This window comes from Lepidochelys olivacea (genome assembly GCF_965140295.1).
Source record: "Lepidochelys olivacea isolate rLepOli2 genome assembly, chromosome: 1".
NCBI lineage: Eukaryota > Metazoa > Chordata > Testudines > Cheloniidae > Lepidochelys > Lepidochelys olivacea.
The window spans coordinates 138,305,903-138,450,081 of NC_140411.1; the positions used below are offsets into that span (position 1 = coordinate 138,305,903).

General features: G+C 40.9%; 2 protein-coding genes across 5 annotated transcripts; one reads left to right on the top strand and one right to left on the bottom strand.

Moving 5' to 3' along the window:
* Positions 1-4,813: 4,813 nt before the first annotated feature.
* FANCB (FA complementation group B) lies at positions 4,814-33,052 on the bottom strand. Of its 2 annotated transcripts, none has more exons than XM_084651445.1 (9): positions 32,955-33,052; positions 24,813-25,843; positions 23,466-23,618; positions 22,830-22,922; positions 16,112-16,240; positions 15,286-15,452; positions 11,938-12,389; positions 9,242-9,479; positions 4,814-5,579 (listed from the first exon to the last, which is right to left on the bottom strand). In XM_084651445.1, exons 2-9 carry the CDS (start codon positions 25,734-25,736, stop codon positions 5,165-5,167), a joined length of 2,571 nt encoding a protein of 856 aa, XP_084507571.1. In that variant the 5' UTR covers positions 25,737-25,843; positions 32,955-33,052; the 3' UTR covers positions 4,814-5,164. The 2 variants fall into 2 exon arrangements, with proteins under 2 accessions (XP_084507571.1, XP_084507572.1); XM_084651446.1 differs by lacking the exon at positions 32,955-33,052 and adding an exon at positions 32,522-32,674.
* A 147-nt stretch (positions 33,053-33,199) lies between these two features.
* MOSPD2 (motile sperm domain containing 2) lies at positions 33,200-95,459 on the top strand. Of its 3 annotated transcripts, none has more exons than XM_084651466.1 (15): positions 33,200-33,326; positions 33,633-33,693; positions 50,261-50,416; positions 51,516-51,602; positions 53,611-53,765; positions 59,136-59,196; positions 61,704-61,742; positions 63,915-64,039; positions 67,122-67,292; positions 79,763-79,875; positions 81,391-81,487; positions 82,638-82,734; positions 89,510-89,639; positions 92,564-92,666; positions 93,269-95,459. In XM_084651466.1, exons 1-15 carry the CDS (start codon positions 33,318-33,320, stop codon positions 93,413-93,415), a joined length of 1,551 nt encoding a protein of 516 aa, XP_084507592.1. In that variant the 5' UTR covers positions 33,200-33,317; the 3' UTR covers positions 93,416-95,459. The 3 variants fall into 3 exon arrangements, with proteins under 3 accessions (XP_084507592.1, XP_084507591.1, XP_084507593.1); XM_084651465.1 differs by having other exon boundaries at positions 33,202-33,326; positions 33,630-33,693; XM_084651467.1 differs by lacking the exon at positions 93,269-95,459 and having other exon boundaries at positions 33,202-33,326; positions 33,630-33,693; positions 89,530-89,639.
* The last annotated feature ends 48,720 nt before the right edge of the window (positions 95,460-144,179 follow it).

The window sequence follows — 144,179 nt, forward strand, 5'->3', positions numbered from 1 at the left end:
CAACTAATGTCCAGTACAATCGTGGTCATTTAAGAGTCTGTGTACTTTAGGTGAAAAAAGTTAACTCTGGTGCTCTGGCCAAATTCAAAATCCAATAATTACATCAATGAAATCAAATGATCTCCTACGGTGCCGAAGTGTTGGGGTGTAAATGTCCAGCAGATTTATTTTGGCAGATATTTTTACTGAATAGGGAGTTAGCCATCCTAATGAACAGCATCAAAGAAAACTAACTTCTGCAAAACTGACTTGCGATGTCTAGACTGTTCATTTTTTTAAACACCTCATGGATATGAAGTTAGGGATGATGACAGATATTGACCAGCAGAGAGTGCGCAGAAGCCACAGGTCTGTTCAGACTGGTAAGTGATTTCTAAAGTAATCTTGATACAGCTAATTAACATAATATTTTTCTTTCCTAATCTTTAACCTTATTGTTCTTATGGATTTTTAGTGATTAGAGTCAAGGTTCTAGTATCCACATAAGCTAGAGATAAATATAAAGCAAACTCAAAACTCAAGAGATAGCTGACCCACAAAATAGCTGGAGAAAATAATGTTTTACTACAATTTGGGGGGTAAAACATCTGTTGAAAATTTCAAATAAATATTAATCACTATATCGTTACTAAAAGTGCATGAAGATTTTCTTATTTATAAAAACAAGCTATACAACATTTCAAGTCCAAAAAAAAATTATGTGAAATGGAAAACCCCCATTATTGGCATAAAACAGGATTTTTCTCTATTTAGGTATGTATTAGTACCCACATGCAATTAGTATGTAAATTATAAGCCAATTGCAAGCTGTTTTTCTTCCTTAGATGCTTTTAGGCATTTTTCTACACAGACTGTCCTCCTTTTGTGCTTGTACACACCCTCGCACAATGAAGTCTTGGTCCCCAGGCACTATCTTAATACAAATAAACTTACATTTATTTTGCTGAAACAAATGACAACATATCATCTAAGATATTGAGTTTCAGTAATAAAGGAAATTAATTTAATGGAGAAAAATTACAAGCCTGGATAAAGAATTAGGGTAGCGGTGGGTGGAAGGCACTAACATTTACCACTCAGAATGATACAGATAGCTCATTATGGGGTACAGTCTTCCACTCTTATGTTGAATAACATTTTACTCCACCGTTACCCCAGTTGCAATATTATTATTTACTCAGTAAGGATATATGCAACTGAGAGTAAGGATGGCAAAACCTGGCCCTTGGGAAATTTATTTAATCTGAACTGTTTATATAAATTTACATTATTAGACTTATCCATTCAGAAAACTGTGCTGTCTGGCTTCTGGAAAGATTCATGCATAATTTTTTTTGTACCGCTAAGAGGATTTTCTTTCTTTTTTTAAACTCAGCATAAGTAATTTCTACTGAGCACTTACAGGGCTTTGCATCTTCAAAATACTGTACAAACATTAATCCTCACATTGCTATCAAATTGATAGGTTTCATTCCCATCTTACTGATGAGGAAATAGGTTAGGTGATTTGCCCAGAATCATGCAGTAAGCCACAGGCATCGGAACTCCTGAGTTCCTGTTTCCCAGGCCTGATCTAGTGGTCAGAGCATCACGTGCCCTGATGAATAGGTCATCTTAGAATGCATTTAGAGGAGACTGTAGATTCTTCATCTGGTTATCACCACTATCAAGATCTTCACAAACACTCTGTAGTGGACAACAGATATTGTATTATAATATATACATATTATAAATGTAGAAGTACATCTCCTACCAAAGGGCAATTGTATTAATAACAACTTATTTGGAAATTGTAATCAGTGACAGGATTTGTCTGGAATATGCAGATAAGCGCCTGCCAGGTCTGCACTGTAGAGACTGTAGTGAGAGTGGAAGTTAGTTTTCATCCTGACTCATCTTCATTGACACAGTCAGCCTCCTGAAATTTAAGATGGCATGGACTCCTCCTGATCTTTTTCTTATTATAAACATGAAGTAGAAACCTTAGCACCTTTCTGGTCCAGTTACTAAATCACTCATTTTAGAAACCAGATAGTAAAGATAGCATCAACATTATCCAGAAGTTAGAGGGAACAAGATGGGGATCAACTGTCCCAGTTCTATGAACATCAGCTTTGGCCCTAGTGTACTCAGTTCAGAGCATCATACGTGAACAAAAACCTGCCATACCCAAATTGTGGATAGGCAGGCTGAATCTGAGCATGCAATTCATCGCAAGAACTTTAAAATCAATGCCTTTACCAAGGCTTTCTATATTAAATATAGATCCTCCATTTAGTTATATAGCCACAGCACGAGAACTTAAACGTGCCAAAGAATACCCAGAAGTTCCCATCAGGCAGGTTATGGACAACATACACCAACATCATCTTTTCAAAGAAATTTTACCCTGGTTTAAACTGTTAAATAATGTATTATATACTAGTAGCGGAAAACCCATGCTGTCACAGGTATGGACTGTTGGGCCATCTGTAGAGTCTCCCTCGTGCAACCAATGAAATTGTTGCACGCTAACTGTCTGAAGAGCAATGTTGGGTGATTAGAGGAGTTACCTCTGATAGCACAATAGTCTAGGTTTCTTGGCATGGCATAGATACATGCCTTCTGTCACACAAGCATAATTTGTAAAGTCAAAATGGCTGCGAACTTAAAATTCAACAGCAACAGACCACAAAACCCCGTGATGATTCAACCTGGTCATATCCTGAACAAAAAGTTCAGCTTGTAGCTGTTTCCATCACTTTGTGCTGATTCAGACATTCTAGGCTTCAGAGTGACATGCAGACAGGTGACAATCCTGGAATCTTATTTTATAGGTAAGTGTTAAATATCGGGCATACCGGTATAGTTTTGGTTATTTCTTATACCATTCACTTTAGACAGACAAGACAAGATTCCCTCCTGAAGGTGCTTACAATCTAAATACTGTGAGAGCATGCATGCTGTGTATCCATTACTGTAGTTCCACAGTCCTTCCTTATAAAGAATAAGCTTTAGCCCAGACAACTTAGATTCACTCTATAAGTAAAATCTAACAAATACTTAGTATCATAATTGCATTTTGCCTCAGTTGACAGTCTGATTTCTTGTTTCCTTTTCCCTATTAATGTAACCAAAACCCGGCAAGTTTGTTTGACACGTTCTGTAATCTGATTAGTTTTCCCATATCAGCTTTTTTATTTGATAAAAACCTAATTTTGCATTTATAGTCAGCCACTAATGTTCAAATGTGCTCTAGATTTGGTTGTGATGTTCCTTACTTTTTGCATCTCAAATATATCACCCCAGTAATATCTGGGAGCCAATATTATAAATGTAGAAGTACATCTCCTACCTTAAGGAAATGGAACAGAGCGACCTTGACTTTAGCAAAGCTTTTGACACAGTCTCCTACAGTATTCTTGCCAGCAAGTTAAAGAAGTATGGGCTAGATGAATGGACTATAAGGTGGATAGAAAGTTGGCTAGATTATCGGGCTCAATGGGTAGTGATCAATGGCTCCAACTGTCTAGTTGGCAGCCGGTATCAAGTGGAGTGCCCCAAAGGTCAGTCCTTGGGCCGGTTTTGTTCAAAATCTTCATAAATGATCTGGAGGATGGTGTGGATTGCACCCTCAGCAAGTTTGCAGATGACACTAAACTGGGAGGAGTGGTAGATACGCTGGAAGGTAGGTATAGGATATAGAGGGACCTAAACAAATTAGAGGATTGGGCCAAAAGAAAGCTGCTGAGGTTCAACAAGGACAAGTGCAGAGTCCTGCACTTAGGACGGAAGAACCCAATGCACCGCTACAGACTAGGGACCGAATGGCTAAGCAGCACTTCTGCAGAAAAGGACCTAGGGGTTACAGTGGACAAGAAGCTGGATATGAGTCAACAGTGTGCCCTTGTTGCCAAGAAGGCCAGTGGCATTTTGGGATGTATAATTAGGGGCATTACCAGCAGATCGAGGGACGTGATCATTCCCCTCTATTCGACACTGGTGAGGCCTCATCTGGAGTACTGTGTCCAGTTTTGGCCCCCACACTACAAGAAGGATGTGGAAAAATTGGAAAGAGTCCAGCGGAGGACAACAAAAATGATTAGGGGACTGGAACACATGACTTATGAGGAGAGGCTGAGGGAACTGGGATTGTTTAGTCTGCGGACGAGAAGAATGAGGGGGGATTTGATAGCTGCTTTCAACTACCTGAAAGGGGGTTCCAAAGAGGATGGATATAGACTGCTCTCAGTGGTAGCTGATGACAGAACAAGGAATAATGGTCTCAAGTTGCAGTGGGGGAGGTTTAGGTTGGATATTAGGAAAAACTTTTTCACTAGGAGGGTGGTGAAACACTGGAATGCGTTACCTAGGGAGGTGGTGGAATCTCCTTCCTTAGAAGTTTTTAAGGTCAGGCTTGACAAAGCCCTGGCTGGGATGATTTAGTTGGGGATTGGTCCTGCTTTGAGTAGGGAGTTGGACTACATGACCTCCTGAGGTCCCTTCCTGAGGTCCCATAGACTTCCTGATAGTCTATGATTCTATGATACCAATTCCTCACCAGATTGCATCCATTTAAGGAGACTCAAATTGAGATGGCTTATTTTAGTAGAGTGTGGTCACCTGAAATTACGGATACCACTTTTGATTCACTTCTCCGAAGAGGAAATGTATACAATTTATTTTACAAGTTTAAGGGAATTAGATGCCCAAGCCCTATTGAAATTCAATGGAAATTGGGTACTTAACTCCTTTAGATTCTTGTAAATGCCAACCTTAAGATTCAGTTTTAAATCAATACAAATCTAAGTATTGTCAATGTCTACAACAGGCATCTTCTTACAGGCTTTATTTAAAACTGTAAAAGTACTTGCTGTCTAGCTGTCCTAGAGGTCCATCTTTAATGTTCACTTAGTGTCAAACTGGCTATGCTTCATCAGCCAAAATACAGGTATTTATTTACAGCAATTTATGATTTACAAAGTGAAAAGTTATGTTAATTCTAAGTACTTTCAAAAAATGAAAATATATGTATCAAACAGTAGTGAGAACACTGGTAGAAAAAAGTTTTATTCTCCATCTTCTAAAAAGGAGTTACATACAGAAAGTAAAAACAAAATATAAATAATGCTTTAGAGAGTCATTTAAATAAAACTGTATTCAAAATAAATGTAGAGAGGAATCATTAGGAAACGTTCAGTCTCCACGCAATCATATCAGAACACAACTGAGCCTCAGCAATTTTCCAAGTAATTTGTCTGTAAAGGGCACCGCTTACTGTTCGGTTCATACCCAATGCACGTTGCTTCTGTTCGTTTTGAAGCTTCTCTCTGAACTGTCGCACTGCTTCCTTTTTGTCAGACAAAGACGACACTGTAACCCTGCTCATTTCCTTGCCTGCCTCACAGCTCAAGTTGTTTTCAACTTCACTTACTGCAGAGGAGAAAGAACTCCGAAGGGTGACCATTTCCTTTTCCAAAGCTCGTGCAAACTGGTCAGTAAGGATGTCCTTGCTTTCTAACCTCAGTGGTTTTACTTTGCAGGTTGGTGGGAGAACTCCAATGAGGCTATGAAGGCACTGGAACAAGACAGTTTGATTTCTGTAAAATGAAACAAAGGATACAATTCTTTCAAAATTTGTTAGTGGAACTGTACAATGAAGCTACTTTAAACTGACTGGGGAAATTACCTATACATCTTATTGTATAAATCTTTTAAGTTCTATTTCCTGCAGGTAGAATGGCAAGCAAAATCTTCTCTTTATGCCAACTACTGTATAGCCAAAGAATTAATACTAAGTAGACTTGCGCAACATCAGCGCTGAGATATATACTCACAGTTAAGAGTGCTGTGTGGCATCTGTTTCTGGGACAAGTATTGGACTGTAATTAAGGGGGTGAAGGAGATTAATGTGTTGAGTTAGTGTGTTTCCTTACATGCTGAGCCAGAAGGAAGTTACAATGTGTTGTGTGAACATTAAAGTATAGTAAAGAGTTGTCCCATAACTTGGCATTTTCTTGTTTTTAAGGGTTTACAGAGGGAATGGCTATGTTGCACTTAACCAGCCTTAATTCCTTTAGAAAAGTGTTTTTAGTTTATGATTTCATGGGGTTTTTCAATACAAGAGAAGGAGGGTATAGCAGTGGGCAGGGATGCTTTTCCCATAACTTCCATTATGGCATGCGGCTGTAGTATTATGGGCCATGGGAGACTCAGGGAAGACAGAATGGCCTGTCAAACGCTACATCTGCTGTGCTGGGCCAGCCCCAGATCCTCAGAAGAGAGGAGTCTTTGAAGCCAAAGAGCTTAACCAGAGACTTGAAAGCACTCAGTATATTGGATACTATCCCTGACTGAACTGGAGTTTACAGCCTAGGCTGTCTTCAGTTTCCTGTACATTTTTTTAAACCACAGACTATAGGGCCTGCCATTTTTCTTCAAGGCATTCTGATTTCAGTCCATTTGAAGACAAGGGAAGATGGAGAAAGCTTTATTTTCACGATAAGGCTTTAGTGAAATAGTGTCCATCTTCTCCAAAGATGGCCTGTGGCTTCAGTCTCAAATTATATGAAATGACAACTATTAGAATGAGAGTTAATTATAAGTATAAGGGCAAAACTTAGATACACTGAAGTTAATAACTTTGATTAGCGATATAACCTGAATTCCTCAAAATGTATATTTGGCACTAGTTTTCAATGAATTAATTACACGGGAAGTTTGAAAGATAACTAGCCAGTGGTTTATTAGCAAAAGGGATGAAAACAATGGTAAGACACACAGTTTCTTAAAAAGACTGATATTGAATCAGTTTTCATTAGCAGATTTATTCAGAGTTCCTCAGATGATTCAATCTTTACTCAAATAATGTCCTTTAAATTTGGTGATGATACACTGTATTCTTCATATGAAACAATGAGGCTAATCCCTACTTTGAGTAAAAACTGAGCCTACTATAAAGGCACACCAGTAATACCTTCTCTTTACTCTGTCTTTTAGACTGAATTGTTCAGGGTAGGGAATGTACCATATTTCATGTTTGAGAAGTATTTAGCATACTGCGTAGGCTACCAAGCCAAATAATATTGCTATTATTAACATAGTACTTGGCCTGATGGAAGAAGTTCTGTGGCCTACCCATTTCTGAAACAGGTAAGATCTAAACGTGGATACATGCTAGTTCAGCTGATCCACACTGAAAAAAATAATGAAGGTGCAATCGTGACTATTCAGACAAAGATTTATACTATCATTTATTAGATTTTGAGGACAGGAATTAATCAGCACTGCATACAGAATATTGAATTAAAATTCACTATGAGATGTTAAGTGAAAAAATGGTTAATGATCAGATCACCATTTGTAGATTTCTTATTTTTAATCACAGTGTTAAAGGGCAAATTTAGTTTTATTTAAATAAAAGTTATATTACCTTTTAGAGAAATTCAGGATTTTCCTAAATTGACATAATCTTGCAATTCAAACGGAATGGCCATAAACTGAAAAAAGTAGGGAACTCACGAGAGTTGCAGATATTTGCACTCTCCAAACTGCCTCATGAAGTTTGCATATAAGAAGCTTCACAGGAAAGCTTGCAAACTGCTAAGCTTCATTCATTTACTGAAGATCTGTGGTTAGTAGTGAGATTCCAATTCTTAGTGCCAAGGGAATATAGCCAGAAATCTGACTCAGAGACAAGCATTATTTTCCAAGGGTAGTAAGCAAAGACAACCCTTAAAGTTGCTGAACATACATTATTGCAAATTCATGGAACTGTGTATTTTGACATATTAAATAGCATTAGTCCTGTATATACTTTGATTTTATGCCCAAGTGTCTGTGCAGAGCACAAATGATTGCAAAAGGCAATTCAATCAGATCTACTAATAGGCATAGGATGGTAATTTAAAAACAGTCCTAAATGGCTGTCACTGCTATACTTATTACACTATGGCAAAATAATTATAATGAAAAAATAATATGCTGCCTCAAACTCAAGTTATGGAGGATGTGACACTGCACCCCATATTCTTCATAGTAATATTATCTGATCATAGCATAATTCTGATGTATTTTATGCAAAATAAGCCATGTGAGGTGACATTGGAAAAGTTATGATTTGCTGAATATGATTTCTTAAAATCATATGTATCACTGTCTGTATTCATGTATCACTTTTGTATCTGAAGTTATAAATACTAGGTATCTGTATTTCAAACGTAACTACACCAGGGTAACGCCCATTAGACAAGATGCTTTCAGTCTAGATAGCTGGTTGGGAAGGGTGTATTCAGAGCAATGAGCCATTAGGGAAAACAAAAGGCCTTAGGAGAAGCTTATCTCCCACCTGGTGAGCCGTCTTGAGAACATTACTCAGCCTATGAGTGATGCCTGCTATGACACTACAAGGACATGTGACCAGTCTTGGGATGTCAGTATCTTTCCACAGACTGGGTTGGGAACCAAACTTTGGAACAAAGGGTTCCCACCATATGCAAAAGCTATATAAGGCAGGGAGTGAAATCATCTGGTTTTCTTCACTCCCCACAAAAGACTACTCCTGGAAACATCCGAGGATCAAAGACTGAACTGGGGGAAGTGCTGGACCCAGGCTAAAGCAATTTCTAGCCTGTGAATGAAATACCAGGAGATTCCAAGCTGTGAAGCAAGTGCAGTTACCCCTTAAGAATCTGCAGCCTGCTTGTATCATTCTTTTAGGGTGAGAATCTGCTAATTCATAGCCTATCTAGTATATTAAGCTTAGTTTGCATTTTTTGTTTCTTTGCTAGGTAATCTGCTTTGATCTGTTTCCTATCCCTTATAAATCACTTAAAATCTATTTTTTGTAATTTAGTAACTTGTTTTGTTTTCATCTAAAATCAGTGAGCTCCGACTGGAGCACTTGGGGAAAAAAATCTCTCGCTTGGCTACCACAAGTGTGCATTGTTCTCGTCACACTGAGGGAGAGGTGGACCGGGTATTAAACCCATATACTGGCCAGATTTGACCAGGGCAGCACAGTACTACTTTGGAGTCCCAGGCTGGGAATCTGGTGGTTAGAGAGCCCGCATATAACTGCAGCTACCTGTATGAATGCTGGTGAAAGTGCAGGCTGGAGGGCTTTGAAGTTTGTCACAGCAGTACAGTGTGAGAGGGAGCCCTGGCTGGTGGATCAGGGGGCTCAGTGGGGCTCCAGGTGGCACTTCAGGGGGAACCCATCACATAGAACTTGGTATTCCCTAAGCTTTCTAATTACCATTACCTGCAAAACAATGTTAAAGTTCCTTCAAATGGAGTTTTTAGATTCCAGTTAAAGACAGTGCCATGCAGACTTCTCAATTTATGACAAAACATATTTTCAGGGCATTCTTTGATTGGCATACACTCCATTTGTGATAGTAGCCACATGTTCACCGGAGTCAGTGTGCAGTCAGATGAGACTATCTGAAAGGAGAATTTGAGAGAGACTGCAAGAATAGCAAATATATCTTCCATGGTGCCTGTAAGAGAAAAAAAATATGAAAGGGTATTAAATCTAAGTATTTAAATATTTTACTAGTTAACAAATACTGATCAAAATGTGTTTTTCTTTCAGATTTCATCCTTAATTTCAGTACCTCCTTTTTACTGCTATTTCAAGGAAGCTGGAACTGGGAAGTTTCAATGTTTCCATAGTCACAGATGATATCTACCTTGCTTACCTAGCATTGGTATGTCCCTCTTGCTTGATCTTACATCACAACTGTCACCCTTGGATTCTGTTTCACCTCACAAGTCTACCAAAGCATCCAGCCCTTCCCAGGGAATTCCCTTCCCACCACCTTCTTACTGGGTTCTTAGCAAGCATCTAGGTCAGCTGACAAAGGGCCTCCTGGATATTAGAGAGTTGTAGGGAAAAACATTGGTTTGCCAAGAGAATTATCAATAGCCTACTGTGATATTAGTATGATTGGTGGACCTTGGCCATTGATACAGTATCTCCAAAATAGTCTCCTCTTCCCTGGCTTTGCCCACAGAGATGACAGAGCATTTCAGATTCCCTGCAGCTGATTGAGAGAGGGAGGTCTCATTCTAAAATCAGACCAAATGAGAATTTTTTTTTTAAATGAAAAGGGTTTATGTATGGCTGCATTTTGTCATCGGTATGAGGTAATCTCAAAATGTTTAGCTAGTTATCCCAGGAAAATTATTATTATATAATTGTTTATATGAAAATTTAATATGTCATACTTAGAGGAGATAAACAGTAGAGACTGTATCTTTAAAGACATTTTTCTCCCCCTTTCCTCCTCAGATCAAGCTCTAAGATTTGCCAAATAAGCTTGCTTGTCAGTTTCTCTTGAAGAATGAGTTTTAAATTTGGTGTCCCTTGTTTCTCTATTAAACAAGAATAAACTGGAACTCCCAATTTACCTTCTCTATATCATTCTCTCTTTGTATACCTCTATCCTATCCCTTCCCCTTATTTAATTTCTCTAAATGAAAAAAATCTCTGCCTTTTCAATTTCTACACATGTAGAAGTTTTTCCATGCCTCTAGAGATGTTACTTGTCTGTGGGCATCTTCTATTTCTGCTACATCTTTTTTTGCAAGAAGATGACCAGAACTGAATTCAGTATTCAGGGAGAAGGCCATTGATTTATAATGGGATAACACCATTATATATAAAATGGATATCCTACACATTGTTTGCTTTTTGATCACCAATGTGCATTAAACAGAAAAGAGGATTATAGTTATTTTGATCCCAGCAAAGTTTATGCAGAGCTGGTAAGAAAATTGCAGACAAAACTGTATACACTGGTTTGCCAAACCTGAAGTTTCTTGTGAAAGTGAGTCAGGTTCAACAAACTTTTGATGAGCATTTGGCCAAATCACAGACAGTTGCCTGGTTCCCTGTCTGCTCACCTGGTCAGCTGCTGGGGAGCTGTGCCATACAGGTCATGAATCCCAGGATTCCAGGGTCCGTGGCTCCAGAGCAGCCCCACTGTCAGGGTTCCCAGGATTCCTGCTGGTACCCGGAAAGCCCTGGGGACTCTCAGGGTATCCAGGCTCCCTGCTGTGGAGGGATTAATTGAGGCTTTGCTCCTGGCACCATGGAAGGGAAGCTGGCAGACTGGAGAATCTTGGCTGAAGCCAGGGCTCTCAGGACTTCCAACATTCTCCGCCATGGAGCTGAGAGCCTGGAATGAGCTCCCAGGGTTTGCAGCTTTGGGGCACTTTCCATGGCAGGGCTGCCCCAGCACTGTACACCATGAGCAGGTCTGGGAGCCCAGGCAGCTGCTGAGTGAAAATGACAACAATCTCCATTTCACAGGTCAGCAGTTGGACAGGAGAGCATATTTTATTTTGGAAATACCATGTGTCAGCATTTCTGAAATGACATTTTTTCAGAATTTTCAGGACACAAGAAGTTTTGAAAAAATTGGTTGTGTTCCAATATGGAACGCAACCAAATTTCAAAGTGTCAAAATTTCTCAAATCAGAAATCCCTCAACCAGCTCTAGTTATATGAAGTTCAAATTATTCTTTCCAGGATGCATTACCTTCCATTCATCATGCGCCATCACAATGCCAATTGACTTAAGTTTTATTAGGTCCTTCTGAAGTTCGTCTTTTTTAAATAAAGAATCTACATTTTATGTTACCTCCAAATTGTGCACTGCTCTCCCCCTTTTTAAGATCAATGAATATATTTAAGCACTAAACCTAAGTACAGAACCTGGGAGCAACTTACTTAAAATTTTTCCACATTGAGAACACATTTTTCCTAATGTTTTCTGTCTCAGTCAGTTTCTAATTCATGACAGACCATTACTTTGTAATGAAATTATACATATTTTGGTAAAAATAATTACAATATGAAAAAATGAGATTATGGCTTAAAACAAAGATGAGGAAATTAAATTAACCAGCTCTTCTGACTAATGTGAACAAATCAATGCATAACATATTTACCTGTATGATTATTATTTCTTAGCAAGTTTACTGAATATTTTCCACTTGAAATATCTTCCAAACATAATGAAATTTTCCCACATAGTAAAGTCAGCTTTTTGCTTTCTGGCAGGTTGCCATTTTGATATTTTCTCGTCTTAGCATGCAGCAGTATCATACAACATATATCACGGAATGCCAGCAGTGGTGAAAGGCGGGTAACAGCAACAAATGTCTTTGCCCCATCTGACGGAATTTTAGAAGGTCTTCCAAGGTACTCTTTTTTCAGATCATTCTTGCTATGGAAGTCTAATTTTATCCTTTTTGGCTGTGGTTCCATTTGGCATGAGGAGATAGACATTGCTGAGAAAGTCTTATTCAGTTTAACTATTTTACTCTGACACTCAATAACTGGAGAAACTGAAGTGAAGTCATGATCCATTACCAGGGATAAGCTGACATCATGCAGTGACCTGTAAAACCCATAAAGATTACTGTACTTCAAGTTCACATTTTACAGTCAGACAAATATAATCAAAGATTTGCAAAGAGGTGTACTGACATTTAGTGCTTTAACGTCTTGGAGATTCAAGATTTTATGCTGTCAGCCGCATTACCAAAGAACAGATGAATTGATCAAAAAATCTTTAACATATTTTCAGACTAATTCATATGATAGTGCAAAGGTGTCAGGTAAGCACTTTGAAAGTATATTTTAATATATACTTTACCCTAGTCAGTATGCATGGTGTGAGGTTTCGAAAACACAGGCTGGGATTTTCAGAGAAGCCTACCTGCTAGGTGTCCAATTCCCATTGGAAGTTAATAGGATCTATGTGCTTAATTCCCTTAGATGTCACTGAAAATCCCAGTCACAAGTTTGTGTAGATAAACGATTAAAGTTTATTTTTAAATTTTGTTTTAAAAAGGTATATTTACTTATAATGCAGTACAAGGATACCTAAAATACAGAACAGCAACATTCCTGCCATCTTTAAAAATCTGTTTGAAATGTGATGTTAATTCTTCAAGTGAAGGATAGGGCCCTTCTGCTACTTCAGACTTAATTTTAGAAACCTCTATGGAGTTTTGTTCAAATAGCATTTGAATTTCAAAGTAAGATTCTAAATTATTACACTATTTAACTTAACAGATACAATACAGTGCTGTGTGAAATTTGTGAAATGCTCTATTCACTTTAATATTACTATGTACTGTTCTCTCACAAGTGCCCTAAAAGGACTTGAAACAATGTTTTTGTTAATTTCATTTTGTCAGTCAACTAAGCTTCAAGTTATGAGTCAGGTTTAAAAGACTCATGTTTCACAGTTTTCTTTGTAGTGAAGTAACATCTTATGCTACAATACAACATTGCAATTTCGCTCAAAAGGAAGGGGAAACGTTTTTAGGCACAGGCATTGCTAGTTAAATATTCCATGGTCCCATTAAAAACAATTACTATGTTAAATACAAAATTACTACCTTCAGAGCTAAAAATTAAAACTTAAAAGCGAAGACAACCTTTTCCCCCAGTGGCTCTTAGAAATGAAGATGAAGTCAAGTTTTTTTTTATAAAACTATAGCAATCTGGCAGTTGAGAGAGACCACATGTATAGCTCAGGCACAGTGTCTAAAAGGCTTAGCAGGTCAGTTCACTCACAGTCATTGGACAGATTTTCAGTGGCACCCTCCAAAAGACTAACTTTTCCAACATCTACTACTTTGCTTATAGGAATATACATAGGTCAAAAGGTGAGAGCTCTGCCTCTAACAAGCAATATGTTCCTGTGTCAAGTTTAAACGCACTTTTCAAATTAAATACTTGCTAATTATATTTTTCTAGGACATAAGTGAATTAGTGAACACTCTCTAGGGATGGAAAATGTTCAACTAACTATGAAAATCAAGATATATAACAGAACAAACAAGTCATTTTAAAGAAAGTTAGTTTTATTTAATTTTTTATACATACAGGAAATGCTACAAATTTATTTACACTTGATTTAAATCATGTGGGATTGCCAAATTTTTATTTGGCTTCACATCGAACACCAAACTGTAACAAAATTCAATTCAGAAGACTAACACTAGAGTAGCTGGATGCACATCATGTGGCCAGATGTTACAAATGTTATGATCAACAGAAAGTCTGCGATGTTTTCTATGGTACTTTTCTCTTAAAATGACATGGACTCTTGCCAAGAATGGAAACAGAAACAAACATTTTTAGATTTATTGAAGGAATTATGCTAAGGCAGCAGAAAGGATACAGTGAAAAATAAACCCAGAAATGCAAAAGTTAAGGAACTTTTAGCACTGATGTAGCCACATTGCACATAGGTAGTGTATTACGTTCAGTTTTCTTGCTTCCTATGTAGTTTAAAATTTCTTTAAGTTTATAACAGGGGTTGCTAAACCATGGCTCTTTTACAGTTAAAGTGTGTCTTGTGGAGCCCCCCACGTCCCCTCCCCCGCTCCCATTCTCCATCTACCAGACTGCGGGGAACTCAGGGCTTCTGCCTTGCAGCAGGGTGGTGGGACTAGAGGTTCTGCCAGAGACAACTGGTGCCCGCTGGGGGCAGGGGGGCACAATTTAAAGGTTCGTCCCGTGCTCCTCCCAACAGCTTGAGTCACACCTCCCAGACACGTCTCCCCGCTTACCCTCAGTGGCCCCTCCCTGCAGCTTCAAGATGTTAGCTCTGCAGGGAGAGGCAGCAGCAAAAGCAGTGGCTCTCCCTGCAGCTCCCAGCTATTTGCCACTGCCTCTCCTTATGTCTATAGTTCCCAGCTTGACAGCTCCAGCAACTGCAGTGCACGGAGTGGGTCTGGTGGCACCATGTGACTGAGCGGGGCCAGCAAACTCAAGCAAAAATCAGGGGACAGGTACATGTCCCCCCCCCAATGTATCACCTTTGGCTTCTGCCCAATGGGGAGGGGGTCTCAAGGCTTCAGCCCCACGGGGCATGCTTGCCAGGGCTCGGAGCTTCAGCAGGATTGGGGCTGAATTCCTGAGCCTGGGCAAATGTCTCCTGCACAGCTGAACCCCTGAGATCACCCTCCCCGCAGGGCTGAACCCTGAGCCCCGGCAGGCACCTCCTGTATGGCTGAAGTTCTGAGCCCCTCCCACGCCACCGGGCTGAAGCCCTGAGCCCCAGCAGGCGTGACCTGGATCTTGATTTTCTGAAATTTTGTCATATGCGGCCCGGAGGGTAAGTAAGTTTGGCCACCCCTGGTTTATAACATAAAATATAGATTTCTAAAGCACAGAGCCAAAAGTTACAAGTCAAATTTTTAACTTTGTAGTCACCTTCAACTTTGTAACTGCAGGATCCAACTTATAGACTAAGTTATTAGAATGTATTTACTTACAAGTTAGGTGATTCTGTTATTTTTACTCCAATTACCAAACTGTCATCCACCACACGTTGCCATAATTTCTCTATGAGGTGTTCTGGGACCTCAGATGTCAATGTCATCTTTTTATCAAGAGGATACAGAAAATCTTCTTCATCATCCCAGAGTGAAACAAGACCTTCCTTACAGAAAAATATATCTGTTTAAATAACTGAAGTGCATATAGTATAATTCTTTTACTGAAGTACTTAAGTGTTTTTACTTTACTGATTACCAAAAAGTATTCAGCTGATCATGAGGACAAAACAGAAATTTACCTGGAATGTGTTACACTTGAAGTATGAATGGAAATCTATAGAAACTAATTCTATCCTCTACAATAAATGTAAGATGTGTTTATCTAACTGTGCTTTGCAATGAACTCCTCATATGCATTAAGAAACTCAAAATTCATCCTTCCATTGTGAAACTGATTATATATTACAACAACGCTGTACTGCCACATAACCCTGTTCAAGCCAGTTGGGTATGTGATCCAAAGTTGTCTTGCATGATTGCATCTTAGTATCTTTATAGCTTTTGGTTCCTAAAACTATTAATTAGCTAGACATTGACAAAGGTGAGTCTTGAGATGCCCTAAAATACAGATGCTCCAATGTAGGTTAATTGAATATGCCACACATCTAGGGAAATATACTAAGAGTCAGTTTCCTTAAGTGTGTCGCCTTTTCAACCCACAACTGAAAAGTCAGTTTCCTACTATATATCCATCTCCAGTTAAAATAGATCATATTTCATTTTGACAAAAAATATAGAAACCATGACCTCACAATCATTTTACCTCTTCTGCAGTTGGTAGGATATGCTCTCGCTCTTGGACAAGATCTATTAATGCGCAGCAAGATTCAAAAAGAACCTTCTCCTTGAGCCGTAAATGTTGTTGAAGTTCCCGAACAGAACTGCAACCAGCCTGTGGGGTATAAAAAGGATGGTGATTAGACTTAAGTCACCAAAGTATGAATGGAAGTGCCTTAGGGCCTTTCAGCTTTATACTCCACTCTAGACATTTAAGTCAAAATTTTAACTTCAGGGTGCCTGAAGTTAGGCACTGAAATTCATATTTTGAAAATCAGGCCACTTGCTGACAAAACAAACTTGGGTGCTTAACTTTAGACACTTAAAAAAAAAAATCTTGGCTTTAAGATAGTCTTCTGGATCCTCAAAGAAATCATAGATCCACACAAATATTTAGTCATCTCTTCCTGCTTTACTTTTCCTATCTAAATAGAAAGTTCTTTTTGCCTACGTTGGTTGGGATTATTGGCCAAACAAAGACCTTACACTTAACTTCTGAATGCCCCATCTGATCAATCTCAAAATTGCCTGGAATGTTCTAGGCAGAAATTGGCATACATCTATTATTTTGATGAAAACCAGAAGGGGGGGTGGGAGGGGAAGCAAAGGACCCATCAAGCCCTTTGCATCTAGTTAGTAGACTTAGCTACTTCAATCACCTCTTTAATTGTCTATAGGCCCAAAAAAACCAAAACCAAACAAACAAAAACCATTTGATGGCAGCCATTCAGCCTACTGGCATAATCTCAGCTCTGCCCATCGTCCCATTAGAGTTTGATGACACCCTGAATGCACTTATCTCCCGGCCAGGAATAAAATGAATAAGAATGGTATGGAGGATGAATGAAGGGTCATGGAGCACACAGAGGTTGGAGAGTCAATGGAGGAATGCATGGTGTGTGCAATGAGCTCACCTTGAAGAAGCAATAAAGTGAGTAACCCTCTGGTAATCTAATTTAAACTGTAAGCATGATAAATTATTGAACCCTAATTTGCATCTTCTATGCTTTTTCTCCAGAAATCTTGGTGCAGAAGTCTGGAATGTGTTCTGCTTCATGACAAAGCAGCAGTATTCAAGTATTTGTTTAGTAAACTCTTTGCTGTGTCTCCACCTCTGTCCTACTTTCTAGAAGAGCATCAAGAGAATTTTAGAAAAGATTCAGGACACAAAGCTATCTTTTCAAAAGGGAAAGGTTGAAAGATATAAAAGTTGGGATTCATTCCTTTAGTTGTTTCTGCAGCATGAACTTCATGCACACTGCCCCGCTCTTGCTCCTAAGCTCCCCATTTAGAACCCTCACATTTGTTTCTATTTCAGGAACTCACTGCAAACCCTTCACCATCCTCATGCCCAGGGCTCCAGGTGTCCATTTCTCATTCCCCCAAAGACTCTCTCTGACTCCCCCATTCTACGTGCTGTGTTCATCTGCATTCCCCAGTCTCCCTCCATTTTCCCCTTCCACTCCATACCAGAGTCCACCCCGCATTTTTCCCTCTTGCCAAAGTCTCTGTTAGCACCTCTTTTCACCCACCATTATTTCTCTTCTTTCTATCTGGGAGATATGTCATTTAGGATATCAACATGTTAAACTGTTTTGGGACAATGGGAAGAGGTGAGATAGGGATATGCTTGATGGAAAGTTACTAATTGGTGCTATCAACCAACTACAGTAAAAGCTGTGTTATCTGGCACTTTATCAACCAGAAAGCTCTATTAACTGGCATTTCCGATATCTCCCAATAAACAAATCTTCAGTCTAGTAACTGGGACGAGTATACTGCCCAGGAGGTTATGCAATTGCACATTCTGCACTCTAATTTTATGCAAAAGAGGCAGAAGACAAGTAAGCAAGCTGATATCAGGGATTTATTCAAAAAAGCAGCTTCCAGGATGTGTCATAGGGTCATTACAAATTCAGCCCAATCTCCTACAATGATAATTGATGTTGATAATGATGACCCTGACACACTGCAAGATCCTGAAGAGCCTTCTGAATCATCAAAGAAAGATTAAATTATGTTCAGTATAGTTTTAGAGCTTGGCTACACTTGCAGATGTAGAGCGCTGGGAGTTAAACCAGCCTTCAGATACCGCAGCAGGGAAAACACTGCTGTGTGTTTACACTGTCAGCTGCAAGTGCACTGGCCTGGGCACATAAGCAGCTCCTGCAATGCCACAAAGAGCAGTGCATTGCGGTAGCTATCCCAGTGTGCAAGTGGCTGCAGCGTGCTTTTCAAATGGGGGCGGGGGTGGAGTGTGACAGGGAGTGTGTTGCGCGTATGTGGGGGGAGAGAGTGTGTGTTTTGGGGGGCAGAGTGTGTCAGCATGCTGTCTTGTAAGTTCAGACAGCAGCAGACTCCCCTCTCCCCCACCTCTCTCTCTCAGACACACTCACAGCAGCAGCATTCCACAGTAATGGTTTGCTTTGTCCCAGAGCAGATAAGCACGCTGGCTGTCAGAAGCGGAGCTTTGAAAGGGGATATCCGCATGCCCGCAGCCGAGTTCAAAACAATGACAAAAGTGGCCACTTGACTTCAGGGGATTATGGGACGTTTCCGGCGGTCAATCACAGTGCAATAATGCAACATGTCGTCCACACTGACATCCTGGCATTTGAGCCAGGGCGCAGCAAGCTCTATGCTTCTCGTGGAGGTGGATTACCAGGAGCGTTCCAGCTGCAGAGTCCAGGTGCTCTACGTGTCTTGCCAGTGTGGACATCTCAGGAGTCGGGGCATCCAGGGCTGATTTAGTGCGCTAACTTGCAAGTGTAGCCAAGCCCATAGTGTTCAGTGTAATTTTAGTGATTCAGATGTACGCCATGCACTGTCCATAGTGATATGTAGTGTCATAAGATAACCTACTGTATAGAAAACTACCTGTATTCACCCAAGTGCTTCAAGAAACCAACTACTTTGCAGTGCAGTAATACCACTGGATTGGTAAGTACCTGTATACTATTTTATACTTTATTCATTTTATTGTATTCTAATCATTTGAAAATTGGTATTCTATTGGTAAGTATAACTAACTGGAATTTTTACTAACCGGCATGCTCCCCACCCCCATATCCCTAACATGCCAGATAAAGCTTTTAATGTAATTTGATCTATAGACAATTGCAGAGGTGCTTGATGCTATGGCTCTGCTAAACATATTCCAAGGGCTCCAGGTGTCCTCCATTTCCCCCCTTAGAGTTTTCTGATTTCCGCCCCCCCCCAAAAGTAATAGGGTTCTGACCCTTGAGGCCTAAAAATTCCCTGAAATTTTGGTATTAATCAATGTGGCATTCAAAAGTTACCACGTTACAGCCAAACAGTGAAATGCCATTAAGTTGAGAATAGGATTTCTAAAGCTGGCCAATAATACTAATCTAAGAAATTAAGATGCACAGAATTTGAAAGTAGAGAGCAATTATTTGAATAGGAATTAGTCTTGCGCGTTTCACATAGGTCATTTCCCTCTAGCATAAATGAAGCCCTGGGACTTTTCTGGCAAAAATGATGCATTTCATGATTGTCAATGAAATCTACACTTGAGTAAGAGATAAAGTTGCCAATTAAGTTACATGAAATAATAATCAGCAGGAGGATGGAAATTTTACAATCCCAGGGTTCTCTATCTAGATTGCAGGTCTATGAAGATCAAAAAGCACTCAAAAGAAAGTTTTCAGTATATAGAATCTTACATGGGAGACAGTCAACGGGTCCGTAAGGCCCAAAGCAAAGAAAATTATTGCCTTCGAGAAAGTGGGAGAGACAGGAAGGAGGCACCTATAAAACTTCAGTGGCCAGACAGGAAGGTACTGAGCTATAAAGCTTCAAATGTCCAGGCTACTTTCGAGGCTAATGCAAAGATTACCCCCCATGCTTGCTTTATTTTTCTTAGTCAATTCTGTTTAGGCATTTTACTTTTGCTTAATTGTTTTGCAAGCCTACCCCCACAAATCAGCTACTGACATGTGAAAATATACCACCAAGAGGTTAAGTGTCTCATCCACAGTCACAGACCAAGTCAGAATGAAAAACAGAATGAGGACCCAAATCACTTGACTGCTAGGCATGTGCAAAACCCAAGAGACTATTGTTACTTCCTTTCTCTCAAGGCAAACCATCACTGTTTAGAGAGTCTACGACTGTCCTGCCAGAAGAGAATCTCAAGCAATAAGAGTAACCATTCAAATATTAAGTTGGTATTTAAACACAGTGTGTATATAATGGCCATTGTGATAGTCTCAGGTATTTTGATAGAATAGTTTCAACATTACCCCCAAATCCCTTTATTTTCTGGATTTAAGTTGGAAACAAGTTAATTCTCGAAAATATTTGATTTTTTTCCCCCAGTGCATAGAAATTTTATATATTTCCACACTACTGGTTTTGTTTCTGATGCAAGAACATTTGCAATTTGGTAGGTTCAAATTCTGCTCTCAGGTGCACACATCCAAACTGTAGTAAGGTATGTGAGGAAAGACTATGAAGATTACTTGGCTAACAGAGTAATGAAATATGGACCACCACTGATGCAAAAAACAGAATACTTAATATTTATTTCTCCCTGAGCCATACTATATGATACAATTAACAGCAGAAATTATTTTCTGCTTTTTTGGCATAAATTTATCTTATGTTCTACATCAGATATATAACATAAGAATGGTCATACCGGGGGTCAGACCAACAGTCCATCTACCCCAGTATCTTGTCTTCTGACAGTGGCTAATGCCAAATGCTTCAGAGGGAATCAACAAAACAGGGCAACTATTGAGCGATTCATCCCCGGTCATCTAATCCCAACTTCTTGCAGTCAGAGACTTTGGCATACCCAGAGCTTGGGGTTGCATCCTTGACCAGCTTGGCTAATAGCCATTGATGAACCTACTCTACATGAACTTATCTCATTCTTTTTTGAGCCCAGTTATACTTTTGGCCTTTACAACATCCCTTGGCAATGGGTATGTTGACTGGGTGTTGTGTGAGGAAGTACTTCCCTTTGTTTGTTTTAAATCTGCTGTCTATTAATTCCATTGGGTGACCCCTAGTTCTTGTGTTATGAGAAGGGGTAAATAACACTTCCTTATTCACTTTCTCCACAGCATTCATGATTTTATAGACCTATATCATATCCCCCCTTAGTCATCTCTTTTCTAAACTGAATGGTCCTAATCTTTTTAATCTCTCCTCATACAGAAACTGTGCCATACCCCTAATCATTTTTGTTGCCCTTCTCTGTACTTTTTCCAATTCTAAAACATCTTTTTTGAGATGGGATGAGCAGAACTGCATGCAGCATACAAGATGTGGGCACACCCTGGATCTATAAAGTGGCGTTATGATATCTACTCCTTTCCTAGTGGTTCCTAAAACTGTTAGATTTTTTGATTGCTGCTGCACATTGAGCAGATGATTTCAGAGACCTATCCACGATGACTCCAAGATCTCTTCTGTGAGTGGTAAAGACTAATTTAGATCTTATCAATCTGTATGGTTTTCAACTATCAACACTGAATTTCATTGGCAATTTTGTCACCCAGTCTTGTGCGATCCCTTTGTAACTCTTCACAGTCAGCTTTGGACTTAACTATCTCGAGTAATTTTGTATCTTCTGCAAAATTTTGCCACCTCACTGTCCACCCTTTTTTCCAGCTCATTTAGAATATGTTAAATAGCACAGTCCACATACAGATTCTTGGGGGACTTCACTATTTATCTCTCTCCATTGTGAGCACTGACCATTTATCCCTACCCTTTGCTTCCTATCTTTTAACCAGTTACTGATCCATAAGAGCACCTTCCCTCTTATCCCATGACTGCCTATTTTGCTTACGAGCTTTTGGTGAGGGACCTTGTGAAAGGCTTTCTGAAAGACTAAGTACACTATATCAACCAGATCATTCTTGTCCACAGGCTTGACGACACCCTCAAAGAATTCTAATAGATTGATAAGGCATGATTTCTGTTTACAAAAGACATGTTGACTCTTCCCCAACATATTGCGTTCATCTATGTGTCTGATCATTCTATTCTTTACTATAATTTCAACTAATTTACTTGGCACTGAAGTTAGGCTTGCCAGTGTGTAATTGCCAGGATCGGCTCTGGAACCCTTTTTTAAAAAAATGGTATTACTTTAGTTATCCTCCAGTCATCTGAGACAGAGGCTGAGTTAAGCAATTGATTACATACCACAGTTTAGTAGTTTTGCAATTTCATAGTTGAGTTCCTTTGGAATTTTTGGGTGAATACTATCTAATACTGGTGACTTATTACCATTTATCAGTTTGTTCCAAAACCACCTCTATTGACTGCCTCTAGTCTGGGATGGTTCCTTAGGTTTGTCACATAAAAAGAATGGCTCGAGTATGGGAATCTCCTTCACATCCTCTGCAGTGAATATGGATGTAAAAAATTCATTTAGCTTCTCCACAATGGTCTTGTCTTCCTTGAGTACTCAATTAATACCTTGATTGTCTAGTGACCCAATTGATTGTTTGGCAGGTTGCTGCTTCTGATGCACTTACATTTGTTGTTGGTGTGTGTGTGTTTTGCTATTTACTCTCCAAATTCTTTTTTGGCCTGCCTAATTACACTTTTACCCTTGACATGCCAGAGTTTATGCTCCTTTCTTTCTAATTTAAAAAAAAAAAAAAAAAAAAACTCAGCAATTTACGTATTAGGAAATACAGAGAGCACTACAGAATGCAAACCTGTAACCTTGCTTCGAGAGCTTGGATGGTAAGAAAACCATTCTCTTGTAGTTCTTCCGTAGGAGGAAAATCCTCTGTACAATTGATGTTGCTCTAAAGAAAAGAAAACATTAGTCTATCAGCTGAAAGCAAGATGCAGCTTACTGACATACAATTATAGAAGAACCTATTATGAGAAATTATAAAGCCACAAGGATCATAATGTGCAATCAAAAAAGTTTTTTTATCTACCAAATAAAAGTAGAGGTTAATGGTAAATATTGCAAACACCAATTTATGAGAAGTTAATTAACAAGTGCTAGGCTCTTAAGTGTCTTTGGTTAATCAGAAAATAAACAATGTAGCAAGTGTTGCTATAAGTATCAACATGAAACCTCTTCACCAGCATTATTTTAATTTCCCCAAAGATCTTCTGTTATTGACTGTCACGTCAAGTCAGACAGTTATTTCAATTGATTCTTGTTTGTTATAACCTCACTATTAAAATCATAAGGCATTGTATTCAAATTTAAGGGGATTTGATAGCATATGTACAGCTTTACTTTGCACAAATATTTCTATTCATATCTTGAGCTTCTGTTAATGAAATTTCATTAGCATGTATTGAATGGGTAAGAAAAGGTAAACTGAACTTACTGCATAGCTGACCTCTCCAAAATCTGTTATAATGAATGTACTTAAACTATCTGTATTAGATTCGTCCTTAAAAAGTAATAAAATTTGTTCAGTCCCAGTGCCAATAAAGTCATCTACCAGAACAGACTTCACTTCTTGCCATCTGGAAGCAACCTGCAGTAAAATGCAATATTAAAAATGTATACACCTTTTTCAAAGACATCTGTATTTGAGATTCAATTTTGTTGCAGTTTGCCTACAATTATCCACTTTTTAAAAAAGCACATAAGTGAGCAATTACTATATTTGCACAAGCAGGTACTTTAGTCAAGGGGTTGGACCACGGTACTGTGAGCTAAAGTCTCAAATTCTGTTTCTAGCTCTATCACCCTGGAAAAATTAGTTATCTTCGGTGTCTCAATTTTCCCCATCTGTAAAGTGCATATAACTTCCTTCAAAGAAAAGTCCACTTTTCCAAATAACGTCTTTCAAATACTGCAGCTTTTGAGTGTTCATTCTTAAATACAATTTACAATAAGGATTTTCAGAATTTATTGAGACCCGTGATTTAGTCATGTGATTCCCACCAATATTAAGATAGTTGTAGAGCTAAATTCTGCACCATGTATGGAAAGCTAGCTTATTCACAGAGCAGTTAAGGAGATGGTAACTTCAGGCATTTAGAGCCTGCCATATTCCCTCTCAAAGCTCAAATTACAAACAAAAATATCAAATTAAATGTTTATGTCAATTAGGTTCATTAAATGTGAAGAACTGAACAAAAAGCGTATTTTGTGCTTTGAAGGCAAACTACGAATTTCCAAATAAAGCAAAATTAAACACAGCTTCGTCAGAATATCAAAACACTAATCATTCACACTGCCTCATGAATGTAGCAAAACTAAAGCCAAAAAATGTCCATGGGCTTCACTTGCTGCATTTCTTTGTTGCTAAAATGTTAGGGAAAGTTAGTAAAATCCAAGCAGCAAATTTAAATTTGGAGTCAATATCTATTCAGTTCAGTTCTCTAAAATGGATTATGTAAAAACATTCATAACACAGACTTATTATAAGGGCAATTTTTATTCTAAACAACTTTTGAAATAGGAAGAGAGACACTGGCCAAGTCTCATTTTTTTTAATTAAGCAACTGAATCATTTACTGGTTTTTTTAGAAAAATCACAGAGCAATACTAGGAAAGATGTACCCTACTGTACGTAGGTCATTTTAATGGAAGCAACATAAGGAGGAGCAGAGGTTTACACTAAGCTCTCTCTTGTGGGAACCTGACTTACAAATGTGGATGGGGAGAGGAAATAAAACCCTTAAAAACTTCCATTGTTTCTAGCTATATAAGACCATAATACCTGAAAGCTATCTTTCTGCACAGCACAGACATTTCCGGAAGCAAATGACACAACATACAGCATGCCATTTCTGCTTGTTGTCGCTACTTGTATTGAACAGGGCTCCTCATATGGAAGCTGGCAGATATCTTTAGGAAGACCATCTTGGAACCAAATCAACTGTTTTTTGTGGGTGATGGCAGCAGCTGATGTTCTGAATTGGCTTCTTGATATTGCAGTCCTGTGGACATGCACACAAGATATCACGCTGCTATAGGCATGAGGCAGAAAACAGGTGCCAGTTAATATTTTGTGATTTTCAATTGCATATACAACAAACTCACTGCCCCAGATGGCTCCATCTGATTTCGAAAGTGTTTGCCCATCTTTTTCTTGTGGCAAACAAGCAGTTCTTGTCCCTAATACTACAATGCCTTCATTCTCAATCTCATCCGCCCATTCAATGGAAGAAAATGGAACAGAAGCACTTAGCACTGTGTAGGTTTTGGTAGAGATATAAACTAGTTTTTTAGCATGTCTCCATAATACTGTTGGACCATTAAGCAACCTTATATCATCTTTCAATTCATAGTCCAATTTAAAATTTAAGCACTGTTCAAATTTGTTGGAGCTGTGAAGCAACAATAAAAAGTATTTGAAAACACTATTATTTTTTTTCTCTCTCATCAAAATACAGGGGAGATTAATTCCTGTTCTGAAGTCTGCTGTACAGCTGCAACAAACAATTTCAATATTCAAGCTCCCACCATGCATGCTAAACAGTCCTGAGGATTTTTGAACAAACAGCTTAGTGCCACTGTCGTATGCCATTCTGTTGACATGTAATCCTCTTGTTTTTTCAGCCGCACATTTTGCTTTTGACAGCTGAAAAATGAGGACTTCTCCATTGTAAGGTAAGATTTTTTCTTGTTCATCTGATAGCATTTCCCTTTATGGTTATTCCACTACATGAATTCTGGATGTCTCTTCATTTTTCATTAGGACAATTTTTCTGTTGAACGAAATTTGTAATCCAACTGATCTTTTTCAATCTACAAAAGTAAAAAGAAATAAAAGCTTTTCAGATTAATTGAATATAATTCATGAGGATTGCAGTTACAAGCCAATCATATGGTCCCTACTATAAAGTTCTGAAGTTAGTGTGATGTTTGCCACAGTTAGCAATGCAGGACTGGAATCAAACTTAAAAACTTTTAAATCAAATATAGACAATCAGTAACAATTTGTGGTAGAGATCTAATATTTTTACTCTTAATATGACAAAATATCTTTTAGTTAGTTTTTGACATTGTTGTTTACCAAAAGTATTAATATACTGGTTTCCAACAATTCTACAACATAAAATAATTTATTTCATTTAAGCTATTTGATAACAAAATTATATTAAGTTATTTCACACATATGGAATCATGAAAATTCAAGAAGGTTGCTCTTAGGCAGGGGTGGGCAAACATTTTGCCCCGAGGGCCACATCGGGATTGCAAAAATGTATGGAGGGCTGGGCAGGGAAAGCTGTGCCTCCCCGAATAGCCTGGCCCCCGCCCTCTACCTGCACCCTCACACTTCCTGCCCCCTGACCGCCCCCCCCGGGACCCCAGCCCCATCCAACCCCCCCTGCTCCCTGTCCTGACTGCCCAACCCCCTATTCACACCCCCCACCCCCGAGACTCCCACGATTATCCAACCACCCCTGTTCCCTGTCCCCAGAACCTCTGCCCCATCCAACCACCCCCTGACTGCATCCCCGGGATCCCTTGCCCCTTATCCAACCCTTCCCCTCCTCCCCTCCCCCCCAGCTCCCTTACCATGCTGGAGCCAGCCATGCCACTGCGCTGCCCGGCAGGAGCTTGCCGCCTGGTGGAATCAGCCACGCTGCTGCACTGCCTGGCAGGAACGGCAAGCCAGAGCGCTGGCAGCGTGGCGGCAGGAGAGGAGGGACAGCAGGGGAGGGGCCAAGGACTAGTGTCCCCAGCCGAGAGCTCAGGGGCCGGGCAGGACAGTCCTGCGGGCTGGATGTGGCCCGCGGGTCATAGTATGCCCACCTCTGCTCTAACAGGAAATTGCAACTCCAAGAACTCCCAAACTATTTACTCAGGCATAATTCTATTTACATTTAAAGAATTTATTCTTGAGCACAGTTACACAAAAAGGTCTTTTTACAAGACTTTATAAGAATACAACTATCATGGTTGCCTGGAAAACCTTTTATAGACAAAATGTAAAGAATGGAGGCAACCTAAGCCAAGTGACAGGTCACAATTTATATCCCAACTACATATTCTCAGCAAGCTCCTGAGAAGAACAAAGGTTAATTTCCATTAGCTGGTCCCATAAATCAACAGCAACTGAAAACAGCTTGATTTATATCTAGTTTATTTTTAGCAAGGAAACAAGCAGATGTTGGGAAAGTAAATTTAATTCTTAGCTACATTTAAAAAAATCAATACTACACATTGTGTGAAATATATATTTTCAAATATGTAGCAACAATTTAAATAATACTGAATTACTTTCACATTAAGCCTTATTGTTGAACAAAATTGCTTTTCATGTAATATTTCTCATTTCAACTGATGCGGTTTGAAAGTTATTTTTTTCATCCCAATCTGGTCCAAGTTAGTTAAGCCTTTCTGAGAAAAAAAACAATACATTTTCCCCATAAGTTCCATTTAGAAGTTTTGTTCTTGGATAACAAACACACCCAAACCAAGACACTTCATACTTGGCATATTAGTTTTATTGAAGCTTAAAAAGCAAACCAGGTTTAAGGAAAACTGATCAACAGTTTGAGACAGTTAGGAGCTTTTAAGTAGACAGTTGCATATATGTGCAAACTTTCTCCAGGTGTACACCGAAAGAAGGGAGAACGATTCCACTCCTGTCCTCACTTCTCCACCTATTTCTTTTTTCTAGATGAGATTAGAAATACACAGAGTGGATAAAAAAAATCAATGATTTAAAAAATTTTAAAAAATTAATTGATTTTTTGATAAAATGCTTTTTGAGGAAAAAACCTATCTAAAGATAGTTTTAATTAAGATATCTTTGAGCTATAATGTATCTCATCATGGGATAGGGATTATAAATTCTAATTCTATAGTATGAGACAATATATTCATGTAATGTTTAAGAAAAGTTTTGTAAATGAGTTCCAATAGTTCATGGATTAGGGACCCAATTTTATGGGGTCCAGGGGCTTCTGGATAGATTTAGATTAATCTTTACATCTACCCAATGGGACTCTGTGCTCAGTCTATAAGATAACATCAGAGATGCTTAGTTTTGCAGTTCTCAAACTGTGGATTTGTGTCTCCAGAGATAACATGCTTGTTAACAACAAAAATATTTTAAAACAAAATAAAAATAAATAAATAAATAAAATAGAGGTGAGAAATAGACCTCAACCCCACTGTCCCTCTACAAATTTGTGTACACAGAGTCAATCCCTTACCTCTCTCTAAAAGTGCAAAGTTTCAAAAAGTTCAATGAACAGAAGATTGTTGGGGGTGGAACAGATCTGGACAAGGAGAAGTCTGGAGATAAATGTGAGAAGGGAGGGATAGGCAGTAGAAACAAAAGTGAAACTGTTTGAGCAGCATATTCCAGAAGTCTTGAGGTCTTTCCGAGTGCAGCCTTCATTGATTTGAGATCTACCATACCATTCTCTCACTAGAAGAGAAAACCTATAACGGTAGCAGGCCGTAAAAGAGACCCAGTTTGTGAATCATAGAATTGAATCATAGAATATCAGGGTTGGAAGGGACCTCAGGAGGTTATCTAGTCCACCCCCTGCTCAAAGCAGGATCAATCCCCAATTTTTGTCCCAGATCCCTAAATGGCCCCCTCAAGGGTAGAATTCACAACCCTGGGTTTAGCAGGCCAATGCTCAAACCACTGAGCTATGTCCGCAATGATCCTGTTGTATGTGCTTGTGTGACAACAGAAGAAGGGAATGTCTTCCTTACAGAAACAATTGATACATCAAGAAATGCACACAGCAGAATATTTACAAGTAGTAGTAGTAAAAGCTATAACAAACTGTGAAAAAAAATTCAAAAGTCTAGTACGCAACTTGGTCACAGACAATGCTGCAAACGTATCCAAGATGAGAAGAAATTTAGAGGAGAGTCCCAAGGTAATAACATACAGCTGCAGTGCTCATTTGATGCAGCTCCTAGCCAAAGACTTCAGTGTTCCAGAAATAAAGGCTAACGTTGTTGATATTGCAAAATACTTCCATAACAGCCACTTTGCAGCAGCTGCTCCGAAAAAAGTGGGAGGAAGCAAGCTAACTCTCCCACAAGACATGCGATGGAACTCAGTAGTGGACGGTTTTGAGCACTATATCAAGAACTGACCTAATCTGATGACAGTTTATGAAAAAAATCGTGAAAAAATAGATATCACTGTCACAGCCAAAGTTCTCAACATTGGGTTTAAGAAAAATGTGAACACATGCTAAGTACCCTGAAGTCTATTTCTGTAGCCTAGAATAAAATGCAGGGAAATAGCTGTTTTATGGCGGACACTGTTGAAATTTGGAAAGAACTAAGTGAGATCTTAAAGAGAAATATGCAATGAGAGAGTTAAATTACAAGCATTAAAAAAAAAATGAATGATACAAGCACTATCTCCAGCTTATTTTCTTGCAAATATTCTCAGTACTCAGTACCAGGGTCAAACCTTCACAGCTGAAGAAGGGGAGTTGGCTATGATGTGGACATCCAGCAATCATCCCTCCATAATGCCAACTATAACAAACTTCAGAGCTAAGGGTGAACCATTCAAGAAACATATGCTTGCTGATGGTATTTTAAAGAAAGTCACACCAGTGAACTGGTGGAAGTCATTTAAGCACTTGGATTCAGAGACTGTTGAAGTGATAATCTCACTTTTAACAGCAGTAGCTTCTTCTGCCGGTGTAGAAAGAGTATTTTCTTCCTTTGGACTAATTCATTCCAAATTGAGAAATTGTTTGGGACCTGAAAAAGCAGGAAAGCTTGTTTTTCTCTTCCAGATTATGAACAAACAGGAAAATGAAGGTGAAGACGACTGAGTTAACTGAAGAAGCCAATACAGGTATTTTAAATTTTTCATGTTGACCTGGCAGACATAAATATTAAAAAAAAAAAAAAAATCAACTAACTATTTTAGTAAAAACAATTTTAACAAAAACAAACCTGATTTTAAAAAACTTGAACGTTTAACTCAACTCAAAAATTCATATGCTTGTTTTGTTAAAATATTATATATGTTTGCTGATGAAGGAAAAAAAACAGAATACATAACGCTGTTGTTTTAGTTAAATAAAACAATTTAAAATGTCTGTCTGGTGATTTTCTCCTCCTAATACAGCATGACAAGAAAAGCCTCCAAATATTAATGATTAACCTGTTTAATTGGAGATATTTATGAAGTCACTGGGAGGTGAACTATCTGCTTCAATTACCTTTGGTAAATGAAATAACCAATAATTCATTTTCTGATATAGCTGTTTTCAAAAGAAATCACTTTAAAAATGTATAGTGGTTACCTTCTAAAAATGAAACCTACATCTATCTCTCAGTTGTGAAGATTACGTATTAAGGTTATAACAACCAACAAGAATGCACTTTTATGTAGAAATCCATGATTAAATAGAGGCTTCCTGACTAGTGATTTAAATCATTATTTAAATCAATTTGGTTTAAATTAAATCCACCCTGGAAATACAACATGGCTACAAGTTACCTTTCACAAACTGCACAATAAAATAAATAGTAATAATAATAATAAAAAGAAAGTTAATAGATAAAGAAATGGATTGAAATTTGTTGTAAAACATTTATAGTAAAAATGTAGTTTGAAGTTTTCCCGGATATATTTTTTTTCATTAACAGTCCCACAAAAACAAAAGTGACCACATTCAATTTATAAAAGACCACGTTACAAGTAATTTGCTACTCTGCATTAGTACACGTACTAGTAACTTGTTATACCCATCCAATGAACACAAGTTAACGTTACCACAGGAACGAGCAAGTCATTTAACCACTCAGTAAACCAGTTCCCCATCTGGAATAGTAAAACAGGAACAGTAGTAATTCCCTACTTCACATCAGTGTTGTGAAGATAAATACATTAATGATTGTGACAGTCAAATATAATAGTAATGGAAACTATTTAAATACCCAAGATTTATAAATAGTCTGCAAAAGTGAGGTTCCTAATTTATATAGATTCTTATAACATCCTCATCACTGTATTATGTGTGTGCCATTTCCTATTTTTCAAATTCAGTGCATCTAAAGACCCAGAACTTGGAACTAATTCACATGGGGGGACCCATGTGTTGAAATGGTACCTTTCTGTGCAGAGCAAGGTGCAAGATAAGCCTTAAGGTTGTGTCAAAATAGGTTTTTCCAAGTAACACACTTTGCAGAAATAGTATTTTCATTTAAAAAGCAAGTTCACACCTCTGATAAAATTCCTATCTAGGAATGATCCAAAAGGAAAAGAACTATTGTTCTAGCCATCCAGTGAGGAATCCCCCCATTACCCTACTTACAAAAAATGAGTGTTCTAAACTACATGCAAAATTCGCTGCCGCATATTACAGCATATTTGCATTAAAGCTACAATACTAGTTACATTCTTCTGCTCTGTTTAGTAAAGTGCTTTTTACAGTAGCAGAGATTCATTGAGCAGATAGGAATTGTTCTAGCACCAAAATCTGGAGATAGTCCAAGGTTTTCCATTTATGGCATTGTTTTGTCATGAATTCCAACAGCTCTCCTATTCACTCATACTTTTTGATCAAGATGTAAGATATCAATAAGCTACTTATAACTACATGTATTAACAAAAAGAAAAGGAGTACTTGTGGCACCTTAGAGACTAATCCATTTATTTGAGCATAAGCTTTTGTGAGCTACAGCTCACTTCATCGCTCACGAAAGCTTATGCTCAAATAAATGGGTTAGTCTCTAAGGTGCCACAAGTACTCCTTTTCTTTTTGCAAATACAGACTAACACGGCTGTTACTCTGAAACACGTATTAAGGATGTCTAATTCACAAAAGAGAAAAACTTTACTAACTTGTACACTTTATATTGAAAAGTAGCTCTCTGCATACCAAGCCAGTCTTCAATTCACCAAGCTGAACCTAATGAAATATCGCTGCAGCCTGCATACAGGAATTACCAATTGAGTGGTTGCCACTGGCACCATCAATGTGGAGAGAAATGCAAGTGACTTACCAGGTGATGTGTATAGTTTACAACTCTGAATGTGGGCGGAATACCTAGAGTCTCTATTCAGTCTGATAGTTCAGCTATCAACTAGATCAGTGGTTCTCAAACTTTTTTACTGGTGGCCCCTTTCACATAGTAAGCCTCTGAGTGCGAGGCCCCTTATAAATTAAAAACACTCTTTTACATATTTAACACCATTATAAATGCTGGAGCCAGAGCCGGGTTGGGGTGGAGGCTGACAGCTCGTGACCCACCCCCCGCCCCATGTAATAACCCGGCGACCCCTTGAGGGGTCCCGACCCCCAGTCTGAGAACCCCTGAACTAGGTAAACGCTTATAAGCCAGGAGAGCCCGACTCCCGAGCTAGAGAAGCGTGGGCAGCCACCTTCCCCAATCTGCCCCCTCCCGAAGCACTTTCGTGAAGTCGTTCCCTGAGATCCGTATTAATTAAACGCTAAAAGTAAAACTCAGCCCAACCCTCAGCCTCAGGGGTCGCTGTCCACTTCGGGGGTCCCCCTCAAGGCGGCGCAGCCCACACCTGAAGTCAGCGCTCTTGACATCGCCAATCCCGCACGCCCAGGTCGGGGCACCAGCCATCTGCCCCAGGGGGGCGGCCCAGTGCGTGCCCCCGGGGCGGGGGCCGTTACGGGCAAGCCCCGCCGGGCGGCGCGCGGATGGTGCTGCAGGGGCGGGGGCGGCCGCGGCGCGCGCGCGCGGTGCCCGTTCCCAGGCAGCGGCGCCGGGGCCCGTTACACAGGCACGAACCTCCCGTCCCCGCAGCTTCGCTAACCGCCCCCCGGCCCCGGCCCCGCCGCGCTGGCGCTCAAGGGCAAAGGGCCGCAGACCGCGCGCCAGGCCGGGGAAGGGGTGGGGGGCAGCGCTCGGGGCCCCCAGCCCCACGCGACCTTACCTGTCCCGCGCGCGGACACCGCCCCGCCCAGCGGCTCCCGGCCGGCCCGCCACGCAAAGCATTGTGGGAGAGGAAACTCTCCCGGCAAGGCTGGAGCCGGAGAGAGGCAAGACATGAGGGGCGGGCGCGGGGCGGGGCTTTGGGAGGCGCGGGGCGGGGCTCGCTCCCGGGCGGGCGTCATTGGGGCGGACGGCGGCGGGCTGATTGACTTGTTAGGGGCAGTTCCGGGAAGCGCGCGGCGTCAGTTGGCGCTCCCTGGCCCCCCCTCCCGTCACGCGCTTCTCCTCCGCCCCCGCCCCGCCCCGCCCTGCCCTGCTGCCTTGTCACCTGCTGGTGCAGGGTCCGCAGAGCCTCAGCGGGACCATGGCCGGCGTGAGTAGTTGCGCGAGAGCGAGGCGGTCGGTGATTTCTCCCACGCACCCCCCCGAGAGCCGCGTCTCTGCCCCTCCCCCCTGCTGCGGAGCCCGGGGAGGGGGGAACGAGGGGGTCCAAACTTGCGGGGGACGACGACTGGGGGGGTCGGGGACAGTGGCGGGGGAGGGGGACCATTGGAGGGCATGTGGGTTGGAGGACACAAAGGAGTGGGGCGGGGGGCACTGGCGGAGAGGGGGATACCTGGGAAAGGGGTGCGGGGGAGGGGGTGTCTCATACAGGGTTTATCCTCTTGTGTCTCAGCAGCAGGACAAGGCTGCCTTAATTAGCGAAACCAGACGGCGCTTTGAGACTGAATATCTGCAAGGTTGGTACCACGGTGGTGGGGATGTCCATCCGTTTTAGGGTTTCCTGTGCTGTCCATCCCCAGCTGCAATGCTGGGGGAATGTTAGGACAAGTGTTTCTTCGCACAGATTGCACATCACACGGTTTGCTCAACCCTTAGTTATTTTGTAATTCTTGTGTCATTTTGCCATTCTCTTTTCCCCATGCACCCAAGTGAATTGATGTCTTGCCCTTTTTCAGGTGAGTTGACATGCAGAGCCCTTCATTTCTAGATCATGGGGTCTAACACGTATCCATGCTGTACACACTTGGTAGTTTCTGTGAAATGAGTTGCTCCTGTTTGTTCCATTTTCTACTACTCAGGTGACTGCATCATAAATCATCACTGTAATTAGTTCGCTTCTAGTTGGCAGTGTTAGAGAGGAGGCCAAGGATAAAATGGACATAGTGCTGATTCACTTTGATTCCTATTATTATTATTATTATTATTTATATTACACTAGGACCTAAAAGCCCTAGTCATGAACCAAGACCCCATTGTCCTATGCACTGTATAAAAAGACAGTCCCTGCCCCAAAGAGCTTGCACTGTTAGTATAAGACCAGAGACAATAGATGACCTAAAAGAGGTCTCTTTGTCTGTGTTGATTTCCCCATGTCTACGCTGGGAAAATACATAGGGTGACAGCACCTTAATTAACACAACGTCAAACAACTTCATTTAGTATTTAGCATTGTGGTATTAGAAAACTTTTTAGTTGTTTTCTAACACAGCCAGTGTAAACGTACTCTAACACAGTGCTTCTCAACCGATTTACCATTGTGGGCTTCGTATGCAGCTCTCTATGTGTTACGTGGGCCGGCACATTCACACCATATATATGCTACCTGTATGTCCCTGAGGATGCCACATGGATCTCAGCTGTGTGCTGATTGGGCCACAAGCAGCCTGTGGGTTGAGAACCACTGCTTTAACATGATCTCAAACGTGATTTGGGGCATTCAGTGTAGATAATATCTCTCCCCTTTCTTCTTAGGAATTGTAATGTAAATCATGAATATAAGAACCCAGCAGCATAAGAACTATGATACTGTGTCAGACCAGTGGTCTGTTTAGTCCAGTATCCTGTCTCCAACAATGGCTAGAACCAGAGCTACAGGGGGTGTGTACAGAATAGGGCAGTTGAAATGATCCACCTGTTTTCCCCTTCCCACTCCCCCCTGGCTTCTGGTAGAGGTTTAGGTTGTCCCGAGCTTGGGGTTGCATTCCCAGCCATCATAGCTAGTAGCCACTGGTGAATCTATCCTCCATGAACTTATTTAGTTTTTTTTTTTTTTTAACCTAGTTATACTTTTGACCATCACAACATTCCATAGCACTGAGTTCTAGAAGTTAATTTTGCAAAAAAGTACTTCCTCTTGTTTGTATTAAACCTGATGCCTGTTAACAAAAACCAGCTGCCACCCAGTGAAATTTTGTGGGAAAGAGTAAATAATATTTCTCTGTTCACTTTTTCTACACCATTCCTGATTTTGTAGACATTTTATCATATCCTTTTTAGTTGTGTTTTCTCTAAGGTGAACAGTGCTAATCTTTTTAGTCTTGCCTTTTATGGAATCTGTTCCATACCCTTCATCTTTGTTGCCCTTCTTGGAACCTGTTCCGGTTACGTTCTATACTTCCTGAGATAGGGCAGCCAGAAGTATTCAAGGTGTCGGTACACCATGGATTTATATAGGGGCATTATGCTATTTTCAGTGTTCTTTACTATCCCTTCACTAATAGTTTCTAACATTCTGTTGGCCTTTTTGACTGCTGTTGCACATTGAGCTGAAGTTTTCAGAGAACTACCTACAAGTGATTCCAGTATCTCTTCCGTGTATATGTGGAATTAATTGTGTTAGTTGTACACCCTGGACTCTTAATATAGGCCTCAAACCTGCAAATGCACACGTGCTTTAACTTTACACCCATGAGTAGTCCTATTGAAGTTAAATGTGAATAAGTGTTTGTGGGGTTTGGGCTATAATAAGAATTCTTGTGACTTGATAGTGAGCGCTTATTGTGATTTCTGTGCTGTTCTGTTTTAAAAAAACAAAACAAAAACCTTGAATGCTGCATAATTGGACTCAAATTTAAATTTGGGGCACATTAATCTTGATTTTTTTTTTTTGTTACAGTAGAACAGACAGGGACAGCTATGGTTAAGTTTGTATAATGGCCAGCATTCAAACTCCCTATTTTCAGTAATTATGAAAGATTGTAACTTTCATCTTTTGGGGCTGCAATATTTTAGGCTTTGCCTGAAGGTGAATTTTTCTTTACTAGTTTGGGAAGGTGGGAGAGAGGGTGCTGTCACTGAGCTCAGTGAGTTTTGAGTTCAGGGGGACTGGAGGGTGGATATACTTTTCCCACTATAAAAAGGAAATAAATTGCCACTTTTTTAACAGCCCAAGCAGCTACAGTTCTTGTAATGAAAAATTGAACTTTGTCATGAAAATATTCCTGATTAAAGAGCAGAACTTCTGAATTTCTAATGTTATCTTTTCAGCCAACAGCTCTCATTAATAGATTATATTTTATTTGGTAAAACCTCTGTATATGTACCTTCAGTATATTTTTCTCCGCACAACTGTTTTAACTAGGCACCTGTGCATAGTCAACCTTCCTTAGCTACAAGTTTTGTGAATTTGTTTAAAAAACAAAACCAAACACAAAGTTTTTGTCCCACTCATCTCGTATTCAGAAATGTCTTTGCCTTTCTCTGGTCAAAGAGAAATTATATTACTGCTTGAGTGCTGATAGAATTATTAAAATATATACCGTGGAGCAGAGAACTTACTGTACCATATGAAATCTCTACATAAGTAAAGATGACCTTGACAATTCCATAACAGAACTGTGAGACATTGGGGTTCATTTTTGGATTATAAAGCCTCTTGAATATGGTCCTTTTCAGACCGGAAACAATTCCTTCCCCCATATTAGTATCAGGGAAGGAGGATTACTCTTTATCAGTGTGATTTTTATCATGAGACCATAGCCATGTAATGATGGTCTTGGGTGGTTATCTAATGCTGCTTGGTTCTTATACAATCTCTGTTGAGAAGTAGTATCTTCTTGGAATAGTGAGCAGCCTCCCTGATCATAGCTAGATAAGTCTGTGGAATTTCCATTGGCTATTAGCCACAAAAGCTGTGTTGGGCTGACTAAAACCCTTAAAGAAGAAGCTTATACCATTGCTACTGGAATACAAACAGTTGTTAAAACTTCTTGGAATTGCTATAGAAATATCTTTTCCATAAATGCTTTTTCTGATCATGTTCCAGAGATTTTTTTTCTTTAGTTCTATTTTTTTCATGAAAGTAGGATTATGATTTCTTCAGTTAACTTGCCTTGAGGTTGTAGTTCTTTGTTTGTGGCATCATGATCCTTCATACAGTAATCAATTGCAATGCGAAAAAATGAGAATTTTGGCTTCAGTGGGGAACAATCAGCAGAACCAGACAAGCTGTTAAGAACATAGTACATGTTATACTTAATTTTCCTCTTCTCCTTATCTGAGAAAATGTGAGGAACTCTGAGTCAGATACACCTTTGAACACCTGAAACAAAAATGGACTGCTCTGTTGTAAAGGAAGAAAACACTGCTTGATATCCAGTTCTGTTAACCTGTCTTAAATTTGGGCCCCAGCACTGAAGGAGATAGCTTGAGAGATGTGGGCTGCTGCTGTGTTCAGAGAGTCCACTAAACTTGCTTGTAGTATTATATTTGAGTATGAGAGAACTGCCGCTTCCACTGTTTTGCCTCTTTATTTAATTACGCAAGGAAGTCAGTGTCTGTGATTATACTGGGGGGAGTTTTTTGCCCCATAACAGAAAGGTACCATACCATAATGCAGAATTCATGATCTCTGGGTTGCCTCAGCAGAGAAAGCATACTAAAACTGAGGTGTCAGTGTCACGATCACGTTTACTAATGTTGTAATGTGATGTTATATTGTTGTAGTGTTGTTTTTTTGTTGATATGAAAAGTTGGAGAGCCTTTGAAATATTCGTTTAGTGAAAACTCTTAAGCCTATTGGCTGCCATTCAAGCTTTTTTCACATTCCATAAAAAAAAGAGTAAATTAAAAATATATATTCCTTGTCTGCTTACCTTTAAAGAAATTTGAATATGAAATGTAACCTGTTTTAACTGGTACATCTAACTACAAAGACTAAGGCCAGGTCTATACTACCACTTACTTTGGTATAACTTACATGGCTCTCGGGTGTGAAAAAGGCCACCCCCCTGAGTGACACAAGTGACATCGACCTAAATGCCGATGTGGGCAGTGCTATGTTGGTGGTATAGTTCCCACCGACACAGCTACTGCTTCTTGTGGAGGTGGATTCATTATGCTGATGGGAGAGCGCTCGCCCATTGGCATAGAGTGTTGTCACCAGACGTGCTACCATGCACAGCTGCATCGGTGAAGCCACGCCCATGTAATACTTCTAGTGTAGACTAGCCCTTCATTGCATAGTTTTTGAACCATCTTAAATCTAAAGAATAATCAGAGAGAGTATACTGCTGTGTTGATAATTTGCAGTGTAGGACTTAGGAATCAAATTCACCATTTGAGAAGTTTTTATAAGGCTGGTTCATCTATGTGGTTAAAGTAACCAGCTGTTTAATAACCAGCTATAGTTTGAGAAACAATACAAAACTTAAGGCATCATATAAATATAGGATAATTTCACAGTCTAATTTCCCAAAAACTTACATGAGGGTACTTGCATGAGAGTGCCTCTTTGTCCATGTCCCTTGAAGCAATTTGGAAGGAAGATTAGGCAAACCTGAGGTATCTGATCTGGAAAACATATGTTTTCATGTTCACTATGATCTGAGTTTTTCTTAGTTTCTGAGTTTCTGAGTTTTTCATTGATATATTTTTAAAAATGTATTTTCTGTCTTCATTGTTTGAGTTAAAGGAAACAGCCTGTGCCTATGAACAAAAATCATATTTTCTAGTATCAAAATGCTCTGTATCTGAATATTGGAAATATGCTTTTAAAAGTTCATTTTGCTCAGCTTGAAGGATTAGTGGCTGCTAGCTGAGCAGTACTGATATGCAAGATTTTGGCAGTGCAGGCTGGTCCATGCGGGGGGGGGGGGGGGATCTTTTTTGGAAAGAGCCGTTAACATAAGTGGTTGGGGTGGTGAGACAGAAACAATGAAAACAAGATTATTTGCCGGTAGTGACTGGTAATAGCAGCATCTGTCAATCAGTCTTACTTTTTCCTTCTTTTTCTTTGCTAATACTTTTCACTGCTTAGGAAATTTCCACAACTGGGCTTATGGCCTTGTGTTGCTACTGTTGCAGTGTTCCTTTCCTCAATGTAAGTAGTGTGATCCTGAAAGAATACTACTAATTGTTTTAATAGTAGCTTAATCATTCCCCATGCAAAGTCTCTAGTAATAAATAAGGGAAGGGAATTGAAGAAAACATATTAAATATATGTAATAATATTTGAATTATCAATTCATGTTTTTCCTTAGGCATCAGTGCATTTTCAAATACAATTTTGTAAACAGTTTCTTAGATTTTTCCCGTATGTAGTTCTCTTGGTACACAGAACTCATTTCAAATGTAAGTTTTGTTCCTGTCCTCATTTAAGGCAAGGACAAATCTGTAGTTGTCTTTAATATGAGTAGGATCAGACCCTCCATGTTTTGAATTCTGTGTGCTGAGAGAACCATGATTTACATATATGGGAAGGGCTCACAGAGGCTTGTGCTGTGACTAGTTTTTTAAAAAAACAGCACAACACTTCTTAAAGGCAAATGTGTTGCTTGCCTGTTCATGTCTGTTTAGGTTCTGAAAAACATGTTTTTCCAGGCTCTGGCTCTGACTCCAGACTCTGACAGCTGAGAAATGATATATTTACATTTGTATCAGTGCAGATAATGAAAGAATAAGACCTTGTCTACACTGCGAAGTTTTGTCATCAAAAGCTGCATTTTGCTGACAAAATAGGGGAGGTGTATACGCTACAAAGCTGGTTTTGGTGGCAAAACTGCTGTTTTGCTGACAAAACAAAACAGTCTCAATGAGCGGCATAGCTGCTGTTCATTTTTTTCGACATAACTGGCTTCCACCAGTATCCCACAATGCCTGCCTGACCACTCTGCTCACTGTTTTGATCTCTGCTGCCCTACAGGCATCTGCTCCTCCCCTTTCAAAGCTACAGGAAGTATCCAATAGCTGAGTGTGCTGCTCCATTTGGGAACAAAGAGCAAATCATTAAACAGAAATGCTCCTGTTCTGCCCTGCACTAGGAACACTGACTGGGAGTGGGGGGATGGGGAGGGACTGCTGTGCTGCTTTGATGTTCCTCAACAGGGAGAGCTCACAGAGCTGCTCAGGATGCTACTCCCTGCAGCTGAGGAGGCTGTGGGAGAACTCTGGGGGTTTCACAGAACCACAGCCAGGCAGGCACCCAAAGCACCCTGCAGCCAGTTGCACAGTGGCATAGCTACTGCCATGCACTGCTCTGTGTCAATGCAAGAACTGTTAGTGTGGATGCACTCTGCCGACACAAGGAGCTAGTGTGGCTATGCAACAGTGGTTTTGATTAAAGCGGCATAACTTTTGCCAGCAAAACTTTGTAGTGTAGACAAGGCCTAAGAAAGATATACTATTCTAGTCAGTTCTATGACTTTATCTGCTAGATTAAAAAAACCTTCTATCTTCTGTTGTCTTCTCCCATTGCAGATACTTACAGCCTGTGATCAAATCACCACTTAACCTTTCCTCTGATAACCTAAATAGATTGAGCTTCTCAAGTCTCTCACTGTATGGTCTGTTTTCCAGGCCTTAAACCATTTTTGTGCTGCTTCTTCTCTAAACTCTCTACAATTTTTCAACATCCTTCTTAAAGTATGGACACTGGAACTAGACACAATATTCCAGTAGCAGATTCATTGGTACTGTAGTTAAAGGTAATACAGCCTCCTTTTCTTACTCAATATTTACTTGTTTATACATCTAAGGGTTGCATTAGCTCTTTTTGCTACAGCTTCCTACTGGCAGCTCACGTTCATCTGGTTGTCAACCATGATTTCTAAGTTCTCTTTAGAGTCCCCTATCTCATAAGTACGGTTTATATTCTTTATTACAAGTTGTATGACCTTGGCTCACCTGTTAGACCTAAAGGAAGAAAAAACCATCGTACAGAGGCACAGAATATGGCCAAACGTTGCTTCTGGTGCTTTGGGTAAAATAGCACATTTTGTAGCAAATGCAGTTAGAAAAGATATGCTCTAATTCCCCCAAAGTGTGTGAACAAAAGTAGATCTATTCCCATACAAGGCAGAACTTAAAGCAAGAAAGCCAGTGAAACCTAGAAGAAACCCTGGAGGATTCAAAATCCATTCTTCATTCATTGGATCTGTATCCGTTATTTAACAAAAAACAGAAACCCTCATTGTATCAAAGTCAAGGTCAATCTTTTCAACCTGCAGACGACTACAGAAAGGGCTCTTGGAAATTATTCAACGACTATTCTTTCAGGAACAGGAAATCAGGTTTCAGAAATAAAAACCTGCAACTGTAATATCGTGTCCTGAGTCTTCAGCAAAGCCACACTTGTCAGGCTAGGTTTCAAAATCTCAGCTCAAACCTTTTGGACTTAATCCCTTTTGGGAACTGTTTGTCTCTCCCAATGGCGTGGACTATAATTATTTTGAAAAAGTGGATTTGGAGGTTACAGAAAGCAGTAATTCCATCTAGATCCATTCCATGTAGCTGCTGTGCCTCTTAGGATTTATCGGGGGAAACGGTATTTTACTCTTCTTGTCAAATCTCCAAAAGAATGAAGGGGATAGTGAGAACTTTGGCCCACTCTAGGTCTGTGAAGATTGAACAAAGTCATTTGAAAGTTGGAGTTAAGAATTGTAACATCAGATCTCATTTCTTAAGTCCTCGGAATTGGTTCTGGCTCTGTACCTCAAGGATGTATAAGTTCTGTTGTCTTGTCAATGACCTTGTTTCAAAGATGGCATGTACGGATCTTGTATGCCTACCTTTTGATATAATTGCTTTCAAGGTTTATCCGGAAAACCAGAAAGACGGAAGCAAAGGTGCAGCTGTTAGCCCCAGTTTGGGGCTGTCAGTATTTATAAACATCCTCAGTCTAACGCTGGAGCTTTCAGTGCCTCTTCCATACAAAAGGGAAGTATTTTACACCTATGCAAAAAGTCCCCACAGTTAGCTTTCTGAATTTCATAACCTTAACAGAGAAAGAGAGAAGTTTTAATGTTTCTTAGAAGTAGTTACTGGTAATTGTACTCCATCTGCTAGGCCGGCAAAATCTGGAGATTTTCTCTGGGCAGACCGCAAGCTGATTGACCTAGCATCTGCTACCTTTCCCAATGTATTAGACTGTCTCCTAACTCCCAAAAAGAGTTTTCATGATGCTGAGAACTAGCATCTCCCACTAAAAGTCAATCAGAGTTCCTGGATGAAATATGTGTCTAAGAGCTAAACGTCAGGCACCCATAATTTGAAACTTTACCAGAGTTTTTAACTAATGTAGTGTCTTAACTTCAATCTAAATCAGACTCAGTTTGCCACTTTCTTCCCTAATGTGTTGGGAGTCTCTAAAGTGCATAATTAAAAGCTAAGTGCTCTCTGCATATTTAATCTGAAAAAACAGTAGTCCTCTAGACTGCAACTTCTGGGGAAGACCAAAGCTTGGATTCTTATCTGCTTGGACTGTCTTGGTAAATTAATATTTTACATGAAAACACATTTTGCTTTGGAGATCATCATAGTTCCTGAGCACCTTAGGGTGCATTCGTATAGAGCCAGAACAATCTTCACAACTTGCCTCAGAAATGTCCCTGTAGTGGATATTTTCAGGGCTGATATTTGGAATACTATCCATGCATTAATATGGTATATAATAGATTTAGACTTTTGTTTGGTGGAGTGGTGTTTAGTCTTCATTTAATCTGATCTTCTTCAGACCCATCATCTTTGTAAAGGTCACTGCAGCAAAAATCTGTGAACTGCAGTTACGGGTAAGTAACCGGTCTCCCTTTTCACTTTTTCGAAGTCATCATCTCTGATAGTAATGACTAATTAATTAAGTGAACATTTAATTTATTGATTAAGGTTTTATAGGCTGTTGCTGGCACTGGGAATATGAAGAGTTTAGAGGTTCTGCTGGAGAAAGACTTTCTCCTGCAGAATCTCCTGGCAAACTGGATGAAACTATAATAAAGAATATTGTCAGACATATAGATGTTGAGGAAGCGTCAACATGGTTTTAGTAAAGGGAAATCATGCCTCACCAATCTACCAGAATTCTTTGAGGGAGTCAACAAGCATGTGGACTAAGGGGATCCAATGGGTATAGCGTATTTAGATTTTCAGAAAACCTTTGACAAGGTCCCTCACCAAAGGCTCTTACACAAAGTAAGCTGCCATGGGATAAGAGGGAAGGTGCTGTCATGGATTGGCAACTGGTTAACAGATAGGAAACAACAGGTAGGTATAAATGGTCAGTTTTCAGAATGGAGAGAGGTAAATAGTGGTGTGTCGTTCCCCCCCCCTTCTTCCTCCCTCCCCCCCCCCCCCCCCGGGTCTGTTCTAGGACCAGTCCTATTCAACATATTCATAAATGATCTGGAAAAAGGGGTAAACAGTGAGGTGACAAAACTTGCAAATGATACAAAATTACTAAAGATAGTTAAGACCCTGGCAGACTGTGAAGAGCTACAAAAAGATCTCTCAGAACTGGGTGACTGGGCAACAAAATGGCAGGTGAAATTTAATGTTGATAAATGCAAAGTAATGCACATTGGAAAGCATAATCCCAACTATACATATAAAATGATGTGGTCTAAATTTGCTGTTACCACTCAAGATCGAGATCTTGGAGTCATTGTGGATAGTTCTCTGAAAACATCCACTCAGCGTGCAGTGGCAGTCAAAAAAGCGAACAGAATGCTGGGAATAATTAAGAAAGGGATATATAATAGGACAGAAAATATATGTTGCCTCTATATAAATCCATGGTACGCCCACATCTTGATTACTGTGTGCCGATATGGTCACCCCATCTCAAAAAATATATATATTGGAAAAGGTTCATAAAAGGGTAACAAAAATAAGGGGTATGGAATGGCTTCCATATGAGGAGATATTAATAAGACTGGGAGTTTTCAGCTTGGAAAAGAGATGGCTAAGGGGAGATATGATTGAGGTCTATAAAATAATGACTGTTGTAGAGAAAGTAGATAAGGAACTGTTGCTTACTTCTTCTCATAACACAAGAACTAGGGGGTCACCAAATAAAATGAATGGGCAGCAGGTTTAAAACAAATAAAAGGAAGTATTTCTTCACACAACACACAGTTTAACCTGTGGAACTCCTTGCCAGAGGATGTTGTGAAGGCCAAGACCATAACAGGGTTCAAAAAAGAACTAGATAAATTCATGGAGGATAGGTCCATCAATGGTTATTAGCCAGGATGGGGAGAAATAGCGTCCCTAACCTCTGTATGCCATCACTTGATGACTACCTCTTCAGTTCAGTCCTTCTGGGCCACATGCAGTGGCCACTGTCGGAAGACAGGATACTGGGCTAGTTGGACCTTGTCAGGATTCAATTTAAATTGTTGGTCAGTAAATCTTGTTTTCATCTGACACAGATACCCATCGTTAGCTGTTGGCCAGCACAGCCTCCGATGCACCTAGCGCCTTCAGGGATCCCAATCTCTGCAGGCCCAAGATGTGGGGAAAGTCCTGGTCCTGGTGAGGCAGAGCAGAGACCTGGGCTAGGACTGTGAGGAGAAGGAAGAAGAGGAGCCCATGGCCAGGATCTTGAGGAGGAAGATGGGCCCCTGGCTGTGGGGGAGGTGATCCTGTTGCTAAATGGCTCCTGCTTGGGGATGTCCCCCATCTCTGGCTGGTGAGTGAGTGAGTAGGTATTGATAGTGGGGCTGCAGGGGGCTCCCTGCACAGCCCCAGGGCCAAAGACAGCAGTGTGGTCTTCCCCCAGCCAGGGGCTGGTGATCCTGGCGTTGTCCCACCAGGATCGCAGTCTTCTCCCATCTTACTTTGTGCCTGCAGGAATACTGTGGGGAACCCCCGTAGTACCCAGTGTCCCAGTCCTGCTCGCTCACTCACTCATGGTTGGGAATGTGGGAGTCATTTTGCAACAGGGTGGCCTCCTCTGCAGCTGTGGTTTGCCCTCCTTTTAGTCCTGGGGTGGTGGGGGTGAGGTGTCTCTGCTCTGCTCTGCCAAGATCTCCGCTTTCTGTGCATCTTGCACCTGCAGGGACTGGATGTCATTAAAGAATTATTTTCTGACCCCTCCCCCGCCTTGATTTCCTGCAACTCTGAAAATTCAAGTAGATAAAAATAAAGTAAACAAAGCCGCATATTTTCAAAACTATTTGAAAATTAAAATAAATAAAAAGTTTATATGATCCATCAAAATACCAAAAACAAATACTGAATTCTTCCAAGCCGTAATATAACTAGGGTACATAGCTTGTCTAGCAAGAATATTTTACAAGTGTGTAATTTATGGTAATTCTCGATGGTTAAACTGTAGAAAATTTTAGTTAAAAGGAGTACCTTCACATTAACAGTAGTGTACTTGATCTTAAATAAAAAGTAAATGTCACAAGACTGAGAATCTCTCCTTATCACTTCAGCAAAAATTTAGAGGAACTTAGTGCATGTGTGAGTTGTACAAATAACCATGCTAAAAAACCATGTTAACCCTTCTCTTTTTTTCTATTTTTTGTCCATTCCACAACATTAGTTATGCATTAGCAGAGTGGACATAGATTAATGGCTACTTGAGACATTCAGCAAATATTAATCAATTTATTTGTTTCATAATTTTGCAGATAACTTCAGGGTTCAACAAATCATCTTTTGTTGTGTACTTGTTACCTCCATTTCACCCCTCACTCTAGTATTCCTAATTTTTATTGATTAGATACCTTTCTAATAGGCTTAGGGCCAAATTCTATTTTAGGGTATGTACACAAAGTAATCACTGAGTTAAATGGAAATATGTGCAAATAGAACCTTTATGCCACACTACATCATTACTGGTGGAACTGCCTACTGTTAAGGTTGCACAGCACTTCCTATTATAAAAATAATATATGATTGTATAATTAAAGGCTCTATCATAATGGATACAGACAATGGAGCCAAATTAAGGTTGCACAGGCAGCCTTAATTCTGGCATTTCCTAACTTTTGAGTGCTTGATTTTGCAATTTTAATAAAGTTCTTTTGACGTAGTGTTTCTGATTTTTGTGTGTGTGTAATAGATATATTTTATATGCATTTATATATACTCATCAATATCTACTTATAAAGATATCAGCCAGCACAATGGTAAAATATCATAATTTTGAACTCTCAATTTAGCAAAAATTAAACATGGTGTGTTCGGTCTTCAAATCCATATGTGGAGTCTATGTAGTAACAGAAACCATCCTGGATCATCTAATAAGTTCTACTATTTTCCAATATATGTTTTCTCTTTTTTTTACCTTCAGTGATCTCAATGGTAGGCTGTTTCAGTTGCTTGCTGCGGAAATAGCGAGCAGTTTTTCCCTCTTCCAATAATTGAGGTTTAACAAAAGTATTTGAGAAAGGAAAAACTTGTTTTTAGGTATAATCATATATAGCAGTAGTTTCAGAGAGCAAAACCACATAAGAAATCAATATAAAATCTATAAGCAGCAAAGAGAAATTAAAAAGTTTTTCAGTACACAGTAAAGAGGGATGCTCAGAAATCTTTCAAAACCTGCAGAAATATATTTTCTCTATTTTTGTCACATGCCCTTATTCTAAGCACTGTATCACTGTGCGCTTGCATGTGTGTATATATATGTATTATTATGGGGTGTGTGTATGTATATGTATATATATATATATATATATATATATATATAATATATATGTACGTGGGTGGTATATATATGTATTATTATGGAGAGTCTGAGACTAACCAGGGTGCGTGCATGCTCATATATATAATAAAAATAATTAGACACAGTCACTACATCCAAACAACTAGCAATCTATAAAGACAAAAAAATTTGAAGGGTATGGGAAAGTATCCAGATAATGTGCTTTAACCTTATTGTCAGCCACTGTTGTAATTTTTTTAACTTTTTGTTGTGAGGTGCAATTCAATGTTACAAAGTACATTTTCTTTACTACTTTCATTTTATACCATTTTTATGGAAGTCAGCATTGATCTAAAAACTGAACCTTCTCATCCGAAGAAGTCAATAACAATACCCCCATGTCATTTTCAAAGGTAGTTATCTAAAGTTAAGCAACAAAACCCATAATTAGGCACCTAAATCAATAACCTGATTTTCATAGGTATGGAACCCTCCAGTTCCCATTTGACCTTAAAATAATTCCAATAAAATGTCTACCAGTTTGTGGTTTCTCGTGTAGGAAGGCTTGTGCTGTTTTTTGTAATCTAAACCAAAAATTAGATATAATGGGAAAATAATATCAATGTATAACCAATAGGCACTGTGAAATGTGTTTTGAGATGTAACACTTAATTTTGTTTAATATGATGGCATAGAGCACAGCTGGGAATGGTAGCCCAGGCCAATGGGGGCTGTGGCAAACGGCGGCCAGCACATCCCTCAGCCCACGCCGCTTCCCGCAGCCCCCATTGGTATGGAACTGTGAACTGTGGCCAGTGGGAGCTGCAAACACCTGAACCTGTGGACGCTGCAGGTAAACAAACTCCTGGCCTGCCAGCGAATTTCCCTGGTGGGCTGCGTGCCAAAGGTTGCCGATTCCTGTTCTAGATTAAGGGTGCGGAGGCAGTGCATGGTAGTGTGGCTTGACCTGGCTAATGCCTTTGGGTCCATACCCCACCACCACATCTTTGCCATGCTCCAGGAGTTTGGGATGCCAGAGAACTTTGTGTGATCCGAGAGGTGTACGAGGGATGCAGCACCACCATTTGCTCGGTCGAAGGGGAGACCGCTGAGATCCGGAGCAGAGTTAAGCAGGGCTGTCCCCTCAGCCCCATCATCTTTAACCTCACCATGGAGCCGTTGCCACGAGGGATCTCCAATGGCACAGATGGCTTCAACCTCCACAGTGAGAGGGTGAGCGTCCTGGCTTACGCGGATGACCTGGTTCTGACCGCGGATGACCCAGAGAACCTCCAACGTATGCTAGATGTCGCCAGTCGAGCTGCCGATAGGATGGGGCTCTGCTTCAATGCAAAGAAGTGCGCAATTCTCCACAATGACGGCAGCAAAAGGGGCTCGGTGCAGATGACAGGGTTCCAGATCCAGGGTGAGCCTGTCATCCCCCTGGCAGAAGGGCAGGCGTACCAGCACGCTGGTGGATTTCCGTGTCCGGCAGACACCCGAGGACATCATCCAGGAGATCTTGCAGGATGCCGCCAAGATCGACGCCTCCCTGCTAGCACCGTGGCAGAAGATAAACGCCCTGAACACCTTCCTGATCCCCTGCATCTCATTCGTCCTAAGGGGATCCGCCATGGTGAAGGTACCCCTCAATAAGGCAGACAAGATCGTCTGGCAGCTGGTGAAGAACTGGCTGTTCCTTCCCCAGAGAGCCAGCAATGAGCTGGTCTACATCGCCCACAGGCATGGCGGTGCCAATGTCCCCAGCATGGGTGACCTGTGTGACCTCGTGGTGATCACCCACGCCTTATGCCTGCTGACATGTCCCAATACCATGGTAAGGAACATCGCAGCAAACGCCCTTCATGACACAACAAAGAAGCGGATTGGCAGAGCTCCCTCCAACCAAGACACCGCCACCTTCCTGAGCAGTTCCCTGGATGGCGAATTTGGACGGGACGGGCTCAACATCGCTTCACTGTGGTCCCGCACTCGCAATGCCATGTGTTGCCTGGAAAAGTGCATCGGCTGCTGCTGGGAGTGGTGCGAGGAGCGCTAGGAGCTGGGAGTCCTGGTGCCGCAGATCAGGTCCGACGACAACACCATTATCACCCCGAGCACCAGGGGTATGCTGGAGGGGACCCTGAAGGCAGCCATCCACTCACTGTACATGGAAACCCTGAAGCATAAACCGGACCAGGGTAAAGCCTTCGAATTGACCAGCAAGTGGGACGCCAGCAACCACTTCCTCGCCGGGGGCGGCTTCACCCGTTTCACCAACTGGCGGTTCGTCCACCGTGCCCGGCTCAACTGCGTCCCACTTGACGGAGCCATCCGCCACGGGAACCGAGACAAGCGTTGCAGGAAGTGTGGCTACTCCAATGAGACCCTGCTCCACGTCCTGTGCAGCTGCAAGCCCCACTCCAGAGCCTGGCAGCTGCACCACAACAACGCCATCCAGAACCGCCTGGTGAAAGCCATCGCACCGCACCTGGGGGAGGTCGCCGCGAACTGCGCCATCCCCGGTACTGACAGCCAGTTGCGACCTGACGTGGTAGTCACCAATGAGGCCCAGAAAAAGATCATTTTCGTCGACGTCATGGTCTCCTTTGAGAACAGGACCCTGGCCTTCTGCAAAGCCTGAGCTCGTAAGCTGGAAAAATACGTTCCCCTGGCTGACACCCTGAGAGTGAAGGGCTACGAGGTGCAGATGGATGCCCTGATCGTCGGAGCCTTGGGCGCTTAGGACCCCTGCAACGTGCGTGTGCTGCAGACCTGTGGGATCGGTCGACGCTACGCATGGCTCATGCGGTGACTCATGCTCTCGGACACCATCCAATGCTCCAGGGACATCTACATCAAACACATCATCAGCCACCGACAGTACCAGGAGGTGTGAGCTGGTACGACATCGTGCATCAACTATGGGAAAGGGACTGAGAGACATTTTCCATTGGACCATATGAACTGGAACCATAAACTCACTGAACATTAAATCCCACCAAATGAGGGTAAATCCATCCTCATCGTCGTATCCACTCATTATACTCCACACCTGAACATAGCCATTATATGAACAACATACCCCCATATCTCAGTGTCTGGAGGTAAAAGTTTAATGGGTCAAAGTACAATCGGGGAGATTGCAGATTATATATTCCTTACGCCACCCGTTCCTAAACCGAATTTTGTACCCCTTAATAATCTGTACCTTATTCCCTGATAACCAGAAATTTCTATGCTTAAACTCTGTACTGTTTTTTTACTTCAACAACATCTTAATAAAATTATTAATTCTGTTAGAAACCAGTCTGTCTTTCTGTGTATTTGAGGAAAAAGATAGGAAGAAAATTGTTTGTCATGCAGATACTAAAATTGACAAAAATTATTGTATTTTTCTTTAAATAAAAATCATACATAATGCATATCTTTCCAACCCCAAGAAATATTGTCAGTTTCTTAATAAATTCCACTTTTTAATGTAATTGATAAACATTTTCAATAGCTTATATTATTCCATGCTTGCTTAAATGTGTTGAAATCTTTGAGATCTTTTCTATTCCCAAAGAACTGCTACCCTGAAACTTGCCTAGTTTCAATTTTGTAATATTTCTTACATTTACAACAGTAAAAATTTCCATTTTTTAAATTAGATAAATCAGATAAATATGATTCCAGAGATGTGGAAAGATTGCGGCAAGATGATAATTGGGTTGAAAATTATTTAATTTGGCGTCATGATGTTGTGGATGATACATTGAAGATGATTGATGAAAGCTTTCAGTGGAGGAAAGAATACATCGTCAATGGTAAGATGTCATTTACTACTAATTAATACGTTGGTGATGTATATCAGTTTCTTACTGAACTATTCCTAAGGCCCTATATACAGTTTCATTAAGTACCAATGCAAATGGCTATATAAATTCTTCTTTGTCAAGTTGCCATATCAATCACTGGTTGTGTTTTATAATTTGGTATGGCTCTGGCTGGGTTGTGAGCAGTGGAGCTATTCAGTAGCCTAGTGGGCCAAAGATCATTTGGAATTTGAAGGGGTTGGGGAGTTTGCTGGACTTCAGTTCTTTATGCATTCCTCTGGTGCAAACCTCTATGGGAATAAAAGTTCCCCTCCTCCGGTCTGAAAATTATTCAGGAGGAGGTGGTCCATACCTGGGAAAACACCTATCCTGCAGGGGTCATAAGCTAACAATTCATTATCTCCTCTACTACTGAGAGGAAAGCAGAATCTTTCCAGATTAATAAAACTAATTAAACCTGTGAAATGTGATCATTGCAGTTATTACTGTAGTGTCCAGAGGCTCCGATCAAAACAGGGTCCCATTTAGGGTGATCATATGTCCCAATTTTATAGGGACAGTCCCGATTTTTGGGGCTCTTTCTTATATAGGCACCTATTACCCCCCACCCCTTGTCCTGATTTTTCACACTTGCTGTCTTGTCTCCCTAGTCCCATTGTGTTTCATGCTGCATAAACACACACACAGACAGCGCCTGCCCCAAATAGCATACAGTCTAAATTAAGAAAAGTTGCAACAAGTGGGTGTAACAGAGCGGGAATGGAGGAGGGAGGCCAATGCTAACAAAATATTTGTAGGTCTTTTTTCCTCTAGCCATCTAAATCTACTTTGTTTTCCCCTCTCTTCCCACATAGATGCTAACCTTTTTCTATCTTAGTTTAAAACAAAAAAGGAAAAAAATATTAGTTTACAAATAGGTTTATCCCTCTATTTTACAATTCATTTATCTCACACATAAACATATTCAAAATCATCAAGTTTCTTACTCTGTTTTAAGATTAAATGGTATTTTGTAGTGACTTTTTTAAACATCAAAAATAAGGATGCCTGATATCAGTTTGCTAAAATAATCCTTCTGTTTGCTTTACAGATTTGTCTGAATCTGCCCTTCCAAAATGGTTGTTTGAAAATGGTGCTCTTTACCTGCATGGATATGATAAAGAGGGCTACAAGTTATGTAAGTTACATGCACTCTTATATTTTCAGTTATCTATTAGTCTTTTAAAATATATATATATATATAATTATACATGTTCATATTGGAGACTGCTAAAATGCTGGAAGCAATTACTTATCAGGAATTACCTTTGTGGAAATACATGAGGAGATCAAGTGAATTTTCAATGAATATCTGATAAATAGATCATGGGCTAATGGTTACATTGCATTTTTCATCATGTATTATTAAGACCTTTAGCCATACTCGCAAGTCTTTTACTAGAGAGGAAAAATTTTTAGTATTCATATTTTGTAGCTTGAAATTCAGCTTTCTCACTGTAGCGTTCATGATCCCATTGTTAAGGTTACGTTCAGTTTTCCTTCATAAACTGGGACAGGAGGTAAAGTTTTGTAATGCAGTTTTAAAATGTTCCATTAAAATGCAATGGTTTTATCTCTTTTGCTGCGAATATATAGCCATCATGAGTCTACAGGACAGTGTATTGTCATTGCAATCATTTGGTACAGCTGTAACACACCATGCTTACACATATTTGAACTGGTCACAAGTTTTCACATCACTGTTCGAATTGAACTTGTTCTGAGAAAAGCCTTGTTCCTCCATTGCTGTGTACTGCCCCTATGCAGTAACAGTATAGGCAACAAGCACTGGCATTGCAGATGCAATGGTGTAATTAGTTTTCCCTGTTAATCCTCCAGTTCTCCTGACCATCTTTCCAGGTTACCTTTGACAGACAGTTCTCTAGGCTCTGTCATATGCAGATCCTTTGGTTACCAGCTGCATGCAGGCCCAAGAATGCTCAAAATAGTGTAGTATCCACTCAGGGCTCAGATTTGCCCACCTCCTCTTGCCTCCCCCTCACCAATCTCATTGAAGGTAGCAGCACTTGAAGAGGTATGAAACGCACCTCCTCAACTTGTTTTAAAATAATAAAATAGGGAGTGAGGCGGGCGGGGATGGGAAAATAATTGTTCATGCTTAATAATATTAGCACTTCAATGATCCCAGTTCACCTTTGTAATCTGACTTTTTTCAATGGGTATGTATGAGGTCCCTTTTTTTGCTCCTATTATTGTATGTTTGGGAACAGTTTTCTGTTTATTTAGGTTAGGAGGATGCCTGCATCTTTGCAGTGGAAAAAGACAGACTTCATTTAAATGAAAATAGAATTTTCAAAATGTAGAATATAGCAGAAAAATGCAGTGAGACCTGATTGAAAATAGCAGATGAGCCTCTGTTGTCTCCTCTCTCCCATGTGTGTTGGGAACCTTTTGTAGTGTCAGTTTATTTCAGAAGCGTGTGTATCTTTGTAAATGTAATTCTAAAAATCTACTTCATCTTTCTGTTCCTGCCAGAGTTATCTAATGACAACAGACAGTGAGAGAGTTCAATATTGTCATATGGAAGTGGGCTTTTTATTACTCTTTGCCTCCCACAGCACTCCCCATTCCCTCCCCCAAAAAAAGATGTCCAATGAGCACACTCAGAAAGTGTTTTGTAATTACTTAAGCTTTATTTTTCCCCAAATCAAATATAGACACTAGTTCTTAGTAAGTGGTCTGAGGTGGATTGATTTAAATCAAGGGAGTTTAAATCAGCAACTTAAATCGCCAAGTGGAAAGCCTCAATTTAAATCCTCCATTTTAATCAACTTTTCCATTTGTACTTCAGTTCTTTTCTAAAGAAAGATGCTTCTTATTGGTTTATTATAACATATTGATTCACAACTAAATAAAGCCATTACACTGGATTTGGTGCACCTTTTTGCTACCTAGAGGGTACCCTATAACTATGTACATATATAGCAATAAATACAAGCACTAAATAGCAATTAATATTAGCGATGTATAGTTTAATTTTTCAGATTCTTATTGTATATTATTTCCATATGTTAGAGGAGTTGGTGGATTTTGTAAGAGGTCACTTAACACTTACCACTAATATGGTTCTGGTATTCTGATAACTTGTTGAAATTTTTTTATATACATATATGTTTTCTTTGTAGTCTGGTTCAGGGTGAAGTTTCATACGAAAGAGCCTAAACTGCAGTTTGAAAAAAAGAAGTTTGTAGCCTTTTGGTTAGAGCATTATGCCAGAAGAGAGCATGGAAAGCCTTTAACAGTGGTGTTTGATATGGCTGAAACTGGAGTCAGTCACATAGTAAGCATTTTAATTATGGTTTCTGTTTAGACTGTGTATAGCTTAATCAAGGCACTCAGTTCCTGTGCAGCACATTATACCCAAATTATACAGCAAAGGTCCTAGAATCTTGATCTCATAACTGCCCCCTTCTCCCAAACAGTCATGGCAGGTGGCTTTTACGCAGCCAGGCTTTTTGTTCTGTATTTTCTCTTCCCCTTTTGAACTGAGGCAAAGGTTACTTCATTTAATGGGAGGAGAGAGGGTTACCACAGTCACATTTAACAGCAACTGTCTACCCTACTATATCCTGACCCAATATCTGCCACTGCATCCAAAAATGCCAAATTAGTATGTTAGGTTGTTAGTATTTTTGTTTCCTGCAATGGAATGGCACCCACTTACAGCAGTTGTGAATTTGACCCATACAGCCTGCCTCTAGTTCAGGGATTGGCAACCTTTGCATGTGGCCCATCAGAGAAATCTGCTGGTGGGACAGGATGGTTTGTTTACCTGCAGTATCCGCAGGTTCAGCCAATCCCAGCTCCCACTGGCGGCGGTTTGCCGTTCCAGGCCAATGGGGGCTGCGGGAAGTAGCAGCCAGCACATCCCTCAGCCCGCGCCTTGGCCCACTTAATGTTGAGCCTCTATTTGTAATGTAGGAATACAAATGTGACAAAGTGTAGATGCTGGGTGTTTTGTAATTTGTTTATGGCCATGATCTAAAGCTTTAAGTCAAAATGTCTTTTGTATTATACTTAAATAACTCTCTCTTTCAAGATGAAAATCGTGAATTTCATTACAAGTTTTTTTCATTTTAAAAGGTTGTTCTCCGATAATGCATATTTCCAACTTCTTCAGGATTTCAGTTTGCAAAGCTACAATGACTAGTTATAAATGATATTTCTTTCTGAGTGTCCTCTGCATATTCCCACACATGGGGTGTGACAGCCGGGACAGCCTAGATGTTGGAACCTTCTCGTAGCAGTACGCATGAGAGGGTTCAAGTGTTCCTCCTGCCCTTCCCCTGAGCATTCCTGAACGTTTCGAGGGGGCGTGTCTCTCCTTGCTACCTCAGTTTCTTCAAACCACAGCAGCAGACAGTTGTGAACTGGTACAGTTCCCTTCCACTAAAAAAGATTTAGTGCCTTTAGGGATAGTTTTACTATTAGGTATGGTTAGGATCAATTATAAGATAGGTTTAGATTGTTAGTCTAGGATAAATTTTGTTTTATACTTAGATCTTCTATTCCAACTACTGGTTGCATGCAGATCCAAATCTGAAAAGATCACATTTTAAAATATGCACATCATTTCCAGTGGTATTTGTGGCATCAGATGCTTGCACTCAATGCCTAGCATGCCTGGGTGAGCTTCTCTCTTTTTAAGATGTGTGAACTGCAGCACTTTTACCCTATGAGCAAGAAAGAAATGTCAGAATAGGCTACAAGTCTTCTTATTACAAGCAGCTCTGGATGCAAATCCTGTCTGTTCTGACTCTTCTGAAGGGCCTGAGACTAAGAACAGGAGGCCACTGTCAACTCTAGATACTTCCAGATCTAAGCAGAAAACAGTTCAGCATAAGACGCCAAGCTCCCGATCCAAAGCGATCATGTTGTTGATACCAAAATCAGCAGATCCAACATCTAGATACTTACTACCTCCACTGGTGGTGGCCTTGTTCATAAGAGCCAAACCATGTGACCGCATCAGCTCTGAATACCCCGGCTCCATTGCGTGTGACAAAGCTGGAGATTCTTCATCTCTTGGAGCAGGATCAAATCTAATGTATCCATATGTAACGAGTAAAAGCACTCAGGAGAATTTTTGCCCATTCCTTGCTTCAGAGGGTTCCATCAGATCTGTTGAAGCTTTTGGAATCATTGTTGTCAGTTTGTGTGGGTCTTTTGTCACGCTTGTGATGCAAGTGCACATGGAGAAGGGAATCATAGAATGTCCGGGTTGGAAGGGACCTCAGGAAATCATCTAGTCCAACCCCCTGCTCAAAGCAGGACCAATCCCCAATTTTTGCCCCAGATTCCTAAATGGCTCCCTCAAGGATTGAACTCGCAACCCTGGGTTTAGCAGGCCAATGCTCAAACCACTATTCCCCCCCCGCCCCCATAGGAAGGCTCCTATGAGTCACCCTCTTCCTTCAGTCTATACAGAAGACTCTCCTGCTATAGGGCTGGATTTTTATCTGAAGAGGAAGCTGCCTGTGGTACAAATGGAATATCAGCAGCTAGACCCAGAATTTGATTAATTCTTCTTTTGATGAGAATGTTGGTAGATCTTGCAGCTTTTCCTAAATAGAATGGTGCCTATGTTAAAACTCTTGTCACTATCTTAGAGGAGACTTCTTACCGAGTCTTTGATATTCTCAGCTCTAACTTTGAGTAAAGTCTCTGTGCTGATTTTAGATGGTCTCTGGCAACCAGAAGAATCTATCTGGTCTAATCATGCCTTTTGTCAACTGCTCTCAAAAATGCTGATAAGCTATATCAAATTCCATACGAAAGATTATCGTGCTTGCATACTCTTCCTCCTCATAATTCATTGGTAGCAGTTGCAGTGACCAACAAGTCAAGAGGTGGACATTTGCATTCTACAGCCTCTGACAAGGAAGGCAGGAATTTGAACTCAGTGGGGAGGAAAATGATTTGTCCTTTCTTCATCCTTTGTTTGAGAGTAGCTACCAGGCAGCGACGCACTTATGGGACAAAATGTTGATGTTTGTAAAGACACTTTCTGAAGACCAGAAAAATATAGTAATTGCATTAATACAGATGGATGGACGGTAGTATAACGCACTGTATCCTTTGATGTTTTTGACTTTGGTTGTAAGATCGATTGCGATAGCAGTCACATGGTTATGATCTTCCACTCTCTCGCCAGAGACAATCTAAAATAGTGCATCTGTTTTGAAGGAGATGGACTGTTTAATAATAGGAAAGATTAAAAATTACAGCCAAGATCAATGTGTCTTTTTCAGTTTTGGAGGAAGAATTCTATGGCCTGTGTTCAGGTACAATAGAAAGCTTTATTCACCATCCTCCCCTTGTCCTCTTAAGCCCAGAGAGATCACTCATGCGATCACAAAGCTTCCTTCGCCTACGTCTGTTGAATGTCAAGCCTGAAGTTTGATAGGAGGATCAAAAGCTGCAAACCGATTGATAATATACTCACCTCCCTATCCTTTGGAAAACTGGCTTTCTTAATTCCTTGATTCATACCGTTTCATCAGTTTGGACAAATATATTTTGAGGGTAATAAAAAAGTGTTCTGCCCAAGTTTGAAACCTATTCTGCTTACAAGATCTCCTCCTTTCTTCTCCCCTGCCCCTTTTTCAATATTCAGGGGTTTCTCCCTCAACAGTGTGCTAAGATCAAAAATCCGGTCTCTGATTCAAGCAGGAGTAATAGAGGAGGTTCCAAGGGAGTTCAGAAATCAGGGATTTTACTCAAGGTTTTTCACTAATACCAAAGAAGGATGGATGTTCATCTGATATTACATGTGAGGAAGCTCAGCACTTACATCAGGAAGTTCTGGTTCTGTATGTTGACTGTAGCCTCATGTTATCCTTTCCTTTCAGCCCTAGATTGGTTTGTAGCTCTCAATTTAAAGGATACATATTTCTAGAAGGCCAAATCACTGCAAATATCTCTGCTTTACTGTTGATCGTGACTATTTTCAGTACAAGGTCTTAACTTGTGGCCTTTCTACCACTCAGAGGGATTTTACAAAGTTCCTCTTTGTAGTAGGAGCTCGTCTTGAGACAATAGAGTATTTTTGTCTCCCCATGGTTTGACAATTGGTTTCTTAAAGCCTCATCAAAGGAGAGCCTTATAAGGGATATACTCCTTAATTGAAAATCACTTTGGAAGCTTCAAAGACTGATGAGGGGGCGCAACTTGACTATCTCGTTGTTTGGGACCATTGGCGTTACCAAGAAAAGATATTACATATGAGGGTACAGTAATTGCAAACTATCTGTTTAGCTTTCAAATCATTACTACCTCACATCCAGAACAAAGCAATACAAGTCATCATGGGCAACAAGAGAGCAATATATTAACTGAAGAAGCAGGGAGGAACGCACTTGTTTCAACTAGCCAAGGAGATGATCAAGTTATGGGACTGGTGTATCCACTTCAACATCTACCCAATTGCCTTGCTCTTAGCTGGCAAGGAAATGACAAAGCTGGCCAACTCAGCAGAGATCTGATGCAGGTGCATTAATGGTCTCTAAAGGACTCAGTAATTTAGGATGTATTCAGTCTTTCTGAGGTTTCTGGATATAGATCTTTGCCACCAGGCAGAACACGAAGTGCCCCCTTTTCCACTTGAAAGAGGGGAGAAACAATCTCCCAGTGTCGGATGTGTTCCTTCTGAATTGGTGAGTGGGCCTGTTATGTGTTTTCTCCTCTTTTACACTTTTATAAAGAGGGTTTTACAAAAATAAGATGTGACTGGGCCTCAATTGCTCCTTCATGTGTGACACAACAATAATATATACAGACCTTCATCAACTCTCCAAGGTGATCTACGTATTTATGCCAGTGATGCCAGGCATACTTCTGCAACAGGACAGGAGGATTTATCACCCGAACCCTCTTTCGCTACATCTAGCTGCATTGGGTCTAACAGATGTTGAAATACCCTGTACTTTAGATGTGCAGCAAATGTTATGAACATAAGTGATGTAGATTTGTGAAGTGGGTAGCTGAAAAACATATAAATCCTGTACAGGCACTATGATTGTTCATAGAATTTTAAATGTTAATTTTTGTCTCAAAATATTAGTGAACTATGATTTCATTAGAAATCAAGACAAACAGAACTAAAAATCCCTGATAAAAGGCAAAATATTCTTATCCCTAGAGGTTTTACCTCCAACGTACAGAACTTATGTAACTTGCCTGTCTGTCTTCAGTGCAAGTCTGTGCTTGTACTATGTAAGAAAGGCCTAATGCTGCCATTTAGAGACAGAGGTTTGTTTCTTCTGTTAGGCTGTAGCTCTTAGGAAAATCTCCTGACCCTTTCCTGAGACCCCAGTTCTTCAAAGACTTAATACAGTACATGTGCTTAACTTTATGCACTGTGAGTAGTCTTAGTGAAGTCACTAGAACAGCTTTCAGTTTACAGAGTTAAACATGTGTATAAATCTTTGCAGAATCATCTCCTGAATGAGTAGCATTGCATTGGAAGTTGGGGCAGTATTTGAAAAGTAATATCCTATATATAGCCTGTGCATTTTATTATGTTTTACTTTAACTGTGAACTTATCTCGTAAAATCTTTATTACAAAATTCATAGTTTTTATCTAATTAGGTTTTTGAATTATAATTTGTACTACATTTATTATTATTATTAATTTTGCCTTTATTTTAGGACTTGGACTTCATTCGGTTCATCATCAACTGTTTTAAAGTTTATTATCCGAATTACCTCTGTAAGTCATGTATATTATCCTTTCTAAGGGGGATACAATTTTATAGACTTTGTGTTATACAATGTTATTTTTATTATGTAAATATTCATAACTATGAGGAGAGAGGTTCTTTTTTTAAGAGATGTGTAAATATTACTTTTTGCATGTGTGAACTGCAAAGGTAAAACCAAAATAAAGTCCAGAAATGTGTTTGACGTGCCCCAGAAACAAGGTGCCATGAGGGCTGGGTAGTTCAGCATATAAATAAGTTCAGTAGTAATGTCTTTTAGAAAAGTGAATTTATGTGCAGCATTCCCCTATCACACCCTCAGACTGGTTAGCAGAGCTACAACACACATTTATTAACTTAATTTTGCTTTGAAATTCATATGTAACGTATGGATTTGTATTAAAAGTAAAGAGTCTAAAACAAGTATTTTTGGAGGTACATATTCACCCAGTTGTTCCAGTTTTAGAATTTTTATAAGCATTGAGTTAATATTCATAGATTCCAAGGCCAGAAGGGACTATTGTGATCATATAGTTTTACCTTCTGTATATCACACATGATACAATGTCTCCCAAATAATTCCTAGAGCATATGTCTTGGAAGAACATCCAATCTTGGTTTAAAAATTATCAGTGATGGGCAGTGTTCCCTCTAACTTTTCCCACATGTGCGGAATTCATATTATGTGCACCAATATGGAGGTGATGTGTGATGCATCACCTTCATATTGGTGCACATAACAAAATTCATGCGGTGGGGTGGGGCCAAGGAGTTCGGGGTGTGGGAGGGGGCTCAGAGCTGGGGCAGAGGGTTGGAGTGCAGGGGTGTGAGGGCTCCGACTGGGGGTGCAGTCTCTGGGGAGAGGTCGGGGATGAGGGGTTTGGGGTGCAGGCTGTCCTGGGGCTACTACGAGGAGAAAGTATTCCCCCTAAGTCTCTCCCCCACAGCAGCACCTGGGCTATGGGGAGAGAGGCTCCTCTCCCTGCTGTGGCAGTTCCAGGGCTTGGGCTGTGGGATAGGTGCCCCCCATGGCTGGGTTGGGGCTGGGGCTGTGGTGCCCCTCCCCAGGCCATGGCAGGTCCTGGCTGGGCAGATTCCCTGTGCGACGCTTAACAGGCTGCTGCGTGGCCACACAGCTTACAGGGAATTTAGGTGATGGGAGAATCCACCACAATCATTAGTAAATTGTTCCAATGGTTAATTACCCTCACTTTTAAAAATTTACACCTTATTTCCAGTCTGAACTTGGCTAGCTTCAACTTCCAGCCATTGTATCTCATTATATCTTTCTCTGCTAGACTGAAGTGTGCATTATTAAATATTTGTTTCCCCATGTAGGAATTTACAGAATGTGATTCAGTCACCTCATAACCTTTTCTTTGTTAAACAGGTAAATAGATTTAGCTCCCTGAGTCTATCATAAGGCAGGTTTTCTAATCCTTTAATCTTTCTGGACCCTCTCAATTTTTTAACATCCTTCTTGAACTGCGGACCCCAGAACTGAGCACCGTGTTCCAGCAGTGGTCGCACCTGTGCCAAATTCAGCGGTAAAATAGCCTCTCTGCTCCAACTTGATATTCTTGTTTATGCGTCCAAGGATCCCATTAGCCCCCTCGGCGACAGCGTTGCACTGGGAGCTCATGTTTAGCTGATTATCCACCATGACTCCCAATTCTTTTTCAGAGTCAATATTATAGTTGTGTTGTTTTTCTGTCTTGTTTCCCGTTCTTTCTTTGTCCATCTCTGTCCCTTTCCTCTTCAGTTTCAGTTTCAAAAGTTGGAAGATACTGCTATACCAGTTGGCACTCTGTAGCAGCCAAGAGGCTAAAGATTGAGTGGAAATGGACTCTTTCCTATTGTCTCAGAGATGATCCCTCCATGACAGAGTTGAGGCATATTGGTGGGGCTGTATGGGGAAAAACTTGCACATTGTCCATTTTAACCTTCATTATTAATAGATACAAAGCTTCAGTCAGTATTGCCATTTTTCTCTTCCATGACTTCTGAATTCATTTAATTTTTTTTCAAGTGAAAATGTAGCTGTAAACATTTTAAAGTTTAGTTGAGTGCCATTTTGCTTCTTAAAATAGAAGGTATAATTCTGTTATAGTTGCTAATTGTTAGTATTTCACACAATGAAATTATTCATTAGAATAAAGATGCATATTATTTGCATCTTTCATCTGGCATTTAATACAGTAATTTAAATGAATTCCCTGAATTCAGGATGTGGGTAACCATTCTGACTCCTGGTATACAAAAAAGGCAAAATTATCCCATAAAACAATACATGCTATGCTTTCCAGTGGGCTTCCTAATACTTCTGTTCATCTTACCATAGGGATAGTTTTGTATACAGATGGAGGAAAGCTAATTTTTTCCTAAAGAAAGTAACCATGGAAACGGAGTGTTCTGCTTTTAATAATCCTCTAATAGTAACACTTTCTCCCCTTTTTGTTATTAATATAGAAATAATATCTTTCTTTTCAATTATCTCTTCTTCCTATTGTCTTTGCAGCAAAGATAGTGATCTTTGAAATGCCATGGATAATGAATGGTAAGTTAAAGTAAACTAAACTAAAAATACTTGTAATTTTCTGTAATAAGTTTAAAAAATCCTGTTCTGATATGATATTAATTCAAACATAAACTCATTTTCTTAGGCTTTATAAAATGTTATTGTGTGTATACATAGAAATATATAACTAATGCATAGGCCAAATTTTTCTTTTAGTTAAGCACACGGTACTTTACATTTGTCAATTATTAGGTCATTGAATGCTCTAATGTGCAGCTTCCTGGCACAGTGTACTGTGACTCAAAAATTAAAGTCTTCAAAGTGCCGATCAAGACCTGCATCCCCCTCGTCACTTGCATATCTTGGAAGCCCTCGATATGTAGATTATTTCTTGAAGCCTCCATTTTTCTGGTTCCCTGAAACCTAATCCTCTCCAGGTCCAGACTTGCTAGGCTTCGTAAATATTTTTCTCCTGTGGCCAAATCCAAACAGTACATTATGCAGGCTAGGGCCTATGCATGACGTTTATAATTGCCATATATATCTATGCTGATACGTGTACTCCAGTAATCAACCTAGTCAAAACACTTGTTAGACAAGTTTTATTCCTCTATATTGCATGTGCGTGCATAGCTATAAAATTTTTTGCTGTATGTGCATCTCTATTAAGACTACTTTAGTTTTACATTAAGCAGGTTCAAACCGCTACCATTTAAAAGAACAAACCTACCAGAGAAATGCTTCATTCTCCTAACTTTTCTCCCACCCAAAATTTCTCCTTACCCACTTCACCCTCCACCTTCCCTTTCCTCTCCAAAATAAATTACTGGTCTGCGATTCAAGAGGGCTAAATATTTTGTCTTTGACTTGTCACTGCTTCAGTTCATAGTCTGAGGAGGTCTTGGGAAGGATGTAAGTAATCACGTTAATGTCTGGGTCATGGAATTTGAGCCAGCTTGCTTTAGGTTCATAGAGGACATTTCCAGCAATCCTCGCGAGCAAGTTACCATCAGAGACCCAAAGTCTTGCAGAAATTCTCGAGAAGCCTCGTTTCTTCCCCTACTTCAGCCACCTTTGCAAAAACGGGTTTTTGTCCGTTTCTTGCCCCCAAACCCTGTGTGTAGCATATGTCCCGGACAACTTTTAATTGTGCTGCTTTTTCCAGTAGGAAACCATGCCAAGTCCCATTCCTCCTTTCCTTTTCAGAGATCCCTTTCACAAGCAGAGGTCCTGGCCCTTATCTAGGGTAGAGCTGCTGAATGAAGTTCAATACACCCCTTCACAAGTCACTATGCCCCTGACAAGATTAGATGCTTATTTTGGGTGGGCAGTACTTCAGTTACTATCCAAGGAGCTAGTCTCCTGTAGTGGGGCACTTGGAAAAGAATATCGCAAGCGGACTATGTACCAACAATAACTTTTGTTGCCCAAATACATTGCCTTCACTGAGCCACCTCTTCAGTTTTGGAGCACACATCCAAATGAGGTTTCTGGGTGTAGAGGGGTACTGCTTTGGGAAGTGGGGTTGGGGGGCAGGCACACAGGATATTAATATTCTTGTTCTATGGATTGTTGTCAAGGGCACTACCTAACAGTCAACAACTACTCAAAAACATTCCATGACCAAGTGACCGAGTGCAGAACTCTTGCTGTGTGGCTTTGTAGAGAAAATACATTCAGAAGACGAGCTACCACTTGTAAATAATCCCTCTCTGCAAAAGCAAGAGGCACCTGATATTTATTTACTTACTTACTTTTCTTCCCCTGAAGCTTGTGTAATTGGTCTCAAGTACTAATGCAGAGGGAGGCAAATTGTACCAATGAAGAAAACTTAACACAAATCAAACCTACAGAAAATGTGTCTTGTACATAATATATGATACATTATAAAGATTTTATCGGCACACATTTATGATGACCTGTATTACTTGGTTATGATTTTGCCATTCACAGGTAGTACACCAAAGCACTCTTTGTAAATTCATGCCAATAGTTTTTTTTTATACCACAAAATCCTGGTATGTGCATGTGCTCTTTGCCTAGTGGGACATTTTATAGCGGGTAAAGAAACCCTAGATGGACATCTAGCTATTTCACTGAATTCAGTGCTTAGCCTAACATTTTATGAGCATTTATTTACATGCTATCAATGGCAGATAAAACTGCAGTATTTGTTTCAGGCAGCTTATGTATTATTATTTTTTTGTCTAGCTGCTTTTAAAATTGTGAAGGGTTGGCTTGGTCCAGATGCGATAAGTATGTTGAAGTTTACAAACAAGAATGAAGTGCAGGAATACATCAGTGTAGAGTATCTGCCTGCCTACATGGGTGGAATTGTAAGTATATTGAAATTTTAAAATACCTTGTAATTATTAATATCTTCATGCAGTTTTTGTGTGGATATAAATTGCATGATCACTCACTGTAGTAGAGCCAGCTAGCATTTTTCAGATAAGTGTCTGACAGTGTCCACTTGATATTAATAAACTTACAAATTAACTGTTAATGATTTAAGTTCTTTTAAAAATCTCAGCTGATGATTTTCAAAGTTTTGGTATGTTAGTTTTAAAAAAGCGTTTTCATAGCTCTTTTTGTAAGGTAGGAAGTAATTCTGCAACCCTAATTTGGTGACTTCATTTTGGGAATTTTAATAGTGTGAATAGGAAAAAGAGGGTTTTGAGTGTACACAACTGCTGTTTCTCACCTCCCTCCAAAGCCATGATTGAACGAAGACCCTCCAATCCTTTCTCTGGGTTTCCACCCTCTCTAGCTCCTTCTGTTGCCCATCATCTCAAGTGTCCTAAAACCCTGGCGTACTTGGCAACTTCTTTAAAAGGAAAGTAAAGCCCAACTGGTTATGCTGCACTCCAGTACTGCGTTATTGTCAGCCTTATTCATACACAATATAGTGCATTCTAAATGCTGATGCAGGATAACCAACTTGTGTAAGGGGCATAAATTTGTCACCAAGCTAATAAAAGCAAGTAATTCTGTGATTTCCTATCCTTTTTCCTCAAACTTTGTAACTTTCCTTTAATAATAATTTTTTTTTTTAAAACCCAAGCAGGGTAAAAGTAATACCACTGCCATAGGGGGAGATGGCATCACCTCTTCTCTCTGCAGAAGAGATGGAGATAGGCAATGACAATCTGCTTTCCCCGCTGCAGTGCATATTGAATATTAATACACCATCATTAAAGAAAAACATAGCAGAATGCTATCTGAGGGACCCTCTTGAGACAAGATAGGGGTTCTGTTCCTTGGACTCAGGGATATGGAGGCATGAGGGACCCACTTTCCTAAACTCCTGTTTGGGCAGGATGTCTCTCTGGATCCTCTTCTCAGTACCTGCAAGAAACATCTGAAGGCATCATTTCCCAAGGAGCGAGAAGCAGTAGCAACCCAGGGATTGAAGAGGGGTGGTTGAGTGTTTTCTGTATGCTGAGGGAGATGCGGAAACTGACAGTATCTAGAGAGTGATGATTCTGCTGTCATCTGCTTCCCATATCTCTTTCCCCTGGCATATGTGGGTAAAAAGGCGTGCTGCTACATAGGAATTCTAGTGGTCAGCATCAACAGGGGTGGGGAAATCATAATGATGAGCCATAGCATTTTATTTACATTTTGAAGTCTTCATTATTAAAAAGCTTGGGACCTTATTTAATTGAAATCTTGATTGCAGTGTCTTTTAAAAAATATTGTTAAATCATAAACAAAATACGTGTCAGTCACAAAACAAAACAGTGGTAAGCAGTTAGTGAGGAAATCCTATAACTTTATATCATTTTTGTTCAGAACCACCCTACGTACTAGTTCTCTGTAAAGATCAAGGCATAACAAAATTTGAACATTTAAAATCAAGTAATTAATTAGTCCTCGTGTCCCAAAAACTTTCTCTTTCATTGGTATTGGCTACTGTGACCTGTTTGGAAGCTATTTGTTTCCATCTTTTCCAAGTCTTTGAAGCAGAGCAAGAGGAACCTCTGAAACTTTTTTGAGCAGCTTGTCTTTAAGTACCTTCTGGTGGCTCTTGAACCTGTGGTTCACAGGAATCTATGCACTGAGGAAATTGACCCAAAAAATCAGTTCAACCAGTGGTAAAATTGGTTGGCAGTGCAATGCAGGCAAAGTCCCATGACTGACCCTGGTTTTACCACAATTTGAACCAGTATGAACTTCTTAATACATTTCCTCAATATAGACATGGCCTAGGTGTTTTGAACATGGTGTTTAGATTAGTACACTTTCCCTTTTTTCCTTTTTAAAAATAATCCACCATAATTAAGGCTACGTTTATGTCACGGAGGTCATGGAAGTCACAGAATCTGTGACTTCCAGAGACATCGGTGACATTCTCTGCTTCAGCCCCATGGGCTGCAGTACTCTGGAGCTGGCAGCCAGTGGGGCCCTGGCAGGGTTCCAGTGACAGGCCACAGCAGCGATGGGGGGGAGGGGAGGGCCCTGCAAGGTTCCAGCGACAGGTGACAGACTCCTGAGGGGGCCCTCCTCAAAGTTCCAGCAATGGGCAACAGCATTGCGTGGGGAGAGGGTGACGCCTAGGGCGAGCGCTGGGGGTGCCCTGTTTTTTCTTCGGGAAATATGGTCACCCTGCAGCTCCCAGCCACTGAGGGTGGGGTGGGGGCGGGCTGCAGCTTCCAGCTGCTGCAGGCAGAGTGGGAACCCCACAGCTCTCAGCCACCACAGTGGCAGGGGAAACCATGGAGCTGCTGCAGCAGAAGACACAGACAGGTCATGACTTCCATGAATTTTTGTTTGTTGCCCGTGACCTGTCCCGTCCCTGACTTTTACTAAAAATAACCATGACAAAATCTTAGCCTTAACTATAGTTGATGTATCATGTGTGTGATATGAACTAATGTATAATGCTAGTTCTTTAAACATTAATAAATAGGCTGTCTGTTTTAGTTTTTAGAGATCCAAATCATGGACTAACTGTCTGCATGATTTTCTTTAAAACCAAACCTGTTATAAAGTTACAGAAGTACAAAAAAATCTGAAGATCCACTTTTTTTTCTTATTTTGTTTTAAGTTTGCCTTTTTGTAATGTAAAAACAAAATTTGGTTTAATTCTGCCCCACAACCCTCCTAAGATTTTTCAGTACCAAATTTCAACTCTGAACAAATTCTGCAGTCTCTTTGGGAATATGTAAACATTGCCACTAACTATAAATTAGTGGCTGTGTTAGAGGATTATCATATTTTTATTATTATAGAGGACAAAACCCAACATCAACTTTTTGCCCATGGGTCAAATGGAACTTAAAATGTATAAATGAAATATGTACGAGGTGTAAAAGGACTAAAAAACCCTGATAAGATCTGTATTTTAATTATGCTAGTGAAATCACTTTTCCTTCCTTTTGATACACACATGAATTAAATACTCTTGTATTTTAGGATACTTTCAAGTACAGTTACCCTCCCTTGGTTGATGATGATTTTCAAACTCCATTATGTGAAAATGGACCTGTTACTACTGAAGATGAAACTGAAAGTAAAGAGGAGATGGAAGCAGACAGCAAGGAGGCTGGAGAATCCATTGAAGAGCAAATTCTCAATGTGAAAAAGGTATCCATTAACTCTATAGGCTAAGAAGGAATGAAAATATGAAAAGATGGACATGGTTTATTTTTTATGGCAGATTTTTACAGTCTGTTGTAGTTGGATGTCTTTGCCACTTACAGTGAAAAACTAGTAAAACCCTAAAGACTAGCTTCACTGTCATGGATGGATTACAGTACACACACAAATCTAGTATGTGTGTTATTCTGGTATTGCTCAGTTAAATGTACAATATGAAAATTTAAAAAAAAATTTAACTTCTCCCTAAAAAGTTAGGTTTCTCTAGAGTTATAGTCCATTTTTATACTTCCCTCAGGGCAACCATTGGATTGATTTTTAATACCATATATCTAGTTTTCTCAATAGATGTTTTAATCAGCTCCTGAGGAGAGGGAATACTAAATATACAACTGAAAACATGCTATGGAGAGCTAGTGTCTAGCGCAGTATTAAGTTTTTATTTATCTTATTAGTTACACAATTCCAGTTAATCTTTATATGGTCACAAAACAAAGTAAAGCCCTGAATTCTGCAATCTGATCTACGTGCCTGTAACCTTACACATGTGCCGAATTCATTCCAGTATCGGGAGCCAAGGAATACATAGTGGTAGCCTCTGGGAAATGTAAACTTTGTCCATTGGTATTGTTCTTGAAAAATAGCTAATGTAGTCCAGAATCTCTAATTCACTGTTATTGCCATAACTTCTGAATCAGAATATGAATTTAATAATTTCTTGTATCATGCATATTTAATATTAATTTTATAGTACACAAATTTTCAGTTTGAATTAGTATTTTAATATTTTGTCATGTTTTGAACTGTATGGAGCAATTTCTATTTTAATTAAGGTATTTTTAAAACTTGGCCAGCCAAATAAATAAAGTAGATTCATAGAATTTAAGGCCTGAAGGAACCATTAGATCATCTACTCTGGCGTCCTCTCTATCACAGGCCCTTAAATTTAGTCCAGTTATCCCTGTGTTGAGCCCAGTAACTTGTGTTTGGCTTAAAACATATCTTCCAGAAAGGCTTCCAGTCTTGATTTGAAGATGGCGAGAGGTGAAGAATCCACTGCTTTCCCTGGTAGATTGTGTTCCAGTGGTCAATTACCCTCATGTTAAAAAATATGTGCATAATTTCTAATTTGAATTTGTCTGGCGTCAGCTTTCAGCCATTGATTCTTGTTATGCCTTTCTCTACTAGATTACATAGTCCTTTAATACCTGAAATTTTGTCCCCATTGTAAGCAAGTCATCTCTGTCTTCTTGATAAGTTAGGCTGCACTCTTTAAGCCTCTTACTTTGTCATTTTCTCCAGCCTTCCAATCATTTTTGTGGCTCTTTTCTGCCCACTCTCTAATTTTTCAACATCCTCTTTAAAACATGGACACGAACTATATGCAGTATTCAAGTATCGGTCTCAGAAATGCAGTATGCAGAGGTAAAACTACTTCCCTACTCCTGCTCACTGTTCCATTGTTTATGTATCCAAGGATCACATTAGCCCATTTCGCCAACGCACTGGGAGCTCACGTTTAGTTGCTTGTCCACTGTGACCCATAAACCGTTTTTTGCAGAGTCACTGCTTTCCAGGACACAGTCCCCCATTCTGTAGGTATGTCCTGTATTCTTTATTCCTAGATGTGTTAAAATGCATTTTGTTCGAATGGGTCGAGTCTACCAGTTGAGACAGGTTGGTTGATTGTCTGACTACCTTCTCCTTATTATTTACCACTCCACCAATCTTTGTCATCTGCATATTTTATCAGCAGTGACTTTCTGTTTACTTCCATACCATTAGTGAAAATATTGATTAGCATCAGACCTAGCACTAGTCTTTGTAGAACCCTACTAGAAACACACCACTACTTCCACAGCCAGATTTTAATCATTTAATATGTACTCTACTGATCTTTTATAATGCTCATATTTTAGTTAGAATGTTGTATGGTACTAAATCAAATGTCTTGCAAAAGTCTATGTATATTACATCTATGCACTTACCTTTACCAACCAGGCTTGTAATCTCAAAGAATGGAATCTGATTTGTTTGCCAGGACCTGTTTTCCATAAAATCCTGTTGACTGGCATTAATCCTATTCATATCCTTTATCAATTCAATATTGTATCAGCTTTTCTATTATTTTACTAAGGATTTGTCAATCTAACCAGCTGATAGTTACCTGGGTCATTCTGCTGACCTTGTTTGAATATTGGCACCAGATTCACCACTCTTCCAGAATATCCACAGTATTCCAAAATTTAATAGAAAATGGATATCAACAGGCCAGAGATAGTCTCAGCCAACTCTTTTAGAACTCTTCAGAGCAAGTTATTTAGGCCTGCTGATTTTAAGATGTTTATCCTTGGTAGATTGTCAACATCCTCTTTAGTTACTAATGCACTGGAAATTACTTAATCATCCTTATATGATGGGAGTACATCATCCTGTTTCTTTCCAAATAAACAGACATTTATTTTGAACACGTCTGTCTTCTGTGCATCATTAACAGTTTTGCTATCTCTGTCTAGTAAGGGACCTATACCAAAAGAGTCAGTTTGACCCCAGAATATGCAATTTTGATATTCTTTAACTTAGAAGTTATAACATAATGGTATAAGGGAATAGCTAACTTTTGAATCTTGCATTGAACCAAACCAGAGGCCTGTCCTGAGTTTCAGGCCACAGTTACCTGCAAATGAATCGTGGATGTTAGACTTGGTATATTATCTTCTTCCTTTGTCATGTAACTGAGTCTTTTTTCAGTTCCTTACAACCATATGTTTGTTTTTGAAGGTAAGGACAACAGGTGGTCCTCATTTAACACCCTCAGCATTCCATTGTCTAAAGAAAAGTTAATTCACTCCTCCTTACTCCCTTCCCCTTTTTTTTTCTTAAATTTTTACTGACCCTTTGGATAATCTATGATGATGAACTAATATGTTAACCAAATTGGAAAGTAAGATGTAGGGTCAACAGACATTTAGGTTTAATCCTAAAATAAATAAATTAATCCATCTCCTACAAAGTTGCATACAAGTTCTCAAAAAGGCTGTAATTTAAGCTCCATACTGAGGTAAATACTGCTCCTATTAGCTATGAAGAAGCAATAACATGATGCTACCAAGGAAGGATAAGACTATAAACTGTAGGATATCTGAAGGTAAACAAACCTTCCAAATTTATTTTTGGAAAAATTCCTTATGTGTGAACCAACCAGACATCCTGGGGGCCATCTTTGTAAATTAAATACTTTCTTCTTTACTTCCTTACATGTTTTTAATATCAACGTTTTCCACCAAAGAGTCTCAGATTTTGAGATTAGAATCCTACCCAAATGTGTTAGCTATCCTGAGAACAAGGAACTACTGAAACCAAATAATCTATTCCCTTTATGTTAAGTTTTAAGGTGATAAACTTGAATTCCTTTCTTGTAATAAAACCAACTTGTATAGAATTAAGTTTGTTATAAGCATTATATTTGTAAGTAAATATTCTTATCCCTTTTGGATTATACTCAAGTTATTAGCATAAGTGATTGTAAGTGTGTGAATAAACATTTCAGCACTTGGAATATTGTGCGAAGTTTGAGAATAGAAGTTGGGAATTTAATATTAGACAATATTATTAGTTTTAGAAATAGATTTCTTGTTTATTTTACTAATGTTATCAAGGACAGTGCCTAGAATAGCTAGAATATTTTAATAGTTTGAAATTAGGTTATTTTATAATGAACTTGGAAGTTGTTTAAAATTAGAATCAAATTGAGAATTCTTTCCTACACTTGAAAGATGGGATAAACTCTTCCCAAATTACAGCTAAGTGAAAGAAGAAAGAATAATCTTTAAAACTTGAAAGTGAAGGAAAACTTCAAGAATATAGTCACCAAGTTACAACAAAATATAGGAAAATTTTATCTGATTAAATGTTTCAAGAAGAGTTAGCAACAGAGAATAAAGCTAAAAGGCTTCTCAAGCAATTCTGTTAGTATTATATTTTTAATTAATAATTCCAAATAAGAAATTAAACTCCAGGAAAAGAACTATAGTACAACCTCAGAGTTATCAACACCTTGGGAATGGAGGTTGTTCATAACTCTGAACAAAATGTTATGGTGGTTCTTTCAGAAGTTTACAACTGAACATTGACTTAGTACAGCTTTTAAACTTTACTACACATAAGAAAAATGCTGCTTTTAACTATCTTAATTTAAATGAAATAAGCACAAAAGTTTCCTTAGCGTGTCAAATCTTTTTTTAGACTTCCCCCCCCCCCCCCTTATTTTTTTAGTAGTTTACATTTAACACAGTTCTGTACTGTATTTGTGCTTTGGGGGGCGGAGGGGATGGGAGGGGTCCGCTGCTGTCTGATTGTATACTTCCGGTTCGAAATGAGGTGTGTGCTTGACTGATCAGTTTGTAACTCTGGTGTTTGTAACTCTGAGGTTCTACTGTGTAGCACTTGGAAAGATTAACTTTTCTAAAGCTTGGATGCCACCTACTGGATGGGTAGGAAACGTGCAATGATGCTTTGATATGTCTAATTGATACATTTATCATCTGCAACCCGAGATGGGTATATCCCCAAATTTTGCGATGTGATGGAAGGTGGTAGTGTCAATAAACTAATTCCTTTTAGAGCTGGGCTAGCCCACCATTACAGCTGAATGGAATTAATGTATGAAAAGAGATGCTAAATACAGTTGAGGAGTTTTGTCTTTTATCTAAGCAATCCCGAGGGTGAGTCTTCATCCAAAGGTCCAAAAGTCCCAAACACACTCACTTGAGTCCTGCTTCCCGTGAGAAATGCTCAATGTTTGATTCCACTCTCCCAAGAGAGAGAGTGATTTTCTTTAACCAGAATCCTTTATGAACAAGAACTTGGGTCTTGGACCTTAACGTCCAAGGTCATAACAATAAGCAGTTTTGGGAAAGAGAGCTTTCCTAAAGAGCAAATATGCCAAGAAAAGATCATCACCACACCAGAATACTCCTCTGATAACAGATGGCAGAGTATGATTTGAAAATTAATATTTATCTCTGAGATGCCATAGGAAGATACTTCGAAGGAAGTCAGAATTTGGCCTTGGAGAACAAAGGTATTGCCTTTCTAGAATACTGAACTCTTCTGAAGTTCAGACCTTTGTTTCTTTAAATCCAGACCTCTGTGCTGATGGGATTTATATATTGAAATATACCAAATTAATAAACTTAACTTCCATGGATACTACTGAAATACCGGATTCCAAATAGATATCAAGCAAGATTACACTCGGAACAGGAAAGAAAAGAGAGCACTGAAGTAGCCTTAACATTTGAAATCCTCGAAGAGCCATAACTGGACTGTTACAGGAATTAAACCTAACACCTTGTAATTAAATTGCTATAGTGTTTGATTCAGTTGTCTGTTTTTCATCTAGTTTGCAATATAATATCCTCCTACAATTATAGTGCTTTTTTATATGTTCAGGCTGATCTAATAGTCACCGAGCTTACTAAAGTTATTTTGTTGCTTAAAGAATTAATCTTGAACTCAGAATTGTCTTGCTGCATGCTGCCTAAAATCTGAAACTATACGGTGTCATATCTTTGTGAGCGTGTTTGGTTAACTTTTTTCCAGTTAAAATTTTAATCCCTAAATTTAAGCACCACTAAAAGCTAATTAATATACTCAAATCACTGTTTGTTTGTTTCTCTACTGTATCTGTCACTCACTCCTGGCAGCTTGATGCATCTGCAAATGTGTATGATTACTTGCTCGTTGAAGAAATCCTCCGATCTCTCCCTTCTGTGACCATTAAAGTGTGTGTGTGTGTGTGTTCACAAGAGCGCTCTTCTAACCTCACTTCAAACGTAATTTGTGTGTTTATAAAATCTAGAATACTTTTGTATACTGATCTTGATTATGTTGTGTATTTCTCACTAAAGAGTTAATAGCATGTGTGAATACTTCATGCTCCATACTCACCTCATTTCCATTTTTGTGTGGTAACTTTATTACTGGTTTGCCTTCGTTTATGTCAAATACAAAGAGCATTGTGGTGTTATTACTTTACTTTTCTGCATATCAACTTTGAGTCACAAATCTCATCAAGTGCCCCCTTGCTGGCTGCCCACTGGACTGCTGTCAAGGGAATCCAAACCTCTGTGTCCTGGATCTCTGGGTGTTTATATTCCCTTCTGGAGGCTTAAGCCAGTCTCAGAGTCTGTAGGCACACTGAGGCACAGACCTTCTATCTGGCATCTTCTGAATGCTGACACCCACTGTTAAGGTGCCTAGCCTCTTTGAGCACATTGCTGAACCATCAGACAGTCCCATTCATAAACACACCTTCTCCAAGAACTCCACCCTAGAGGTCTGAAGCTTCTGACTTACAGTTTCTCTCTGGAAGCAACATGGTAGTTGTAAAGCATTCAACACACACTGACACTTTGCCCAGAGTCTAACACAACTGCTCTTTTGCTTAATTATATAAAGCACACGAGAGTACAGATCCGCAAAACAATAGACTGTACACACTTTTCCCTGCTCAGTTTCCTCACCACTCCAGAGCCTTCTTTGGATGGGGTCAGAGTACCTGTGACGTCCTTGGGGCCAACTCTTTCCAGGAAAGAGAGAGGCTTTCCCTGCCTCATGCAGGCTCGTAGGTGTTGTGGGGGCTTCTCCCTAATGGAGTCTCCTTCTTCATCATCTGTAACTTTTTCTCCCATCCAGTGCTTCCTCTTCCTATCTGGCTTCCTTGGTTGTGTGTTTCCTTATTTAAACCCTTCTTGGTCACCTGGCTGCTTTCTTTTTGGAATGTCATTACTCTTTTTCGCATAATCTTTTGCACCTGAAGTGCTTTCCTTTTGTCCTCAGGCTGCAGTGTTACTGGTTTCAGAGTAGCAGCCGTGTTAGTCTGTATTCGCAAAAAGAAAAGGAGGACTTGTGGCACCTTAGAGACTAACCAATTTATTTGAGCATAAGCTTTTGTGAGCTACAGCCCACTTCATTGGATGCATGTCCTGCCAGCAATGGTGGAGCCACATACAGAGAGGCATTTGTAGTAGAGCAGTTTTAAAGAGGAACATTTTATAATAACTCCTGGTTGACATGATGATAGGTTCTACAGACAAATTGTCATATTTCTCCCTTGTTTTAATAAATAAATAAATAAAACAGAGTAGGGATACTCAAGTATTCTAGGTATGTTCTAAGGCCCCATTTTTAGACAGTGTCTACTGTTACTATTAATTCAAACTTCATACATTTATTAAACAATTCCACTGATCACACCATTTACATGAGAACTTTATAGGTCAGTTCCTATCTACATCGTATAAATCTTCTCCCTCATTATGCCAGGAAAGGGATCAACAGGGGTTCGCCATACCCACATATATTTGCCTGCTAACACCTGTTTAGGTATGCCCTCATGTTCCTCCTCCTAGGTCCCATGAATGTGACTTGACTATCTTCTCCTATTTTGAACTGGTGGCATTTATCCTGGTCAACAAGCTTCTGTCCCTCTTGCTCTGTCTGCTCGCTCTGATGCCAGGCCTACAGCACCATCTCTCTCTCCTTCACAAGCAGCCTTTTCCACTCCAGCCTCCATAGCTCTGGACCTATCCCCCTTGCCACTATGTCTGCTGGAGCATCTGTGGCACCATATGCTTGGTCACCTGCATGCCCTGTAGGAGAAGGGACCCTGGTTTGGAGTGAGTGTCCCATCCTGCCTCCAGGCACAGGAGTGAAGCAGTGCCATCAACGCCATCTGTCTCTCCTTCACAAGCGGTCTTCACTCCAGCCTCTACAGCTCTGGGCTTCTCGTCATCACCATTATGTCTTATCGACCATCTTGGGAACTGTCCATGGCACAATCTCTTTGATCACCCGCCTGCCCTGTAGGGGGGAAAAAATGGATCTAGTCTTGCCCCTGGTTTGGAGCAGGTGCCCCATCCATCCCATAATATATTGTGCAATGCGGCCACCAACTCCCAATTTTTCTGATCAGCAGAAGCCAGACTTCACTGTGCACACAGGCTCAGAATCTGCTCTTTCCTGAGCTGTTCCTAATTCATATTTGGCAGCTATTTTTACCCAAGGCAATTGAAAGATCTGCTCCTGGCTTTCAGGCTAACAGCAGAAGTGAAGTCCCTTGCAAAAGTGTTTGTTTTTAAAAACTTCTTGTACTACTACACTAATCCCAAGCACTGCCACCATTCTACCATAGATCCGGTCAGGCCCCCCCCCCCGCCCCCTTGCTGGCCACCCACCAGACTACTGTGAAGGGAGTTTAAGCGTCTCTGTCCCTGGATTCCCTGGTGTTTAATCTTCTAGAGCCTGAGTGGAGTCCAGCCACTGCCCCAATCTTGGGGTCCCTAGGCACGCTCTCAGACCACGGACCTTCCGTCTGGAACCCACTGCCCAGCTGCCTACATCCCCTGGGTAAGTCACTGACCCTTCAGACTCCCCCATATTTAAGTACACCCTCTCCCAAAACTCCACCCCAAAGGTGTGAAGCTTCCGGTTTAGTTTAACTCTTTTAAGAGGCAACACAGTAGTTGTAAAGCATTCAGCACACACTGGCACTTTGCCTAGTACCTAAGGCTACATTTACACTACAAGCTAAGCCTGTGGTTCTCAGCTTGTGCATGCATACTCACACTAGTGCTCATGAGCTAGCATGAGTATAGATAGTAGCATAGCCGCGGTAGCATGGGCAGTGGAGGTACAGCTTAGCTGGGCTGAGTGAAAACCCACTTGAAGCCAGCGGGTACATACTTGGCATGGCTAAGCTGTTTTGCTGCTGTCACTGTCCATGCTATTGTGGCTACACTACTATTTGTACTTGCACTAGCTTAATGAGATCTAGCATAAGTCTGTGGACGTGCACTGTGAGTCACACCCCAGCTTGTAGTCACACCCATCGCCTAACGCAACTGCTCTTAATCATATAAAGGGCAAGAGTACAGGTCTACAAAAAGAAACACTGTACATGTCTTTCCCTTCCTCAATTTCCTCACCATTCCAGAGCATTCTTTGGGCTTGTGTCAGAGTTCCTTGGGGCTGTCTCTGTCCAGTAAAGCAGGCAGTTTCACCGCTTCATGCAGGCGGTCATATGTTGGGTGGCTTCTCCCTCAGAGAGTCCTTCCCCGTTTTCTGTGACTTTGCTGTCTCCTCCTACCCAGTGCTTCCTCTTGCAATCTGACTTCTGTTCTTTTGTGTTTTCTTATTTAAACCCCTCCTACTCAGCTGCTTTCTTTGTTCTGTCTCCTGGTAGTTTCCCACTGTTTAAAAAAACACCACCACCGCCACAACCCTCCCCTAAAATGGAGGAGGAAGTAGCTTTTCCCTGGAGATGCAGTTTCTCTTATGCATAACCTTTGCCCCATCATTAGCCTCAAATACCTTCCTTTTGTCCTCGGTAGTGCACCTGGTGCATGTTCTGTAAGTAATGGTGGATCCTCATAAAGTGAAGCATTCATGATGTAGCAATTTTTAATAACATTTCATAATCCATAATATCAAACAGAAGCCAAACATTGGGGTGATTCCCAAATTATCATATTTTGTCCATGCTTACACTTTTTGTGTGTGTTTTGTCTGTGACCAAACATACCTTCATATAGAGAATCCCTCATGCAAATAAACTGAATGACAAAAGCACCTCATTGCACCTAACTCAAGCTTACCAAATTTTGGTTTGCTAATTTCAGCTTTCACCTTACACTCTTCCTAAATGAACTGTTTTAGCCGCGTCACCAAATTAAACATTTGCCTATTAATGTCACAACCCAGAACTAAAAGTATCGACTTCGTGCTGTTGAAACAATTGTATTATATGTATGAAGTTATTGGAACCTCAGCTTCTTTCATATTGTTGTAATCTTCAGCTAGGCATATGTATATAAACAATATGTAATTGTAATTGTCACATGACCTTGTATTTAACTTGTTAAATTCTGTGATTAGTCCTAGAATTGTGGTTTCTTAAAACACAATTAAGAATCACTAGTTGTTTAACTAGCCTTGTTTAAGTTGGGAGTACTTTCAAGTGTATTATCCCATTTTATCATTTTTTATTTAGTTTGAGACTCTTGATATTAAGTTGAATCATAGGTTTGTAACCTAGTTTACTTTAATTAAATTTACATTTGGTTTTCAGGTACTGTGTTCTTAAGTATGTTTATTGAATTGTTGCTGTTTCTTAACCGTTAGTCTCTCTCAATGGGAAACACACCCATTTGATATGTTTAGTGTTCTAAGAAGTAATCAATTTGAATAGTGTTGATTCTCATGGGTGTTTGAATCTTATACTCGCTTCTGTGATACTAGTCCTTTCACATAGTTAATTGAATTTTATTTTGATTTTCTTTCATTTTAGAATGTCAGACTGAAAGTTGCTTTTCAAGCATGAATACCTTGTATCACTCATTTATTTACTTTTCTTTTCATAGAATCATAGAATATCAGGGTTGGAAGGGACCTCAGGAGGTCATCTAGTCCAACCCCCTGCTCAAAGCAGGACCAATCTCCAATTAAATCATCCCAGCCAGGGCTTTGTCAAGCCTGACCTTAAAAACTTCTAAGGAAGGAGATTCCAGCACCTCCCTAGGTAACGCATTCCAGTGTTTCACCACCCTCCTAGTGAAAAAGTTTTTCCTAATATCCAACCTAAACCTCCCCCCCTGCAACTTGAGACCATTACTCCTTGTCCTGTCCTCTTCCACCACTGAGAATAGCCTAGAACCATCCTCTCTGGAACCACCTCTCAGGTAGTTGAAAGCAGCTATCGAATCCCCCCTCATTCTTCTCTTCTGCAGACTAAACAATCCCAGTTCCCTCAGCCTCTCCTCATAAGTCATGCGTTCCAGACCCCTAATCATTTTTGTTGCCCTTCCCTGGACTCTCTCCAATTTATCCACATCCTTCTTGTAGTGTGGGGCCCAAAACTGGACACAGTACTCCAGATGAGGCCTCACCAATGTCGAATAGAGGGGAACGATCACGTCCCTCGATCTGCTCGCTGTGCCCCTACTTATACATCCCAAAATGCCATTAGCCTTCTTGGCAACAAGGGCACACTGCTGACTCATATCCAGCTTCTCGTCCACTGTCACCCCTAGGTCCTTTTCCGCAGAACTGCTGCCTAGCCATTCGGTCCCTAGTCTGTAGCTGTGCATTGGGTTCTTCCGTCCTAAGTGCAGGACCCTGCACTTATCCTTATTGAACCTCATCAGATTTCTTTTGGCCCAATCCTCCAATTTGTCTAGGTCCCTCTGTATGTGTTTTTATGTGTTGTAACTTATTTGCATATTCATTCTTGATTGATTTTTTTTTTTGTTTTCTTTTTGTCATCGTAATTCTTAAACATTTTTCTTTATTTCAAAATCAAGTTTAGTTATTGATTTCCATGGCATTCCCTAGTGCTTGAAAGAGAAGTCTTGGTGGTAAATAGTGGGACTACCCTCTGAGTTTAGTATAATGAAATGATTAATAATTGCTGTTAATCTTTTGAATTTTTTTTTCTGAACAAATTGCATGAGAAACACTTAGGTAGTAATTCCATCTATTTAATTCTTGTTTGTCCCAGGTCTCAATTTTGATAATTTGGTTTGTGTTTCTTTTAGTAATTTTAAGATCAAATTACTTGGTGCTTACACCCTTTCAGCCCCATAGTCGCTAGCATTTCTTTCACTTTTAATATACTTTAAAAACATCTTGTTTTATATAAAGAGTTTGTCGTCTTCTGACTTTTCTTTTCATCCAGATCAGTTTGGCTCATAATTTCCCTCAGCTTTGGTAAATTACCCCTTTTGAAGCATCATGTATATTACTTGTAGGGCAGTGCCTACAGTGTTCCACATCATCAGCATTAGGCTTCCATCAGTTTTATTAATCAAATCACATTTTTTTTAAATTCCCATGATTGCTTTATATCTTGAACACTAAGGCACAAAGATGAGTTTAGCAAAGTCCATGAAATGTAATTAAATACAATATCATAGTTTATTTTATCTATCCTACATCATATTTAATCATGGTTATATTGGGATATTTGTTTGAATGTTTTGCTCTGCATTGGAGGGATGAGGCCAGTGGTTTGTAAATTAGAACAACTTACGGTAGCTCTATGTCCAGAGTTTTAAAGAAATCTCCAAGCTATGAGGCATCAAGCTTTTAACTTGTCTGTGTGTGTGTGCGCACGTACGTACGTACGTACATACATACATATGTATAATGTGTGTGTGTGTATATCTAAAAATAATTTGTTAGAAGCCTGATTGTGTGCGTGTATTTCAAAGCCATCATACATTGTTCATTCATTCATTGAAATTACAAGGAACTCAAAGATTAACAGGGTCTATAACGTGTAAATTTGGTGGAATGAGCATCTTGCCATTACATGTGCTGCAGAAATATCTACATGATTGTAATATGTATGACTCATATTTTTTATTCCTTTATCATTCTGATTTATTTTTACTCAGGTGTGTTCTGTAGAACAAATTTCCAAACCAGAAGAGAATGACAAAACAGATTCCAAAACAAAAAATGCAAAGAAAGCATTAACTGTTTTTAAAGGACCATTATTACATATAAGGTAATAGTGTGCAATAATAATTTTGTTTGCTTTGTTGCATTGTGTATTGTTCACTTAAAATTAATTTGATCAGTTTAAAGCCACAAGAAGTATGGGGCTGGACGAATGGACTCTAAGGTGGATAGAAAGCTGGCTAGATCGTCAGGCTCAACAGGTAATGATCAATGACTCCATGTCTAGTGGCAGCCAGTATCAAGCAGAGTGCCCCAAGGGTCAATCCTGGGGCTGGTTTTGTTCAATATCTTCATTAATGATATGGAGGATGGCGTGGATTGCACCCTCAGCAAGTTTGTAGATGACACTAAACTAGGAGGAGTGATAGATACGCTGGAGGGTAGGGATAGGATACAGAGGGACCTAGACAAATTAGGGGATTGGGCCAAAAAAAATCTGATGAGGTTCACCAAGGACAAGTGCAGACTCCTGCACTTGGGAAGGAAGAATCCCATGCACTGCTACAGACTAGGGACCGAGTGGCTAGGCAGCAGTTCTGCAGAAAAGGACCTAGGAGTTACAGTGGACGAGAAGCTGGATATGAGTCAACAGTGTGCCCTTGTTGCCAAGAAGGCTAATGGCATTTTGGGCTGTATAAGTAGAAGGATTGCCAGTAGATCGAGGGATGTGATCGTTCTCCTCTGTTCAGCACTGGTGAGGCCTCATCTGGAGTACTGTGTCCAGTTTTGGGCCCCACACCACAAGAAGGATGTGGAAAAATTGGAAATTGTCCAGCGGAGGGCAACAAAAATGATTAGGGCGCTGGAGCACATGACTTATGAGGAGAGGTTTAGGGAACTGGAATTATTTAGTCTGCAGAGAAGAAGAATGAGGGGGGATTTGATAGCTGCTTTCAACTACCTGAAAGGGGGTTCCAAAGAGGATAGATCTAGACTGTTCTCAGTGGTAGCAGATGACAGAACAAGGAGTAATGGTCGCAAGTTGCAGTGGGGGAGGTTTAGGTTGGATATTAGGAAAAACTTTTTCACTAGGAGGGTGGCGAAGCACTGGATTGTGTTACCTAGGGAGGTGGTGGAATCTCCTTCCTTTGGGGTTTTTAAGGTCAGGCTTGACAAAGCCCTGGCTGGGATGATTTAGTTAGGGATTGCACCCGCTTTGAGCAGGGGGTTGGACTAGATGACCTCCTGAGGTCCCTTCCAACCCTGATATTCTATGAAAACTAAAATCAAGAGTTAAGTGACTAATCTTAGGGGAGGGGGAGAGACAAACCTTTAGTTCCTAGTGCGCGCGCACACAGAAAGCACGTACGCTTTTTACTGTTACCAGCTTTGGATTCTAGCTAATCTAAATATGCTGCAGAATATTGTGGCAGCTTGCCTGTGGAGAACTTAATTTACAGTGACTGTAACTGGTGGATAGAAAGCACTTTGTTTTTCTGTTGCTATAAACTCAGATTTTTGTTACGGTAAATGATTGAGAGATATTATTTGTGTTTAAAAATAGTGGATTTTGCTCAATGAAAATTTGTATAAACATTATTCTTATTTTATTGTCAATTAGTCCGGCAGAAGAACTATTTTTTGGATCCAAAGAAATTGGAGAAAAAAAATGCTTGATTGTTCTGACAAATGTGACTAAAAATGTAGTGGCCTTTAAGGTAAATATTATTTGTGTCCAGATGTTGTTTTGTTTTACTGTCCACATGCTTTTCATTTGTTTAGAAATATAAATTTGTTGTGGCAGATTTTGTGTAAAGTCCCAAATTTTTCATGGAATAAAGGTCAAATGAGATAATTAACAGTAAAAAATAATGAAAGGGTGGTATACTTACACATATTGGGGTGTCCAGCCATTGCTAGATCTTCTTTCCCTCCTCTCCCCCCCCATGGTCTCTTTCTTTTCCATTTTAGTATTCAGAGGAAAAAATGGACTATTTTATTGAAGGTTTTGTCGGTCATGTAATATTTTATGTTTCATCCAGTGTTATGTCTGGGAGCAGATTATAGAAATTAAAACAAACCTTTGCCTGCATTTGTCACATATGAAACCAACACCAAACACGATGGTCAACAGCATAAATCCATAAAAGAACCCCATATGAAAGAGGATTTAGGAATGATTAAATATTTTACCTCCTGATTTTCTGGATCCTCCCTAAAAAGAACGAAGGGGGAACCACTATGTACATGATCGCTTTTTATTGTTTGTTCCATGAACAAGTCATCAGCACTTTGTGATCAACTGTGTCGAAGCTGCTGAAAAATCCATTCCTCAGTAGATCACCTTCAGAGGAATAAGTGCAGTCTCTGTTTCATGTTCAACTCAGTAGCCATATTTTTAGGAATGCAGGAAATTAAATGAATTTAAGTATGCATAGACTTGGTTTACCACCACTTCGTATATGTTGTCTGCATATATACATGATTCAGGATTCAAAGTTGTCAAACTAGCAACTTTCACAAGTATTACGTTCAGTATTTTTGTTGTTTTAGTTTTATTTATGAAAAACAAGAGAGAGAAGAAATCAGTCTTTACCAAATAGGGAAGGACAAAACTGATAGAGGAAGAAATAGTAGACTTAGAAGCTAATGTTTCCACCCAAACAGGAAAAGGGTGTTGGGTGTGTTTTTGTTTTTTAAGTCTATTGTCTTCGTTACTCCATCTTTTGGCAAGAATAGAGGGCTGTTAACATTTCAGGAACACCAAACTCTGTCTCGTCGCTTCTTTTTTGTAAATTTAGCAGTAACAGAGCTGGTAGGCAGAATGTGTTTAAACTCTGACATATACTTGCTTGTTTTTATTTTTAGGTGAGAACAACTGCTCCTGACAAGTATAGAGTTAAACCAAGTAATAGTAGCTGTGAACCTGGTACATCAGTAGACATAGTAGTATCCCTCCATGGTGGTAAGTAAAAACTCATAGAACACAATTTTCAAACAAGTCTACAGGCGGTACATGCATAATTAACAGCTCTTCTTTGAGTTGGCCTCTATCTATACTTCGTTGTGGGCCACACCTCCTGGCACCGTGAGCTTTGGGAGCTGCTAGAAGAGCAGTGGACTAGCTATGGAGATTTACTTAACATAACAAGACACCCAAACTGCATTTCTTTCCCCTTGGTATTGCTGTAGTATCACAGTTGACACTGCTTCATTATGCAAGCTTTTTGCTGCTAAAATTGGGTGGGCCCAAGTCAGGTTATCTGCAAGAATGGCTGAAGGCTGTTTCAATCTGTTGCAGTAGTCCCTCGTGAAGGATTTAAAATAAGCATCATATTTAGAGATGTATATTGAGGAGATTTGGTTTGAATTATTTTCTTCATCCAGTAGAGAAGTGTTCTGTTGATCACTAATGCGATTAACAGTAGTTCTGTCTTTTTACCAAAGTGCCAGGTTTTTGAGTGTGAAACAATGAAAATGAGGTTGGCTTCTGGAGAAGTTGAACAAACACACACAATTTATTTCATTCAGTACAGATAACAATGTTAATATTTCATCCATGTGATTTGTAATTATACTGAAATTGTACTGCCAACTGATATTTGATGGAAAAGAAAAAATTCAAATTTTGTGTTATGGAAGTAAACTGTAAGTAGCTTTGGGTATACATTTCTACAAAGAGCAGTTGCATCTTTCTGCTTTGTTAGCTCTTTTATAATTAAATAATATGGAATCTTTTAACAAATTTTAGAGAGGAATGTTTAGCATGAGTGAATACTAAATTCATTCTTTATATTTCCATAAGACATTGCCAGATATGTCTCCAAATGAGTTCTCATTTAAAACATTCCTAATTAAAAATGCATCATTATGTTTAATTTTCTTTTTAATCTCAAAGGGTCCACATGGTGAAATAATTTTGCTAAGGGTAATTATGTCAAATTGTACCATAAATCCACTAAAAGTGTTGTTAGTTTGTTGTCTTATGCTTCTATTGATATCCAGCCGCTTTTTTACAAACCTTACCAAATTCAGCAAGTCCATTTTGTGAAACAACAGCAACAAATATGTTTTGAATTGTTCATTAGCATAGGTTTTCATGTTGCAGTTTAGCTAAATAGTCTCCATTTGGAAAATTTTAATTCCTACGGTTTAATATGTTTTCTCCTTTATTCCTGTGTGACTTCACAAGTTTTTGATACCTATTGTAGTTGCAGTATACCTATCTTCTTCACGTGATAGTCCCTGTGTATATTCCACATGTGGGTGCACATTCATGCCATGCTCCTGAGTCTGGAAGTGTTTCTTAGCAGTGTCCGTTGACCTACAAGTGCATAGTGAATCTCCTCATGGCTCCCAGGTGAGGGTATAAGAGGTAGTGTGGGTCGATACCACTCCAGTTCCCTCTTACCACTGCATGGCCTCAGTCGGAAGCCCTGTTCCTTCATGCTGCTAAGAGAGTGATTTTACTTTGTATATAGTATGTAAATTAATTTTGTTAGTATAAGTAGATAAGTTAACTTATAGTACTAGGCAAGGCTGACAGCTTCTTAATGAGGCTTTGATCCCCAAGCCCTTTACCACCCATCAACCCTTAACCCTAGGTAGGACTACTCAGGAGACATCCCTTAGGGGAGGATCTATTAATGGAGATTCTCTACCTCCTAGTAAGGAGGAGAGAATTGAAGATGATAAAATATGGGTAGGATCTGATGAGAAACAGTCATATGAAAAAGAGTCCCATTCAATTACATCATGTAATGTCAGACAGCTAAAAAGTGACAAGTTTTTAAAGTGCTTTTATACAAATGCTAGAAGTCTAAATAATAAGATGGATGACCTAGAATGCCTTATATTAAATGAGGATACTGATATAATAGGCATCACAGTAACTTGGTGGAATGAGGATAATTAATGGGACACAGTAATACTAGGGTACAAAATATATCAGAAGGACAGAACAGGTCAGGCTGGTAGGGGAGTGGTACTATATGTGAAAGAACCAAATGAAGTAAAAATCTTAAATGAATCAAACTGTACCATAGAATCGCTATGGATAGCAATTCCATGCTCTAATAATAAGAATATAGCAGTAGGGGCCTATTACTGACCACCTGACCAGGATGGTAATAGTGACTGTGAAATGCTCAGGGAGATTAGAAAGGCTATAAAAATTAAAAAAAACCAAACTCAATAATAATGGGGAATTTCAACTATCCCCATATTGTCTGGGTACATGTCACCTCAAGATGGGATGCAAAAATAAAATTTTCTTCACACCTTAAATAACTGCTTCTTGGAGCAGCTAGTCCTGGAACCCACAAGAGGCAAGGCAGTTCTTGATGTAGTCCTAAGTGGCGCACAGGATCTGGTCCAAGAGCTGGACCGTTTGGTAATAGTGCCCGTAATATAATTAAATTTAACATCCCTGTGGCGGGGAAAATACCACAGCAGCCCAACACTGTAGCATTTAATCTTAGAAAGGGGGACTACACAAAAATGAGCAAGTTAGTAAAACAGAAATTAAAAGGTACGGTGCCAAAAGTGAAATCCCTGCAAGCTACATGGAAACTTTTTAAAGACATCATAATAGAGGCTCAACTTAAATGTGTACCCCCAAATTAAAAAACATAGAGAACCAAAAAAGTGCCACCATGGCTAAACAACAAAGTAAAAGAAGCAGTCAGAGGCAAAAAGGCAGCCTTTAAAAAGTAGAAGTTAAATCTTAGTGCGGAAAATAGAAAGGAGCATAAACTCTAGCAAATGAAGTGTAAAAATATAATTAGGAAGGCCAAAAAAGAATTTGAAGAACAGCTACCTAAAGACTCAAAAAGTGATAGCAAAAAATTTTTTTTAAGTACATCAGAAGCAGAAAGCCTGCTAAACAATTAGTGGGGCCACTGAACGATCAAGATATTAAAGGAGCACTCAAGGACGATAAGGCCATCGCTGAGAAACTAAATAAATTCTTTGCATTGGTCTTCACGGCTGAGGATGTGAGGTAGATTCCCAAACCTGAGATACTCTTTTTAGGTGGAAAAATTTGAGGAACTGTCTCAGATTGAGGTGTCATTAGAGGAGGTTTTGGAACAAATTGGTAAACTAAACAGTAAGTCACCAGGACCAGATGGTATTCACCCAAGACTTCTGAAGAAACTCAAATATGAAATTGCAGAACTACTAAGTGTAGTTTGTAACCTATCGTGTAAATCAGCTTCTGTACCAAATGACTGGAGGTTAGCTACTGTGACGCCAATTTTTAAAAAGGGTTCCAGAGGTGATCCCAGCAATTACAAGCTGATAATCCTGACTTCAGTACCGGGCAAACTGGTTGACACTATAGTAAAGAAAAAAACTGTCAGACATCTAGATGAACATAATTTGTTGGGGAAGAGTCAACATGGTTTTTGTAAAGGGAAATCATCCTGCAACAATCTACTAGAATTCTTTAAGGGGTTCAACAAGCATGTGGATAAGGGGGATCCAGTGTATATAGTGTACTTAGATTTTCAGAAAGCCTTGGACAAGGTCCCTCACCAAAGGCTCTTAAGCAAAATAAGCTGTCATGGGATAAGAGGGAAGGTCCTCTCATGGATTGGTAACTGGTTAAAAGATAGGAAAAAAGGGTAGGAATAAATGGTCAGTTTTCAGAATGGAGAAAGGTAAACAGTGGTGTCCCCGTAGGGGTCTGTACTGTTCAACATATTCATAAATGATCTGGAAAAAGGGGTAAACAATGAGGTGGCAAAATTTGCAGATGATGCAAAACTATTCAAGATAGTTAAGTCCCAAGGAGACTGCGAAGAGCTACTAAAAGGTCTCTCAAACCTGGGTGACTGGGCAACAAAATGGCAGATGAAATTCAGTGTTGATAAATGCAAAGTAAAGCACATTGGAAAGCATAATCCCAAGTATACATATAAAATGATGGGGTCTAAATTAGCTGTTACCACTCAAGAAAGAGATCTTGGAGACATTGTGGATAGTTCTCTGAAAACATCCACTCAGTGTGCAGTCACAGTCAAAAAAGCGAACAGAATGTTGGGAATCATTAAGAAAGGGATAGATAATAGGACAGAAAATATCATATTGCCTCTATAAATCCATGGTACGCCCACATCTTGAATACTGTGTGCAGATGTGGTCGCCCCATCTCAAAAAAGAGATATTGGAATTAGAAAAGGTTCAGAAAAGGGCAAAAAAAATTATTAGGGATGTGGAATGATTTCTATATGAGGAGACATTAATAAGACTGGGAATTTTCAGCTTTGAAAAGAGATGACAAAGGAGGGATATGATAGAAGTCTGTAAAATCATGACTGGTGTGGAGAAAGTAAATAAGAAGTGTTATTTACTCCCGCTCATAACACAAGAACTAGGGGTCACCAAATGAAATTCATAGGCAGCAGATTTAAAACAAACAAAAGGAAGTATTTTTTCACACAACTTACAGTCAGCCCATGGAACTCTTTGCCAGAGGATGTTGTGAAAGCCAAGACTATAACAGGGTTAAAAAAAAAAAAAAACCTAGATAAATTCATGGAGGATAGGTCCATCAATGGCTATCGGCAGGGATGGTGTCCCTAGCCGCTGTTTGCCAGAAGCTGGGAATGGGCGACAGGGGTTGGATCACTTGATGATTACCTGATCTGTTGATTCCCTCTGGGGCACCTGGCATTGGCCACTGTCAGAAGACAGGGTACTGGGCTAGATGTACCTTTGATCTGACCCAGTATGGCCAGTCTTATGTAGTGTAGTTAATATAGTAGTTCTCTTCCCTGTTCGGGAACCGCATCCCCCTCCACCCCACCTCAGGGACTATGCCCAGGATCTTCAAAAACTGTGTCTTCTACCCACGCTTTATCTATGTGAGTGTCAAGCAAAGCCATGCCTCTACTGCCTGGATGAGGCACACACTGTGGCACGCTGAACCAGCTGTAAGTCCTTCCCTCCCAGGACCAGGGAAGCCCATGAACTCCGCCTCCGCAAATATCTTATGGGGGAGGCCATGCGTCCCCAGGCTCACTCGGATCCTGGCCCAGGAGACCCCCCCAACCCCCGTATAGCGGCCACCACCAGAAGTGAGTGCCCCCTCCAAGCACAGTGCTTGCCTCAGAGCTGGCGGTACCATAGGCTAGGGACAAGTCCTGATACGAGAGCAAAAAACTCTCACAGGCACAAAAGCCAGGTCTCTGCAAAGAATTGCTCTCAAGCTCAGCGTTTCCTCCTCGACCCGAGTCGGGAGAGATGTCACATGTAGATCTAGCTGGACCAGTACCCAAGATACTGCAGAGGCAGAGTAAGGCCAGGCACCAACGGGACCCAATGGTATGGATGGTCACCTGGGCACCCAAACATCTCGAACACTCACCAGTATGTGCAACACCACCCATTCCTCTGGGTTTATGCACCGTATCACTGTCCACTTTATGAAAGGATTATTTAGCACCTTTCCACTAGTGCTGAAGCTCACACCATCATGGGACCTAAATCTTGTTCTCTTCGCCCTCACGAGACCACCCTTTGAACCAATGGCCACATACTCTTTCTCCCACTTCTCAATGAAAGTGGCATTGTTGGTAGCCATAACCCTGACCAGACAAGTCAGTGAGCTTGCAGCCATGATAGCAGACCCCCCCGCAATATTCCACAAGGACAGGATGTTCTTACAGCTCCACCCCAAATTCCTTCCAAAAGTGGTATCTGAGTTCCACCTCCATCAGTCCATCCACTTCCCAGTATTCTGCCCGAAGCCACACGCCTCCCCGCTGACAGGGCCCTGCACTCCCTCGATGTCTGATGCACACTAGTGTCCTTCCTCCACAGGACTGGACCATTTCAAAAATCACTTAAACTACTGGTGGCCATTGCCAAAAGATCAAAGGGACAAGCCCTCTCATCCCAGCCCATCTCCAAATGGGTCTTGGAGCGCATCCTCAAATGCTACAAACGCTCCAGCTAACACCGCCAGGCAGAGTCATGGTTCTTTCTACACGGGCACAGGTCGCCTCCTCAGCCTCACTGGCGGATCTGTTCTGGCAAGACATCTGTCGAGCTGCAGCGTGGTGTCCACACTTTCACGGCACACTACGCCATAATACAAGTGGCCGCAACAGACACAGCCATGAGCAATGCCATACTACAGACCGCAGTGCCATTAGTATCCTCACACCCACCTTTGTGCTAATCATTGCTCACAAGATGCCCACATGTGGAATACACATAAGGACCATCACTCAACGAAGAAAAGGTTACTTTTCTGTAACTGGAGGTTCTTCGAGATGTTTGGTCCTCTCTGTAGTCCACTACCCACCCTCCATCCCCTCTGCTTCGAACTGGATTTTGTAATGATAAGAGGGGAAACTGGAATGGCGTCGACCTGCACTACATCTTATACCCTCCTTGTGGGAGCCATGAGGAGACTACCTGTGCACGTGCAGGTCAATGGACACTGCTAAGAAACACTTCTGGACTGAGGTGCATGGCGCGCGTGAACGCTCACGTGTGGCATACACACAGGCACCACACATCTCAAAGAACTTCCAGTTACAGGTAAGTAACCTCCTCTTTCTAGTATTTGTGCTGTTCTGTTAAATTTACTTGAACTGCACAGTTCACATTTTCCTTAGTAACTAAAATTACTTTTTAATTTCCTTCCTAGAGAGGTAAAAGTGATGTTTAGTGTGTATATATACAACCTCTGCTAAATTTATTGTTTTGGATTTTTTGGTTGAGGGTAGGTTTTGCCGCTTCCCTGCAGGACCGTTTCCTGATAATGGCAGCAGAAATGGACCAGTTTTCTGGAGCAGGTGTGCCAGAATTAGCTCAGTTTTGGAAAGAAGTCCCTAGAAACAAAGTGATGGAACATAGGTAAGCATATAGTTGGCTTAAAGGCTTTCTTATGTGGGTTTTGTATTTATTTGTGCATCATCATCAGTATTAAAGATTCTATAAGCTGAATTATGCTCTTGGTGACCCCTGTTCATCCCCATTGCGTGCAGTGGGTTCTACAGGTAAAACTGATTGGGACTTTGTTATTGATGCATAAGCTGTAATAGAACTGAACTCTCACACTGTTAAGTGTTAACATGAGTAAGCAGCAATAGGAAAAAATACTTTTGTAACAGTTAACAGATGTTACTACATAGAGTAGATATGCTGAGTAAGAAAGTGCTATTTTTATATAATCACTTTTTACATTAGAACTTCAGTTCAACATTCTCTTGATAGTGGGTTTTTTTAAGCGCGGGGAGGAGGTTGTACAATTTCTTAGGTGTTTTCTAAACAGCAAATAGTTAGAAAGAAGAATTAGGTAATATAGAAATATTTTTTAGTCAATGTTAGAATGCTCTTTTCCCCCATCAGACATGCACTAGTAGAAATGTCTCCTGCAGAGCCTCCAGACCTGCTTTACTAGTGTATAGTGTACTAGTGTATTAGTGTATACATTAATCCATGATGCAAAGCTTCTCCAGAACTCCACTTTATTTCATGCACACCTTAATTACCCTTACTAACAACTGCTCTTCTACACATACTTGGAAAAGTATGTTCTGCATAATGTAACATACATTTTCACTTAGAACTTTCAGAATGTAGCTAAATCCAAATCCGTTTTCACCAGTACACTAAAAAGAATATCTCAAAACATTCATTCTCTAGTAGAAAACGGGGCTGGAAAATTTCATCCTACAGTATGAATGTTGGAAAAAGTTAACAGCAATTAAAGTAAAGTCTGGAGGACGGAAGCACTTGGCTTTAATAAAACTGGCAAGTTTGTTAGGGCATTACAACCTAATAACTCTCCATTATGTGTTCCCGCCTCTTTATTGAAGTTCATGTTTTACTAAATTGCTTTTTTGTTTAATTAAATCTGTTTTTCCAGCTCGTATATGTTTGAGATGTAAATGTTGAACCTAACTATGTAATTCAAAATGATACATAGATGCTCATAAGAGACTATCTTATAATAATTAGGCAGTTCATAAATGCAACCATTAGGTACATTTACTATTGCTCTGTCATTTAGTAAACTCATTCTTTCTGGAAAGTATAAAAGCATTGTCACTTTTCAAGGAATTGTGTGATTATTTCTCACATTTTAGCTTCTTTTTTTCAAAATACAAATCTTGTAAGGGTAGATTCTTCCAAAATCCCCAAAGAAAATAATAAAGTTCTGTATAGGAAAACATGACACAATTTTTAGATCATTTTTGTTTACACATACTGAAAGGTAAACTGTGTGCATTTGCACACTGAGTTTGTAAAATGTAAGTAAGTGCTTTCTTGCTTAAACACTGGTATTTTGTTAGGGTAGGCCATTGAGCAATAGTGAGAAATTGCTTGACTATATTAAAGCTGCCACAACAGCCTTCAAGGGATACTTGACTAATAAACCAATACAAATGAAGGCACCAGGAAGCAAGATGTTCTGAAATGTGCTTGATCCAGTAATGTGGAATGTGGCATGTAGATTTATATGGTGCTGACCTTTTCGTTTTCAAGGAAACCTATTTCAAGTGGAGTAGAGCATGTCATTATTGCCCACCTAAAGTCATGCATTGTTGTTTGAATATTTATAGCCGCAGATTAATAGCTCCATCTTGTTAAGTCCTCTCCCAGAGGAAGCCAGTTAGCATTTTGTTTTTTCAAAATCAAGTTATTCCAAAGCATTCTGTCCTTTTTATTCTGCTTTATTCTTCTCTCAAAAGTTTTAGTATTTCCATTCTTCTCACATAAGAAGACTGAAAGAAAGTCTCTTGATAAGTTTCAGAATAGCAGCTGTGTTAGTCTGTATTTTCAAAAAGAAAAGGAGTACTTCTGGCACCTTAGAGACTAACAAATTTATTTGAGCATAAGCTTTCGTGAGCTACTGAATGCATCTGATGAAGTGAGCTTATGCTCAAATAAATTTGTTAGTCTCTAAGGTGCCACAAGTACTCCTTTTCTTCTCTTGATAAGCTTGATTCTCCCCCCCCCCCTCTCCCCAGGCAAATAAATGCATCCATCTCCTCTCTAAATGGTCTTAAGTGTTTCCAAAATGGTTCTTGCGTGTTTTATAAAATGCTTTAATTTTCAGTATCATGTGTGACATCAAATGCATGCAATGGTTATTTCTTAAGTAACTTTTCTAATCTTCTTGTTATTGTAAACCATGTCTTGAAGCTGATAACTATGTATATTTAGGCATGCTTTGAAATTCTGTTTCTGCTTTCTCTAAATATTTTATACTTAACATAAATGAAACATTTCTTTAGTACTGAATCTTGGATTATAAACATCTATATAGTATATGTAACAGAATGGTTAAAAGCATAAAGGTAAGTGATATATTCTGAGGCAGTGGTTCTCAACCTGCAGCCTGTGGGCCACTTGCAGCCCAATGAGCATACAGTTGCAGTCTATGTGACATCCTCAGGGCCATTCCTGTAACATATATTGTGTGGATGCGGCCAGATAACGCATAAAGAGCTGCAAATGTGGCCAACAATGGTAAATAGGTTGAGAATTGCTGTTGTAAGGGATTATTCTGTTCCTGTTCTGCCTTCATGCTTCAAAAGCTGTCACAATGTAACCATGGTATTTTGGGCATGATCCATCTCCTGTCTACTTCATTGGGGGTCAGAATCATATCTTTGATAACAATGTTGTATTGAACTATTCAATGGTAAAATAATTGAACTGTAATATGTTTATGAAAAGTGTGTTTTAGGATTTTTGTCCTTTAAATGTTTTTGTTTTAGTTAAAACAAACTTCATAATATTATTGATAAACTGCATTTAAATTTTCACAGGTTAAGATGTCATGTTGTAGAAAGTAGCAAGCCTTCTACTCTGACATTAAAAGAGAATTCATTTAATATCCCTACAAAAACGAATGAAGATTTACATTTACAGGTAAGAGTGTTATTTCATAGAAATGGTCATTTAACAGAATTATAGATTAATAGCTTACCACTATAAATGGCAGTAGAAGATTTATTGAAACAGTACAAAACAAGTTCAAAACTGAAAATATTTTCAATGGAGGAATTGAATGCTACAAAGTAACTGTAAACCAAATACAGTGACGTAATTATTTTAATGATTCTTGAGATAATGAACTCTACTACATTTTCCACTTCCATCACACTACTCTCATTCCTTTTAGTAATTCTACTACTTGAGGTATGTAACACATATAAGTGTTCCTATCTATCGATTAGTAGAAAATGGTCATTTTTTATATATGTACATACATTGTCTATCTACAGATAGATCAAAATAGAATTGTTTATATCTCTGAAGTAATATATTATACAGATGTGATCCAAATTATGGGAGCACACTGTGATAGAGGAATTCTTGAAGATTTTTTGTGTGTATCTTATAAAATATACTATTGGATAATTCAGTATTGTAACTGCGTCTCAGAGTTACCTACAGCTAAAATCACTAGAGATAGGAGACTTCATTCAGTAAAAAGCTATTTAATATCATATAACCTATTTTTTTTCCAGCTAACTCAATTATTACAGGTTAATAAGAGACTTCAAGAGCAGATTGATCGCTGTGTCTGGTTCCAGCAGCTAATAGTTGTATTAGCATTGTTCTTAGTTGCTATTGCTGCCTTTTGCTTCTACCTGTTGTACACTCCGAGATGCTAAACAACAATGCTTTGTACTACATGTGCTGCCTGTGTTAATCGGGTTGAAAAGAGAGAGAATCCAATGCTGCTCCATTAAACCCTGAAACTACCAAAAACGAGAGAGGTCTGTGCTCTCTTGAGACTAAAGTACAACATTGAGTAATACTATTTGCTGTTAAAAGAAGAAACAAAAGACCAACAAGAGCGCAGAAATTTACTGAAACTGTCTTGACACTTACAGTACAGAAAGAAGAGGATATTCGAAGAGCTAGGAGCTATGTTCACTGGACATGTTATTGAATATTACCGAACAGAAAAGATGACTAAATGTAACATAACTTAAAACTGCATAGAATATATTATTTTTCTCATTTTGGTTGAAGTACTTTTAAATGTCACCTTTTTAGTTTTGTTTCATTCTCATGCATACAGGATGTACTGAAAGGTGCAGGCAGGCTGCTTAAATGTATTTAAAAAAACCTCTTTATTTTTTTACAGAATTAAAATAGTTACATAGTACAGGTTAGATTTTTCTTACATGATATGTGTGAATGTACATAGTGTATATGAAAATAGGGACATATGAACCTATAGTACACAGTAATTAGATGGTCATGCTTTTTGAAATTCAAGAACAGCATCCTTATCATGGTTAATTCTTTGTTTTTTTTTTCTGAATGTAAAATTATTGTATCAATATTTCATGCCAGACAGTATACATCGTGCATCAGTTTTTAGCCATATTCCCCAGAAAAAAATGCCTGCCATAATTCCAAAGACATTTGATAAAACTACTTTTGTTGAGACACTGTCCTAATTAATTATAGATATTTTGTTCTGTTAAATTTCCCTACTTTAATGTTTATTAATTTCATGTTGTTGTAGAAGGAACTCTTTATTCAAACTCCCAAGCAACATGCTGTTAAGTAGGTCAGCAATAGTCAACTGCATGATTCAAATAAAAGCTAAAAAAAGAAAAAAAATCAATGTAGGAAACATTTCTGAGAGATGTGCAATATACTTCAATCATGCATGAATATTTGGAAGAAACAAGCCAGGTCAGGAAAAGACTGGATATATTAGACTATGAAAAATACAGTATCTGTTTCTTTGAAAGCATTTTAGGAATGATCTATAAAATGAGTGAGAATTTATTCTAGCAAAGATTCTTTGTACTCATTTCTGTAAATATTTATATTGAAATTATCTAAAAATTAAAAGCCTAAAAGGAGACATGGTATCTTTCATAAATTTTTAAATCCTTTTTTTTTTTTTTAAACTAAGCCTTTATAATAAATGCTTGAAACTTAAAACTGAAATCTGGTTCTTGTTTTCTCCACATATTGCCTTGTCCGGATAAGTCTCTTGATTAGTGCTGGGCTGATGGCTTTGATTTTTTTAAATCTATTAGAAAAGATAATTGCAGAGTTCATGGTATATTTTAAGGTACTGTTCCCCCAAAAAACATATTTAAGGGGAAAAAACAGGACAAACTTTGGGTGTCTGTCTCTCTCATGTCAGTGTCTCTTTAATGATTATAGGTGTGGCATCATTGACAAAGTAAAAGAAAAACTGATCAGTATTTTATTCTACAAAATTGTAGGTAGTGAACTAATAGACTAATTCTGATGAAGCAGAATATCAATCCAATAAGGTTACTGAAAATGTACTATATAAATGGAAAGTTTCTTTAGAAATATCTTCGTACTTGGTGAGCTATCCTGTATGAACTCATACTTCATGTTTTATCACAATGTTCTCTTCATTTTTCATTATTCTGGGTGTCTTCATCTTGCTTTCTGCTGTTCTTTTATTTTCTACAATATTGAATACATTCAAACATAGGTTACCATTAGCCATATTGTTTACATTATTTTCCTATACTTCATATTCCAAACATTTCACCATCAACAAAGCATTTAATGGAACATCCTCTGGAAAAATAATCTAGAGTTCTGGTAACATACAGTAATTTTGTAAATTAGAAACAAGATTTACTAACTCTGTTTATAAAATGCTTATCACTAATTTTGACTGGATATAGTAGCACTTTATTGTAAAATTGCAAGGAATATATTCTTAGAATCTTTGCCAATATAAATATTCTAATGTTCTGGTGCTTTCATATATTTTCAGTATTTTTAATACTATCTTAGTATTTACTTTGTATAATTGATCAGATGAACATGTTTTCTATTTTAATATGTTTTAGAGGAATAAATGCACTTGTGAAATATAAGGAAAAATGTAGCATTTACTGTTCAGTCTTAAAACATTTATTGTAAGAGTTAAAAATCTGTGGGTTTTGCGGTAGGGGTTTGTCCTTTTAGGGTACAGTTCCTAGCACAATGGGACACCAACCTAGTATTGGCCTCAAGGTACTTGGTTTACCAAGATAGTGTGTGTGTGTTTGCAGTGTCCATACACACGTGCGCACATACACAATCTTGTTAAACCTAACTAGAATTTCAGTACCATACAGCATATGAAGATATAAATGTAATCCAAAGAGCATAATGAACCACAGAATAACTTCACTTTTGGGGCTAGGTTTATTTGGTACTTCCTCAGTACAAGGACTTGATGACCTCTGAAGGTCCCTTAGTGTCCTGCATTTCGATGATTACACAACATACAATTCTTCTTTGAGTAGTGTCCCTATGGGTGATCCACTTTAGGCACACATGCGCCTCTTGAGCTTTGATTGGAAACTTTCAGCTAGACGTGTCTGTTTGGCCCATGCATGTGCCCTGTGTATCCTAGTGCCAGATTCCGAGGCTATACAGGGGTGCGCAGGTGATCTGCCTTCAGTTCCATCGCAACGGCCTTAACCTAAGATGGAGACTTGGCGTGTCTGCCTTGAGCATGCCTCAGCCTTTCTAATTTTTCCCTAGTGTTAAGATACATACTTAGTCTAGTAGTTGTTGGTAGTTTGTGTAGTTATAGTTAATTAGTTTTATACGTGTTGAGGGATTGGTTTGTTTGTTCTCCTTTCCCTTTTCCCTCTGGGAGACTCTCTATTTCCTGGCAGAGCATACCTGGCTTCAAATGCTGCCTCTCCTGCCAAGAGGCTATTCCTGTAAGCAACAGCCACTCTAAGCATGTCCATTGCTTGGAGGAGTCCCACATCTCCCAGAAGTGCAACTTCTGCTTGGCCCTCAATTCTAGGGGAACGAAGAACAGGGAGATCAATTAAAGACTGTTTGCGATGAAACACTCCCTGTGACCAGAACCAGGTCAGGAGACCCTCTTCCCCTCCCCCACACACCGTACATCTGGCCCCAGACAGATCCCTTCCACCTCTACTTGCTGTAAATTGACAGCAATGTACCAAACCGCTGGTAGTGTCTTATAGGGAGACCAGGGTTATGCAACCTTCACCTTGCCAACCAGCCTTCTCACAGGAGACAGTTGAGGAGCAGGAGACTCAGCAGATGAGGAAACCACCCTCAAAACTCCAAGTCGTCTTTGTTGGCGGATGAGGTGGTTATGCGTCCATCATCTTCCATTGCTGACAACTTCAGACAATTTCAAGATCTCATTAGGAGGATAGCTGCCACTCTTCAGATCCCTTCAAAAAGGTCAAGGTTCCACAATACAAAGTGCTGGATATCTTGCAGTCAGCAATACTCTCCAAAGCGGTGCTACCCATCAATGAGGCTAAAATGGTGTGGCAAACACCTGCCACTGTTCCGCGCCCTGCCCCCCCTTGTAAAAGGGGAAATAAAAAGTACAATGTTCCCCCTAAAGATTGACTTTTTGTTTTCCTATTTCCTACCTAACTCATTGGTAGTACATGCAGTAAGTGAATGGGATAGACAGAATTCTTCTAGGTTTACCCCTTACAATAAGGACTAGAAAAGGCTGGATCTCCTGTGGGCAAAAGTCCTATTCATCAGCAACCCCGCAATTTTTGATTGCTAATTAGCAGGCAATCATGGCTAAATACAACTTCACCAATTTAAAAGGTCCGTGACGTTTATTGAACAATTGCCACAAGAACACAGGGAGCAGTTCCCCGTCTGTGGTCTCTGAGGGCCAATTAATAGCCAGAACTGCTCTTCAAGCATCCTTAGATGCTGCAGACACTGGTGCCAGATCCATCTCCACAACGATAGTTAGGCTTGGGGCATCATCACGCCAGTTCTCAGGGTTTCCAGAAGAGGCACAGAACACTGAGGGGGGACCTCCCTTTGGCAGTCAAACTCTTCTTGGAAACCATGAATGTGTCCCTGCACATACTGAAGGACTCGAGAGCTACCTTACAATTCCTGGGCATATATACACCTACAAATAAGAAAAGTTTTAATACGTGTCAGACTGCCCAGAGGTCACGTTCTGCTCAGTTTTCTGGATTCCATAGATCCTCTGAACCCCCCCAGAAAGAGACAGATTCCAGAGAAAAAGAGCTGCTCAGCCACCCAGGCATCATCCAAACAGTTTTGTTGGGTTGGTCAAGAGTTTGAATCCTCCCATACCTCTGGAGTTATAGTTGCACCCATTGACCCAGCTCCCTCTTTGGGGACCACCCTTTCTGTTTCCAGCAATCTTGGAAACAGATCACTACCAACAAGTGGGTCATGGAGGTCATAATGTCAGACTATACATTTTACACTGCTCCCTCCTGTCCACCTCCATTCCCTGTCCCCCTTCAGGGACCCTTTTCACAGGCTTATATTAAGACAACAGGTGGACTCTCCTCCAGCTAGGAGCAATAGAAGCAGTCCCTTCCCCTCACATGGGTGCAAGAGGTTTTACTCAAACTGTTTCCTAGTGTCAAAGGAGGACAGAGGATGGAAGACATCTTAGATCTAAGATTCTTAAACAAGGACATGAAGCCTCAAAAGTCTAGGATGATGACTCTGGCAACAATACGTCCCTTACTGGAGGAAGGAGATTAGTTTTCGGACCTTTACCTACAAGATGCCTATTTTCATATATTGATACACACATCACACAGGAAATACCTACGCTTCACATTAGGCCAGGATCATTTCCAATACCGGGTGCTTCCCTTTGGCCTGTCGTCATCCCCAAGGGTGTTCTCAAAGGTCTTGGCAGTAATGGCAGCTTACCTTCAGCAGGAAGTGATCCTCATCTTTCTGTACCTCAACAACTGGCTCCTCAAGGGTCTCTCCTACAAAAGTAGTGTTATCATCCCACATGGCCCTGGCTCTGGTCCAGGAGCTGAATGTAAAAAAATCCACATTGACACCTGTACAAAGGATGCAGTTTATACGGGCATATTTGGACTCATTGACAGCCAGACGCTGCCTTTGTTTGGGCTTTTTAGGACACATGGCACCTTGCACCGTTGTGATGGATCACACAAGGCTGCATTTTTGATGCTTCCAGTGTTGGCTCTGATCAACCTGCTCCCCAGTCAGGAATACCCTGGACAGGCTGTGATGGTTCCCCTGCAAGTTTTAAAAAAAAAACTCCCTAAGCTGGGGCAAATCAGTGTTTGTGTGGGCATCCCTTTCTGGTGCCTGACCCATCAGAGACTTTAACAACCGATGCATCCCTGTTAGGCTGGGGAGCCCATCTCAATGCCATCGCAACTCAGAGCAGGTGGACAACCCAGGAAACCAGTCTACATATCAATCTATTTCAGGCCTGTCCAAAATGCATGTCTAAAATAGACAGGCCTGTCCAAAATGTCTACCTCACAGGCATTTGGAACGCCACAGCCAATGCCCTCAGCAGACACTTCGCACAGTACTACGAATAGGAGTTGGGAACTCAGATTCTCCACAGCATATTCCAAAGATAGGAACTGCCACAGGTTGACCTTTTTTGCTTCCTCAGAAAACAAGAACTGCCCTCTTTTCTCCTCACCACTTCTTGAGTCACCTTCCTTCTGTGTTGGAAGGAAGGGTTTGTTTTATTTTTCCCCCCTACACCCCTAATTCTGTGGGTCATAAACAAAATCAGACATGAGAGCCAGAGTCACCCTTATAGTGCCTACCTCTCCAAGACAGGTGTGGTACTCGCTTCACCTCTCTAACTGCCATTTTAAGCTTCCAGCCATTCCTCATCACCTATCTCAGAATGTGGGTTGTGTTCTTTATCCCAGCTGAGTAGTTCTGCATCTCAGAGCATGGTTCCTCAACGGTTCTGGGGTTAGAGGCTTCCTGCTCTGTGGAAGTACAAGAAGTGCTACTAAACAGCACACAGACATCAACCTGTACTATTTACCTTCAAAAATGAAAAATACTCTTCTTGTTGTGGTCGTTGCTCCTATTGGCCTATTCAGTTCCATTCCCACTTAGCCTGGATTACCTGTTGGATCTGAAGAAATTGGGATTATCCATCAGCTCGACCTACGTACATTTGGCTGCTAGATCAGCCTTTCATCCCACAGTGGAGGGATATTCCATATTTTGCTCACCCAGCATTTCTAGATTCATTAAAGGTTGGGCTATCTGTACCCCCCACATTATATAGCCAACCCCAACCTGGGACCTCAACCAGGTTCTCAATCATCTTATGAGACCTCCATTCGAACCAATGGCAAATTGCTCCCTGCTCCATTTATCTATGAAGATTGCCTTCTTAGTTGCCATCATGTTGGTCCGTAGGGTTGGGAAAATCAGGTCCTTACTGGTGGATCCCCCCGCTTTTACAGTGTTCTTCAAAGATAAGTTTTTACACCCACAGCCTAAATTCCTACAAAATGTTCCACTGGATTGCCACTTTAATCAGTCCATCCACCTACTAGTGCTTTTTCCAAAACGTCATAGTTGTCAGAGGGAATCCTATTTCCATATCTTGGATGTTAGAAGAGCTTTGGCCTTCTATTTTGGCTAAGCAATTTTGAAGGTCACCTAGGCTTTTCATCTTCTTTATGGATAGATCCAGGGGATTCTCTCTCTCTCTCTATTCAGAGACTATCCAAATGAATAGCTGTTTGTATTTTCTGTTTGTTACGAGTCTGCAGGTACTAACCCCCACTTAATGTGATAGCACATTCAACCAGATCTCAGGCAACATCTATGCCATTACTGAAGAATGTACTAATTTTTGAGATACTGAGATGGGCTTCAGTACATGCATTTATGAAAGATTATGCCCTTATACCTATGACATCAGATCTGATGCAGCACTTGGTTCTGCAGTATTATCTTCAGTTCTGGACTCCATTCCAAATCTCCCCCCTCCTAGGGATACTGCTTGGAAGTCACCTGAAATGGAGCACCGATAGGGACACTACTTGAAGAAGAAGAAGTTACTCCCCTTGTGCAATAACTGTGGTTCTTCAAGGTGTGTGTCTGTATGGGCGCTCCATTCCACCCCCCTTCTCCTCTGCTTTGGACTGTTCCTTAGGAGATGTTTGGGTAGAGAAGAAACCGAGAGTAGTTCACCCGCACAGCCCTATAAAGCCTTGGCGTCTGGCACAAAGACGCATAGGTCATATGCATGTGCCGAATGGGCTCGGCTAGATGAAAATCTCTGATCAAGGGTCCTAGAAGCACATGTGCACTTGAAGTGGAGCACCCAACAGGGGACACATCTCGAACAACCTCAGTTATTCAGTGCAAGGTGAGTAACCTCTTCAAGCATGTTTAATCCTAAAACAGCATGTTAAACTAACTTTATATGTGTTTCAGCTAAAGACTATGTACAAATTAGTATTATCAATAGTTTTAGGCTCTTGTGATTGATTTACCCAGGAAAGCACAGTTTATTTTTAACTGTTCATTTTGAAGAAGGTCCTACTTCTGAAGCTGAGTAGAGTCCTATAGCACACAATGATCAGGCTAGGTGATTTGAAATGAGTGGCTTAATTTAAAGTAGCACATGGTGGAAGGATCATTTTCAGCATTTCCTTCTGAGGCCATACGCATATCTAAAGTTCTGAGCCAAAAAACATTTTAGGGGACATAAATCCATGAATTGGTATTAATAGCAATATGTAGAAAAGTGGGTCTGTGTTTTTCCTTATGTTTTCCTCATCACAACCAATGCAATCGATTCATGTGTTGCAAAATGCAGCCGTTACTAGATGAATCATATCTGTTGACACTTGGGGAGCTAGGATTAGAACCCCACTTCCTGAGCTGTAAACACTCACACTTGAACTAAAGGAGAGCTCCCTTATTTTTACAAAAGTAACAAGCCCCTCATACTCTATGGGCCAGCTAGTTGAGGGCAGAATTGTACATGTGCACACAAACCAGTACATTATGTAGTAACAACTGTATCATCTGTGTGACAGCTAAAATTCCCTGGGCTACTTCCCCATGGCCTCCCCCCAGCACCTTCTTTATCCTCACCACAGGATCTTCCTCCTAAAGCCTGATCACGCTTGTACTCCTCAGTCCTCCAGCCGCACGCCTTCTCACTCCTTCATGCCCTCCACTAACTGATGGGAGGTCCGTTTTAAACCAGGTGTTCTGATTAGCCTGCCTGCCATAATTGATTCTGGTAAGTTCTTAATTGGCTCCAGGTGTCTTAATTAGCTTGCCTGTCTTAATTGGTTCTAGCAGGTTCCTGATTGCTCTAGCACAGCCCCTGCTCTGGTCACTCAGGGAACAGAAAACTATTCATCCAGTGGCCAGTATATTTGCCTTCTACCAGACTCCTGTACCCCACTGGTCTGGGTCTGTCACACAACCTAATGATGTATTGGAGCACAGACCTCTTCAGTGGTAATTGTGCAGGAATTCAAGATATAAACTAAGAGTTCTTCCATTCTCTTTTTACTAGCTGAAGGACCGTGATTTCACGTGATTTCATTGCACAGACCGGTTGATGCCTTCTGATCAAGAGACCTGTTTTAGTCATGAATGATAGGTAGAATTGTTCTGGCTGAATAAATGAAGTGTGAGACAAGTTGCATTTGTGCTGAAGAATGTGTTAAAAGGGGCAAAAATTGAGACTCCTACCATGAAGACGTCTTTTCTTGCAGTGGAAGAGAGCAGCAGAATAGGATGTCCCTCCTGTCCCCATTGAGCTATAATCTTCCATAACCAGGCTTTCTTGAAAGGTACTGTCAGAGGAAGATTAGGGGTTTGTGGGACCTGGGCCCAGAGAAAGTGGCGGCCCCTCACCATGCCTTCCACCTGCAGTCTCCCCCGCCCCTCCGCAGTGTTCCTGCTGGAGAGCAGGGCGCAGGGGCTTGCCCCATTCCGCCTGCCTGCCCAGTGCTCCTGCCAAAGAGTGGGGTTGGGGCACGAGGGTGCCCCAATTGGCTGAGGCCCCCTGGGCTGGGACCCATTGGCACAGTGGCTAATTCACCACTGGGTACTGTTTGTAACGTCCCCCACCCCATGGGTTCTGCCCTCGTGTCTGGAACTGGAGATGATTAACAAGTCTGCCGTAGTCAAGGCTCATCCTAACCCATGCCCTCCCCTCCCTCTTTCCTCTTACTCTGTTCTCTGATTACATCAACCCACTCCACTCTGCCAATGATTCCTGCTCTCTCCTGCCAATCTCTCCTCAAAGCCCAATTCTACTGTGACACAAGAACCTACCCAACTTGTATGACCAGGTTGAGCAGCAGTTGGAGCCCGCTGATTATACTTTGATAAAAGCTTTCAAATGGTTTGTCATGACCAAGTCATACCTATTGTTAGCCTGTCTGACTGCTGCTGTTGGTGGCTGGTTGGATGTGCCATATGAGTTGTCATGATGTCCATGTGCCACCAGGGGGATTCCCCTAAATTGGGTGAATTCTAAAATGGAAGCATTAAGGTAGTTTTAGAGTAGCTTTTTGCTATCAGAGTTGTGCAAGGCAGGATCCGGCTCTGGAGTGTTATCAATTCTTGTAAGGTTTGAATTTTCTCAATAATTAGAGATACCTCAGATCAGTCAGCTTGGTTGAGTTTATTAGACAATTAGCGCATAACAGATAAATTACCACAGTCTGTGAGACTGCAGCTAGTGCTCATTAGTTTGCACTATTGTCTAGTTCAGCAATTGGCTTACAAGTTGGCATTCTTACCAACCTGTTTACAGTTTCATTATTTCCTCTTTTTCACAGACCATCTTATTTTTAGTATATTATATTCCAATAAATTTCCAACTGCATAATCAAATATCTGTTGTTTACTTGTGTTTTATGGCAGATTTACCTCTCTGACAATGGAGGGAAGTAAACAGCAAGGTCCCCAAGGATCTGTACTAGGACTTGTTCTGTTCAACAGATTCTTTAATGATCTGGAAAAGGGAGTGAACAATGATGTGGCAAAGTTTGTAGATGATACAAAATTATTTAAGATAATGAAGTCCAAAGCTGGCAGCAAAAAATTAAAGGGTGGAATCTCACAAAACTGGGTGACTGGGCAACAAAATAGCAGCTGCAATTCAACAATAAATGCAAAGTAAAGCATATTGGAAAAAATAATCCCAATTATACATATATAATGAGAGGTTCTAAATCAGCTGTCACCACTCAAGAAAGAGATTTTGGAGTCACCATGGATAATTCTCTGAAAACTTCATCTCAGTGCCCAGCAGCAGTCAAAAAGGCTAACAGAATGTTAGGAACTATTAAGAAAGGGATAGATAATAAAACTGAAATATCACAATGTCACCTTATAAATCTGTGGTGCACCCACACCTTAAATACTGTGTCCAGTTCTGGTTGCCTCATCTCAGAAAGGACATAGTGGAAGTGGAAAAGGTTCTGAGAAGGGCAACAGATGATCAAGGGTATGGAACGGCTTCCATAAGAGGTGAGACTAAAAAGATTAGTGCTGTTCAGTTTAGAAAAGACATGACTAAAAGGGGAATGTGATAGAGTTCTATATAATCAGGAATGGTGTGGAGAAAGTGAAGAGAGAAGTGTTGTTTACCCTTTCCTGCAATACAAAAAACTCGGGTCATCCAATGAAGTTAATAGGCAGCAGGTTTAAGAAAAAAATAAAGAGGAAGTACTTTTTCATACCATACACAATTACCCAGTGGAACTCATTGCCATGGGATGTTGTGATTGCCAAAAGTATAACTGATTTCAAAAAAGTAGATAAGTTCATGGAGGGTAGGTCCATCAATGGCTATTAGCTAAGATGGTCAGGATGCAACAGCTTGTTTGGGGTGACACTAAATCTCTGACTGCAAGTAGCAGGGAGGGAAAAACAAGGGTGGTTCACTCCCACTGCTCTGTTCTGAACACTCCCCGAGAAGCTCTGATGTAGGCCAGTGTTGGAGACGGGATACTGAGCTAGATGGACCCATTTGTCTGACCCAAGGTGGCAGTTCTTATGTTCTTTTTGATCAGGATATTTTTGTGTTTTGCAAACTCAAGCATCTTGTCAGTGCTCGCTCTCTCTCTGCCTTGGAGTCACTCCCCGCTCTGCATATGCACTCAGAATGCTCCCCCTGAGCTCTCACTTCCACGGGGGTAGCAGGATGTGGAGTGAGATCTGGGCAGCAGCAGCGCAGAGGAAGGCTCAGAAGCCAATGAGTGGACAGTCAGCAGCCTGGTAGCAATCACAGCCCAGTCATGGAGAGGGGCCAGCTGGGGATGCAGGAGGGGGCAGAGTTGGAAGGAGTGAAGCAGAGGGGTGGTGGAAGCAGGTGAGGCTAGGAAGGGAGGAGAAAGGGGCTGGAGTTAATACAAAACTAATATTGTTGCACAGTTACAGGATTTTAAAAAGTCGTTATATACCATACAAACACAGAGTGTGTGATATATAGTGGTGGGACCCCGAAGAAGACAACTTACAGTTGGTAGGGTGCATTAGTAAAATATTTGGTAACCACTGTCTTAAACCTGTACTCAGATATTTGCATTGGCTGGCAAGTTTCCAAGTGGAATTCAAAGTGCTGGTTATAAACTAGAAAGCCCTAAATGATTTGGAGCCTATTTATTTGGGAGATCACCTTTGTGTTCTGTGTTAGGCAAAAAGTGTTTTGTTTTGTTTTTTTAAGAATTAGGCAAGCACAGACACTGAAGGGGTTTCCTTATGGTATTGGGAAGACCGATAAGCAGCTTTGAAAATATGGTGCCATAGTGGCCAGTTATATACATGTTCATCAATTCATTTGCATTTATTTAATACATATAGAGACAGACATTGTTACAAATCAAGAAAGAACTCAAAACAAAGATTAAAAATAAAAACAGTACATATGTATAGCAATTATTTTATTGCATTAAGTATTTATGGCTACTTTGTTGGGGAAAGAGGCGGGGTGGGGGGTAGGGATGACTGCTTATAGATATTTGGTGGGCTGTGAAGGGAGGGTTAGCATTGTTCTAAGAGCTGAGTTACTGGGCGAGCATTGACCATATAAGCTGAGCTAAGTTATTAGGTATTGACAGAAACTATGTCCTTGCTTTTTAGCAGTTTGTCTTTTTTTGATGGCTGAATTTTAACTCCCTCCTGACAGTACCATTCAACTACTGTTGAGTTCAGTGGAGGTGCTTGAGCAGGAGCCCTCTAGTTGAATAAACAAGAGGAAACTGCTGGTGAGACATTGTCCATGAGGTTCCTTCATTTTTTATTTCACCAACCCTCTGCCCTGAAACAGACTGAATGTTATAACCTCCTTGGAATGCTGGAACGCCCTTCTATTTCCTCCAAGCGTCTGGGGAGGGGAGCGGGGGTTGAAGCTGCCTGGTTATTACTGTATGCTGCTAGTGGGTATTTTACTACGGTTTGTAATGTGGGTTTCTTTAGTGGAGTGGGATGAGCAATCCATTTTGGTATTGTGAAAGTTTACTAAGGTTGCCCAAACTTTTACTCAGGAGAGAGAGCACTATCAAATCCCCATCACCATAATATCTGGTGCTCTAGAAGGTTACAAAATACAGCAGCAGCTGCCTGAGGTGCAGTCTGTTCTGTTTTCTCTACCACTCAGCGTCTCTTGATTTGTTTATGATGATTGTTCTACGTCCAGTCACTTCAGCTGTGCAACCTTAACATTGTGTTGGGACTTGTCACGTTTATACAAAATGGAATGCCTCTGCAAATACTTGGATATTGCTTCTGCCCGTATCGTGTTCTTTAGTCAGCAATAAAACTTTTATTCCTAATTTTACAGTCAACCCCTGCTTTGTTTTTGTTTTACTAACAGAGTATTACACAGAGGTTCTGCCTCCAGTCAAAAATGTATATTGTCTGTCATGCTCTCTGGAGTGGCTCACAAGTGAGAGTACCAACTTCAGGGCAGACTGTTAAGAAGCAGGGTACAAACCCCAAACTGTGTGTGGGTTCTGTACCTACTTTTCACCAATCCAGTAACAAGTGTAAACTCCTCAGGCACTACAGCTTTAACATGGAGTCACAGACAGTCCCCTTGGACACTCCAGTCTATCTTGCCCCCCAGACACGCTGGACTCTGCAATAGATGGACACTACACAGCAAAATATTCAAGGAGTACTTGTGGCACCTTAGAGACTAACCAATTTATTTGAGCATAAGCTTTCGTGAGCTACAGCTCACTTCATCGGATGCTTACCGTGGAAGTCTGCTGCAGTTTCCACGGTATGCATCTGATGAAGTGAGCTGTAGCTCACGAAAGCTTATGCTCAAATAAATTGGTTAGTCTCTAAGGTGCCACAAGTCCTCCTTTTCTTTTTGCGAATACAGACTAACACGGCTGTTACTCTGAAACAAAATATTCAGATTACTCCCAGTCCCAAAGGACCAATCGCTTACCCCAGGTCAACTTGCACCTCAGATCTCACACCAACAACAATGCTTGTAGCCAATCCTATAGTAAACTAACAAGTATTTAGAAACTAGGAAAAATAAATGAGGTTCTTTACAAGGTTAAAGTAGGTAACATATACACACACAAATGAGTTAGCTGTGAATTCCAAATGGTAATAGAAACATCTATAATAAGAAAACTTTCTGTCTTTTAAGGCTAACCCAAGCTAACCGGTTGGGGAGTCCTTGCTTATGCTTAGAAATCCTCTCCCCTCAGAGCCCAAGAAGCATACAAATAATCAGTTCTCTTTTAACAGGCATTTTCATTCCCTTCCCCCCAGCCTTCAAGCTGAGGTGGGACGAGGGCCTTAGCACATACCCTCTTCAGGGCTGTGGGGGAAGCAATCAACAAAGACTTTGGATGGCCCATTTGGATCCAATAGTTCTTCCCGATCGGCAGGAGGTAACACCTCTTCTGATGAAGTGGTATTTCGCATATGGTAATGCTCCCCTGACTTTGGGGTTGTGGGGGGCTTTACAGTCTTAGCAAACATGTTTGTATTTACAGAGCAAACATTTAAACATTAAACTTGTAATATGGGATACAGATATTATAGGTAGGATTAATACATGCCTCCTCCTACAAGCATTCCATAAAGTCTAAACACATTCTTATAACTCTAATATTGATTTTAACTATAATAACCCATAAGTGAGCCAGACTCGTTTCCAGCTATGCATTTGTCAGTGTTCAGTGAGGCCTAGGGGCCTTGACATGAGCTGGCACCTGGTCTGCCAGAATCACATTGTCAAAAAAAAATTATGTATTTCATTCTTCTTTCTTTGGCCCCTGGGGTATCACTGAGCCTTGGCATGATACAATTGTCATGGATCCACAGGATCTGTGCTATGCCCCAGTTTTTAAACAGGCCCTTGGAAGAACTCCTTCAGTGTGGCAGACCTCCAAAGGGTCCCACTCTTCCTTTAAGGTAGGCCATGTGGCCTCAATACCTCAGGCTGGGCGCCAGCACACCTACTTCACCCTGTGAACTCTGCCCGGCGAGTTCTGTTGAAATAGACTCTGCTCAGAGGCTTGTACACTGTCTGCACCTCAGCAAGTCTTTGCAGTGACAACCAAGCAGCCTTTTCAAAACAGAGTAGGGTTTATTAGCCAACTGGAACACAGCATCAGGAAGTCCATAGGTTAGCATAGGGAAATAAAGGTTAATACAGAGTCCATACTGGCCAAGCCTGTGCCATCAGGCAGCCAAGCTGCCATGGACTCTATTTCAGGCTCTGACTCTCTATCCCTTTTTCAGGCCTGATCTACACTAGAGTTAGGTCAATGTAAACTGCCTTTCATCAACCTAGCTGTGGAAGTGTCTTCACCTAAATTTGGCTCCTGCCAATGGAAGTGCCTCTCTACGTCAATGTAGTAACACCACCTTCCCAAGCGGCATACAGTCCCAGTTCATGGAATGAGGTTGACACAGGGTTGGTGTAGACACTGCATTGCTGACGTCAACCATTAATGGTGTCATAAATCTAAAGGGAAGGGTAAACACCTTTAAATCCCTCCTGGCCAGAGGAAAAACCGTTTCACCTGTAAAGGGTTAAGAAGCTAGGATAACCTCGCTGGCACCTGACCAAAATGACCAATGAGGAGACAAGATACTTTCAAAGCTGGAGGAGGGGGGAGAAACAAAGGCTCTCTCTGTCTGTGTGATGCTTCTGCTGGGACTAGAGCAGGAATGCAGGTCAGAACTCCTGTAAAAAGTCAGTAAGCAATCTAGTTAGATATGCGTTAGATTCTGTTTTGTTTAAATGGCTGATAAAATAAGCTGTGCAGAATGGAATGTATATTCCTGTTTTTGTGTCCTTTTGTAACTTAAGGTTTTGCCTAGAGGGATTCTCTATGTTTTGAATCTAATTACCCTGTAAGGTATTTACCATCCTGATTTTACAGAGGTGATTCTTTTACTTGTTCTTCAATTAAAATTCTTCTTTTAAGAACTTGATTGATTTTTCATTGTTCTTAAGATCCAAGGGTTTGGGTCTGTGTTCACCTATGCAAATTGATGAGGATTTTTATCAAGCCTTCCCCAGGAAAGGGGGTGTAGGGTTTGGGAGGAAAGATGTTTCCAAGCGGGCTCTTTCCCAGTTATATATTTGTTAGACGCTTGGTGGTGGCAGCAATAAAGTCCAGGGGCAAAAGGTAAAATATTTTGTACCTTGGGGAAGTTTTAACCTAAGCTGGTTAAAATAAGCTTAGGGGGGTTTTCATGCAGGTCCCCACAGCTGTACCCTAGAGTTCAGAGTGGGGAAGGAACCTTGACAAATGGCTTTCAGGAGCAGTCCCACAGTGCCCCCCACTGACAATACAATTGATACAAGCACTCCTCATGAGGACGCACACTGCCGACACAAAGAGCCAAGTGTGCACGCACACAAGCAATTTTATAACTGCGGTGGCTGTATGCCGATGTATGTTAGGTTGACATAATTCTGTCATGTAGACGTCGCCTGAGTCTCAGGTGAGAAATATCCAGCCTCTTCCCAAAAGCCCAGTCTTATCCCCTTGCTGTCACCTCTTAGTCCTTTGTTTTCAAGCTGAGCCATGCTGAGTTCACACACCCTGCCTGCTGGAGCTTCCCACCGTTAAGTATTGATTGTTCGATCACTGAGGTTTCCGTTGCTCCGTTCTCTCTGGACCCTCTGATTTGGATCCATTTGAACCAGTTCTCTAGCAGCCCAGTCATTCCACCTAGACAGCGAGGTGACACACACACACCATGTCTCCTGCAGTGCCCAAAGAGCAGACTTCACCTTTCCCCCCCCCCTCACTGGATAGCAATGCAAAATACAGAGGGACCCTGAGGCACGCATAGGCTTCATAAAAATATTAAAGAAAATTCCCACTTTGTGACAGCACTCGATAAGGAACAATGATATTCCTGAGCTGTCTTTCAAAAACGTTATGATTCAGAATGCCTCTTTTCTCTGAGCTCTAACTGAGTCTTGCTCAGAAGAATCTGTGCTGACCATACAAGTGGGTCTGCGTGTGTATATGTAAACACTCACTATTTATATAGTTTGGTATATAGGTATTGTTTTCTCCTTGCTGGAATCCTGGAGATTGTGTCTAAGTCTTGCTAGAAAGGGTAGGTAGTTCAGTAGGTTAGTGTACTTACCTTTGGAATTCTCCATTTAAATCCTCGGTTACATTTAGTTGACTCTCCCTAGTCCTTTTGTGTACCACAAGGTAGCCATGTGATTCAGCAGCTTCTGCATGAGAAGCCAAGGACTAAGGTTCCGGCCATTTCCTTATCTTGGGTGGGCACTGAGCGAGTTTCCTTGTGCGGGAGCATGGAGAGCTCATCCTGCACAGCATCATTCTCCCCACTGTCAGGGATGACAGCAGTTTCTCCTCTAGCTCTGCAGGGATAGAGCTCCATAGGGCCTGGGGCCAGGGGACGGCGTGGTTGCAGGACAGACAATGGCATTTTGGGGGCTTTGGTTCAGGCCCCAAGGGACTTCCAGTGTCACACCGGAAGTCTAGCAGAGCCAGGAACAGAGTCCCGATCCCATCTGTCTCAGTCCAGTCCCACAACAACCAGATCCTCCATCCTTTCATGAAGAAAGCTGAATTAAGAGTTTATAGTTAAATGATGAGGCATGCTAACAAATCGTGTGTGGTGTTCCTTTTTTTAAATAACCTCCATGAGTTTCCTCAGCCCCCAGCTCCACTACAATCACTTCCAAGCAGTTTCATTTCTGACAGCTTGGAGCCAGCTCTGAACACTTGTTCCCCAAGCCTCAGGGAAAACGTCAGAAATGGGGAACGTGATTTAAATAAATACAGACGACAGAAGTAGTGTGAAAAAGAAACACAATCAGAATTTAAGTTTTTCTTTCATTTTCTAGCATGGCACAATTGGTAAATTGCTAAAAGGAAAAGCAAATCTGTAGAAACACCACAGATGTCTCATTAATCTAGTACAACTAGCACATACAGATTGATGCTTAACCCTCTGGCATCTGTGCATATCTGTAATTCCCATGCCATAATGTTTCTTTGTGCACATTCATATACACAAAAACCATTGACCATATAAATTCTTATTCTCACAAATCTGCTTTGAACTTATGTACATCTGTTATTTTTCTGATAGCATGCCAGTGGTGCTCAGTAATGTTCACAGCATGGAAAAAGGTGTGGTACCTGCCTTGAAGACTTTACAGATCTAAGGACCTGATTCTGCAATGGGGATCTGTAAATATGGATCTTCATTCCTGAGATGCTGTGCAGGTATAAAGGTCCGTGCTTGTATGTCCACAGTATAGATGGCAAAGCTGCGCTAGATCTACTATGGGCTAGATTGTGATTTTAGGCACAGCCCTGGGCTAGGGGTGGTGGTGTTTAAATTGGATCATCCCAGGAGTAGCCCCCGCAAGCAGAGATACCCTCCTTGCTTTCTCCTTGTGCCAGATGTTTATTGGATTTGGGAGATGAATGCGCAATCTGTATTTTATTATAAACCCTTCCACCAACACCAGTACAATGTAACATCACAGTTTTAAATGCATATATCTTCCAGCCCTCTTTACTAAGGCCCAAGAGGAAATGAGATCTCTCTCTCTCTGGAGCTCTTTCCATCTCAGCTTCCTTTCCCTTCCCCTCCCCTCCATAACACTTCCTTCCTGGCTTTTATCAGGTTAGCCAACTGAGGGTTAATTAGTTCCTTACATCCCCCAACCTCTCCTTTTGATTAGCTAATTGTGCCATCAGCCACCACTGGGGGAACTAATTGAGGTTACAGTGATCAGAGTGCTGACCCACTTCGAGTACTTCTAGCCTATACCAGCAGCAAATTACAACGCTCCCATGGCAGTTCAGCTAGTGTATTGGGTGGATGAAACCAAGACACCAGGTATTCCTACCCACCTGCTCCAGGAGAAAAAAGACACATAACGCCCATTTACTCCTGCATGCTTAGACACAAGGTTGGGGTAGATTGCACAGGCATGCAAGGGTGTAGTGTCTTATTCCCTCTTACTTCCTTGTGAATGTGTGTAGTCCATGGGTAACGTTTTCAAAAGCACCCAAATGACTTAGGTTCAGGTGGATGGGGAATGACTGATGTCTTGCCCCCCCCCCCATTCAAAGTCCCATTTTCAAAAATGACTTAGACACTTAGAAGCCTAAGTCCCATTGGCTTTCAGTGAAACTTAGGCTTCTAAGTGTCTAAGTCATTTTTGAAAAAGGGATTTAAGTCACTTGGGTGGCTTCTGAAAATTTTACCCCAAGCCCAAACAATGTAAAGGATGTAACACAGTTTCAGATCCTCAGAAGTAAAAGTCTTCATGCAAAATGGAGATACGTTAGAAAATGGCCTTTTTTATTCCCCCACCACCACCCCCCAACACACCCAAGTGACTGGTTAAATTGTTCATTTTGAATAATTTATCTGATGATTTGGGGCATTTCTTTGTCAAATATTCACACACACATTTTCATTTTTCAGCCAGCCCTCAGGTGGTCAAAAATGTCTCTGCACTGATTGAGAGTCTGTTCTAAGGGTACAGTGCTGAATGGAACAAGAAGGCTGGAAGGAGGGAATGAGAAAAGGATGGACTGCAGGGTGTGAGACAGCATATTGTGACGTGTAAGGGGACTTCCACATTTTTTTTTGCAGTTATGTGAAATCATCCTGTTTTCTCTCTTTCTCACAGGATTCATTGTTCAATATTTGATTTTCCAGGCATCTGTACTCAATAGCATTAGCTCCTGTTTGTGATTTAGTCATGAAACACAACTGGCTTTTATCATTTGGGTTGAAATCCTTGTTTTCTGAACTCTATACACCCATAAAGCCTTTCCAAATGCAATTCATAGGTTCTGAACATAGAAGTTTTTCCTGAAGTTTACTAAAGAGGAGAGAGATTGTGATACCTTAGTGTACACATGAAAGGGGGTCAAAGAGTATCATACTTTCTTAACTGAATTAAACTCAGTAGCATGCTCTACTTGGGACTAACCTTCAGTAGCTCTTGGGAAACTTAAAGTGCAGACTGCAGATGCTCATTCTCTGAGTAGAACTGCTCAGGGAAAGCATATTGCTCTCATGTGCTACATTCTGCTTAGGGCTGTCAGTTCAAGATGTTGGTTACTATCTATGAAGGCGAAGGCCTGAAGGGTGTAAGTCCTGGTTATCTAAAAACAGCCTCTCCTCCATACCCTGCTACTTTGTGTTGGCCAGGAACACATTAGCTGTCTGCCTGAAGGTGTGAGGCTCACAGGAACTGGGAGAAGAATGGCCTCAATGTCAGGTCCTTCATCTTTGGTATTTGTTCCTACTCAGCATAAAGCTGGGGCTAAGCCTGGATACCTTTAGAGCAAGCTATAAATTGCACCTCTGTGTTGTGGATTTCCATTAAATACAAATCTAGAGTCCTCTGGTATCCAGCCTGAGAGTTGGATGTTTCCTTTTCTGGTCTTCCGAGGATGTTAACTCAGTTCTGTAGGGGGCACAGTGTACATTTTGCTAGAGCCAGACTGAGTAAATTGGGATGGGCGACACACTATTCTGAGCACCACTCTCCACTATCCATAGTGATGTATAGAGCTATCATTTCCAAGATTTTCAGGCCTTAGAAGCCAGCCTAGAAACATGTGGTGTGGCCAGGACAGAGAGAAAACTAAAAATTCCAGTGGAGAGAAAAGGAGGTCAAAGGCCTAAAGAGAGTGACTTTTAGCTTGAGAAATGCTGAGACTGCAGGAATCGAGGTCCAAGAACCAGTGGAGTTGGACAAGGCAACTAATAATGTGTTAAATAAGAGCGATTTGAATGCAAATTGGTATGGAGGCTTACACACATTGTGCAAGGGGTAGAAGACACAAAGCACTCTATAAAGAGAGGCCGTGTGTGTATATTATTACCTTGCAATCAAAGGTTTCAGAGTAACAGCCGTGTTAGTCTGTATTCGCAAAAAGAAAAGGAGTACTTGTGGCACCTTAGAGACTAACCAATTTATTTGAGCATAAGCTTTCGTGAGCTACAGCTCACTTCATCGGATGCATACCGTGGAAACTGCAGCAGACTTTATATATACATAGAGAATATGAAACAATACCTCCTCCCACCCCACTGTCCTGCTGGTAATAGCTTATCTAAAGTGATCATCAGGTGGGCCATTTCCAGCACAAATCCAGGTTTTCTCACCCTCCACCCCCCACACAAATTCACTCTCCTGCTGGTGATAGCCCATCCAAAGTGACAACTCTTTACACAATGTGCATGACAATCAAGTTGGGCTATTTCCTGCACAAATCCAGGTTTTCTCACATCCCCCCCACCCCCATACACACACAAATTTACTCTCCTGCTGGTAATAGCTCATCCAAACTGACCACTCTCCAAGTTTAAATCCAAGTTAAACCAGAACATCTGGCGGGGGGTAGGAAAAAACAAGAGGACACAGGCTACCTTGCATAATGACTTAGCCACTCCCAGTCTCTATTTAAGCCTAAATTAATAGTATCCAATTTGCAAATGAATTCCAATTCAGCAGTTTCTCGCTGGAGTCTGGATTTGAAGTTTTTTTGTTTTAAGATAGCGACCTTCATGTCTGTGATTGCGTGACCAGAGAGATTGAAGTGTTCTCCGACTGGTTTATGAATGTTATAATTCTTGACATCTGATTTGTGTCCATTTATTCTTTTACGTAGAGACTGTCCAGTTTGACCAATGTACATGGCAGAGGGGCATTGCTGGCACATGATGGCATATATCGCATTGGTGGATGTGCAGGTGAACGAGCCTCTGATAGTGTGGCTGATGTTATTAGGCCCTGTGATGGTGTCCCCTGAATAGATATGTGGGCACAGTTGGCAACGGGCTTTGTTGCAAGGATAAGTTCCTGGGTTAGTGGTTCTGTTGTGTGGTATGTGGTTGTTGGTGAGTATTTGCTTCAGGTTGCGGGGCTGTCTGTAGGCAAGGACTGGCCTGTCTCCCAAGATTTGTGAGAGTGCTGGGTCATCCTTTAGGATAGGTTGTAGATCCTTAATAATGCGTTGGAGAGGTTTTAGTTGGGGGCTGAAGGTGACGGCTAGTGGCGTTCTGTTATTTTCTTTGTTAGGCCTGTCCTGTAGTAGGTAACTTCTGGGAACTCTTCTGGCTCTATCAATCTGTTTCTTTGCTTCTGCAGGTGGGTATTGTAGTTGTAAGAAAGCTTGACAGAGATCTTGTAGGTGTTTGTCTCTGTCTGAGGGTTTGGAGCAAATGTGGTTGTATCGCAGAGCTTGGCTGTAGACGATGGATCGTGTGGTGTGGTCAGGGTGAAAGCTGGAGGCATGCAGGTAGGAATAGCGGTCAGTAGGTTTCCGGTATAGGGTGGTATTTATGTGACCATTGTTTATTAGCACTGTAGTGTCCAGGAAGTGGATCTCTTGTGTGGACTGGACCAGGCTGAGGTTGGTGGTGGGATGGAAATTGTTGAAATCATGGTGGAATTCCTCAACGGCTTCTTTTCCATGGGTCCAGATGATGAAGATGTCATCAATTTAGCGCAAGTAGAGTAGGGGCTTTAGGGGACGAGAGCTGAGGAAGCGTTGTTCTAAATCAGCCATAAAAATGTTGGCATACTGTGGGGCCATGCGGGTACCCATAGCAGTGCCACTGATCTGAAGGTATACATTGTCCCCAAATGTGAAATAGTTATGGGTAAGGACAAAGTCACAAAGTTCAGCCACCAGGTTAGCCGTGACATTATCGGGGATAGTGTTCTTGACGGCTTGTAGTCCATCTTTGTGTGGAATGTTGGTGTAGAGGGCTTCTACATCCATAGTGGCCAGGATGGTGTTATCAGGAAGATCACCAATGGATTGAAGTTTCCTCAGGAAGTCAGTGGTGTCTCGAAGGTAGCTGGGAGTGCTGGTAGCGTAGGGCCTGAGGAGGGAGTCTACATAGCCAGACAATCCTGCTGTCAGGGTGCCAATGCCTGAGATGATGGGGCGCCCAGGATTTCCAGGTTTATGGATCTTGGGTAGTAGATAGAATATCCCAGGTCGGGGTTCCAGGGGTGTGTCTGTGCACATTGATTGTCATGCACATTGTGTAAAGAGTTGTCACTTTGGATGGGCTATCACCAGCAGGAGAGTGAATTTGTGTGGGGGGGTGGAGGGTGAGAGAACCTGGATTTGTGCTGGAAATGGCCCACCTGATGATCACTTTAGATAAGCTATTACCAGCAGGACAGTGGGGTGGGAGGAGGTATTGTTTCATATTCTCTATGCATATATAAAGTCTGCTGCAGTTTCCACGGTATGCATCCGATGAAGTGAGCTGTAGCTCACGAAAGCTTATGCTCAAATAAATTGGTTAGTCTCTAAGGTGCCACAAGTACTCCTTTTCTTCTTGTAATCAAAAAGGCACATGAATTATTTGCTGAGAGGCTTACTGAGAGGAGACTTTGGAAGGAAAAGAAAAAGAGACTGGAGGCTGAATAAGTTGCTTCAAGGGAAATCAAGGACATGTGTACTTACGGCAGACTGCAACTTTTCAATCTAAAACCAAGACAACACAAAGTAACACTTAAGAAACTAGCTTATTCCCCAGGTGATTGCTCCAGAATGGGAGGTCATGACCATTCAAAGGTAGAACTGGGTGTGGATTCATGGTCTGAGTGACTCTTATCTGGCTGTGTCTCCCCCTGCTCCTCTTACCTTATGTTCCTTACATGACTTACTTCCGCCTGCCACAGGTTCCTGACATCTCCAGATAGGAACCAGTAATGGGGAGGTGGTGCACAGCCACAGCTATTAACTTGAAAGAACCAGCACAGAGCAGAAAGTGGGTCTGCATATTGGAAGCAGTGCTGGTGGTCCTGTGAGGTGAGTTCAGAACATGAAACTCCATTTTGGAGGGGTGCATCTGCCATTCTCTGAAGGGATTTGGGGAAGGAATAGAAAGGCTTGTGAATGGGGGCACATCTCATTTTGTTCACGAAGGGAGGACTTCTGGTGGAAGAGAAGCCGAGGGACTGAAAATTAGTGAATAAACTCAGTTTCATTTTGAAGAGTCAATGTGAGGATGCAAGAGATATATAGATGTTATGGGACTTGTTCATGTTTGTGCAGTCTCTTCTGAATGTGAAGCACTAAATCAAATCTAAATAATGCACTTGCATCAGCTTTATTTTAACAAGGAGCCAGTATACAAGTGTCTTTAAGAATTATCTTTACTGTACATGAAAATGACAGTACTAGCCAGAGCCAATGTGGGACTGGCAGACATTCATGCAGGTTTCCAATCTAAGGTTGTCTCCTGTCCAGGTTTTCCCAGGATTCTCCCTTTTTTGAGGTAGCTGTCCTGGGAAATCTATAAGGGTGTTCAGTACACACTGACAGCCAGCCAATTTTATGGGCTCAGGATCACCTCAGATGTCCCAGTTGTTTAGTCTGGGGTGGCAGCCAGAATCCCCACACAGCTCTATCTAAACTCCTCTCTCTATCTGTGGTACTTATATGGTCGCTATCACCACAGAATCTGAGTGCCTCACAATCTTTTGATCTATTAACCATCACAACACTCAGTGAGGTAGGGAAGTATGAGGGGGAGCTGAGGTACAGATCCTCAAAGGTATTTAGGTCCTAACTTTCGTTGAAATCAATCAGTGGAAGTTAGGAGCCTGCATATTTTGGAGGGTCTGTGCCAGAGAGACAGAGGGCTGTCTAAACGGCATGGCAAGACGCACTATGGGTGTGTGATTTCTATGGTGCACCAATATTTTGCGGACTAAGTGGCCCGTGTAGACCCTGCTAGCGCACACTAGCAGTTTCCTAGGGCACATTAATGTAGTACTGCAAACTGTCCTATATTAAAGCACTCCAGGGAACGTTTAGGGTGTGACAGCTGGGTCTACACGGGCCAGTTAGTGGGCAAGACACTGGTGTGCTTTAGAAATCACATTCCCATAGTGCACATTGCTTTGCTGTCTAGACAAACCCTAAGTGACTTGTGCAAGGTCACACAAGTCTGTGGCAGAACAGGAATTGAACTTGGGTTTCCTGAGTCAAAGGCTAGCCCCCTAACCACTGGATTTAAAACTGCTGCATTTTTCTTTAAAAGAAACAAGTGAAGAGAATTTTGTATGCAAGCTCATGGTGTGCCAAACAGCTCTCAGTCTATTAATCATCTGGGCCAGGCAGATTTACTTGTACATGAAAACAAAATAATAAACTTAGGGTTCAGAATGAAGCTGGGAGAAGGTTGGACAGCTGTGTGGTTTAGCCATACACTTTGTTCTTGTTCATGAGGAAGTGACAGATGGCAGCAGTAATTTTCAGAAGCATGTCCCCTCCTCAGACCCCATTTTTAAATGAGTCAAAAGGAAACAAAATAGCACATGGGCCAGCTTGATGGAATGCATATAATATAGTAACTTTTTATCATTTGCCTCTAGTCAAGTGAATCACTGCTGTGGTGCTGAAAAAATTCTGAAATGTAGCATGACAGGGCTCAGGTCTCACATGATAACTGAGAGCTTGAAATGAGCTCATTTTTGGATGCAAACGGATGGAAAGACTTTCAAATATCACTCTTCCCAGAGCCTGTGGAGAAAGACATTTGCCCAATATAATGCCTACTGGAGATAATCTGAAAGTAATTATACACAATTAAACAAACCCTTTAATGTTATATGACATATTTTACTCACCAAAGACTTTTACAGAACTTTCTACATGAGTTATTTTGCAATATTCAGGTACTTTGCATCACCAGCTCACTCTGGATACATGGTTGCTATACAGTTTCCAGGAACTCAGGGGAAAACTATTCAGTTTTCAGGAAGATTTTAGAAGACACAATTATGCGCTAACCTTGCAAAGAAAGTGCTCACCTTGTGAACTATGGGTTATTTGCCCTTTGAAGCACAAGCATGATTCCAATTAAGGCTAATGGAAATTACATATACTCCACAAGGGGTGAATAAAACCATTTAATTAGAGGCCTTGTGATTTTGAGAAAGCTTTAAGGAATCAGCTGAAGTAGCAGTTTGAACAGTATCCTTGATAATATATTTTACCAACTTTGGTTTGCCATAGAAAATACACTTTACCCTATACATTTTGAGCAATAAATGGAAGCAGTTTCATAAGGTGAGAATATTACAAGAGGGTATAATGTAGACAAGCAGAGATTCAATATAAAGTAGCTATAAGCCAGAAGCTTAGGGAAAAGTTGACAGGGTCTCAGACAGGGAAAAGGAAGAGAGAATTCACATCGGTTTACTGTGCTCTAGACTGCAGCTAGATTGCCTCAGGATAGGATAACATTCCGTCATTGTGACACATTGCATTTGTGACTGGGAGTTGCGGGTGGCCGTGCCTGCGAACAGTCATTGTAAAAGGTCAGTGTAAACAAACTGTTTTGCGGCCCACCAGTGGATTACCCTGAATGGCAGCAGGTTGCCCACCACTGCCCTAAGAGATAATACAAGCAAGCTGAAGATTCTTAAGGGGCAAACTGCACTTGCTTTACAGCTTGGAATCCCCAGGTGTTTCATTCACAGGCTAAAAATCCCTTTAGTCTGGGTCCAGCACTTCCCCCAGTTCGGTATTTGTTTTCAGGTGTTTCCAGGAGTAGTGTGGGGAGTGAAGAACCCAAGATTATGTCACTCCACAGCTTATATAGCTTTTGCATATGGGAACCAAGCTTTGAAACCCTTTGTTTCAAAGCTTGGTTCCCAGATGGTCTGTGGAAAATCACTGACATCCCAAGATGGAGTCCAGAGACATGTGGTCAAATCACATGTCTTTGTAGAGTCAGAGCAGCCATTACTCGGAGGCCGGCTGTAGCATTCTCAGGAAGGCTCGCCAGGTGGGAGATAAGCTTCTCCTAAGGCCTATTGTTTTTTTTCTAATGGTTCATTGCCTTGAATAGGCTCTTCCCCACCCAGCTATCTAGACAGAAAGCATCTTGTCTAGTGGGCGTTACCCAGGTGTAACTACATTTGAAATACAGATACATAGTCAGTATTTATAACTTCAGATAAAAAAATGATACATGCATACAAATAGGATAATAATATTCAGCATATCATAACTTTTCCAATGACCCTTCACAAGACTTATTTTACATAAAATGCATCATAACTATGTCATAATCATAACCTCATACTATCGCAGTGAAGAATATGGGGTGCACTGTCACAGCATTATCATCACATGCTCACATTGCTTCATCACCCAGTAACATGCTAGTAGACCAGTGCTACGATGCAACATCTCAGAGCTATCATGACACTGTGGCAGGAGGCAATGTTGTAATCTAATGGCTGATATTACAGAAGAGCAGGGCCCTTTACCTCTTGCACTCCCTGGGCCACTGTAACTTTTCCTTATAAGTTGGGAGCAGGGGACTGATAAGACAAAACACTTTAATAAGTGGGAGGGTGGTGAACACAGCTGTGTTTGAACTGGATGGGAGGGGCAGGGGAAGAGTGATTCTCCCAACCTTTTATTTTAACAATAGTTTTTCGTTTTTCCAACTCGACATGTGGGTGTGGCACATCCACTCGCGTGCTCCCTTCCCTCCTCCCACAGTGTATTAATCAGGATTTAAAAATCATTTCTATATCACTGTATATTTACTTGATGCTTTACAAACATAGGCCCTGGCTCTGCACACACTTATGAATGGGTCTAGTGCTTACTCAGTCAGGTAGGAACTATTACTATAAATTCAGTGGAGCTACTCATAGCAGTAAGTACTAGTCCTTTTCTTTCCCCTTCTCCAGGCCCTCCTATTTCCCTGTCTTCTTGCTCCTACTTAGACGCCTGCCCCTGTGCACTTTATTCCAGTATTCTACCCCTCTGTCCATTCCCTTCTCCCCACCTCTGCAGCAGGCCAGAAGATATTGTAGCAAAGCCTAGATTCAACAGCACGTCAGCTATACCTGTAAAGATATATGTTATTTATATTTTAAATGATGTTCTGTATATCTTTAAAAAGGACCCCTCATGTATTAATTAACACCACCACATACTCAAAAGGTGCTTCAAGGCACCGTATCTTTTTCTGGCCTTCACCAAATCTCAAGGCATGGATGATATGTGACATACAAAATTCCAGGGGGATCAATCTTTTTTCGGGGAAAATAAGACAGGATTAAAATCAGGCTTACAATGGTAAGCTAATGTCAACCCTAACAATGAAGCGGATGCTGCTGCTCCATAATAATGTGGTATGTGACAGGGTCGGGCCAGATGGCTACAAAAGAGTGATCGAAGGTAGATACATTAGTTCCAGGTTAAGCAGGTCCCTCTTCCCTGGGTAAAATAACAGGGACTATTTCAGAACACTCAGGAACTTTCTAGAACTAATTAAGGCAGGCAGGCTAATTAGGATACCTGGAGCCAATTGGGAAGCTGCTAGAATTAATTAAGGCTAATTAGGACACCTGGTTTTAAAAAGGCTCTCACTCCAGTTAGTGAGGTGCGTGCAAGTAGCTGAGAGTGAGAGGGTGTGCTGCTGGAGGACTGAGGAGTACAAATGCTATCTGGCATCAGGAGGAAGGTCCTGTGGTGAGGATACAGAAGGTGTTGGGAAGGGGCCATGGAGAAGTAGCCCAGGGAGTTGTAGCTGTCACACAGGTGTTACACAAAACACTATAGACAGCTGTGATCCACAGGGCCCTGGGCTGGAACCCGGAGTAGATGGGGGGCCCGGGTTCCTCCCTTCCCCCCCAACTCTTTATTGGATACAGGAGGAGTTGACTTGGACTGTGGGTCCCACCACAGGGGAAGGTCCCTGGCCTGTCCCCCAACCCACTATGTGAACTTTTTATTTTCCCTTAAAGAAGCAGTGATGTCATGTGAAATGCAACATGATCTCATAAATAAAAAGCACCTTTTTCATTTGATGAGACATTATGGTGAATGAGAGCAGGCTGTTGATAAGAATTATCTTCCGCTACATGTGAAGCCATTTTAGTTGCTAATAGTCATACATTCTGAAATATGTCGTTTCGCTTTCAAGACAGAGGCATAGTAATTTTCATTTAGTAACATATTAACTATCTGGTTTGAGCTTGTGGTTCTAATATTCCTCTATCATGGAATTTGTCCCATAATTTATTGTTTCAAAAGGCATTCCAGTCACGGCACGAAATATCCAGTGATTTCCACAGAGTAAAATAAACCTACTCTGGTCTGGTGATGAACTAGGCCATCATCTATGATAGGGGCTTCCATTTCAAATTTCTCTTAAACCATGTAGCAAGCTTTGGAAGCTACTGTATGAAAAACTGATAGAGCAAATTGTGTTGGAAAAGTTCTGCTGTGGTAATAGACGATCAAGCCAAAATATTCTTGATTTCAAGAAAATGGTAAATCTGGTGTAAAGGCAATTTTCCACAGAGAAAGGATTTAGGCTGTGGTTTTTTATAGTTAACACAATAATGCTCTGCTCTTGTACAGTGCTTTACTTCGGATAATCTTACAGATACTGTGGTCTGCAGTGGGTTTGCCCCAGGGCTACTCTTACTAATGCTGGGAGCTGTACCGGGTTCAGGAACTTGGCCCTGCAGGAGGGAGAGAAGGTGGTCCCATGGTTAGGCCACTAGCCTAAGACTTGGGAGACCTGTGGATATGTCATTGTTCCACCACAGATGTCCTGTGTGAGCTTGGGCAAGCCATGGAGTCATAGAGTTTAAGGCTAGTCTGACTCCTGTATATCACAGGCTGCCAACACCACCTAGAACCTGCACACTAAACCCAACAACCAAAATTAGACCAAGGTATTTAAATCCACAAGAGATTGGATGATTGTGAGACACAGGCACCTTCCTGAGCCTGAGTTCCCCATCTGTAAAATGGGGATTATAGCACTGCTACCTTGCAGCGGTGAGGTACATTAAAGAGAGAGAGCTGCTCCGATTCTACAGCAGAGGGGCCCTACAAATACCTTACACAGATAGCAGCACGGAGTCTATGAGATGCAGACATGACAAAGAGCCCCCCACCTCTATTCTCCTGGCCTGGGCCCTCCATGCTGCCCCTTTCAAGAAGCACAGCACAGAATCTGCTCCAAGGAGTGGATCCTTTGGGTAAGAAGGTGCTATTTATCCATAGTTGGTTTTCAAACCAAAACTTACCCTCAACTATAAGACAATTCTTCTTTCCTGAGAGATGTTTTCAGCCCTTCTTGAAATAAGTGCCCAAGTGTTACTGTCACCCTCTTCCCCCACAAGACAAACACACACAAGTATAGGTCCAGGTACTGGATCTTAAACATCCATGAAGACCAGCACTGTGCAGGCAACGCACCTGGTGGCCTTGGAATATATTTAGAAAAAGGGGAAATTTGTCTTTGTAAGAGAAATGTATGAGACTAGAATCTTATTTTAGAAGATGGTAGAAGGCACAGAAATTTAAAACACCTAAGAGGAACAGTTTAAGAAAATACAGACTAGGCAAGATACTTTGCTTCAGAAACCTTCCCCGACCCACCACATATACACCTTTCAATTGAATGAAAACAAATCATCCGCTTCAATTGTACTGCTGTTGGTCATGCCACTGTATCTTTGCACAGTATTATAAAGTATGGAATGATATGAACTTGAACTCCAGTACAGCAGAAATTTATTTATCCAGCGTAAATAAAAATGTGGAGAATTAATAAAGTTATCTGAATTTTTAGTAAAATAACTTGCTGTAGTTGATGGGGATTGATATCAAAGTACTGTAAAAATTCTCCTTCATTGGGTGGTGGACTTTTACCAAAGGCAATGCTATGCTTTTTTATGTGTACATATCCTAAATTAATTTCTGATCTATTAAGAACACGATTATTTAACACTGGCATTGTATGTGAACTGCTAACAAATCCTCACTGAAACAATTCATTGTTCTGAGGCGAGCAAGAAGTGATTGCCACATAGCAGAAAAACCCTCAATTGAGGAGTGTGGGTGGATGTTTGTAGACATGCTAGACCCAGTCCTGTAAACAATTATTTCAATAGGACTGCTCCTTATAGTAAGCACTATGCTTAGTACCAGTGTCTGTACCACTTGGCCATTGATGGCACATCTGCAGCATCTCTCCATTTGCCCCTTAACTGTTGTTCCACTTGGCAGGATACAAAAGCCTCTATTGTTCGTTGGTCTCATTTCAAAAGACTGAAGAACACAGGCGAGCTGTGAGCTGAATTTCATTAAAGAGCTTTTTATTTTATCCGTCCATTTTTCTGGACTCTCCAAGTTCATGTCACTTTAAGACTGCACCTCCTGTCCCTGCTCTTGATTATCCTGATTTTCAGTCTCAGCCCTCTTTGTCTTTCCCTGTTAATGTTATCCTCCACAAATACATGGATTAATACACACACACACACACACGTTTTCTTGTATAGTTAATACTGTTATGGCAGGAGTCAACAGGTGACGCTGTTATAAATTGCCAAACAAGTTCTTTTTGTTAGTCTGAGCCCTGTTCAGTCTTTAAGACATGCTTGCATTGTTAGTTTTGGCATGCAGTATCTACTGTGGAGCTGTGGCAAGTACCAAGGGAGATTGCTGCCAAAATACTAATACTGGATTCCCAGTAAGCATTTCTGACTCAGAAACTCCCTCTAGCTAGAGAGATTAAAGCAAAAAGCAATTTCCAGCAGAGGCTATTGCCTATATGCTGTTTGTCCACCTCTGTTCCAGGACTCGTGTATATGTGTAAATAAACAAAGTTATACTAAAAACATACCCAGACTCCATGACACAGATTTTTCCTACTATGGGAAGCTGATGTGCGAGGCCCCGAACATCTGTTACTGCTTGACAAAGAGGCAATGATATTAATATCCGGTATGTACATATATATCTGGTAGTTTTTTTCCTCCTTGCATTATTAACAGCAATCCTTATGGGGAGCTTGCTTCTGAGGAGTGGCAGTTTTAAATTTTGCTTAAAACTTTTTTGGGCAGCCCCCAAAAAGCCTCTCCAGGGAGGTAACACCAGGTGTGTACTGAATCAGCCCTTTGGATGGTCGATGAACACCCCTCCCCCACCAGCCCTATCCATTTCTGGTGTGTTGCTGGGTGCTTGCAGACTTCAGAGTGAAAGGTTGATATAAATCTATCCCCAGGGACTTTCTGCCTTAAATCCTTCCTGTTTGCTATAGTTTTCAAAGTGATTAAGTACAAATCACTTTGAGTCTGGTGCTGTAGCCCTCACCCAGGCAAAACTCCCATTGAATTTGGTCTCAGTCAGAACTGCAGCAGGATTAGTTGGGGATTGGGGATTGGCCCTTCTTTGAGCAGGGGGTTGGACTAGATGACCTCCTGAGGTCCCTTCCAACCCTGAGATTCTATGATTGGACCTGAGGTTCTACTCTGTATGAAGGGTACCATGTAAACATGTATCGCTGTGATAACCTGAGCGCACTGTCTGCTAATGAATAAACTCTGAGATCCAAGTTTTTAACAGCAGTGCAGATGATTTTTACGGAGTTAGCAAGAAGCACCCTCAGGTTGTTATTGCACGGAAAGTGGCTTTAATTATGTATTCAACTTGTAAATGAGGGAAACCCCTAAAAATCAAAAATGAAACAACTACGATGAAACAAAACAAACAAAAATCCAGCAACCTGAATGGGCTCCAAACTACTGGAAGAGAACCTTTTTTTAAAGATAGACTATTTTGCTTGTCCCATCAATGGCAAGTCCACTTCCTCCCATTCCTTCCCACTGTTTTACCTTTAGGTCAGCTTTTCTCCCCAAAATAACTGCACTATATTTTAGTTTTACCTCATGTCAAACATCTGAATTGGAAGGGAGTCTCTGAGTCTAAAAACAAATTACAGTCCATCCAGTGAGAGTGCAGGGAATTGCATTGTTTGGAAAACCTGCACAATTATACATCAGAAACACTAGGGCATCTCCATATTGTCACATTGGTTGAGATGATTCCAGTTCAGCACGGTGTACTGTATGGAGACGTGACCATAAAATGGGGGAAACTGTGCATTTTACATAACATTTTATTTGATTTCACTGCATTCAAGAAGCTTTGGCTCGTGGTCTGATGATGTAACTGAATACATTTATGTGAAATCGTACGGCATATGCTTATTCAACCCATTAGTGCTGTGGCCTGAGCTACTTCCCTATGCTGAATAACAGGCTCAGAGTTGAGTATTTAGGTGAGAAGTCAGTGAGTCACTTAGCAAGCTGTGTTGCTGCTGTTATTATTTTTAATTAGTATTCTGGTAGCACCTAGGGGCCCCAGTCAGGATCAAAGCTCATTTGTGCTAGCTACTGTAGAGGCATGGTCCCTGCCCAAGAATCTGGCACCAGAAAATACCCAGGTGACCCATATTACCACTTTCTAAATTCAAATTGGATTTAACAATGGATGCATTGTGACTAATCTACAGATTGTCATCTTTTCACTTGGCGTTACTGACTGGTTCTGCAGACTGAATACGTTCACAAGCAATAGAACTGGCACACAAATTCCAGTTGCCCCCTTCACACCAGAATTTGCCCAATACTGTGATTCATGGATACTGTGAGACCAGATCCAAGTATAACACCACACTCTTAAAGCAATACAGATCAGAACCATTCTCATTATCTTCCAAATGTATATATTAATTATTTTTAATTTCCAGTCATTCTTTTGGTTTCCCAGATATTTCAATGACTGGTCTGTGTTTTAAAACTTCTTCATTGTGGTTAAGGCATTCTTAGTGAAATTAAGAGATTCTCTAATCCTTGCCAGCGTGGGACTGTGCAGTGTGTGATGGGAAGAGTAAAACGTTCAAAACTGGCTAAGTAATTAGAGTAAAAAAGCAAGCCCTTTAGATCCATTCAAAGTAGGGTGTGACTTTGGGGCCTGTGTTACTTAGGACTTTTTTACCCTACATTACTTAGCCACAGTATCTAATTAGTGACCACTGACATGGGAAATCTGAATAAAGCAAAAGTTTGTTTGGATTTCAGTAACATTTATAACGTTGTGCTTTTTAGCTTTTTTTCCAGGATATCATTTTTCAATGCAAATTTTATTTCCCTGTCTGGCAAAAAGCATGCCCCCCAAATCTCCCAAAGTATGACACATCCTATTAAGAAATCCAAGTGCTGGGTAAAGTGTATACACAATGGCAATTCCTAGTTTTGAACTGAAACATTGGGTGGACTCATTCAGTATTTTATCAGAATTCAAAATTAAAACTGAACACCAATTTCCAATTCACTGTGAAAGTGGCAAAGAGTCCTGTGGCACCTTATAGACTAACACACGTATTGGAGCATACGCTTTCATGGGTGAATACCCCCTTCTTCAGATGCATGTAGTGGAAATTCATTGTGGAGTGCTTCATTCACTCAAAACAGGACTCTGCTTCTCCATAAAAGCTTCAACAGTGTTTCTTTTCCCCAGAAGTATATAGTGCACAGTTACTTTAACATCTTGTAAGTCCAGTCTGGTCCTTCCTAAGGCACCAGATGCCATCTCAGGTGCTTTCTCTTTTAGCAGAGTGACTGAATGGGCCTTTGTCTACAAAAACAAAATTTGTCCCAGTGTCCAATGTAGCCTGTCTACATGAGCTGCTTGAACCAACATAACGAAGGGTATGTCAACCCTGCAGTCAGAGGTGTGATTGCAGCTTCGGTGGGCATACCTGCCCAAACTTTAAGCTAGCTAGCTAAAAATATCAGTGAAGATGCAGCAGCATGGACCATGGTTTAGACTAGTAATGTAAGTACATACTTAGGGGTCATGGGGGGCTTGGGCAGTCCGTGCTGAAACCTGCACCGTGCCTTCACTGCTATCTTTAGCTGTGCTAGCTGTATGGGATGCCTACAAGAGTTGCAGTCACACCTCCGATTGCAGTGCAGACATACCCTGAATCAATAGTAGTGCAAGTTTACACTGGTGCAAGTATTTTTAATGTTGACAAGCCCTGGGTGTAACAGTTTTAAGCTGTTGACACCCTAGCTTGAAAAAGGGCCCACTGATCTTAGTGATTGTTATTTGTATGTTTGTTTGGTTGGGGGGGTTTTGTGTGGTTTTGTTTTGTTTTTGTTTTGTTTTTTAGTGCCAGCCTTTAGATACTTTGGCTGTGATTTTCAGAGGGGCTGAGAACCTGCAGTGTCCATTGACTTTGATTTTATCTGTCTAAGACGGTCTGTATGGAACCTTTTCCCATCATAACTGAGCACCTCATGGTTTCTGATGTGTTTATCCTCACAACTGTCCTGTGAGCTAGGGAAGTGCTATTATCTCTTTTACAAGAGGAAGCACACAGAGACTAATTGACTTGTCCCAGGTCACACAGGAAGGCTGGTAGAACAGATTTGAACCCTGATCTCAGGCCAGAGCCTTAACCATTGAACCAGCCTTCCTTTCTATTATAGCAAAAGGTGCTCAGCACTTCTGAAAATCAGGGCTAAGATGTCTCAAATTGGGCACCCAAACCCCGGAGCCAGTTTTGCAAATATTGTCCATGGAATGTAAGCACCTAATTCCCAAGCAATCTGGGCATTCTGATTTAGAGTAACTGAACACTGGTAACATTTTGAACAAAGTCTATGCAGTCTTTGAACTTCTCCATGTTCCTGATAACAAAAGTTTACGCAAGTAAATTATTTCTCAGGATGCTACCCTACTTCATCAAACTCAGGAGCCTGAGCTTTAATGATTTCTGATGCAATCTTTCAGCAGCAACTTTGGAAAACAGAAGATGCTCTGTACATTCTGTCTCTACTGAAGCCCTCATGTATTCTTGTTATCAAGATGTACCATGAGAAAGGTATTAAAAGTCCCTTTACAGAAGGAATTAAAGAGGCTTTGCCTGCTTATTAAACAGTGCTGTTCTATAATCCCTCTGTCACTGAGAATTCAGGCTCATGGTTGGCTCGCTCTCTCTCTCTTTCTCTCTCTCTCTCTCTGAGAGGTGCTGTGCAATGTGAAGTGCCAATGAAATGAAAATGTAATCTTTTACAGCTAACTGCCTCCTTTTTTCTTTCAAACATGAAGAAGCTTCACTCCACCCCACTCCCTGAACATTATGGGCCGGTTCCTAAACCCACTGAAGCCAATGGCAGTCTTTTCATTGACTTAAGAGGGCTTAAGATCAGGTCCTTTATGTCTTCAGTCTTTTCAAAGAATCTCGTAAGAGCATCAAGCCTGCACGGAAGTATGGTGAGAAGGGGAGAAAGCAAATCACCAGCTCCCTGCAGTTTTCTTACTGTAACGTCTTTGTATCAGGACTACAGTCAAAGAAGGAGCAGCTGCAGTGAAGTGTTCCGGGGACTGAGAGCTACTCCTTTTCCTCTGAACGCAACTCTGGTTAGGCAGGGCTGGCCCTAGACCAAATGGCACCCAGGCGAGAAGTGTCTTTGGGGCCCAACTCCATTTGTTAAACTTTTGAATACCTTATTTTTGATTGCATTTGTAGCCCATTTCATGACTTGGATGCACAATTTACATGCATAATTTATCCCCATCATATAAGACAATAAATTTGCACGCGAGGATCTGTAAATCTGTATTTATTCATGCCATGTATAAGCAAATAAAAAAATTGTTTCTTGTATGCTTGCTGTTGTCTCATGATCCAAACTGAAGGTATAAGGGGTGGAAAGAAATGACCACTTCTCCAGTTCCTTTCTACTGTTCACAGTCTGGGATGGAACCCTTCTGTATTCATAGCCTTCTAGTGTTCCTTTCCAGCATCAGCTCTGTCAAAAATTTTACACTGTTTTATATTAGATAGTTTGCTTAGTTAAGTATTAGATGGCTTGGAGATCAGGGGCTTCCCCCACAATTTCTTTTGCTCCCTCATCTTCAGAGCATTTAGTATGCCCAGGATTCCAAGCTTCAAGTCCTGGCTGGCCTGCCCTTGAATCTTCCCAGTGAGTGACCCACATGAGAGTTGCCTGTATTGCCTTGAGGAATTACACATTCCCTCAAAGTGTGACATCTGCCACTCTTTTCTCCCCTGCCCTCCACTACGCAGTCTTGGGACTTCAGACTCAGTAAGCATCTCCTAGAGCTCTTTATGAGACCTCTGTCTGACCCAGGACCCAACCCCCTCTATCTTGTTGATCTGAAACTTTGGGTAGTATCTCACCAGTGCTGCCGCTTTCCAGCTTGGAATCCTCCAGAAAACCCAAGGACTCCTCTAAATGGAGACATGAGGAAGGTAAGGAGAAACACCCTCATAAAAAGAGAGAGACAAAAATCACCAAATAAGCCTGCTAAAAAGGGGATTGCCTCGCTTCTCCCATTGGTGAGACTCCATGCCCACATGAGAGCAATTGTTTCTGTCCAGGGCTCATGGGCTGGCACCAACAGCACGGAAGTTTTCAGTGCTCTTAAACCATCTATGAAGGAGGCAGGATGGACCAACTCTTGCACTGTGCAAGGATAAGAAGGAGCATTCACCTTCTGCACAGTATTGCACGGCACCAAGACTGCTGTGCCCGAGCTCACACTGGCGGCCCAGCCAATACATGAGACTTCTGCAAGCTTTGTTCCTGCTGGGCCTCAGTACACCCTTATCAAGGGCCTTGTGATTGTTGCTGAGCCTGTCAGACCCAGTTCTATTGAGAGATATCACTACTCCATCAACGTGCCATTCACTGGTCCCATGTAGTAGCTGTGCAGTGGATGTTCCAACAGTACGGGGGCACTTTTTGCCAGTGTATGCCTCCAGCCATGTTGCCTTATGACAGACTGCACTGTCGGCTCTGCCTATATAATTGGAGAGCTCCTATTTCTCAGACATACGAGAGGTGGTACTGATGGTTCCCCCAATAGTCCAGGCACAAGACTTCAGCCTAGACAAGGCTTTCAGAGCCTTCTGGAGGCTTCTGCATCTCCATGACCTGTACTATTGGGCTAGGGATGTCTGGTACCCCCATGGGGCCTGCCTCCTCACCCTTATGATCCCAACTTCTGGCCATGCTGGGGCCCTTGGAATCCATAGTTTCAAGCCCCTGATTACAAGGACCTTGGACACTGCTTCAGCTCAGATCACCTCCAAGACAGGAATCTCAGCTGCCCTGTGATGGGGTATATCAACCCTGCACTGGCAATGCAGGAGTTAACAAATTGGAAGAGGTTCAGGATCCCACCCATAAACTGCTGGACATTCTCCACTCTACACTCCTTCCAAAGTGCCACTCCCTATCCCTGAGGCCATACTGGAACCTACCAAGCTATTTGGCACACAACAACCATCTGTGCCTGGTCCTGAAAGCGGGCTAAGGAGAAATACTTTGTGCCCTCCAAAGAGGCAGAAAATTTGTCATCCCACCCTAACCTGAAATCCCTTGTTATCCATGTGGTCACAAAGCAAATCAGGCTGCACCATCCTAGGTCCACTCCCTCAGACAAGGACACCAAGAGACTTGATTTTTTTTGCAGAAAGTATTTTTCATCAGCCAGTCTACGATTCCGTATTGCGAACTACCAGGCATTCAGGCCAATATCTGACTTACTTAATTACAACAAGCTGTCAGCGTTCTCTAAAAAACTACCACAGGAATGCAGACCCCAATTCCAGGTTGGAGGAGGTCCAATCCACTCTTCTCGATAGCAGGAAGCCTTCTACAAGGAGGTGCTATGCAGACAAATTGAAGACATTCTCTCTGTGATGTCAGCATCATCATTTATCTCCCACCTTTTGAGCCCATGGCCTTCTCAGTGAACATAGCCTTCCTCACTGCTATTACCTCAGCCAGGAGAGTGGGTGAGCTCAGGGCCCTCATGGTGCACCCACCTTATATGATCTTTTACAGAGACAAAGTCTCCCTGAGGTTACACCCCAAGTTTATCCGCATGGTTTCTTCTGATATTCACTTGAACCAAATGGTCCAGCTACCTGTATTCTACCCAAAACCTCACAACACTAGTGAGGACAAGAAACTCCACTCCCTGAGCATACGCAGAGCTTTAAGCTTCAACTTGAACAGGACGAAGCTCTTTTGGCATCTCTCTGAGGTTATTTGTCTCCACCATTGAGAGGATGAAAGGGGAAGCAATTTCTTCCCAAAGACTCTCCAGATTGATTTCCGGCTGCATCCTCCTCTGTCAGGGCTCATTCAACCAGAACACAAGCTGCTTCGGTAGCTTTGCTGCAAGGAATTCCACTCTTGGAGATCTGTAGAGCAGCAACCTGGCGCTCCGGTCATAGGTTTACTGGGCATTATGCCCTGGTTCAAACTTTGGCTCAGGATTCTTCCTTTGGTTCAGTGATACTGTGAATAATGGTGCAAAGAACTTCCTCGCACCCTCACCCTCAATAGACACTGCTTGGGAGTCACCCACAGAGAATTCCCATAGGGACCAGCACTTGAAGAAGAAAGGAAGGTTACTTACCTTATACTAACTGAAGTTCTCCAGGTTCACAGATCCTCTTCTATTTGCAGTAGACCAGGAATGGGAGAGGTGGTTGGTCCACACCAGCCCTTATAGCCTCAGTTGGGAGCACACGTGTAGCCACAGTGAGTACCCATAGGGCCCACACATCTCATGGAACTCCAGTTATTACAGGGTAAATAGTCTTCCTTTTCTTCTATTCCATTAATTAAGTCTTGTTACAGATACCTAATATATTCAGTTCCTGTTATTATTAGTATATATTATTATATTATTGTGTTACGTTGTTAAGAGCTAGGTGAAACTTTGTTATGGACTGCGTTAAAACCCCATTGAGACTGATAAGTATGAACTCACTGTTCAACTAACGTAACTGTAAACATAAGTCTCCACCTAAGACAAAAAGGAGTGTGTGAACTCACCTAGGAGCTTTTTGCTGAATACTGTTTTGGATAGCTGTGTGGGTGGGTGGGTGAGAAGGCAGAAAAGACTGAAAAAGGCAAGAACAGAGAGAGGCAGAAGAAAAAAGCAAATAAGACAAGCAGTAGCCTGTGAACATATTGTGACCCTGGAAAACGCTAGAGAGAGCACTATTTGGTCTCTTGGCTAAAGAGGCTTGGGGCTTTAAGCTAAGAAACTGCTCCTTTTGTTCTTGGCTCCTTCTGCATTTGGAGGAGAACTTTTTACATCCCGTGTAAATAAACAAAAATGCATCAAAGTAAATACCAGACTCCATCAATTTCTACTACCAGCTGAAACCTCCTGAGGGCCCTGAACTTTGACTAGCAGCTTGGATCAAAAAGAGCAATGATATTATGTGTGTATTGAATTATGCAATTTGTTATTAATTCATACCATAAAAGATTGACCATAGGATGCGCAACGCAGTTAAATGGCAGTTGTGGTTGAAATTTGAACTTCTGGAATGTTCTGACTACACTGTCTCAGCATTTGTGAGCAAACCTCCCCAGGTAATACTTTAGCATGCTAAAATAGCTCAGCATTGTCTTTCCATAAACCTTGGCAAATTGCAACAGACATTAGAACTATTTTCAAAAATTCCCGCTCCCGATTCTTTTCTAGTGATCTTAAAACTTTAGTTTCTTAATACAAGAAGTGCAGAAACCTGCTTTTTTTTTGTTTACATATTTTGCTTAATCTAGCAAACTACCTCAATGCTCGAAACAGCCTCTTGGATACTTTTTCTACCTCTGATTCCAGTGGAATTTTACTACTATTCTGCAGTTTTGCTCCCTGTTACAGTGGAGCAGCTCCATGGCTTCAGGGGTGGTAAACAAATTTATAGTATAGTGGGGGTGCTGAGAGCCATTGAACCAAACTGTAAACCCTGTATATAATGGAACCCACCTCAAGCCAGGGGGTGCAGCAGTACCCTCAGCACCCCTACTTCCAGCACCTATGCAGGCTTATTTTAACTATCCATTCTTGGAGCATAACAAGGTTCATGCCCAACTCACTTTACCTATTTTTACCACTCTAACCTTTTCTGCCTGCTTCTTTTACCACCCATGTCTTTGCTCTTTGTTTCCCTGACCTTCAGTGTGCTGGACATAGTAAAGTTGTTGACCCAACTGTGAACTCTGCTGCTGACATGTTTCTGCAGCGTTTTCTTCCAAAGTACTGGAAACATGGGACTTCCAAAGACAATAGGAGGGAGCCACAACTTCAGCTTGAAATTTCACATGCACATACTGGGGCAAATTCTCTCCTGATGTAACTCCACTAAATCAATGCTCTTACACTGGTAGAGTATTTGGCCCTGAATGTTTTGAAGGAATTTTGCCACCCAAGAATTCCTGTCTGTCCTTGGCTCCCATGAGACATTATTAATAAAGATTCTAGCAAATATTGTCTGTAAAATCAGTGAAGAATGTTTAATTACTGTCCCCTGAGAATAGCTGAACTAATGTACTGTGCAAGTGTCATAGGAAGAACTAGGCCTCTAAGTGGTTCAAATAACATCTATGACCCTTGCCTGGGTTTTCTTCTAATGAGGAGAGTAGGAGGTACAAGGTCATGTGACAGCAAGATTATTTAAGGTGTCCTATTACTCAGCTGAGAGAAAGAAATGCGGGGGGGAGTTGAATGGACTGAAGATTGTCTTTGGTCAAACTGGACAGTCTCTTCGTAAAAGAATAAAGGGACACAAATCAGATGTCAAGAATTGTAACATTCAAAAACCAGTTGGAGAACACTTCAATCTCTCTGGTCACTCAATTACAGACCTAAAAGTTGCAATTCTTCAACAAAAAAACGTCAAAAACACACTCCAATGAGAGACTGCTGAATTGGAATTAATTTGCAAACTGGATACAATTAACTTAGGCTTGAATAGAGACTGGGAGTGGATGGGTCATTACACAAAGTAAAACTATTTCCCCATGTTTATTCCTCCCCCCACCCCCAGTGTTCCTCAGATGTTCTTGTCAACTGCTGGAAATGGCCCACCTTGATTATCACTCCAAAAGGTCCCCCCCCCCGCTCTCCTGCTGGTAATAGCTCACATTAAGTGATCACTCTCGTTACAGTGTGTATGGTAACACCCATTGTTTCATGTTCTCTGTGTATATAAATCTCCCCACTGTATTTTCCACTGAATGCAACCAATAAAGTGAGCTGTAGCTCACGAAAGCTTATGCTCAGATAAATTGGTTAGTCTCTAAGGTGCCACTAGTACTCCTTTTCTTTTTGCGAATACAGACTAACATGGCTGCTTCTCTGAAACCTGTCTTTATAGTGGCTCAGGGAAGAGGACACCAAAGGGAGTTTGGAGAGGGGCTTTAGAGAATCCTGGAGAAGGCTAGGAGTAGTGTGGTTCAGGTTGGACAGCAGCTGACCATGTAAGGATTCTGGAGGTGGTTCCCCTGCAGAGAGGGAAAAGGGCAAGGGCTTGGAAGAAGTATGTATGAAGTGGCTGAGGAGAATTCTGACATAGCGATACCCAAAGTGCGAAGTGGCCCTGGAAAACAGAAGAACATGGCAATTTTGGGCATACTGCTGCCCCGATTTAGGGTTGTAGGGTTGGGGCTCCCCTATGATGCCATTTATGGAGGTAGTATGGAAATCCCTGAGCCAAGGAGAAAAGAATTGTCAGCCTGGTGAATTGGCCATTGGTAGCTAAAAAGCTGTTTCATTTGGATTTCTGTTTTTCATTTGGACCTCTATTTTTCCCCAAAAGGGAAGGACTTTAGTGCTTTAATCCAGAGGATTAAAGCACCAAATAGACCAAAATCTCCCCAGCCAGTCAGAGGGAAACTGAGGCACAATAGTAGTCCCAAAGAGGATAATAGCTCTGACATGTCCTTGTTCCATTCTTCAATGATCAGTTATAACCCATCCTTTCCACATTCACCAGTGGAAAGAGAATAAGTGACATTCTAGAATCCCAGCACCTTCCATGGAAAACTGTACTGAAGAGAGAGAGAGAGAGAGAGAGAGAAAATAGTTCTCAATTCTTACTTCTTCAATTTCTCTACAAAAAGAACAGGAGGACTTGTGGCACTTTAGAGACTAACCAATTTATTTGAGCATAAGCTTTCGTGAGCTACAGCTCACTTCATCGGATGCAAATAAATTGGTTAGTCTCTAAGGTGCCATAAGTCCTCCTTTTCTTTTTGCGACTAACACGGCTGCTACTCTGAAACCTGAAATTTCTCTACAGTTCTTCCATGTTTTAAAATCATTCTGCCAAAAAGGCAGTCTAATGAGGAAGTCAAATCAACAGTTAGCTGACTATATGTGCCTTAGATACAGTATGGAAACACCCCAAATCTTCTTACATTCACAAGCTCTTACCCAGAGGAGATTTATCTAACACCGGCATCTGTGTTCCCTTTTCAGGTGAGAACACAAATGCTAGATTTAGCTTCAGTGTAGTTCTTTTAAATCGTAGACAGACTGAACCATTAGGAAAAGGATTTGATCCATTTCCTCTTATCGACATTATTTTATGTGTGGGATGTTAAGAAATAACTGTAGTGGTACATAGCTGCAGATGTACGATGCACTGTTTGTTTGGTTCATATTCTCAGTATGTGGCTTATCTGTTTTTGTGGGAGTTCCTTAATGTGACCAGGAGGATGTTTTCTTTTTCTTTGGTAAGCTTCTCAACAATGCCCTTTTCAGCCAGAACAGCTAATTATTCTGCTTGTAGAAATCCCCATTCAAAGATTCTTCTAAGGCCGTTAGAGGTTTTCCAACCCTTTTTTACAAGTGGTGAGATCGAGGGATTTTAGCGGCTTTACTTAGTTTTGTTCCGGAGCTCAGACATTCCATGAGATTACTCTGAGATGACTTTGTTCAGCATTCACTAAGCTGGTGGGGTAACCAGTGTTCTCATTTCTAAAGTCTGCCAGTTGTCTCCTGTCTACAGGAAATCTCAGAAACCTCCAGAAAAAAGGGTAAATCTGTAAAAATGAAATCTCTTTGCTGATAGCTTCCTGTATATATTTACCCAAACTCCATGTCTTATTATCTACTATCTTTGAGACAGTTGCAATGTCTGTCTTTTTGTTTTTCTGGGAATTTTTTTAAAGGTTTTTTTTTCCTTTGAGAATTAGTTGCTCTTGAAAGTGGGAGAGTGATGCCACTGGAATTTCAACATTCACAATATTGTCTGCAAAACAAGAAATTCAGATGTTTATTCCAAGTGTGCAGTTAATCACTTTGTTCTCTAGTACACTCTTTACTTGTATACCTTCCTCCTCAAAAGGCGCCAAAGCACTTTACAGATAATGAATTAATCCTCCCAACACATTCCAGGTAAGGAGGTATTATTTCCATTTTACAGATGGGAAAAATGAGGTGCAAAAAAGGTTATGTGACGTGGCATAGGAACATAGGAATTGCCAGACTGGATCGGAGCAGGGACCCATCTAGTCCGGTAGCCTGTGTCCAACAATAGCCAATACTAGGCATTTCAGGAGAGGGTAAAAGAAATCCTGCAATAGGCAGTTGTGGACTAACATACTCAAAGGCGCAGGCACTAGCAGTGCGGAGGGTCCTGCAGCATCCCCAGGTTTTACACAGGGTCCCGGCTGCCAGCCCTGCACCTGGGGTCCCAGCAGCTGGCCCCAGCCTTGGCCCCCTTATCCCATCCAGGTTCCCCAACTCCCGGAGCCATGGCCCTGTTCCCAAACACAGCTCTGCACCCTCATGATTAAAAGTGTTCCAGCACCACTGAATATACTCATAGGGGAAGTTTCCTAGCACCTTCAGTGGCTGGTTTATGCCTGGAAAGAAGACAATTTTTATCCCCGGTTTACGTATGGAAATTAAGCTATCTAGTGCAACTGAAAGTATTCTCATTAGGAGTATAAATGCCCAACCCTGGTTTTTGTCCAAGGGCAAACTGAAAGCCTGAACAGAAACTATTAACAAGTGGCTGTGGTAAAAAACAGCCTGAAAGAGTTAAAGACTTTGTTTTTCAAATGCAGACTTGTGTTGTGCTCACTTTGAACTTTCATTTACCAACCAGCTAGTAAGGCCTTGTCTACACTAGAAGTTGTACCAGTTGTAGCAAAAGCTGTAAAGTTCTGCCAGCATAGTGCCATCAACAAAACTGTTTGGCCAGAGCGTGTTCACACTTGGCTACTTGTGCCAGTGGATTGTGTCCACATAGCATCAAGTTGTATTGGCAAATGGCGTGTTACACCGTGGATGGGCATCCCAGTGTCCTCCAGGCTGCCTTTAGGTTCACTATTTGTGGGAAATAGTCACTGGGTATTGTGGCCCAGCTGCTGTGCATTGTGGGATACCTGCACACTGCTCTCTCATTCCATTTATGAGTTATCCACTGCAAACGTGGATACAGCACAGAGGAATACTGCACTCCTCTCCACTGGGCCGAGAGGGCAGATGATCGTGTTGCATTTGGGAAGACACAGCATGCAGACAAAGTCAGTTAAGCATGACTAGACAGGGAATGCAGAGGCTATGCTGTTGAAGCTATTCACAGAACAACTGCAGGTGGTGGGGCAGCGGCTTTGGGCCCATCCAACTGGCACTGAGCAGTGGGACCAGTTTGTGATGCAAACCAGGGACAACCAGAAGTGGCTCCAGAACCTCTGGATGAGGAAGGCTACATTTTGTGCTGAGCTCACCCCCGCCCTGCAGCACAGAAAAATCAAGTTGAGAGCTGCCTTGCCAGTGGAGAAATGAGTGGCAATAGCCATAGGGAAACCCGCACTCCAGATTGCTATGGGTTTGGCATTGTTGGGGACACTGGGGCATGGCCACTAGGTAACTCGAGGGGATGGAAGACCACAAGTGTCGATGAAGCCCCCTCGCACTAGGCCCAGGTGTCCTTGTCCCCCCGCCTGGAGGCACACACAGCAGTTATGCTGAGGATCTGCAACAATATGCTGCGGAGTCAGACTGCCTGAAACTAAGCAAGGCCAAACAGGGCAGATATGGAAGAACAATGCTGAATAAAGCAGCTTTATGTATAGTTTAACAAATGATATAGAGAAACAGGGAACTAGCTGGGAACTGGATTGGCTGGCTATATGGATACTTGGGGCAGCTTGCTATTGGATAAGTATGCTGGGAAAAAGGATGTATAAAAGCCTGTGTAACTTCCTGCTCGGCGTGCAGGATTTGAGATTTTATTCTCCCTGTACCTTTTTGCAGCTGCAAATAAACTTTTCTGCTTCTCCACCCCGTTGTGATTATTGGGTGTAGCACACCGGGTAACAAACCAACTCAAGTTGTTGTTCAGCCTCTCGGCACTGGGTGCTGGCAACAGCATTACAATCCAATGGAGTGGGTGCTTATCCTTAAGGTATGCAAGGCAATAAAGCACATCCTACTGTGCGGGGCAGTCAGGCTAGGCAACATGCAGGAACTAACAATGGATTCAAACAGCAGAGCTCCCCTAACTGTGCTGGAGGGATAGGTGGGACCATGTCCCAACTCTGTGCCCTATCATGCCTAGCCTGTGAGTAGTTAAACCCAAAGAGGTAATCTCAGTGGTTATGCAGGCCTTGGTGGTTCACTGTGGACAATTCACTGACAAGTATTGGCTGGTCAGGCAAAGTCCATGACACTTGGATTTTTAGAAACACTGGACTTCTGAAAATGCTGAAAATAGGGACTTTTTTTTGGACCCTCCAATTGACATTGCAGGGATTTCTGTGCCATTAATGATTCAGGGTGACATAAAGCCATATACTTGGTAAGGTGGGCAGACGCACGGAAAGTGTTAACTGTTTCCTGAGGAGTGGCCAAATGAAGGTGAAGTGTACCTGTGGGGCACGGAAGGGAGGTGGAGGTGTCTCATGACAAGACTTGATCTCAATGAAAAGAAAATATTCCCACAGTTACTGCTGCATGCCGTGCATTGAGTACGATCTGGGAGACCAAGAGTGAGACCCTATGGCCAGGGTGGGTGAGTGTGGTGGACAGGCTGTTTGATGAATTTGAGCAACCTGAAATTAGGTCAGTTAACAAGGCCACTGCCAGGGCAATTCAAGTGAGGGCAGCTTTGACAGCTGACTTTGAAAACAGGCCAGTGTTTCTATGTGACCATTAGTACATTCACTGGTGGGGCACTGTGTTTTTACATTACTCAAAACTTTTCTGTAATATACATGAATGAATGTATGAATATTAAGGAATATTTGATTGAAGTTTGGAAGACTGACAATGTATTCATGTAAGCATTAGTAAAATAACTGATGGTGTATTTCTAGAGTAGAAGCAATTTCTTCTGTAGACTTTTAAAAACTGTTGGGTTTTCTTTTTAAAGTGCAGAATGGAAGCCTTTTTTGCTATAAGAATTACTACGAGACAGGTATTACAATGCTTCACTACGCACAATACTGTAATACCAGAAATCACAATAAAAGTACATCAACTTTCAAACAACTTTATCAAAAATATAGCCTGACAGGCATAAAAAAAAAGTCTCAGGGCTTTGGTGTTGTAACTTGATACATTTATTTTCTGAGGCCTTTCCATCTGTGGCAAAGCCAGAAAAGCTCTGTGGTTATGAGGGAGAAACACAGTGCTGTTGTCTAATCTGTTGCATATGGAAACAAGAAATCCATCTTTTGAGATTATCCTCCCCCTCTTATGTGTTTCCCAGTCTAGATGTGCGAGGCATAGGTCCCATCCTTCATTGAAGTTGAGGGAACAATCTAGCCCTGTGTCTCTTTTGGCGGATGATGGTAGACAAGCTGGAAGGCTTGGGTAAGGCACAACTGGAAGATCTTTTGGAGAATCAAGCTATTTATCTCATCATAGCTCTGAACTGAAATCTGGGAGATCCAAGTGTACATATTTTCATTTGGCAGGCTGAGATATTCTGGAAACACTGAGTAAGCATGTTTCTCTACAAGTTCCAATCAGTTCAAATGATCTTGCCTTCCACTGGACTTGATTCAGCTATATTGGCTATTTTCAATAAAGCTTCTGTAGACTTTAGACTAATATTTACCCTCGTTTTAAAAGGAACTGATATAAAAGGGAAATATTTTTAAGAAGATAACCAGTGCACACCCCTTTAAGCATGTGCACTGATTAGCTTCATATAACACTTGAAAGACACTGTCACATGGCTGGTCCTTTAAAGGGAACGGGTTTCATTTCCAACTGTGTCTAGTTATTTACCTCCCAGGTGATGGGTTGGGGTATGGACCAGAGGTTGGGTTAGGTGACCGGGCATCATTTCCTGTAAGATGGAGCCTGTTTCATCAGAGAGAGAGGTCTAGGGGTGAACTAGAATTGGGAGTGGACCCACAGAGCTTCCCTTCTCAAATAGATCTGGTGAGCTGAGAGAGATCTGGAGCCTGATATAAGGGTAAAAGAGGAGAAAATCTGCAGAGAAGCACCTTCATGGCACTCAGGGTCAGAGGGCACCAGAGAAGAAGTTTTCCACACCAGTCAGAAGGAAAAAACCTGGCTAGAGATACTTGTAGTGAAGGGGCAGGAGCAAAACCCCTAAGAGAAGGTTAGAAGTCCATGAGGGTAAAATGGCTTGGTGAGCCTGGGGAAGAAGGTCAGAAGATTCTAGCTTTTAAAGTATTATTAAATTTTATTAAATATTATTAAAGTTAAAATATTATTTTATATTAATAAGCCAGACTCCAAGAAGGGTTGTAATTCACATGAGAGCCTGCTTGCAATTATTGGGAAGCCCCAAAAGGGGAAAGCAGCAGGGTCAAATACTAGCTGAGGTAGGACCTTATTACAGCAACAAATACATTTTTCACATTAATATGTATTTCAGGGTCTATTTGGTACATCTTCCTTATCTCAGTAATTTGTCTCACTTGTGATGGGCTCTAGCTTCCCTTATTTAAATGGAACAGAAGATGACATTTATATGAAAAGATTTACCTCCAACTGCACAGACTCATTTATAATTTAGGTATTCATCAGACTGAAATATCATGCAAGTTCATCTGAATTTAATACGTGTAGTTAAAATAACATATAAATCAAAACACTGAGAGGGCAATATCATGGTTGTAAAGGTTGTGATCTCTTCTCTTTCAGTCTGACATCAATATTTATGAAATCATGCACATCATACTACCTGAATGCATTTGGCTGGGCTGTCGTTACATGGCAGCTTTATCCAGACATTGAAGTCTCTAAGCACTGAGTAAAAATGTAAACACAAGTGTTCCTATGTTTGGTACTGCAGGTAATAATAGTGCAGAAATTGCATGTAAAAAAATGTGCAATTTGTAGACTGACTGCCACTCTGCCCTCTCTCTTCCTTATGCTGTCTTGTTTTGCTGCTTTCTTTTTATAGGTATTGTACAGACAGTCCAAAAGTGGGGAAAAATGTCCAGATGAGAAATTGACATGTTTTCGAGAATGTTCCTTGCAACATTCCCTTCCCTGCAAATTCACAGAGCATGGACACTTCTTACCATTGAGTGGTACAGAAACATCAGGGCTACTATGAAGCCACTTTCTGAGAGAGAAGATCTCACTTTTCAACCCATTAAAGCAGCTGGATACGTAGTTATAAACTCATCTCCTGTAGTAGGTTCTTTCCCTCTGAAAGTGCTAGACAGCAACTGATGAGGAGCAATAATTTTTTCAAAAGGGGAAAACACAGCCAGGCAGAACCCAATACTCCCAGGATTCAAAGTCCACCGGGCAAATTGCCTGCTATATAGTAAAAGAGAGAATTAATCATTTTACTTTGTCTTAATCCCAAACACAGCTTTAGGAGTGAATTCAGTGATTATTGCCAAAGGTGATAAAAACAGGAGTGGAGTTTAAAAGGTTTGTGACAGTCACCAGAACCCCAGGCCAGTTCCATGATCAGGTTGGCCCTGAGCTACTGGGGAGGGTGATCAGGTTGTGAATTGCCTTCCCCTCTGGGCCTGCTGCCAAAGACAAAGATAACGGGTCAGGTTGTGAATAACAAAGTCCATAACAACACCCTGAAAGGGTCCCCAGCAGTTGGTAACAACAGGGTGAGCCTTAAGCACCACCCCTCAATGAATACAGCTTTATAAAGAACACATGGCTAGACATCTTCTTCTTGAGTAACAACCAAACCAGGGACACCTATGGTAAACTTTAACTTGTACATCACTTTCAGGCCTTTCTGAATGTACTTGCCTACTTTTACGGCAGGTTACTCAGCTTATCTGGTTAAAAGACACTGTGCTGCTCAATAATTAGCTACTGTTTCAAACGTTCAGGATAAAATCCTGCCATAGTTCTCCCTCAGCTTGGGAGGACAAGGAGAAGCAGTGGCAGCTGGGTGGAATGCCCAGAGCCCATCCCACTTGTTCAGGGCAAGATGGTTGAGGATAACATGCTCCACAGCACTGCTTATCTCTGTTCCAAAATGGTGCGGCATGCTCCGCTGTAGCATCTGCTGCTTGACTCCACAGCATACATGTGGTGTTATGGCATGCCTCTAAGACAGCTGAGCCTGCACTCACGTGACTATGGAGTGCTGGCAGATGGGCAAGCCTGGCCCTTTTCCTGGTACTCCAGAGAAAAAAAGAATTGTTAGAAAATTCCCAGTCAGCTTTACCAATGAGTGACAAGTTTATTCCTTTTTTGGACAACAGTGAGACATTATGCCCTGCAAGCCCTCTTGTTCTTAGTGTATTAATCTGAGGATATCTTTGCTTTGTTGTTCTTTTGAGATCTCTGCATCTGTGGCATGCATAGGTTCATTTAGCTGCCATCCTTCCAGATATTGTGATACATTTTGTAATGATACATCTTCCATGTTTTGCTCCGATCTGGGATTTAACACACACAGATTGCTTTGTTCTCAATGGAGTTGGCTGAAAATCCCCATCACTTTCATCAAAAATATTCAGGGGAGGTTGTCAAATAATACTTTTGATTTAAAAAATAGTGAAATTTGACCAGCTCTAATTCACAATGACAGGGTATGTTTGTCTCCATTCTGTCTCTAGTTTAGATTGGTATAGTTATTTTTCCCTAATGATGCTCTTTCTCAACAGTAGAGTGGAGGTCTGCCCCAGAATTGCATTTATGTTTGATCACGGTGATTGCACCAGGCTAAAAAAGAATCTAATGTAAGACATGGCCTGTTCTAACTCCTTGTGTGGGGTTTCTTAGTCTTTTCACTTATCTGTTTCAAATCGAAAGGTTTAAAATAATGTGGTGAATCAGCACTGTCTAAACTGAGGGTGACAGAATTAAAGATGAATCCACTAATTTTACACATGAGGATTACAAAACAAAATTGTAAATTATTGGTCAACTGGATTATTTGGATTAACTGGGTTTGGAATGGGGAGAGTGAGATTTTTTTCCCTTTGGG

Excerpts from the sequence above, each read along its gene's own strand:
- FANCB (XM_084651445.1), bottom strand. The coding sequence starts at position 25,736 with ATGCTATCAGATGAACAAGAAAAAATCTTACCTTACAATGGAGAAGTC. Across the intron at positions 23,619-24,812 it reads TGCAGAAAGATAGCTTTCAG|GTTGCTTCCAGATGGCAAGA; the intron begins GTATTATGGTCT and ends ATTTTACTGCAG. Across the intron at positions 5,580-9,241 it reads ACTTTAACATTGTTTTGCAG|AAATCAAACTGTCTTGTTCC; the intron begins GTAATGGTAATT and ends TTCATTTTACAG.
- MOSPD2 (XM_084651465.1), top strand. Across the intron at positions 61,743-63,914 it reads AATGCCATGGATAATGAATG|CTGCTTTTAAAATTGTGAAG; the intron begins GTAAGTTAAAGT and ends TTTTTTGTCTAG. Across the intron at positions 81,488-82,637 it reads AAAATGTAGTGGCCTTTAAG|GTGAGAACAACTGCTCCTGA; the intron begins GTAAATATTATT and ends TTTTATTTTTAG.